The following is a 144,179-nucleotide window of genomic DNA, read 5'->3' on the forward strand; positions in this document are numbered from 1 at the left end:
AATAAAATTAGGAATAACCGTACTCATTCATTGTCGTTCTAAACAATGCGTTTCTGCTTGTTATGTCTACTTATAATGCTTTTTAGTCCCGCCCTGACTTCATTTACCTATTTTCAATTTGACTATAAACTATCTATGATTCAATGGTGATTGGATAAAGATTCATGATTCACAGTTGATTGCATCAATATTATGACGTCATTTTAATAAATGACGTCATCGTCTCAAGTTTAGGCGTATTCGACATACAAACGAAAAATTAGTAAGTATAAAATATTATTCTTTCAGAATGTAGACACGATAAAAATTTTTTTGGCTTTTGTTCGATGTGAAATAACGAAAAAGAAAAATGAGAGTAATTTTAATCGCAATGCTAGCTGGTTATTTCGTTTCGGCACGAGCATTTTGGAAATTAATATTTGGCCTGCTCAAAACAATGTGAAAATTAAAGCTGCACAACAAAATGTGGGAAAATAAATGTGTTTTCTGCAACTGGTTCTATTTTATTTATCCTATTTCAATAAGATCAAATGTATATCTGACATTTTTATTTTCATAACGTTACAGATAAATCTTTTTCTATTATTTTCTACATGACATTTCTTTATACGTAATGTCTCGAACCGATCATAAAGCATATAAAGTAGTATACTACTACTGCAGTGATATTTAGAGATATCGGGAAACAATTTTATGTTTTCAGGTAGGTATTTGCCTCTGGAAATTTGTTTATCTCTCAACTGGTAACTCTAGTTTAAAGTACTATTCAGAACTTTTAAAAGTGATTTACTATGTACAGAGGCATGCAAATATTCGAGTCGTACTTGAGACAAGTATGTTTCCACATCCATGGATCTTCTTATATCTATCGTACAACAGTCATTAATTATAAATGTTACTGCAAAAGTTATGTTTCATTTAAAAACTATATTCTATATATATAACTATATATATACCGAACTAATATGAAAATATTCATAAAAACCTTCCCGTGCCAATGAGTGACTTCTTTGCAGTACAATCTTCGTTTACTGAAACATCTGTGTATAATAGTTGTAATCGTCCCAGAAAATGGCGGACTAGACAAAAGGAGGGCTTTTTTGGGGGAAAAATGAAAACAACACTTTATAAATTATATGCTTCCTTAGCTTAATTTCAGGACTACCCTCATTACGAACGCTCAATGCCATGCACACATTGGAAAGCCAAGTATTATAAACACAGAAACAATCGGGGAGCTTTATGACCAAAAAGATTTGCAAAATTCAAAAGATTGAATGTCCAACGGTTTGAGAAACACGGTTAACTTCTCGGAATGTATGAATAGTGTACTGCAAAGGAGTTGGTCTTTAAACTCGGTGCGCTTTATTAGATGTAAAACAACATGGATATATTTGTCACTGAACGTTAAGCAAAAGCCATTCAAACAAACAATCTCTCAATGAATATTTTACTTTAATATAGACAATATATTATTTTTACAGCAATATTAAGCAATCATTTGAACTTTTCATGTCAATAACTGATACATATGGTTTAATTGTTGCTGTATGATTTAAAAATCAAATCCCACAATTTCGAGATTTGTCCACGTGACTTTATGAAAAAAATCAGGGGATAAAATAGTCATACATGGACAACTTTCATATCAGTCTCTAGCATTTTATCTCGGATATTCAACTTTTATCTGTCTTTTCCGACCAAAAATCTGGTCATTACTTTTTTAGAAGTACTGCTTGTACAAGGCGGTATTATTTTGTTTACCGGTTTTGGCCTTTATCCTGATTTTTTGTAATTTGTCGAATATTGCTTAAAATGAATCATAAAAGACGAAAGTCTGACGAATTTCATTTCATATGTTTGTGAATCGTAAAGGTTTACCCAAAATGTTTTCAGACATGTCTTTGATTAATTTTTTATTTTCAAAACCTGGTGGCAGTTGTTCAAGATAGGTGTCGACAATATAGAAAGAATTTGTTCAAATTGCATATATATCTCTTTATTAGACCGTCATAAATATTTTTCAAAAATGAAAGTACTTGAGGGAGAAACTTATTAAGGACCGAACCAAATTCGCAAAACTGCAACCACAGGAGCTTGGTTCTTTTAAAATACATATATGTTACGAAAAGGTATACCGGTTTCAAAATCTGTACAGCAACATGTGTAAAAATTAAGATATATAACATGATTGTCGTCGAATCAACTATCCACCGCCCATGGGTCCAAATTACTTGGATATAAGCATATATAGTTCACAATACAGCCACCGGCAGTAAGAAAAAATCATCAGCAAACTGATCATATAACTCCTACACAATGCTGTCAACCAAAGCTCACAAAAAAGGTTCAAATTTGAACAGTCAGTCACATAAACCCTTCTAGAGTTATGCCCTTTATAACTTGGAAAATTTCTAAAACATTTCGTTTTCATAATGTAACTCAAGTTTGCCTAATACAAATTTTATGAATCTCATACACAATGCTAAAACAAAAACAAAACAATAAGCATATGACAGCTTCAATCAGCAGCAAAATACTTAAAAATTATAAGAAAAGACTCTTACACAACTGGCAGTCTCTAATTTTTTTTAAACGTTTTATAAGCAAGCTTGAGCAGGAACATTCATGTCACAGATACGTTCTTTTATCATTTCTTACATCACAAAAGTAAAAGACATCATTGTAAAAATTCAAAATGCAATTTTCGCTCTAACCCCAAATGGAATTTACGGACCCCATATATATATATCGTATTAGTTCACTAGAACACCGTGAAGCTTTTATTATTGCAACAACACATTTCCCACAGCACGTTCCAAAAAGAATATTTTTCTGGTTAGGCTTGAGGTAAATGGCGTCAATTTTGTACTTTGTAATGAATATTACCATAAAAGATTAAATGTGAAAAAACCTGCACGTAAGAGATGACTGCATGTTGAATTATATTTACGAATGATGCCATTGTACCGATGCTAAAATTAAGTAAACGTTTTGACTACTTTGAGATATCTAAAACCCTGGTGTAATAATTTTTCAGAAATATAGAGATATCTTTCGTTAAAACCAAATACGTCGTTACATACATAATCGAATCGTACAAGTTGAGATATATAAACACCATGCATAAGATGATGACAAGGGAACACCATCATTTAGAAATGGATCATTAACAATAAGAAATGAAAAATCATTTCTTTTATCATAAACTTTGGTAATAAGCTTCCAGTTTCAATGGCTTTCCAAATACTTTTCGATCACTAACATCACTGAAGAGACATTAATTGTCGAAATCTAGATATAGTGTAAAAAGAGTTAACACCTCATGTTGTGGTTTACCATCTTTGCCGCAAGTTTATAGTTTTCTACTTGGTATTAAACTAAATTATAAAGATCCATTATGTGATCAATTTATTTGGCAATCGTCAAGGCAGTCAACAGAGTTTAAGAACATCAGTTGTTCGACCTGTAAGTCAAATGCGTTTTGCGTTGTATTTAATTTAGACTAGTACATTTAGATCCAGGAAAGGGCAGTGTTCAATGTTAGTTTCGTTGAAAGTCAGTTCAGCAGGATAAAACTTTTTAGTAAACATACTGAATTCGTCATTATTGCTAGCCAATATATCATCCCAGGGGCGGATCCAGAACCTTAATATCTGGTGTCACCATGAAACCCAATTTTTTTTGGAGGGGGGTCAGATCATTGTCTCAATATTTCTATATCTTTTTTGTTTTTTTCTTTATACTTTATTGTCCTGCCAATTGATGATCTTTATTATATTCGTTCTAAACAGGCATCAAATATTTACCACTGAATGTTAAAATTTATATTTCATCACTCTTTAACTTTTTTTGCCTCGCTGTCAGACTTATTTTTTGGCATATTATTCTTATATCTGTAAATCACCTTTCCTATCGCTATAAATGGTGACCTATTATTAGCCTCATAAATGTACATGGTAATTGAAACAAGCAAAAATAAAGAAATATAACTGTATGATTGGGCTTTTGGAGAAATTTATAAGTCCAAGATTATCATTCTGCCGTTACAAAGTAAATCTTTTTAAAACAAAATATTTTTTAATGATTATTTATTAGAAAATGTCAATTCATTTTCCTGGACCAATGGAAAGGGGGGATTTTGATTTACCTTGAAAATAAGAGAGAAGGAAATACGACATTCTGTTTAAAAAACGAACTTGTGTGGTATATAAAAAAAAAATCAAAGAGCACGATTGCTCTGAGGGATACGATTGCCATTGTTTTCGTTGATATCAGTTTTATTCTTAAAAATGAATATAAGATTATTTGGGGATGGTTTCATCAGAGAAAATGACTTTACATTTATATTCACGTAGATTGGAGGAGTTCTTTTCATCAGTGAGAATAGATCGAGATACTAGAGTATCAGAGGATGCTTTCATCAGTTAGAATGGCGCTAGATACAATTGATGATGTTTTATCAATTAGAAAGGCAGTAGATATAAGAGTATGAATGTGATGTTTTCGTTCACTAAAACGGCATAAGATACGAGATAATAAATAGATGTATCAACCGGAAGAAGTTACAAAAAAATTAGAGGAAGATTTTCATTAGTTAGAAAAAAATCAAGTTAATTTGAAGTTGTTTTTTCAACAGTAAGAATGGCTGCAGATACAAGTTGATTTAAGGATCTTTTACTTCTGTCAGAACGAGGATGACAAGATGATTTTCGTCAGTAAGATTGGCTTTAAACATGAAACATGAGCTGGTTTTTTTTTATGTCTGCTTCAGAACAAACGTTACGACAAAAGTAGAGATTTGAGTCTCCCAATTTTGAACTGTCAATTTTTATAAGTCCTACGAATTATTTTGAATTTTAAACAATTTACTGTTCCAGATAAATTGTCTTTAACGTTTGCCAGTACCAAGTCAGGAATATGACAGTTGTTATCCATTCGTTTCATGTGTTTAAGCTTTTAATTTTGACATTTGAGTAGGGACTTTCCGTTTTTAATTTTCCTCGGAGTTCAGTATTTTTGTGATATTACTTTATAAGACGTACATTTTTTATTTAGTTTTGGATAATTGAACACAGCTTGGCCTTCGATTTTAAAATTATCTCTTGTCTATGTTTAATTAGTACACATTCATTTCAATATTTGCTGTCTGGAGATTTCTTAATTCGGAAATATTTAATGTTATTGTCAGTTAACTTATTATTTACAGTGTATGCTTATGACAACAGAGGTTTCCGATACAGTGTTTTTCAGTACAAAGACAAAAATTCAAACTATAGTGTTGACCAAACTTCAGATGACAGTGTTGACCAAACTTCTGGTAACAGTGCTGACCAAAATTCTGGTTACAGTGCTGACCAAAATTCAGATGACAGTGTTGACCAGAATTCACATGACAGTGTTGACCAAACTTCACGTGACAGTGTTTTTGTTGAAATCAATGATGCACACTTGACACGAAGTAATTCCGACAGTGACAGTGAAAACGATAATGACCAAAAGAAGAAACCGGATGGAGATGGTGAAGGAGATGCTTTGTTAGGGGAGGGTATTAAATTCAGGAATAAACCTAAAAAAGAAAATCAATGTTTGGGTAAGTTGAATTCTTATATTTGCAATGCATATACATACAAAACATTTCAAAATCTTTGCTTTCTTTGTTGACTCTTTTTTACATTATTTATTTCTAAGTTTGTTTATAAGAATCCGAAAGGTTGATTTTATATGCAATTTTGAAATCACCCTTTATGTTATTATTCTTGAATGTTAATTTTCCATACTTATTGTACATTATGTTCAAAGAGGGGCGAAAGATACCATAAGGACATTCAAACTCATAGATCGACATAATAGTACACAAAACATAACATAGAAAACTAAAGACTAAGCCATACCAACCCCACCAAAAACCTGAGGTAATCTCAGGTGCTCCGGAAGGTTTAGCAAATCCTGATCCACATGTGTATGGCACCCATTGTGTTGCTCATGTTATTGCACACCCGGTTAATAGTGTAATTCGGTAGGTCACATTCGTGAAAAGGGAACGGTATTGTAGTTACGATTGTAGTAAGGAACATATCCAATATCGTCTGTGAAATGGATATTCCATAACGGACGACCAACTCGTGATGGCGTCCGTAAATTTTTCGAAGGGATGATTTAAACTTCACCATTTGTAACTTTTGGTTTAATAGCTTTCTTGTGAGCAGTAACCCTCTATCAAGGAAATCATGAAAGGAAATACAAGACCGGGCATATCGTATCAATTAGAAGATATACACTCTGTATGCAGGCGCTGCTAGAATGTTGATAAATAGATATGGAGAGTTCACAATTGGGAAGCTGAAATCATCTTTTTTGTCGTACAGTTTTGTTTTATACCGTCACTCAATGTCAATTTCTAGATGTTAGTCAAGATATGAAACAGACTTAACTGTATATGTTGTATCCTTTATCCCTAGTTCGATGGGATATCATAGATGCGCTCAACATAGTCACCAAATTTCAATATGTCACAAATTTGTTTTGAAGATTAAAAGGACAAAACAAACATTTCAATTTTGACTTCTATTTTAATAGCTCAATGTTTACACAAAACTAATTGCTATTCGGTTACGTCCAATCTTGTTTCCTCTACTTTGCAATAAAAATCAATGATTTAAGGAAACGAAATAGGCGAATAAAAAATAAAATTAATGATTTAGATAAAATAATGAAAAAAAATATGAAAAATTAAGTATGTATGAGTATATGTTAGTTCTTAGAATTACTTTAATTATTCATTTGTTTAACATTATTTTATCTTTAATTGTATTTTGTATTCACCTACCTTTTTTTAAGTATTTTTTTTATATTTGAATTAATCTGCAGGGTGTCCTGATGGAATATGTAGATTCATTGGGAAACATTGCTATAGCTTCTTCACTGGGCCATCAGATTCATATACACCTATCAAAACAGCACTAGGATTTCCGTTTGGTTTTCTGTTAGCATATGGTAAGACGCTATTAAATATAAGGAGACGTGGTTTGGTTGCCAATGTATAAAGTAGTATACTGCTGTTTAAATGTCACAAATTGATTGAGAGAAAACAAATGAGGTTTACAAACTACAACCGACGGAAACACATAAAACCATAAGAGGAAAAGTTAGGAACAACAGAAAGACTGAAGTGCCACAAAAACAAACCCTCACATACATATAAACAAAATATTTAATAACAACTGCCATATTTCTTACGACATTCAAACGCATGAGTAGAAAATATATAAAAAAAAACAAAACCGAAAATTACCAAAAGACAAATAATGTTATATTCAAAACACATCATATAAAATATATATTGAAGGCAAAAACAAAATGTTATACGAACATTTTAAGTGACTGGATAAAACACAAGGAAGTTGTCAAGTTTAACGCAGCGACACCTGGTAAGTATAAGCAAACATAGCGTCTCTGATCTCATTTCGAAACATACTGTAACAGTTGCATATATTTAAAAATGTTTACACGTGTATTTTTGTTTTGAATTTTTAGGTCTTTATTTTGCTTTGATTGTGCCAATGCAGCTTGAAGAACAGACACGACATTTTCTGGGAGGATTCTTGATCTTAGGTGTGTCATGTGGGTATGCACTGTCAGTTGAGCTCCGATGTATCATTTGCCTGCTGATTCCTATATTTTTTGGAAAGGAGGGAAGATCCTATATTTCAGCCATAGCCATAACTTATCTCATTTCTGGTATGTTATTTATGATTTTTGATTGTAAGTATGGACGGAAGCGACAATCGTGTATCGCTCACTCGTTATAAATTCAATCCATGCCTTTCAGATTAAATGTAGTATTTCTAGTAAAATTTAGAAATTTGCTTTGCCATTAAAGTGCGAGGTTTGGCATGCCACAAAACCAGGTTCAACCCACCACTTTTATTCCCCTTTAAAAGTGTCCTGTACCAAGTCAGGAAGATGGCCATTGTTATATTATTGTTCGTTTATGTGTGTGTTGCATTTTAACGTTGAGTCGTTTGTGTTTTCTCTTTTTTTGAGATATTGAGATAAGACGTGGCACGGTACTTGTCTATCCCAAATTCATGTATTTGGTTTTCATGTTATATTTGTTATTCTCGTGTTGTTTTGTCTGATGCTTGGTCCGTTTCTGTGTGTGTTACGTTTCGGTGTTATGTCGTTGTTCTCCTCTTATATTTAATGCGTTTCTCTCGGTTTTAGTTTGATACCCCGATTTTGTTTTTTGTCCATGGATTTATGAGTTTGAACAGCGGTATACTACTGTTGCCTTTATTTGATGTTTTGTTTCTCGATTATAATTTGCGCTTTCCACGCGGAAATGTTTGTGAGACATGATACTGTATCTAACTTTCAAAAGGGTCTACTGACGATTATTGAATTTCCGTAACTTTTTGTCTGAATTACAGATTAATGTGAACCTATCGGTTCAACGTTTTGATTTGTTAATGATAAACCTAAAAGATAGGACAAAGTAATCAATTCCGAGAAACAGTAGTATATCAAAACTCCTCAATGTATTTTTGATGCACAAACCAGGATAAAAATCTGTAGGAATCCATTGAAATCCAAATGGAGCGAGACCATATAAATGTTTGAAAATGTTCTTTCTGAAAGCAGCTGTTATCAGCTTTTTCGGTTTATGAATGTTGGCGTATGTTTTTGTTGCACTCAGTGTTTCTGTTGTTCCGTTGTTTGCCTCTTATGATGATGTGTTTAACTCGGTTTTAGTTTGTAACTCGGATATGTTTTAGGTGAGTTCAGCCGGTTGAAGCGCGAAGTATGTATCGTTGTTTTTTTTCTCTTTCAAAAATGTGATGTTCTATGATTTTACTTTTTCAATATAATACCCTCTATTTGAATCACGGATATGTGTGTAAAACTCATTACTGTCTTGCTGTCTTAGTGTTTAATAAATAAATTGCTATCGATTGTTTACAACCATAAAACTTTATACCAAACTCGAAGAGAAAACCAAAAAACATCGTATTTGAGTAATCATGCTATATCTGACGTTTCTGTGGTATAACCATCATGACTCAAACATGGACAAATCTTTTTTTTCCTTCATTAGGTCCAGTACAAAATATCATGGACAACGGAAAAGAAATAACACGAACATTAAGCTGCGCGGCTGAGTTGTCAGCAAACCACACCAGAGCAAAGTGGGAACTCAAGATGAAACCATTAGAAGATGCAATGAAGCAATGGCAGGTGAGACGGTTTTTAAAGTAAAATTTTATTTTATTTGTATTTTCATAGATAATTAATACGACTACGTTAGACAACAGACAAATATCACTTTGCCGGATTATTAGAATAGGCATCCTATTTTTTTTTAAATATACCAATACAAGTCGACAGGTAAGAAATGGTATTTCATTATAAATCCATATAAGAGCCCAAATCCTTATCATATTTTTCAAAACAACAATGAGACTAAACGAAAAGAAAACTTATTTGATAAAGGAAGTCTTTTTACCTCGGGATACCATAAGTTACGATATTATGATAAAATTGGCAATCGGCTAGTAATATGCAAAAATTATAATAGATATAGATAGATAATATCTACAAAATTGCCGAAAAATCTATTGTGTCCGTTGACTGTGTCTTCTCTGATTGGAAGATGATGTTTCCCGTTTCTGTGTTTTCCGCAAAACCATATTAGATGAAAAGAAACTGTAATTGCGAAATTTTTCATCAAACTTTTAAGTATAATCTGTAATTATTGCGGTTTGCCGAAATCGTCAATTTTTGATTGATTTTGAATAGTGACGTCACTTTTTGTGCTGTATTTGTGTTCTGCCGTTAATTAATTTTATATGTTTGTTGTTATTCTGTAGTTCTCATGTTGAAATGAACTATAAAATTATATATTTATGTATTTCTCTGCACTGAGAATTTTAGCATTTGTGTGTACTGTCACGTAATGTTGTCATTTCGTCGGTATTTTTAACATTGCCATATAAGCGGTAGGTTTGACTAGCAATAAAACCAGGTTAAACCCACCACTTTTTTCTTAAAATTTCTTACACCAAGTCAGGAATATAGCAGTTGATATTACATAGTTCGTTTCCATGAACGTGGATTTTTTGTGTGTAGCAGTTCAGTGTTTCCCCCCTCTTATAGTTGGTGTGCGTCACATCAGTTTTGATTGGTTGAATCGGACTTATTTCACTTAAATCTGTTAGTTTAAAACTTTTGAACAACGATATACCACTATGGACTTTATCTATATGTAGTTATGCGGTTGACATCTGTATCACATCCGGCTTATCTTCCTAAATTAAGAAACTTATGACCAGTGTTGTAGCAGAAGACACGTACACTGTAAATGCACACTGATTGTGCATGGATATCTGACATTTTCACTTGCATGTATTTACCTCAATTCATGGTGCTGTAGATGACTATATAAGCTAAAGATGGAAGAAAATGAAGAAAAATACAAGTTCGATTATTAATTTCGTTGTTTTAACAAATTCTGCATACAGCTGAACAATATTTGATTGTAACAACAAGTCCACCCTTTCCAAAAAAATCAACAAAAAAGTTGATTCATTTATATTTCAACTGAACAGCTATATACTGCTTTTATAAATACTTTACCTCTCATTTGAATAACAGTCGCATCAAATTCCATTATATTTACAACGATGCGTGAAAAAAACAGACACAATAGGTAAAACATCGTTGTCAATGTAATCGAATTTTATCTGACTTTTATACAAGTGAGAGGTTTAGTTAGCTATGAAACTAGGAGTAATCCACTACTTTCTACATAGAAAAATGCATGTGCCAAGTGGGGATTATGATAGTTTTTATCCATTTGTTTGATGTAATTGAACTTTTGATTTTGCAATTTGATTAGGGACTTTCCGTTTTTAATTTTCATTTATATTTTTTTCTTTTTGTGATTTAACTTTTTATTCAAGATCTTTTGTCAATTTTATAGGCAGAAGGTATGTACATGAACAAAGTAGTAAATCGAGTGGACAGTGCATTTGCACCAATGAAAAAGGAGGTATAACTAACTTTCGTTGATTATTTTTACATTTCATTAAAGAGATGAGAATTTCTAATCTACCAAATAATTGTGTTTTAGTATTAAAGAAAATATTCGAAACGATTATATTTCTTTACTATTTATTTTCAGACCAATTTTAAAAAGATTAAAATGTTACTTTATCCACAATTGAAGTCCAACCCTATATATTAAACATGCAATTAACCTAACCATAAACTAAATAAAGATGCACAGTTAATTACAATAATTCAATACCCATCAATTTCTTAACTTGAAAAGTAATCAAAGTAATCATTAAGATAAATCAAATTCATTAAAGTCATTAGAAACGAGTGACTGGGTTAAAAAATGTTCTTCCGATTTTTGAACCAATGCATACAAACATCATAAACTTAGTCTTCTGTGCACGAATTTATCATTTATTTCGAGTAAATTTCATATAATCGTCAATTTTTTTTTCAATCGGTCAGTGTTGTTGTGAAAATATGGCAGGTAATTGAAGTTCGTGTTTTGAAGCCGAAGTTTAACGATTGTCACCTGGTTGTCACCGTTCGACAAAAAATCAACAAAAAAGCATGGAAATTGAGCAAGTGTTTAACATGTAAATTCAGATAATAGTTAAATTTAAGGACATCCATGCGTATTGTGATCACCGGATTTTTATGAGATGGGTAACACTGAGGTCACTTTGCATACGGAAAATATGTCGGGGGAATTGATTCCTGGAAGGAAGGAAGCAATTAAATAAAGTAAACTTCTTCTAAATATGAATAAATTAAAGATTTTTTTTTTCAGAAAAAAGCATATGTACATAAGTTATATAATGAAAACTATCCATAGAATTATAAAAAAAAACATTAGCATTTTTTTGTTGATTTGAGGTTTTTTATGACTTAAGTACAGATACCCATAAAATTGAAGGGCGACATAATACTTCATAAACTTAATCTAGGAAATTCTTGATTTTTTATGAACTTTATTCAGATCAGATAACAGTTTCGGCATACTTAAATAATTTCAGATATGATACAAGGGGGACAATCAAAAGCCGTATTAAAAAAAAAAGATGTTACACAGAAAATTAATGCTTGAGCAACACAAAAGCTCAAAAAAAGGTGCACTCCGGAAAAGTAAATTGAACTTTACACAATAATGCAATTCGTAGTGCTGCTCTATGAAAAATTCCATCGTATTTCATGCTTTCAAAAACGAGAAATATTTGTAATGTCTCTGGTGTTGACCAATAAACAACACATTAATTTAAAACATGCATCTCTATTTTAATTTTTCGTTGTAGAATTATGTTCTTTTTATTACTCACACTAAACGTGTCCCTATTTTGCAATGTAGGTTAGAGATCAAGAGGATGCAGCTGTAATGGAAGCTAAAACGGCAAAGGTTGACAAACTCACTGGAAATAAACGTGGAAATAGACTGGCAAAAATTCATCAAAAAAATAAATCATCAAATAGAGATTCACGAGAGAAACAAACAGAACTTCAATTTAGGACCAAGATGGATTTGCAATGTGAAAGTAAGCTAGGAAATGTTATAGTGATAACCAATCTTATTTGTTTCATCATTCATTTTGTAATTATTTTTAATATTTGTGTTGAAATTACATATCTAATTCATTTATTTAAATTTAAGATTGTTTTTCTTTGATAGATGTTTGGAATGAAGGTGTCTTAAGATGTAGAGATAAATTCAAAGATCTAGAAAAACGATGTCTTAAAACCATACCATTTATAGGATACCTATTATGTTTGCCAATGAAAATGACATTTTTCTGTGAGATTATACGATGTAAGTACGGTTATTATGTGTGCATGAAAGATCGTTATTATAATGAAATGTTTAAATGCGTAAAAAATATTTTGTTGATCTGAAGTTGATCTGAACTTTATTATAGGCCGGTTGACTACACGATATTTTAAAATTAAGGTAATAGTAGAGTACCTATGTTTAAATCTCGTACATCGAATACGAACAAAATGAAGAGACGAATCAAGGGAACATACAAAAACTAATGGTTCAAGTTGGAAGGGAGAAACAGTCATGGCTAGTATGTGATGCTCACATGATTATAGAATACGAGAAGACTTTTTTATTTTCTTGCCGAAAACTATTAGTGCTACTGCAATAACGAGATCTGCCTTTTTTAGATTTAAGCTAAGAATACTTACTATTATAGGAAAAAATGGCTTTGAAATACTGCCTTTTATTTTAAATTTGAATTCCAAATTTATTTCTGGAACCATCAGCAACTTCACAAAATGATTGATAATCTTAACCCCATTTATGCAACGTTATTCGTTTTTGTATAATATATCACTACCAATATCATTCTGATTGAGAATACCATTTATGAAATCGATTTCACTTTCGTAATAACTTCGACCATACTTTAGACTTTTAAAACATAATGTTTAATGTTTACATCTTTAATGATTAATCAATTGATTGGCTGTTGTTGTTAATGCCACTTTCAACACATTATCGTAGCTGCAAGGTTTTATTAAATGGCGCAGGTAGCAAAGCAATACCGACGTTTCTCCTACAAAATGTCAATTCTAGCCAATAGCCATGTACATGTATGAACAAGCTTTAAAATAATTAGATTTCAGATGTTGAAATTTAACAATGAAAAGATGTTTTATACATGAATATTAGTGGCTAACGTTGCCATGCCTTTTCTAGCTGTTGTTTGCTTATACCAATCCTAATAAACATTGAGAAACTAACACAACTGTTAAATTCTTATAAAAACATCTAACCTAATATGTGAACTTTATCTTGTATTATATGCACTAGCATAAATATGTTTACAGTGATCCCAGGCGCTGCCGGTTTGAGCTGTGATGCTATGGATGTTGTTGAACCGGGATTTGGAGAGACATATGTCGCTTCTGAGGATATGATGAATGTGATGGATGAAAACTTTGAAGTCAATTTACAATACAAGGTTTGTATATTAAATGAGGACATTCTCTGAAACGGATTCACATAAAATATCTGCTTGAATTTTTGAAACTTTAACGTCCATAAACTTTTTTTAATAAATTTATGATATTATAAAAATAAAATGAAAATAAAGTCTCAAAAATACTGAACTCCGAGGCAAAACAAATGATAAAACACATCAAACGAATGGACAACAACTGTAATATTCCTGACTTGGTGCTTGCATTTTCAAATGTAGAAAATGGTGGATTGAACCTGGCTTAAAAGCGCTAATTGAACCTGGCTTACAAGCTCAAAACCTCTTACTAATATGATAGTCGCATCAAATTCCATAAGTCAATCAAATTCAAAAATACAATACCATTACTCGTTTTGGTGATATGGAGTAGTGAGGTGACAGCTACACATACGAATGTATAACGTTATTCTCCTATGATTGTGTCCTGTTATCTTAATATTGCATGAAATGATATATCTCGTATCACACAACACGGAATTTTCAACTCAACACAAAAAAAAACCATTTAAAAAAGAATTTTTCAAATTTATGTAAGTACTCTCTGATATTTCATTACAGCTTGTCCAATCAAAAGAAGGTCTTGAGTACACATCTGTTGAGGAGATACGTAAAGGAACGATGAATGAATTTAAGCAACGAGAACAGTTAATCAACATGTTTAAGAAGCTGTTAAAATGTCTTCTTGGATTTACTTTTCTACGAGTGATATATAGGTATATTTTAAACTATTTCTTTTATCTTTAAGGTACTTTTTGAATATTTTGTTTATTTTAGTCTCGAAAACCATTAAAGAGATATTGTTTGTCAAAATGAGCATTTGGTGTTGTAATATTTGAACCATTTATATCATTTTCTATTATTTCAACTAATAACTTAAACCGTACTTTTATTACTGCACCCGATGCGCATTTCAACAATAAATGTACTTTTGATAATGCTAGTGGCCAAAATATTTGTAAATCCAAAAAATGATTCAAACGTTCAAGCTTGCTGTTCTATGTGAGCCAAAGCTCCGTGTTGAAGACCGTACTTTGACCTAAAATGGTTTACATTTACAAATTGTGACTTGGATGAAGAGTTGTTTCATTGGCACTCATACCACATCTTTTTATGTTTTATTAAAATTTGCCATTACAAAATGATAGAAAGTATTATAAATTAAGGAATGTATCTCCCGCATGCAAAGCTCTTGATTCCTTAAAAATGGATTTGGCTATGCTTTTTTGGACCTTTTGGATTATAGCTCTTCATCTTTTTTATAAACTTTGGATTTCAAATATTTTGGCCACGAGCATCACTGAGGAGACATGTATTGTCGAAATGCGCAGCAGGTGCAAGAAAATTGATACCGTTAATTTTGTTACAACCACTGGGTCGATGCCTCTGCTGGTGGACTATAAGTCCCCGAGTGTAAAACAAGCCCAGAGCCAGTACTTAGAGCTTATAAAACTAGAAAATACCAAAATCAAAGAAAACTAAGAAAACTAAGACAAGGAATCAGAACTATATATAAGGGCAACAGTAGTATACCGCTGTTCGAAAGTCATCAATCGATTGAGAGAAAACAAATCCAGGTATCCTTTGTATAATATGATTTCGAATTTTATAACAGCAAATCTACATGAAACCATTAAATTTCGATAAGTTAAACAATACCCCACGATCGTGTTAGATAAATAATTACATTCATGTTTTTTTTCCAGCTCGTACAAGTATAACAAAAAATACTTGTCGGACTTCAGCTTTGACAATATTTATGTCTCAGACTACTTTAAACATATTGACAAAAGACGGAATGCACAGGTAATATATACCATCTATATCATATTAAATTGTTGACTAACTTATATATACGTAGGAATAATTTTAACAATAGTATTTTTTCATTAAATTTGTTTTCCCTTCCTTTAAACAGCTAATTAACTAAAAAAGATCAATGAACTCAAATTCAATTTCAAAAAGGGGAAGTTCATAAAAACTTACAAAATCGTACGCTATCAATCAACGGATGAAGTGAAAAACAAAACGATTGCCCTATTTATGACTGGGTACAGACATTTTCATGTAAATGAAAACCTGCAGTAGTTGAAAACCGATTTTATATCTAGCTAGCTAAACCTTCCATTCTTATGGCAGCTGTTTATAGTGTTGTTAGATTGATAATATTAGGTGAGGAATCCAATCAAACACAATAGGTTATTGTGACAATAATTGAGATCAAGCCGCCAAAAACTGTGTAACATACATCACAGACTCACAAAACACACTCGACTAAAAGATATATACAAATATACAAAAAATTCTTAACTAAATTAGCAACAAAAACATTGTGGATACATAGTGAATTTGACAATGACGTCAATAACAAAATTACTGTTGTCGTTGACAGTAGATACCGTACATAGTATTCACTTTCTCGATAAAATTTACATAATTAAAAATTAATTACAAATACAAAGTCAAACAAAATAGAAACAAACATTGTAAATCCCAATGTGTCCTAATCGTGTTCTGTTTTCAAAATGGGTAGATTCTGTAGTAGACAGTTCAGGGCAAAGGTCTGGGAAAGTGAGACTGCCACTTGGAAATTTGAATATATTGGAATGGAATAGATAACTTTGTCTTGCAACAGACTACCTCCAAATACCTCAAAGAGTTGTTGCAATTGATCATACCGTACATCGGATTGAACGTTCACATTCTAACCGGATGTGGCTGCGTACTTGTACAAATATCACAGCCGAATAGACCACTTTCGAGTTCATCCGTCACCGGAAAAAACTCGTCAATTATACGCGCCTTTATCACCGTCATTTGTGCGTTTAGGGGCGTCGTCACTTCCTTCCAACTATAATCTATATTGTACGAAATTATTCGGCAAATTGAATTCTCAAAATTGACAATCAACACTGCTGTCATTGGGGAATTGTCAGTAAGTACCTACAGAGCAACACTTATTTCTAGTTTATCCTGCACAAAGACGATCACTAAGACGCTTGATGAACGTAAATACTGCAGGGATACAGGCGACCCCCTCTATCTGGTAAATGACGTCATAAAGGCGTGCATAATTGACGAGTTTTTGCCGGTGACGGATGAACTCGAAAGTGGTCTATTGATGCCCCACTTTTGCAAAAGTTTTAAAATCAGGTTGGAAGATGACCTTAGTAACCATATTTAATCTTTTCCTCATCCCCTACTGGTTGGTTTTATGTTAACCTTAATATAGAAATGTGTTTCTTCTTTTCAATCTAAAATTATAGATTATAATTTTTTTATTCATTATAATAGTGTTTCCATTCATTGTCTGTTAAATGCTTGTGTGGTCAGTAATATATATATATTTTACAACATTAAATTTGCAGGAAAAACGAGGATTACTACCACTGAAAAAGTCAGAAAAGAAATGTTTGGTGTTCCCCTGGAGTCCAAAGCTCATGTCAGCAGAAAAGAAGAAATTGGTAATAATTTTAGTAGTCTAGTTAAACTGTATTGGTTTTAGTATATTATAACCATTTTTTTTACACCAAAACTTGTCAAGTTATATAATTCATCATTTCATGCCCTTCAAGGTAGCGATTTATTTTTATATACATACATACATTACTTTTCGATTATATTTTCTTATTATTGCAATGAATTTTTATTGTTTTCAAATAATATGTACAGGGCAGGCTGATAACATAAAAAGGTTTGTAAGAAACGAAACAAATATATTACTGTGTCTCAATTAAATAGTGCAACTAGTATGGGCAATATTATTGTATGCAGATCAATGAATAAGATAGAACAGAATTGACATCTTTTAAATTAATATGATAAGAAAACAATTACAGATGCCATATAAGCTTCAAAGAGTTAATCGGTATTTCTCGAAAATAACATATATTGTTCTATGCAAACATGATATTAAACAATTTAGTGTTGGTACAGTTATATAACTGATATCACGAATATAAACAGGGAACCAGATAGTGTAAATATAACAAAAAAAGTCAGAAGTCAAAAATTGGTAGAAAAGTGTAATATAAATGTTGCGTATAAAAGTCGTTTACCAAATTTTGAGTTAAAAGTTGTAATGATTATGTGAAACACGAAATTATGAATATAAATTTACAGTGTAGGCATATCTAGCAAAGGAGGGCTTGAAATATAAAAAAACGGCGCAAATTTCGATTTTGCAAATATCTTCTAAAAACTACTACTTTACAATCGGTTGAGACTTGATTAAACAGGTCCTTTTCTATCATATCTAATAGGAACTCTTTGCTCATTGGCGCAAAATAACCCCATCGGAAAAAATTACGTTTTTGACCGCACTCTTCACATATAACATATAACTTTTTTCATATTTAGTTCATTATTTGATATTAGTACTTTTTATGCTTAATTCGTTTTCATATTATTTTATTTTATCATTTAAAGTCTAAAGGAACTTTCATGATTTTGATGCGGTGTTTAATTACTGGTGTTGTCATATACTCTGACTACCTCCTGTTCACAGTTATGGATATAATAAGACGTCATAGTAGAGTGGATTATGCACAGTTTGGTAAGATTATATAATCAACGTCCAGTAGATCACAGTCTGAAACACTGTTGTCTGCAAACTGTCCTTAATACTATATTTAATCTCATAATTATAGTTGTCTAAATATATTTATATACCTTGGACATACTGAAACTAGTGTTGTTGGTATATGTAATTTCTGATAGTATCTACCTACATAGCCAGTCAATTATTTATATTTGTACATATTGAGCGATACAGAGTCTCAGGAGTGAATGATATCTGCTACATGTTTGGCAGATATCACTGACTCAGTGAAGTTGATTGTTTGAGATAATTTGAAACCTATTAATCGTTTTCCAATCTTGCAGATTATCGGGTTCAACAAATAATTATTAAAGGTACTTGGATTATAATTCATAACGCCAGGTGCGCATTCTGTCTACATAAGACTCATCAGCAACGCTCAGATCAAAATAATTATAGAGTAAAAAAAAGAATAAACTTGAAGAGCAACGAGGACACAAAGTTCAAAAATGTTTTGCAAAATACGACTAAGGTAATATAGTTCAATAAAACCTGACCCAGTTAATGCAATTTACCTAATCGTAGTTGGTACTGGCATGAAAATACGGATTTTTTGTGTTATTAAAATTTGCTGTTACAAAATATTAGAAATTATTATAAATAAAGGAATGTATGTCCCTCATGCAAAGCTCTGATTCCTTTCAAGGATTTGGCTATACATTTTGGACCTTTTGGATTATAGCTCTTCATCTTTTATATAAGCTTTGGGTTTCAAATATTTTGGCCACGAGCATCAATGAAGAGACATGTATTGTCGAAATGTGCATCTGATGCAAGAAAATTGGTACCGTTAATTTTTATTGATAGAATATATCTAAGAAAAAGACAAAAAATGATATTTGAATTCGAAACAACGCATAGAACCAATTTAAAACACGATTGTCCAATATATTAATTCTTCAAATAAACTTTTTATAGCGAGCTTTAAAATTTTTTCAAGAAGGAATTCAGATTAGGCTTTAACTCATTGGTATTGGTGCAATACTTTCTTGCATAACATGATTTGTGTTTGTATTGTACTGTTTGAGTGGCAAATATGATAACATTAGGTATTAATTGAAATTTGCTCAGTACTATTTTTTTAGAATACAAATTGTAAACAAAAATAATCATTTCAAAACACAACATTGATAAGCTTTCTCTTTCCTTTCTTTAATAAATAGAATCCAGGTAACCACTAGAGGTTTAAAGGGTTTGTCTGACATTTGGCATCATATTGATATAATCTTGTTCTGATAATCATGTAATCAGCACAAAGTATGTATAATGGGGAGACTATTTTGCCGAAGTAGAATAATTGCTGCATTTGGAAGGAATTATATGGATAATTTTGTTGGTTTTATTTTTATCGCCTTTAAAGACAGATATATGTTTGAGACCATTTTGGTTTTGGGATTACATATGAGTTACATGTATCTATTTGCACATATTTTGACACTTATCATCATAAGTAAAGTTACTAGTTTTTTTTTCAAATCTGACATCGACAAAGGACAAATTTAAGCAAATGCAAATATAAAAAAAACTGCTATGGCTACCAAAATAATAAGATTGTGTCATAGAATTTCAAACCTACGGTTAAACAATGGTTTCTTCACTGCAGGAAAACATCATATAATGGTTCAAGTTTTCGGCAAGGGCTTCATGTCCAATATTGTCAGGATGTTCATTAAAAGTTTTGATGCGAAGCACGAAATAAATGAAGTCAGTACCAATTATGGTAAGTATATCTCTAAGTATTGTAAAAACGTATCTAAATATTCACCAGCTGTGTTCTATAATGTGGCGTGATATTTTTGATACTAGGATCGGTTTGGTTAGTGATACGGGTAAGACAGAAGACGCATCTGATATTTCTCCGTGTGTTGTCAATGCAATTTCCTCGAAGTTGTTTTTCGTTTTGCATATTCAAAATTGGTTTACGAGTTTAATACCCTGTTACTGATTGTGACATTTTGACCAAAAGTAGATTTTCATGGCGAGTGATGAATGCATATCACGAGAAGCTAACCTTGTTGGCGTATCCGATCTAACTCTTTTTAGCTTTTCCCATCACTTTGCGTCTGGCGTCCGGCGTCGTTAACTTTAACAAAAATATTCTCCTCTTAAACTAATGGGCCAAATTAAACCAAACTTGGCCACAATCATCATTGGGGTATCTAGTTTGAAAAGTGTGTCCGATGACCCGGCCTGCCAACAAGATGGCCGCCATGGCTAAAAATAGAACACAGGAAGTACAATGCAGTTTTTGGCTTATAACTGAAAAACCAAAGCATTTAGAGCTAATCTGACATGTTTATCAGGTCAAGATTTATCTGCCCTGAAATTTTCAGAAGAATCGGAAAACCCGTTGTTGGGTTGCTGCCCCAGAATTCGTAATTTTAAGGAAATTTTGCTGTTTTTGGTTATTATCTTGAATATTATTATAGATAGAGATAAACTGTTAAAAGCAATTATGGTCAACAAGGTAAGATTTACAAATAAGTAAACGACCGAAATGGTCAGTTGACCCCTTTAGGAGTTATCCCCCTTTATGTAAATTTTTAACCATTTTTCATAAATCTTAGTAATCTTTTACTAAAATCTTCTACTCTGAAACTACTGGGCTAAATTAATCCAAACTTGGCCACAATCATCTGTGGGGTATGTAGTTTGAAAAATGTGTTGATTTCTTACTTGTGTTGCTTTCTTTAAATCAAAATATTGAACTATTTTTTCTTTTCTTGTTTATTGTCTTGAAAACTGTTATGGAACGACACATACTCCGCAAAAATAATAAGAAAGAGACAAAAATTAAAAAAAAATGTAATGCAAAAATGTTAAGGGAGCGATGCAGGCTCCATCGTAGCTTTTGTAATTGAATGAGATATATATGATTAATCAATTTCTTGTAATATTTGGTTAATAACCATATATCTTTGGAAAGAATATTGTGTGGATAACTGCTCTTCATTATAGCAGTTGGTAGAAAGTCTATATAGCGAGGAATGAATTGTTCAAAACTAAACTTATTAGACTTAATACATTGAAACAATCTTAATGTTAAACAATTTTGTTTTTCAGAATGCCTTCCAAGACCAGTAAGCATGGATAATAAGTATATATTTTACATTTATGGATGTTTTGGTGCAGTGTGGTTATTGATGATAGTAGAATCATATGGACTTAGGATTAGACGTCTTGTTGCTGCATTTTTCTATAGAAAGGTTATTGTATACAATAAGGAAGGAGAGGGGTTATGTAATTGTCCTTGACAATTAGCATTGAAGATTGTATAGATTAATCATTTTCCGGTAATAAACGAAGTTTGAATTTCAAAGCCTTTGAAATACAATTTCAAAATAAGAAAGCTCAGAGAGTTGATAAATGCCGTATGTCTACTCGACAGATTTATTGTAATAAATAGTGTGTTTATTTTTATTGATGTGTTTTCGGTGGCGACTGTTAATAAAACCTTGTACAAGTATTATCTGAATTAGATTTTGTTCGGTCAAGCTTTAATTATGGAGTTTAGAAAGATATTCTTGTAATATAAATATTTGAGTGCACATGTTAGATTAACTTTTCTTTATTCTTCAGAGAGAGAAGGCTAGGATTTTGTATCTTTTTAATGATTTGTACAAAAAGAGACAAGGCTATGCACGACATATGAGACATCAAGTGAGGAGAAATGCTAGAAAGAATACTTTGTCAGTAAGTTATCAGACTTCAATAATTAACAGTAAACTTCAAATAGAGGTACTCACTTACTCGTCATAATTGTAAGTATAGCAAAAACACAAATTTCATTTTAAATATAGATTGGGAGTATTTATTATTGAAATGAAGAGATGCAAGCATTAGTTCTATTTAGAAGCTGTCTTAAACATAAAAATTTGCAATTGTTCAAAGCAGTGTTTGAAAGTTGTACATGTACCACATTCAAACTATTTTCTTTCAAAAATTTGAAACAGATGGAACGTGTATTTTGCAGATGTAAGGAATATTGTTCATGTCAAATGGAAATGTGATGCTTTTCAAATAGTTAAGATTTAGATACATCAAATTATTACTAAATACTAGTAAACTATAAAACTTGCGTTTTCTAAATAAAATATCCATTGACAATCATAATTTTTATGTTTATTCAGGAACATCTCTAGATTTTTAACACGCACCATTATTTTCATAACTTTTTTTTATATAAATGTATATATAAATATATATTGTATATATTTTGTAGAAGAAAACGAGTTTATTAGGAAGTTTTCGTAAGGAATTCCCAGCACTTTGCGGTTGGTTGAAAAGATTTCAGTCTGCCAAGGAAACCTGTTTAATCTGTGGCGAACCCGAATCTTTACGATTTGTAAGGTGTAAAACAAAAGGATGTTCATTTGGGTATTGTTTTGAATGTTGGGAAGATGTAAATGTAAGTAAATCTACAAAATCGAGCACAAATTTTGCACGCAGAGTTCTGAGTTATGTTTTATGACCGTAGGTTTTTTACAAGGAACACGGGAAACCAATAGCTTGAAAAGCCTTAGATATATTAACACTCTTGGTTATATAAAAAAAAAGTCACAAAAAGACAAGCAGAAATGCAAAAAGTGATCAAAAATAGAAATCAAAAGAACATGAAGTTATGTGCCTACTCTAGAAGTATCACTGTACAGTTAATAATAAAAGTTCCCTATGTCAATTAAACGGTGCAATCAACGTATTGTGATTGGTTTTTTTTCTCTTATTAATTTCTCTTCATTTTATGATATATGAAAAAGAACCCAAAAAAACATACATCGTACAACTTTTTATGACAAAAACATGTACAAAATTGTAACAGTAATTATTTACATGATCGAAATATATCTGGTTCCAACATATACTGTTTTAGTTTCGATGTTACGCTTGCATGCACGAAGATTCTGATGACAGTGATCTAACTGAAGACGAATCTGAAAGTTCTGGGGAGGAGGAAATTTGAAAGTTCTGGGGAGGAGAAAATCTGAGATACAGGTTAGACTAATATCTAGGAGTCATGTCTCGATAGAAGGTATCCTGGGAAGGTAATTCGAGACATATATGAAGTGTGTAAAACATCTATAGTGGTGTCTTCCTAGAAACATCAGCTTTATATTTTCAGCCACTGAGTTCAAATGTGCTAAATTGGACGGTTTATTTTCAAGATAGATCAATGTTTTGAATTTATTGCAAACAATGTGTGTACACCAAGTACTGACAAAAGATTAATGAGCGAGAGTCCAGTTCTATTTCATATTTTAACTGCATAAAAATTGTGAATAATTTTACTCCCCCAAAACACATCTACCTCAAGTACAAATACGATATTCATTGCCTACAGACAGTGATTTTACCGGTACGGTCTCTTAGTTCATTATTTATCTACGCCTTCTATACTTATCACTTTAAAACAGCAAACCAAATCCAAGTTCATTTAAATACAATAAAAATTTCAGAAATTTAAAGACAAACACTTTTACTGATAATGGCCCATCGTTTCTTTGCTTATATTCAGATTAATTCAGCAACTAACTTAGGTAAATACATTTTATTGTTTTATGATATTTATATTATACGGTTAGTGGATATTTTGTAAATAGGTGTGTTAAGAATAAAACTTAGGAGAACAAATTTGTGTTTATTTCGATTTGCATATATTTTGTGAAGACGTTAATAGTCAAACTGGAAGGAACTAAAAAGGTATATTTCATTGACCCTGGGGTAAGTCTTATATTTTTTTTTAAATACGAACGAACTTTTAGATGATTTTAATTTAGGATGACGATGGATGGCTGTTAAACGTTCAGTTGGGTTTCATATTTACTCAACATGCTTCAATTCGATTTAAACAAAATTACATTACTGAAATCTAATTTGTTTCAATTAAAACAAATAAATTGGTAGATATTTTAGCTGTTTTAAATTACGATTATCATTTTCAAATATTCACTTTCCTTTCTAGAAAGTATTGCAAAACTAAATGAATCTCTGAAGCAAGTTTTTGGAATATTCAAATTTCAAATAAACTTGCTATGAATATGTTATAACTAAAAACTGATTTGTTTGGAAAATGTACAAGTCCTAAACAACTGCGAACAAATTAATCACAAAAATTAAAGGTATAAAACTTACGAGATTTGGTATGATAACATAAGAGACAGATATCCACCAGATATCAAATGAAGTGGATGTACTCAACTTTAGGTCCCCGTAAGTATACCCTTCCATCAATGAGCACAATTCAAACTGTCAGCTGTAAAGCTCGATATGACATGACAAAATGTAAAACAATTCAAATTAGAAACCAACGGCATTACTTACTATTATATAAAACTATAAACCGAATATGAACAGGACAAACAGCATCCAACTTATATTACTGAATTACGAGTTCTGCTTTGGAAATAATGTAGTATGCATGGTCAATCATCTTTGCTAGCGCTCGCCCGTTCATTAATATGAAACAGTGATAAAAAAGCTCAACCTATGAGTATAATGTTGTTAGAATAGTTATCAAAGGTACTAGAATTATAATTTAGTACGCCAGACGCGCGTTTCGTCTACATAAGACTCATCAATGACGATCATATCAAAATATTTATAAAGCAAACAAGTACAAAGTTGAAGAGCATTTAGGATCCAAAAAATTCAAAAAAATTGTGTCAAATACAGCTAAGGTAATCTATGCCTAGGATAAGAAAATCCTTAGTTTTTTTCGAAAAATTCAAAGTTTTGAAAACAGGAAATTTATAAAAATTACCACATTATTGATATTCATGTCAACACCGAAGTATTGACTACTGGGCTGGTGGTATCCTCGGGCACAAAACGTCCACCAGCAATGGCATGGACCCAGTGTTGTAAAAAGTTATCAAACGAAGTCTGTTGGTAAGGTTTTGACTAGTCAGAGCTTCTAGAAGTACACACGCATATTTGATTAACAAAACCGATGCACAATTTCAGAAATTGAGGTAAATTTCAAAAGTGATACATTGTTAAAAGTTAATTTGAGGCTTTGAAAAATTACATTTAAAAGATGCGTCAAATTCCGTATAAATTTTTAATACTGAATCAACAGTTGTTATACCGATCGATATTTTACATTATGTAAACATTAAAAAAAAACATCATAAAATGACGTTGTTAACAATATAATATGGTAATTTTTTGAAATTTGCTGTTTACAAAATTGTGAGTTATTCGAAATATTAAGGATTTTCTTATCCCAAGCATATATTACCTTAGCCGTATGATACGGTGTTTTTTTGTCCGCAATTTACTTTCTGTCCGCTTTTGCTTTATTTCTGATAATTTAGCTTTTTGTCCGATATTTTTGCTTTTTGTCCGTTTTTTTTTTTTTCGATAATGTTGCTTTTTGTCCGACACGTTTGCTTTTTGTCCAACACTTCTGCCTATTGTCCGGGTTTGATCCGATAACAATTTGGCTAAACATTTTAGAATTTTGGGTCATTAATATTCTTCATTTTGTTCTTTGTTTATAGCTTTCTAACTATTTTGATCTGAGCGTCAATGATGAGTCTTATTTAGACAAAACGCGCGTCTGACGTATCAAATTATAAGCCTGGTACCTTTGATAACTGTTTACATCACTGGCTCGATGTCACTGCTGGTGGACGATTCGTCACCGAGGGTTTCACAAGCCCAATAGTCAGCACTTCGGTGTTGATATGAATATAAGTTATATGGTCATTTTTAGAAATTTACTGTTTACAAAAGTGTGAATTATTCGAAATACTAAGGATTTTCTTATCCCAGGCATAGATTACCGTAGCCGTATTTGGCAAAACTTTTTGGAATATTGGGTCATCAATGCTCTTCAACTTTGTACTCGTTTACCTTTCTAACTAGTTTGACCTAAGCGTCACTGAAGAGTCTTATTTAGACGGAACGCGCGAATGCCGTCTCAAATTATAAGCCTGTTACATTTCTGTACCATTGATAACTATTTAGATCTACTTTATCTAGAATTTGTGGATACAAAATTTGTGTCATATATTTGACATGTTAATGTTACATAAGTTGTACCTCAACAATGCCTTATGAACTTTACATTGGTTTGTTTTAACTGAAAACTAGTTGTCTGTTTTTGTAGTAATAAACGAAACTTCTTGTTATTCTTAAATTATTTAAAGCCCATACACCTAAATAATTTATTTGATAAAAAATGCATAACGTAAAAGTATAATTATATTTTTTTTAGATGAAAATGTCCGATGATGATAGATTTAAAGATGAAGAGGAGAAGCCAGTAAATATAAAGACAACACTCAATATGACACTACTAAGTTTTGGAAGTGCTCTGTTTGTCAACTATATTGCTGAGATTGTACAGTTATCATACCATTTAAACGTACCAAATAAGCACATTGCCGTTATTGGATCGATAGTACTATCATCATCAGCAATAGCAATGATACTGTTGTATTCAATGGCGTATATGTTTACTAAAAGAGGACACGAACAGAAAACTATGGTTTTGTTTGTTGTAGCTTTTTCGTGTTTGAGTTTTGCTATTAGTGCTCTAGGTATTGTCATTGCTGCTACAGACTGATATCATTGTGGTAGTTTTTTCATGCTTGTGTATAGCAGTAAGTTATGAATATTTTTATTGTTGCTACAGACTGATATTTGTATTAACTGTAATAACTCTGGTTATAATGTGTGTGTTGATAAACAATTGTATGGTTATATTTTGTAGTATTATAGCAGTAAAGTAGTGTTTTTCTTTTCTTTTCCTAGTTTATAGCAAGGATGAAATTGCCCTCTCCGCAGCAGAAAAAAAAACTTTATTGGAAAATGAAAACGAAAAGAGACAACGACAAACTAACTTCTGAACTATTAGACTATATGCAATGTTCCTGTATGTCATTGTTTTTTTTAATTATTATTTCCCACTGTATCATATCAATGACTAGAGATTTGAGTTACAAATCTGTGTAACAGCAACAAAATAACAAGCATAACCAAATTATTCTTGATGTCAGAATACAGGCCGTACGAGACCTTTAGTTGTTAATATCTGTGTCATTTTGGTCTCTTGTGGACAGTTGTCTCATTGGCAATCATCCCACATCTTCTTTTTTATTTTCAACAATAACCAGGTGTCTGTGCAACTGGTTTTTACTGGCCTCGAGTCTTGGATAGTTGTGCAGGAATTGAACAGCTTAGGGATTGAACAGCTTGTAAGAATCAAAGGTCTGCTAACAACACAACATTTTTCAAATGACAAAAAATAATAAGATACGCCTAAAACAACCCCGGTTCGAGAATTGGAACAGCCAGGTTCTTTTGTTTTGTTTTTTTTATTTGTGGTGTAAGTGGAGGGAATATCGCCGATACATTTTTTGATAATTAAGAATGTACTGAGGTGAATTAAAAAAAATCAAGAAACTGAAATTGATACTATATGTTGAAGAGCACCAGTTATGGAACAAAAAAAGCTAAACATATTGATAGGTCATGGAGCTCCTTTTCGAGTTATTTGAGTTTTAAAATTTGCCGGGAAAAAAGGCTGACTCGGACTTTTATCTTACATTTGCATTGGTATAATCAAAAGAACAAAAAATTAAGAATCTGCTTAATTTTTGGAAAATAGACCTTTATGAGCTATTGAAGTCTTCTATGAAAAGAAAAATGGGTTTTATAGGGCAAAATATTTAACCCTGTATTAATGGAAAAAAACAAGGAGTCCGAACATCTGAAAACAATTTCCGAAACCTCCTTAAGCAATACAAATAATAATGTCCGTAACGAATTGTATTTTTTTTGACTGTTACAGTATATCGTTAATATCAGTTCACAACCTTGTTATAGCTGGTGTCTACCTGTAAAGAAATTTAATGTATATAAATAGTTGTAGGATTCAAAATAATGTACATGATGTATATCGATGTGAATTCGCTTTTTTGTATAGTATGATCATGAAGTATAGGTCATGAGTATATTCGAATGACTGATTGCTTGGAAATATCAAATGTTCTGCTGAAAGATTATTTGGAAAAGGGTGAGTTACTTTACCTATTAAGTAAATATAACTAGTTTTATTGTCGATTTTTATGTTGAAATGTTGAAAAACAATTTTTCGAAGTATTTCTACAAAAATCTCATACCTGTTTTCATATATAAGGGCATGTATTTTGGATTGATATCATCTTGTGCATTACAATACACACTAGCAGGATCACAATAGATTTGTTGACAACAATCAAAGCATGTAGTCCAGTGTGGAGTTGTTGTCGCCCTACAATCCGGATTGTTGATGGTGCTCATACCAGCATTGGTGATGCATACAGATTCATTTGTACCGCCCCTTTCTGTGAACCAACCATGCGCAGTGTATACCTTCTTTACATAGCAGTGGGTATGAATGCTGTCAACATCATCAGACGATGATTTACACAGTGATACTGAAATAAAGTAACACCCTGCAATGTAGATGCTGGCGATTTTTGTTGGATGTTAATTGTGAAACTACGGAGGACAAAGTCCTTACTTTTTCATGATACTTTTCGGTGTTCAGATTTACTAATAGGCGGTAAATCGTGTGCTTCGCAACATGGCTGCCACCATTAACATGGTAATCGCAAGTCAAAATATTTACATAAAAAGTTTAAGACTTTGCATTAATTACATGTAGTAACGTTTTCTTAATGTTAGTTAGGACTTCTTTCTCAATTCTCGACAAACATAAATGATTTTGATTTGATTATTAAAGTTGCATTATAAATGATAATCAATGAACTTAAATATTGAATATTTTGGGTTTCGATCATCAAACTGAAATCTGATTGCTGCATTGTTTGCCGGATGTAAATATAAAAATAAGAATCTATGGTATGATTGCAAATAAGACAACTCTTTACCAGAGACCAAATGACATACTGGCATGACACGGGTTATGTTCTTCTCATATATTTTATGATAGTATGATACTAAACCACTAACGGGAGGGATTGTGCCTGATACTCATATGATAAATACGTAATCTTTCAATCAGTTAAATTGAGGTCTGGAAATGGCATGTCAGTTAACTGCTAGTAGTCTGTTGTTATTTATGTATTATTGTCATTTTATTTATTTTCTTTTGTTACATCTTCTGACATCGGACTCGGGAATTCTCTTGAACTGAATTTTAATGTGCGTATTGTTATGCGTTTACTTTTCTACACTGGCTAGAGGTATAGGGGAGGGTTGAGATCTCATAAACATATTTAACCCCGACGCAATTTTGCGCCTGTCCAAAGTCAGTAGCCTCTGGCCTTTATTATGTATAATTTTTAATTTTAGTTTCTAGTGTACAACTTGGTGTTTAGTATGATGTCCATTATCACTGTTTTATATTTTTAATGGGCCAGCTGAAGGACGCCTCCGGGTGCGGGAGTTTCTCGCTACATTGAAGACCCATTGGTGGCCTTCGGCTGTTGTCTACTCTATGGTCGGGTTGTTGTCGCTTTGACAGATTCCCCATTTCCTTTCTCAATTTTATTAGTATAAGTTGACATCTTACTTCCTGTCATACTTAAAAATATTTCATTTCGAAAATAGACTTAACATTTAGAAATAGGCATGAAAAGAGTTTTATGATATAGAAAATAAGGAGACGTGGCATTGCCAATGAAACAATTATCCACGGAAAACTATATCTCAAGAGATAAAGCAGCTACAGGTGCAGTTGTATGGTCTTTAATAACGAGCCACTTAAACCGTTAAAAAAACCGGCTCGATGTATGTACAAATCAATGAACGGAAACATACGACAACCAATGAATTACAGGCTCTTGTCCCAAGTCAGGAGCCTCTGTCCTTTGTTAGTCTTGTATTATTTCAACTTTTAGTTTCTTGTGTACAATTTGGAGTTTAGTATGGCGTTCATTATCACTGAAAGAGTATATATTTGTTTAGGGGCCAGCTGAAGGACGTCTCCGCGGTGCGGGAATTTCTCGTTGCATTGAAGACCTATTGGTGACCTTCTGCTGTTGTCTGCTCTATGGTTGGGTTGTTGTCTCTTTGGCACATTCCCCATTTTCATTCTTAATTTTTTTTTACATGGGATAGGCACATACAGAATGTGGCGGGGTTAAACTCGTTTTCTGGCGCCAAACCAAACTTTAGAAACAGTAGTGTCAATAAAATGTGTCTTTTCTACAATGCATACATTAATTGAAACGTGGTTAAAAAGCGATTTAGGAGTAAGCGTCACGAACAAAAAGATGACAAAGCTGTTTTAAAATAAATTAACACTGTATGTCTAGGAAAATGACCAGATGCTGAAGTTGGATAGTGCAGAAAATGTGTAGCAACATAAACTGTATATAAAATATTCACAATTTTTATTATTGTATTCGGTGAATTCTTCTGATTTTTTTTCCAAAACATATTTCGAGCTATACTTACTAGCTGTTGGACTGTGACAAGTTTTTGTGCTTTCTACAACTGAGGAAACGCATAAGTTGTAAATTATAACAGTAGTATCAATACATTAATTCAACAAAGTTTATAATAATGAGGAAATAAGTCACTTCTTTTAAAAAATTGATAGCAAATACAAATAAAAACAGTTTTACTCGGAACTTTTCAAATGCGTGCTCACAATTTAGTATCAATTCAACCAAAAATTGTTTAATATTTCTCATGCTACATGTTTATTACATAAAACTTATAATCACTAACAAATATTCGTATTGCAATTTTAAACCTTTACTATATATATAAACCTTGATAAATTTCGTGTAGAGATGTTTACTGGGAAATATAATGTAATCTTTCTGATTATCATCTGTTGCCTCGTGAAAAACTCACCCTAAACAAATGTGCTACTTACATCACTCTTTTATACTTGTTATATTCAATGACTTGTAATTTGGTAATATGCAACAAGCGACAACTGTGTTACAAAACAAGCGACAACTCTGTTCAAAACTGTTATTAATTGGAACAAACACTTACCTGAAATGTTGATAGTAAACACTATTCCTGTAAAAGGTAAGAGACACATTGAAAATGCTGTACTTTTACAGAAACCTTACTTTAAGGAACTGCGGTACTACCAGAATTATAAGTATATATGTTACAGTGAATTTGTATAATCAGGGATTATGTAGAATCCCTGATTTTCAGGGAATATGTAGAATCACTAAAACCATTAGTAATTATATATAATCCCTGAAAATGACCAGTGATTTTACATAATCACTGAACATTTTAATAATTATTCTACAAATTCCCTAATATAATTTCAGGGATTATGAATAATTTAAAGATCCTTTTGTTTGATGAAAAAATGAAATATATAAACAAATTCTCATTTTTTACTTTTATATTCCTTGCAAGATGAAATAATTTTGCTTTTAAACACAGCGTAAGAAAAAATCATTTATATTCACACTCTAAAATAAACAAATCATAAATCGCTTTTCGAAGATTTATGATTTGTTTATTTTAGAGTGTGAATATAAAAGATTTTTTCTTACGCTGTGTTTAAAAGCAAAATTATTTCATCCCATACAGATCAACAAGTTCACGCTAAGTCTTTTAAAGAAGGCATCTAAATCTAGATTCAAAACTTCTCTCCACAACATCCAACAATCTTTTGTAATTTATGATATTGAATACTATTCTTTTCTTGATTTGTTTGTTTTATATTTAAGTCATTATTTTAATGTGATTTCTGTACTTATTTTTTCTTAAATCGTATGTTCTTTTGTTCGGCTATTGGTAAATCAGCTGACACTAACCATGGTATTGGAGAGAGCAAGTTATAATTCTCGATTGAGTATGACTAATTGGACGCAAGTGTATTACAATATCACAAATGAATTTAGTGCTTAGCGAAAAATAAACTTTCCACAATGTAAAAATAATAACCTTTAACCTTCAAATTAACTCGAGTAAACGTAAACTAGAGGCTCTAAAGAGCCTGTGTCGCTCACCTTTGTATTTGTGAATATTAAACAAAGGAAGCAGATGATTTCATGACAAAATTGTGTTTTGTTGATGGTGATGTGTTTTTAAATCTTACTTTACTAAACAGTCTTGCTGCTTACAATTATCTCTATCTGTAATGAACTTGGCCCAGAAGTATCAGTGGAAATGTTAATTAAAAATTGACTATACAGGACAATAACTCCTTAGGGGGTCAATCGACCATTTCGGTCATGTTGACTTATTTATAGATCCTACTTTGCTGAACATTATTGCTGTTTACAGTTTATCTTTATCTATAATAATATTCAAGATAATAACCAAAAACAGCAAAATTTCCTTAAAATTTCCGATTCACGGGCAGAAACCCAACAACAGGTTGTCAGATTCATCTGACAATTACAGGGCAGATAGATATTGATCTGATAAGCATTTTCACCCCAAGTCAGATTGCTCTAAATGCTTTGGTTTTTGAGTTATAAGCCAAAAACTGCATTTTACCCCTATGTTCTATTTTTAGCCTTTGTGGCCATCTTGGTTGGTTGACCTGGTCACGCCACACATTTTTTAAACTAGATACCCCAAAGATGATTGTTGCCAAGTTTGGATTAATTTGGCCCAGTAGTTTCAGAGGAGAAGATTTTTGTAAAGATAACTAAGATTTACGAAAAAATGGTTAAAAATTGACTATAAAGGGCAATAACTCCTAAACGGGTCAACTGAACATTTCGGTCATGTTGACTTATTTGTAGATCTTACTTTGTTGAACATTATTGCTGTTTACAGTTTATCTCTATCTATAATACTATTCAAGATAAAAACCAAAAACAGCAAAATTTCCTTAAAATTACCAATTCAGGAGCAGCAACCCAACAACCGATTGACTGATTCATCTAAAAATTTTAGGGCAGATAGATCTTGACCTGATAAACATTTTTATCCAATGTCAGATTTCCTCAAAATGTTTTGGTTTTTGAGTTATAAGCCAAAAACTGCATTTTACCCCTATGTTCTATTTTTAGCCGTGGCGGCCATCTTGGTTGGTTGACCAGGTCACGCCACCCATTTTTTAAACTAGATACCCCAAAGATGATTGTGGCCAAGTTTGGATTAATTTGGCTCAGTAGTTTCAGAGGAGAAGATTTTTGTAAAAGATTACTTTAATTTACGAAAAATGGTTAAAAATTTACTATAAAGGCCAATTACTCTTAAACAGGTCAACTGACCATTTTGGTCATTTGACTTATTTGTAGATCTTACTTTGCTGAACATTATTGCTGTTTACAGTTTATCTCTATCTATAATACTATTCAAGATAATAACCAAAAACAGCAAAATTTCATCAAAATTACCAATTCAGGGGCAGCAACCCAACAACCGATTGACTGATTCATCTGAAAATTTCAGGGCAGATAGATCTTGACCTGATAAACATATTTACCCCCATGTCAGATTTGCTCTAAATGCTTTGGTTTTTGAGTTATAAGCCAAGAACTGCATTTTACCCCTATGTTCTATTTTTAGCTGTGGCGGCCATCTTGATTGGTTGACCGGGTCATGCCACACATTTTTTAAACTAGATACCCCAATGATGAGTGTGGCCAAGTTTGGTTTGATTTGGCCCAGTAGTTTCAGAGGAGAAGATTTTTGTAAAAGTTAACAACGACGACGGACGACGGACTACGGACGACGCCGGACGCCGGACGCAAAGTGGTGGGAAAAACTCACTTGGCCCTTCGGGCCAGGTGAGCTAAAAAAGAATGTGATAATCCGTTTGTAAAATGATTTCAACAGGTTCAGTAAAATTTCCAAACCAAATATTTTAGATTTTTTAAATGTAATTATTTTTTTTTGTATGGTGTGTCATTTGATTGCCATATATACTATGATATATCATTGACTTATATCTCACATTTTGTTTCATTCAAAGGGTTGTACATGAGTTTTGTGAATGAAGACTAAAACATTACCAGCCGAGGTAGTTTCTTTATCTATTTAATTGTTGAAACCATGTATAGCTGTAAAGTACAAACCTATAAACCATAGCGTACATAGTTTCAACAGTATCTCCATAGTATTCTTGTTTGTTTAAGTCCTATATAAATTCGACACATATATAGCCAGTATGATTAATTGTATGACGAAAAAAAAGCAAGATAAGGGAACAGATAAAATCATAACAAGCAAAGTAAACATTTAACATAAGTCATTTCCGACTTGAAACTAGATTTGGACTTTCAAAAATGAGAAGATACCAAATTGTTATACAAAACCATAAGATGAAGAAAAAAACTAGAAACATGATGAAACGGAAAAAACAAAAATCACGAATTATAAAGATTGGGCGACACGGATCCTACCGTAATCCAGGGTTAATGCTCTCGAAGGGTCAGTAGGTAAAATCGATCACCTTGTTTTAAGTATGCAATCCTTTAGATGTTTTTTTTTGGTTTTTGTTTTGTGTTGATGTGTTTTCATTCTATTGACGTATATCCAAGATCTCTCTTCATTATAAACACAGGAGTGATCGCATGATTTATCAATTTCCATGAAAGATACAGTTTACTAGTTTTTTTCTCTCTTAAACTGTAGACACACCTTATTTGATCTTTGAACCGAACAAGTAGTTTTGCTTTGTATTAGAAAATTATATTTTTTTGAATACTGTTTGTTAAGATATGTTAAATGGGTAGTCACTTTACATGAAAGTTTTTATGCTTCATTTTGTATATATAACAGGTGAATTGTTTCCTTTTTTTAATGCAATTTTGGTGAATAGTTGAAAGTGATTCTTTACAAAACTCGGGTATAGTAAAGGGGGCCCCTGGACACGGAAACACGTGAAATAAAAATCACAAAAACGTTGCACGGAATATAAAAATCGGAAAAAAAACGAAGTACGAGAAATAGAATCGTAAATATTAATGGAAAAAGTAAAATAATATATTAATTAGCCGTTCTTAAAGATCATCTTGTCATTATCAAATGGACATGATGACCCTGCAATCACTATTAAGCGTCCGCTAGTTACAACTGATTTGAAAGAAAAATATTATTCATAATAATTAATTTGATAGCAATTTTAAATATTCTGGGAACACATAATTTGAAACAATCTCCAAATTGACTTTGAATTAAGTCCCAGTTTACTTTTAAATCAAATGCGGGACAAGCACGAGAAATTAAGAGTACCGACACGAAACACGGAAAATAACTAAAGGAGAACACGAGGCACGCACGTCGAAACAAACACGAGAAAACGAGAAATAAAACCTCAAAACACGAAAACACGTGAAATAAATAGGCCGAAAACGTTGCACGAAAATAACCCTTTACCACCCTCTAATAAGAGAGGTACTAATACATGTATGTAGCTTCTTTTTTTCTGTACAGAACCAATCAATCACATCTTCAAAACTCTCACTTATTCTCAAAACCGTGAAGCGCATTTAAATGATATCTCATTTACCAAAAAAATGTATAATTGCCAACGTGACAAGTCAACCAGAACCATGACGTAGATGTAAACTATAAAGAGGGATCAACACTGAACAAACTCCATTATCATCATCATACTGCATAAGTTATGAAAGTGTCTAACATGACGAAATGCAAACGCAAAAACTAACGGCCTCAATTATGTGCAAAACAATAAACGACAATAAATATGACAGACATTAACCAGTGACAACCATTGAAAAACGGGCCACCGACTTGGGCAAGAATTTGAGGCGATAAAAGCTAGCTCAAATGCAACTAAAACTAATGAATAAACAAGGTTTTCCCGTATTAAATACAGTCTCTGAAAACGTCACTGCACATCATCTTATAGGCAGGTAAGTAATAACCTTTAACTTCTAAAATCAGTATCAAATACAATTGAGAATGAAAATGGGGAATATGTCGGAGACAACAACCCGACCAAAGAGCAGACAACAGGCGAAGGACACCAATGGGTGTTCAACGTAGCCAGAAAATCCAGCACCCGGAGGTTGTCCTCAGCTGGCCCCTTAATAAAAATGTTTATAATTCGGTAGAAAAGCCTTCTGTGACAAAAAACTGTTATTTGTAAATTTCATTATTTATAACCTCCAAAGATTTAATGCTTTAATTTAGTTCAATTCAAAACAATACAGATTTAACACAACATGACAAATCTATTTTAATGTATATAGTTTTGTGTGTTCTTTATCCTTTTAGGACATGAATGCGTGATTCTTGTTTCTATAACACTATATAATAAATCACGTATTTGTACGTTCTGTCATACCTTAATGAATTTATAATTCAAAGTATAAAATATAGATGCAAACTTATTTGATACGATGTTTCGATTGCAAAATAGAACAATGTATGCATTGTGTTATCAGATTCAAAACACAGAAGTCTTCGGTCGCCTTCGATAGCTTGAATTTGGCATATGATTCGATTCATGAAGCTTTCTATACAGGTACGAATGAAACTTGTGTAAATGTAAGCTTGCAGCCGTTGGAGCAGGTGTGTGCGATAACCTATCAGTTGTTTCGTCGATTTGGTCTCTTGTTGCTAACTTCCATGTTCCTGGATAATGTTTTCGAAGTGTCGGGTACTCATGTTTCATGTAAGGCTGATTTCTAAATTCCTCCACATGAAATTTATTTCGTTCTTCGTACAATTTCCGGTCACGTGCCCATATTACGGAATGACGAGCACTTGAAACAGTCGGTCTACGAACTGATGTATCCAGACCAATAAATGTCATTTCACTAACAGGTTTACCAAAAACGTGTTTCCGTATGTCTTCTTCGTTTACTTCCGGCTGAAAAATATATAATAGAGATTAGATTTCAAAATATATTTGATAGAATGAATTATAATATATAATATAAGTGAAAGCTCCGGCCCCCTTAAACATTTTTGAAACTTAAAAGAAGGCAACCGGTCAAAACCAAAAGTATAGAGGGTATTTATCGGTATATACATAGAGTACAGGAAATATATTTCTCTAATTTTTGTGCTATTATAACCGGAAGAAAAGTGACAATGGGAACTTTTACTATAAATTGCTTAGTGCTTTTTCGGAACTCTCGTTTTGAATTGAATATGTATATGAACTCTCGTCTTGAATAGTTATATGAACTCTCGTTTTGAATATTTATATGAGTTTTCGTTTTAAATTGATTTATTCTTAAATATAATGTTTCTTCTTTCAAATATCCAAAGAGATTATAGATTTACTATTTTACAACTTAATCCGATGGCTGTCAAGAGTGTGAGAGATAATACATGTTTCTAACACTTGAACTACAAAAGCAATTATCGCTATTTTATAAAGTTAAGCCGGAGGACAATGATCAGCTTATTATTACATAAGATTGGACTATTATATTTATATTTTATGAGAACCTTTTATAATGTTTTAAAATCCTTATCTTTGACTTAATTTATGTTTTGTAAACTGTTGCTTGGGCAGTCTTCCCCTAGCTTTCGAACTGTAAACTTGTGTTAATAAATTTGTATATATTTTATACGGTCTTGCGTTTAAAGCAGCCAAAGTGTCGATTATAGACCTACAGACTTTAATGTAACCCGTGCCGAACTTCACGGACTCATGCCGCAAGTTCACGGGGTTATAATTGGGAAGGACTCCTCGATTACCGTAACCTTAAGCAGCCAAGCGAGTGTTTTATTTATGAACTAGTCCCAGTATAAGAAAATTTAAAAATGGAATTACCGAAAATGGAACATTTTAAAGCATTCGAAACCGAAAATGCAGACTGTGTTTTCTAGTTGGAACAACGGCAATGGCGGACCGGTTTACATATCGTGGACTTAGACCAGAGTATGTTGCTCCATGTGCTTTGCTAGCAGACATTACCATTCAGATAGGATCGGAGCCAGAACCAGTCAAAATCAACAGTGCTATCAAGAAAATCCTAAACCACAAACCCAACCCACAAGTGATGGTAAGTGTGGTACATGCTGTCATAGTTACGAACATTTTGAGAATGCACAGTTTTACATTATCCCTATTATTTTAATATATTTAATCCATAACCGCCCCTAAATATAATATATCAGAATAGACAATTCATTTTTTATCATAGTAGTGCTAAGTTCCACAAGTCCCTTATACATAAACCAAAGACAGGTTGTAAATTCTAGAAAAAGTTTCCCAATCCAAATATTTTTAATCTGTTTGCAATTACAAACTGTTCAAGGGCCGATTGTTCAATAAATGTAAAAATAGGTTCTGTTTTCGATTTTCATTTTTACATTTAGAATTTATTAAGAACCGATTTTATTATTCTATGATGAATTACCACTTTTTTCTGAGATATTTGCCAATGGTAGTAAGAACACCTCCATAAATCAAGCTAAAGTCTGTGTATCTTTGTTGTATCATAGAACCTAGTGTTTTACACAAGTGAAGGTTGTAACTTTGAACAAGGATCACTGACTATAGTATACTGAAATAACCACAATTATTGTTTTAGTTGTCGTTATTGTATCATTTAATACAACATGCTATAAGTAGGCAAATTTACACGGTTGAGCTTGTTCATAAATGGATTATCGGTGGTGTAACAAAATCATTTTATAATACAATTTTGGTGCGAAACAAGAATGCAAGATGGACTCGTCATCTATCTTGTGGTCTTGTTTCCGTTGGGTGTACAGGAGTGACGATCTGTATACTACATGTCAGAAAATGCATTATTATGTTTGATCAAAGCCTGCTTACAAGGTAGAAATATCCACTGATAATCTGATAATCGGTTAAAATTCTTGATTGTGTTTTCGAAAACCTTCCAGTATAGTGTAGTTTTGTTGGAATCATAAACGGGCCAATGCTAATTATTGCCAACTCCTTTTTATTTTCCTCCAATTCTTTGAATATTTAGTCCTACTTTTATGATTATAGTAAAAGCAGCCGCAATTTGTTTTATAGATCTATACATATAATGGAGTCATGCTCTTTTGAGTTGTTAAGTTGAAATAGACATTTTAGTATATTTATGTCAGGAGTCCCCCTATACTCAGAGTGTTTTAGTATATTTAGATCAGGAGTCCCGCTCCTCAGAGCGTTAGTTTACTTATGTCAGTACTTCCCCTCCTCGGAGTATAGTATACTTATGTCAGAAGTCCCCCTCCTCAGAGTATAATATACTTATGTCAGAAGTCCCCCTATTCAGAGTACAGTAAACTTATGTCAGTAGTCCCCCTCCTCAGAGTTAGTATACTTATATCAGGAGTCCCGCTCCTCAGAGCGTTAGTATATTTATGTCAGTAGTCCCCCTACTCATACTTATGTCAGTAGTCCCCCTCCTCAGAGTTAGTATACTTATATCAGGAGTCCCGCTCCTCAGAGCGTTATTATATTTATGTCAGTAGTCCCCCTACTCAGAGCGTTTTAGTATACTTATGTCAGTAGTCCCACTCCTCAGAATATTAAGTATATTTGTTGTAGTCCCTCTCCCAGTCAGAGTATTTATATATTTTTAAAGTCCCATCCTCATACCCCCTGTGTATATTAATGAAAAGGTCCAATATATGTGCATTTTCTATGTTCGTGATGTTTTCAGTATGTACACACTTTCAGCAACCAGAAAGAGGAATTACCCATAGATGAATTACCCATAGACGAATTACCCATAGACGAATCACCCATAGACGAATTACCCAAAGACGAATTACCCAAAAGACGATTTATCACAAGACGAATTACCAATAGATGAAATAACATTACAAACCCAAAAACGAAATGTAGCAATTTGTGCTCGGGACGAGCACTTCGGGGAAGTAGTGGAGAATATAACCGGAAGAAAAGTGACAATGGGAACTTTTACTATAAATTGCTTAGTGCTTTTTCGGAACTCTCGTTTTGAATTGAATATGTATATGAACTCTCGTCTTGAATAGTTATATGAACTCTCGTTTTGAATATTTATATGAGTTTTCGTTTTAAATTGATTTATTCTTAAATATAATGTTTCTTCTTTCAAATATCCAAAGAGATTATAGATTTACTATTTTACAACTTAATCCGATGGCTGTCAAGAGTGTGAGAGATAATACATGTTTCTAACACTTGAACTACAAAAGCAATTATCGCTATTTTATAAAGTTAAGCCGGAGGACAATGATCAGCTTATTATTACATAAGATTGGACTATTATATTTATATTTTATGAGAACCTTTTATAATGTTTTAAAATCCTTATCTTTGACTTAATTTATGTTTTGTAAACTGTTGCTTGGGCAGTCTTCCCCTAGCTTTCGAACTGTAAACTTGTGTTAATAAATTTGTATATATTTTATACGGTCTTGCGTTTAAAGCAGCCAAAGTGTCGATTATAGACCTACAGACTTTAATGTAACCCGTGCCGAACTTCACGGACTCATGCCGCAAGTTCACGGGGTTATACTATTTTCACATTTCCTGACCGGTGTGAGAAACATACTTCTCCTCACTAGTGAAAAATCTGTTCTCGGCAAATGATTGGCCGAAATTTGATTATGACGTCAAAATGTTTTGTTTTCTTCTGAATTTTCCTATTGTGACGTCATGAAAAAAGGCAACATTGTCTGAAGGCGTTGCATAAAAAAAACACAAGTTTCTAAAAATCTGTGAAAGAGAATGATGAAAATGATCAGAGAAACAGATTCCTACACTATAACTCGTGTATTACGATATTTCTCCACTCTCGACAGTTAAATTCTAATTATTTAAAAAGCTCGGCAAGCCTTTAATTAATAAAATTTAACTGTATCGAGTGGAGAAATATCGTAATACACTGACTTATTGTAGTGTAGGCTTCTATATATCCTTCATGGTTGTTGGAGTCAAACTGTTACTAAAAACTGAATGCATGGTATAAAAATCAAGCATCATTTCTACTAGTAATTAAATATATGTTTTATTTTTTTGAATTGTGCATGTATATTTAGATGTTTCATTGAACTAAATAAAGATGAAAAATTAATGCAAAATATTTAAAAATTAAAAGGCAATGTATTAGCTTTAACATTAATCTTTGATTTTAAACCATTTAAATTATTTGTAAAAAATAATCAACAAACCACCTATTCGAATTTGCAGTAAATGGATCTTACCGAAAGATGATTAGGGTTTTGACAACTTTAGGTGTCATGAAATATTGAATGTTGTTCTGTCAGAATTAATTACAAAACGGTATAATCAAAATGCGTGGTATTAGAACGAGAAATTATTTTCGTGATGTATATTTTACTTTTTAATGAAAACATACCAAATCAGAATCTTTTATTTCTGCTTCAAGTATTGGATTCGGGAACTGGTATTTGATTGACTGTCTTCTTAGCTGATCGTATGAATCTCTTCTATCATGCTGAATACTATATGACCTTGAACCTCGTCGGCGGTCAAGGACAATATCACCTCCAAAAGATACAGTTGCTGGTCTTTGCATTGCAGTTGTCGCCATTACAAAAATATTGCTTTACTTGTATACGTAAATCTACAAATTGAAAATATTGAGTTGACTTTGTCATGATAAAAATTTATGTTAAAAATAAAAAAGGATTTTTGTTATCAAATCATGACACAAAATCAGTATATGCACATAAAAAAATAAAGAGTTTGTATAAGTGTTCTTAAACAAGGAGCAAAACAACTCTCACCTCACTGACAGTTAAAGCCGGCCAATAAAGCACCGATTTGAGCGGAATTTTTGCCATATAAATTGGGTATACACCAACTATAATCGGGCCAAGTCACAAGAGCATACTGGAAATTAGTACATGTATAAAACAAAATAATTCCTATGTATATGTGTAAGTATCAAACTATGTAGAATTTAGTATCGTTTTATTAAAAAGCATATGGTGGGTTTTGATCATAGCCTAACTTGAAGCGATTTATTGGCAAAACATATTTAAAAAAACAGATGGGAATCGATCATCGGAATAAATTTTACAATTTCTTTTTCATATTTCAACGAATTTTACCCGTTTTCTATTTGATAAATGATATTATTAAACAATTACAGCTTAGTTTGATTTTTTTCTTTTTATAGTTAAGATGTGCTTTATATTATGTCCTTACAAGAGTAATCTAAAATTTAAACGAGTTTGTATTTTAAACTTTTGAATTAATTTCTCTTGTAATCGATTTCCAAAATACGAAGATTTCTCAAGTGGCGAGACTTTAATACAATATTGAATCTTGAAAACAAAAACTTACCGACTTGAGAGACTTAGACGATTTGAATATAATAGTTCACACTTCTTCCCTTAATTAGTAACTATATTGTGATGGTCCTAGTCTTCATATAAATAATCAAGTGGAACAATTAAAGATTTTATCTTTAAAATGTTGAAATAAAGCACCAAGTTGTTAAAGATTTCCTGAATAAGATACAAATTATCTTAGGACTTAATCATATTAAATGTTTACTGTAAATATGCATACTCATTTGAGAAAGATCGTCACTGATGAAACATTTAATAAAAATAAATCATTCACAATTAAGTGCCAAAAGCAACGTGATTAAGAATAACGTGTTAGTCCTTGTTGACAATGTACTTTGATTTTAGAAAAATTATGTCACTTGGTTAGTTAAATCTATTAATACATCTCTGTCTGTCTGTCTGTCTTTCATTTTTGGATGAAGCTCTTTTACCTTTCATTATCCTTCATACAAGATTGTGGGTAGTATATAAAACTTACACATACAAATGAAACGAGATACGTTAGGCGGCCCAATGACTTAGCAGTAAAAAGGACATAGGAAAAAAGTTACGGATTTGGTAGGATAAAAAAATAGCAGGTTGACAAACTCTTCAAATGACTATGGTATAGATTATATATCATATGACAACAGCTTAAACCCAATCAAATACAGATCTTCATTTATCCTATTGCGTACTCTCGTTTCAATTTTAATCATTCATACATGTTTTCTGATGTTGTTTTTATTAAAGTTTTGTATGTTTTATATAATGAAGAGGTAAGACTTAAATAATATATTGTCTTGTCTACATGTTATATGACGTCACGAGAAGAACGAAACGATTTGGGGACCAGACGAATTTTGTAATTGGAAATTCCCCATATCTGAGGTCAAAATACTAGTATCTAGACAATGAAAAATGCTACTGAGTTTTATATACCAACTTAAATGGTTCAAGTCATCAAGGTAGTTGCCGACTTCGGAAGAGAGCATTTTACACTTAATTACCTCGATGACTTGCACCATTGGATTTGGCACATGTTACAGTGTTGACCGTCTTTAGTCCTATTTATACAGGGAGTGTAAACAGTATGTAGATATCTGATTTAGATGTATCAGAGTGTGCAATCTAAAAGGACACCGTGCCAACAGACAGGTGATATTTCCGATAAATATAGAGGGCGTGTAAACATAAAATATACCTTTTATATGTTAGGTTAAGACAACCAACAATATTCTTATTTTGAAAAAATAATATCAATGTATTGCTTGTAATTGCTTATCCATTTTAAGCCATTAGTCAACAGTTCAAGTTAAGAGCTTGTCCTATACATATTTTCATGGCGTGTCCGTTTATGTACAATACTATTTGTTATTCAAAGGTTCATAAAAAAGGGAAAGTTTTTAAATCCCGAAGAATAATTTAATAAATCACATAACATGCATGTTCATGAATTTCTCTGTCTTTCCCATGCAAGGAATCTTTTCAGTGATAACCACGTTTGGCATTTTTTTTTTATCTTAGTTTTCTTTACTTTTTTGAGAATTTTGGTGACAAATCCAGAAGTAACGTATTCGTATTTGCTTTATACATGGGAATTTAAGCGTGACATAGTTTAAAAGGGCCAGGAATTTCTAAAGATATGTTTCAATTTGACTATTTGTTTGAGTTCCCTTGGTCGCCATTTTAGGGATACCGCCATATTTAGGGATACATTGTCGATTTTCTTATTTGATTTACAAAATTGAAACATCCAGTACAACCAATTATAATAAAAGATTCATACAAGAGCATAGTGATGAATCAGACAAAGCCATTAAAATTGTTCAGATAACAACTTTTTAGAAAGTCCAGTGATCAGTATAAAAGGTTGATTTTGACTAATCTATGAAGGAATTTGTGATCTAAAACTTCGAAAAAGGCAACACAACTGAAGTTACTCTGAATTATGTCAATCGAATCCCATCTAATGTTGACGCTGGTTTGTTAAACCTACTGAATACCTTAGCTATTTTGTTTTGTTGGTTATAGTTGGGTTGCTGTCTAATTGACATATATATCACATTTCCATTTATTTCTCTAAACACTTTATGAAAATAACGATAATTAGTATGGTTGCCATGGGACAATTATCAACCAAAATTCAAAATGAAGGGGATGTTAACAATTCTATCTAACCGTACATCCTTCAGCAATGAGAAAAAGATATACCGTACTGTCGGCTATAAAAGGCTCTGACATGACAAATATGAAACAATTCATTTGAGAAAACTGATGGCCCAATTCAAAACAAAACATTATTGACGAAAACAGATATGACAAAAAGGAACCAACGACAACCACTTAACGACAGGCTCCTGACTTGGGACAGACACGTTAATAATGTTTGCAGGTACCAACCCTCTCATCAAACTGGGACAGCGATGTTACAGTACAACATAAATACAAACTATAAAAATCAGATAAAAAGTCCTTTTCTCATCAGATCGAGAAAAAAAAAGTAAAAAAACATCAACAAAGACAAAGACCGAACGCAGAAAGGTATTCGTCCATCCCTTACAGCAAAAACGACGTACTTATTTATCATGATTAAATTATTTTCATTGTCTTCAGAAATCATGTATGCTTTAAAAGACAAGTATAAAGGCACAAAGTTGTCTCAGTGCACTAGTTATCATTTATCTATGGTTAACTTATTTAACCCCGCCGCAATTTTGCGCCTGTCCCAAGTCAGGAGCCTCTGGCCAGCTGAAGGACGCCTCCAGGTGCGGGAGTTTCTCGCTACATTGAAGACCCATTGCATGGTGGCCTTCTGCTGTTGTCTGCTCTATGGTTTGGTTGTTGTCGCTTTGACACATTCCCCATTTCCTTTCCCAATTTTATTAGGCATCGTTCAAGAACAATAATTTTTTTGAAAATTAAAATGTTTCCAGTGAAAAAAGGGAATTGTACCATATATATTTCTATGTTAAGGAAAAAGACGTACGACGACATCAGCCTTAAGATAATTTGAATTTTCAACTATAGATTGCGTTACATAACTTGTGGGAATATAAAAATTGAACGATTTGTACATATATCTAATATTAGAACATACATCAATAGTTAAATTCACTCCCAGAAATTATAGTTCATTTCAATTAATGAAGAACAAAGTTAGAAGAAAGATGGAACCCAAGCATACAAAGGAATCAAAAATTATTAAAGAATTCAACTGAAAAAAAATATTACTCAAATACATCTATACTCACTCACTGCTTATCTGTTTTCAAAAGTAAATGTATATTTTCTTCAAATTATACCTTTAAAATTTAGCATTGAGAGCGTGAATGGTTTGTAATACTCTTATTGACATTTGACGTGTTAATGAATACAGGTCTTAATTGTTAATTGGATAACATCATCAGTATAGAAAACAATAACGAGTAACACTTCTATTGCAGATAATCATTGTACACGGGGGGTCTTAACATGAAATTTGGGTACAGACGTGTGGCTGGGATGTCAAAAACACCCGCTATAAATATATTGAGGTCTTTTTTGAAATCACGATCCATGTGTTTACAATTTTATGGCAAAGTATAATAACCCATTCGTATATTCTCGGTTATCACATTCATATGTATACAATCCTATACATCTTATTTAAATGGATAAAACAGCATACATTTTGATTTCCCGTTCTACAGTTTTTCATGGAATGTTGATAAGTTATAAAATAAATTTTATTATGGGGTATACATCAAGTTTTGAACATAAAACTACTGTAATGGAAGTGTGCGATGTATTTGCTAGATATCTTCAGTCGTAAGAAACCTTGAAATAAGCTTGTTAAATTATAAGCATATTAAACAAGAAGGTTCACAAGTATTATCATAATTATGCGAACATTGTTCTAGTTTACTGTTCAACACCTAATATACCAATGACTTTCATTCTTCTTCAACTGAAAAGTTAGAATGTATAATCAAAAAACGATTTTTTTTTACCCATTGAACTACATTTCAATTGAAAACCATTGGTATCATAGTTGACATAAAAAAAGACCTTTTTCAGCAGTAGATTTGTGTTTACATTTATATCCCGTGTGTCATTGTACAACTTCCTACACAAATGTTTTCATTGACATACACATGACTGTTTGTCTCTAATATTTAATTAACTGTGCATTTGTACTCAGATATCGCAGATCAAATTTATTCGTTCTTTGTGTAATCATACGTTTTTTGATTGAGTTAAGTCTGCTAATTGATATTTTATCGTATGTTTTTATATGTTGTGATGTTATGCTATTGTTTCAGAAAAAGGGAGAAGGTTTGGGCCCATTAAAACGTTTAATCCCGCTGCAAATGTTTGCACCTGTCCTAAGTCAGGAATCTGATGTACAGTAGTTGTCGTTTGTTTATGTAATATATACGTGTTTCTCGTTTCTCGTTTTGTTTATATAGATTAGACCGTTGGTTTTCCCGTTTGAATGGTTTTACACTAGTAATTTTGGGGCCCTTTATAGCTTGTTGTTCGGTGTGAGCCAAGGCTCCGTGTTGAAGGCCGTACTTTAACCTATAATGGTTTAATTTTTAAATTGTTATTTGGATGGAGAGTTGTCTCATTGGCACTCACACCACATCTTCCTATATCTACATAACAAAATACTAAAATTAGGAACAATATTAAAAAAAAATAATACATGAATTTGAAAATAATACATGCATAATTTTATTTATATAAAACAGTGACAATGATCAGGCATAGATTACCTTAGCTGTATTTGGCAAAACTTTTAGGAATTTTGGTCCTCAACGCTCTTCAACTTCGTACATTATTTGGCCTTTATAACTGTTTTGGATTCGAGCGTCACTGATGAGTCTTTTGTAGACGAAACGCGCGTCTGGCGTATATACTAAATTTAGTCCTGATATCTATGATGAGTTTATTGTGACATAAAGCCTAAAGTGTTACAAATCCTGAAAAATTAATTATATTCACATCAGCACTATGATCATTTGCCAAAATTGGATTTTTTTTATTTTGTAGATACATGATCAGGGTTCAAGAAAAATCAAATGGCATTCAAATATTTTTCCCACTTTAGAAAATATACACTTTTAAAAATTTGAAAATTTCACCTTTTTGGCTATTTCTTAAATATATAGATATATAGACCAGAATTCGCAAATATAGGATTTTTTTTTTTACCTCAGGTATTAACATATTTTGACAGTTTAAATACAGTATTACAACATTATCTTATCAATTAAACAGTTACATGATGATAAAAACTGATATTTGTCAGCTGAAATTGCCTAATTTTCTGCTTTATTTTGACCAAAAACGGCTATTTATAGATGGCGCTTCAAACAGAGACAACCATTAAATATTTTAAAAAAAAAATTTGCACAAAGAGTTATTGTCATGAAGGTATCATGTATGCAAAATTTCAGGTCAATATGATAATTTTGCATTTGGAGCCTATTGCATGGTTTTCTGGCAGACTGGCTCTTAACAAGAACAGATACTTAAGTTTAAAAGTTGTAAAATGTAAGAAACTTATATAAGCATAATTATGAGGATAATTTTTTTATGGATTGTACACATTTTATTAAGTCTTCTCAGAAAAGTTGAAATGATCAATTTCCGGTTGTAAAGAAAGTCCCGGGCGTTATGAAGTGTAAACCGCAACTATATATATATATTGTTAACTTCAGTGCATCATGTACAACGTATTGATAAGGTAAGTTTTTATTATTATGAATGTTTTATATTTGATGTATCATCGTCGTCAATTTTACGTATTCGATACCCGATACTGGAACTCTTTATATCTAAAATGATAACTCTTAATTCCAGGGGCACCACTTAAGTTATTTGTAGTTAAAGCGCTTTATGAGGTTTCATGATAGTGATGAGGATAATAATATTATAGCATTACCATGTCGGGAAAACGACAGAATGAGACGTCAATTTAGTCGTTAATGTACGAAAGCCTGGTCAGAAACAAACTCCTGTGATAGAAAGATTAGAGGCTGTTGAATGATCATATGGCCTAATACAAGTCCACAAGTCGGAGACAAACACTGACAAAAACATGACAAAAAAAACTAACAACAGCTTCAAAAACATAACATAGAAGCTTATGTCTGAGCAACACGAAACATCACAAATCATGTCAATAAAATCGGGTTCTACTTTAATATCCATCTCTACTGATTCAGGGTCTATTGAAGTATTCAAATACACACATGCATGCAGGCGCTGGTCAACAGTAACTGGTTTACTTCGAAGTTGAATCAATTTCAGTGGTCAATGGTTATAGACAAATACATAGCATACTCGTTCATTAAATGAAAAGATATTTTTGCCGGCAAATAATCAACATCTGATCTGACTAGAACTTGGAATTGATGTCCTGAATGATTATATAAAAAGAAGATGTGGTATGATTGCCAATGAGACAACTGTCCACAAGAGACCAAAATGACACAGACATTAACAACTATGCATGCCTTTGTTGTTCTTTTTCTGTCTTGTCCATCCATAGCCATTGCTTCTTGTAATGTCTAGTCGGTGTTTATTTATTTGATATTAAGATATTTTTCTATTTGTATGTTTTTGATTTTGATGATGGTTTTTTTCTACAGCGTAATGTTTTATTCTTCGCTAGTTTTGGGTTCAACTCAGGGAGAACTAGCTATACCCACAGTGGTTCAAATTGCGCTTTCTTATAGTTCGTATTGTTGAGTGTTGTCTCATTACCATTTACCCGCACGTGTGTAAATTAAATTGTAAAATATGAATCATTTAAAGGGTTAAATTTCCGTTATGTATTGTTATATAAAAAAATCCAAACTTAATATTGTTTTCATTTGTACTGATGTACTTTGAATAATTTTCTTTGCAGTATTATTTTCATAGGAAACAATCATTTGCTACACATAATGTTAAGTTATGATTATAGGTTCGTCACTAAGTTGTATGGCCTTGCTATTGTGATCAATGTAGCAGTAGGTTTCCCAAGATTTCAAAATGTGATTCCTAATGGCGATAAGTTACCACATCCATGTAAACCTAATTATATATGGCATGGCGTTGGACATAGAGCAGACGGAGGCGAAGGGCCACTGAACGATTTCGGAAAAGACTTCCTTCGACATGGAAAGGTTGGTGTAGATTATTGATTATTAAATAATCTTTTTTCCGCTGTTATCATATTAGATATTTTTTATGGGGTCATATTAATAAAACGGACCATCCTTTAAAACAGAGGTGAAAGATGTGACATGTACGGAAGCTTTAAGAGGTTATCTGTAATAATCAACATGTTTTATAAGACAGGCGAAAGATATAACAAGGAGCTCCGGAAACTTTTTAAAATATGTTATTTATCCTACTTAACTTTCTTTAGGGTTGTACAAAAAGTAGTTTTTAGTAGTATTTTTTAACCAAGCCGGTTAGTACGGGGCGCCGAATGGGACTCTTGTGATTTTGTACTCAAAATTCAATTTTGTACGGACAAAAGTGACTTTTGTTCAACAAAAATGAGTTCAGTTTAACAAAATTTGTATCATACTACAAATTTGAAATTTTGTAATACAAAATTATCTATCAGCGGACAAAAGTCACTTTTGTCATGACAAAATTCATTTTTGTTACACAGACTTGACTTTTGTTACCTAATTTGAAAATTGAGCCACAAAAGTCAATTTTGTATTTAAATTAGTTTAGTTCGGTTTCTGTGAACTAATTTGCATACAAAATCGACTTTTGTTACACAAAATTGACTTTTGTTACACAAAAATTACTTTTGTTACACAAAATTGACTTTTGTTACACAAAATTGACTTTTGTTACACAAAATTGACTTTTGTTACACAAAATTGACTTTTGTGAGACAAAATTGACAAAATTGAAGTTTGTCATCACAAAAATGAATTTTGTCATCACAAAAATGAATTTTGTCGTCACAAAATTGACTTTTGTCTCAACAAAATTGACAAAATTGACTTTTGTCTCAACAAAATTGACAAAATTGACTTTTGTCTCAACAAAATTGACAAAATTGACTTTTGTCTCAACAAAATTGACAAAATTGACTTTTGTCTCAACAAAATTAACAAAATTGACTTTTGTCTCAACAAAATTGACAAAATTGACTTTTGTCTCAACAAAATTAACAAAATTGACTTTTGTCTCAACAAAAATGACAAAATTGAATTTTGTCTCAACAAAAATGACAAAATTGAATTTTGTCTCACAAAAGTCAATTTTGTCTCACAAAAGTCAATTTTGTCTCACAAAAGTCAATTTTGTCTCACAAAAGTCAATTTTGTCTCACAAAAGTTAATTTTGTTTCACAAAAGTCAATTTTGTCTCACAAAATTGAATCTTACCGTACACAATTGACTTTTGTGATTTAATTTCAGTATCAGGTAACAAAAGTCAATTTTGTATGCAAATATGTTTATATTTCATACCTTTAAGACAAAATTGACTTTTGTCATGACAAATATGAATTTTGTCTACAAAAATGAATTTTGTCATGACAAAAATGAATTTTGTCTACACAAATGAATTTTGTCATCACAAAATTGAAGTTCTCACAAAACAAGTCTGTAGCACATAGTTTTGTAAGACAAAAATGATTTTGTTATGACAGAATTGAATTTTGTACAAAACCACAAGAGTCCCATTCGGCGCCCCGTAGTTAGTGTCATTAGTCAAAATGTTGAGAAAATGGTTGAGGGGTATGAAGAGATCATTCTACTAGAAATATGTACATCCCATATTCATTGCTTTCATTTCAAAATTCTTAGATGTGTGTTTTTTCAAATCAGTTATCACAAAAAAGTTGAAATAATATTGTTTTTGTTCATAATAAAAAAGGAAAATCCCAAATTGACAAAATTGACAACAGGGTCAATTTGACTCTAAAAATCAACACATTTTAGAAAATATTCAAGTTAAATTTATTCAGATTGGTCCACGTCATCTTTAGTGTAAGTATAAACAATAGATTAATTTTCTTTTCATAATACAAGCCCAAAAATCGGTAAAAATAATTAGAAATGGGAAAATCAAAAAAAAAAAGGGAGTAAACTTTCAAATTGCTGGAGCAATAAAAAAAAATGGTTATCACATTAATTACTTCTCACAGTCATACAAACCCCAAAACCAAAATTTTCAAAAGAAAATTATGTCGCTAACTTATATTCCAATATAGCTGATACCATGTACAAATCTTTTTCTTTGATGTGCAATTTTACAACACAATAACCAACAAATCTATATTGGGGACATGTAAATTTTGATATCCTCATCGATTCCCAGATATCATATGCATATATTTTACATTCTATTTACAAATGTTATTAATCATGTCTATCTTAAATTCATAACAGTAAACACAAAGAGATCTTGTCAAAAGTACTTACAAATCTTATATAATAATCTATAGCTTACCATTCAATGTGTGTTTATAACTTTTGAAGGTCACATGGAGATATTGTATCGTTATCTTCACATTCTTTGGTACTTGGTGGGTTTTCCTTTCATTGACAATCATTCCACTTCTTATTATTTATTAAATGAATCTGATTCCAGATATGGAATAAATCTTTATGCAAGCTTGATTCTGACAAAGATGGAAGGAGTAATGGAGAAGAACTTGGTGACCCTAATTGTATTTGGACACGAGATACTATTCCACAGAGACAGAATAATATTACACATCCCGGTTGGTCCTCTCAAAACAGCATTATATAAATACATTTGAAAAATTGTGGATATGATCTTTCGGCAACCGCATGTCTAACTCATTTACAATTTATATTCTGCAACAACGATTTCGATATAAGAATTACGACATGTTCGTTAAACAAATGGTATTAAAGCACAAATCCTGCCTTTTCAAAATGTATTGTTCCAAGTTTATATAATTTTAACTACTAGTATATAGAGAAAAAGGTAAATTAAATGATAAAATTGAAAATATTAATTAAAAAACAAATGCATTGTATTTAAAACAGGTGTATGTGATCCTTGGGAAAGTGAGGAATGCAAGAAACAAAATACATGGGTTGACTGTGATATAGACGAACTAAAATGTGCAGCCATTCATGAGACAGGTCAGTATTATCGTCAGTATTATCATAGCATAGTTGTCTTGATTCAACAAGTTGCTATCGTTCATGGTAACGGTGTTATTTTAGGATATAAAGAACTAAATGGTGGCCCCGTTGCCGGCAATGCTATTTTTAGCAATTATCTCCTAATAAGGCGTTTTCATTAAACTAATTATGGGAAATCTGTTGTTGTCTAATTGAAGCTCTATATCTATTTGTGATTTTATCGCACTCAAATATATATGGTCCCATGGCTTTTCTTGGTGAATTTTGGGGTTTTTCACGATACCTGACGATTTCGCAGAAAATTTTCCCTAATTTTGAGCAACATAAAAAAATTATTTTCGGCATTTCATACTATACATTTTAGGACAAATTTGTGCTTGCATGAAACTTCATTCATAATGCTTTCCAGAAGAAAAATTTATAAAAGATATAACAACCAATCACAGAGAGCCATCTATTTTTATCTCTATGTCATGTTCCCTTCATAAAATGGCTGCGCCCATGTAATTTTATTTGGTACATTGTAACCTATACGGTAATAAACAATTTTTGAAATTTGATTTTTTTTGCCGCATTAGTTACTTGAACATGGCTTGACTTCATTCTACTATGCAAAATATTTCATTGTTAACTGTATAATACACAGGAATTAATTTCTGGAGCCTACCCCTGTTTAAAAATTGGTAAAAAATTACACTGATTTTTATAGACATTACGGTACTGTTTGTTGCAGGTGTAATATTTTGCCTCTTTGTTAGTATTGCCTTTTCGAAGTAATCATGTGCTTCTGATATTGATCAACAGAAAATTTTATTTGAGTGACACTGTACTGAAAAACAAATAAAAAATTCGGACCAGTTCAATATGAAATAAATTCACTATTTTGAAACGGACTATAGCTTTATAAATCGGATATATGTGCACATTTTAGCTTCTTTTCGTAAAAAACATCTTCTGGTGGTCTATATTAGCTATACAAGTAGTATGGTAAATGTTTTGAATGATGCGAAATCGTTAAGCGTATGCAAATACCCTTGGAGCCGTTTTTACCAAAAAAGGGGGAGGGTTAAATCCGAAGATTTCTGTGTCATGTGATGTGACAAGATCAAACAAGTATCGCCAAAAGTAAGGCCTATGTATGGCTATCAAGCCTGTAAGACAAATTTTGGATAAAAACAGAAAAGACACACCAAGGCGATGAAATCCTGTACCTACCCGTATTTTGAAAGCAAATAAGAAACAGACTATAGCATGAAAACGGAATTATTCACACAAATCACAACACTAGTAAAGCGTTTTTGATGTCTAAATCTTTCTGTAAATACAATTTTTGACATATTTTGAGACCATTATACGGTAATAAACAATTTTTGAAATTTGATTTTTTTTGCCGCATTAGTTACTTGAACATGGCTTGACTTCATTCTACTGTGCAAAATATTTCATTGTTAACTGTATAATACACAGGAATTAATTTCTGGAGCCTACCCCTGTTTAAAAATTGGTAAAAAATTACACTGATTTTTATAGACATTACGGTACTGTTTGTTGCAGGTGTAATATTTTGCCTCTTTGTTAGTATTGCCTTTTCGAAGTAATCATGTGCTTCTGATATTGATCAACAGAAAATTTTATTTGAGTGACACTGTACTGAAAAACAAATAAAAAATTCGGACCAGTTCAATATGAAATAAATTCACTATTTTGAAACGGACTATAGCTTTATAAATCGGATATATGTGCACATTTTAGCTTCTTTTCGTAAAAAACATCTTCTGGTGGTCTATATTAGCTATACAAGTAGTATGGTAAATGTTTTGAATGATGCGAAATCGTTAAGCGTATGCAAATACCCTTGGAGCCGTTTTTACCAAAAAAGGGGGAGGGTTAAATCCGAAGATTTCTGTGTCATGTGATGTGACAAGATCAAACAAGTATCGCCAAAAGTAAGGCCTATGTATGGCTATCAAGCCTGTAAGACAAATTTTGGATAAAAACAGAAAAGACACACCAAGGCGATGAAATCCTGTACCTACCCGTATTTTGAAAGCAAATAAGAAACAGACTATAGCATGAAAACGGAATTATTCACACAAATCACAACACTAGTAAAGCGTTTTTGATGTCTAAATCTTTCTGTAAATACAATTTTTGACATATTTTGAGACCATTATACGGTAATAAACAATTTTTGAAATTTGATTTTTTTTGCCGCATTAGTTACTTGAACATGGCTTGACTTCATTCTACTATGCAAAATATTTCATTGTTAACTGTATAATACACAGGAATTAATTTCTGGAGCCTACCCCTGTTTAAAAATTGGTAAAAAATTACACTGATTTTTATAGACATTACGGTACTGTTTGTTGCAGGTGTAATATTTTGCCTCTTTGTTAGTATTGCCTTTTCGAAGTAATCATGTGCTTCTGATATTGATCAACAGAAAATTTTATTTGAGTGACACTGTACTGAAAAACAAATAAAAAATTCGGACCAGTTCAATATGAAATAAATTCACTATTTTGAAACGGACTATAGCTTTATAAATCGGATATATGTGCACATTTTAGCTTCTTTTCGTAAAAAACATCTTCTGGTGGTCTATATTAGCTATACAAGTAGTATGGTAAATGTTTTGAATGATGCGAAATCGTTAAGCGTATGCAAATACCCTTGGAGCCGTTTTTACCAAAAAAGGGGGAGGGTTAAATCCGAAGATTTCTGTGTCATGTGATGTGACAAGATCAAACAAGTATCGCCAAAAGTAAGGCCTATGTATGGCTATCAAGCCTGTAAGACAAATTTTGGATAAAAACAGAAAAGACACACCAAGGCGATGAAATCCTGTACCTACCCGTATTTTGAAAGCAAATAAGAAACAGACTATAGCATGAAAACGGAATTATTCACACAAATCACAACACTAGTAAAGCGTTTTTGATGTCTAAATCTTTCTGTAAATACAATTTTTGACATATTTTGAGACCATTATAGGATATAAAGAACTAAATGGTGGCCCCGTTGCCGGCAATGCTATTTTTAGCAATTATCTCCTAATAAGGCGTTTTCATTAAACTAATTATGGGAAATCTGTTGTTGTCTAATTGAAGCTCTATATCTATTTGTGATTTTATCGCACTCAAATATATATGGTCCCATGGCTTTTCTTGGTGAATTTTGGGGTTTTTCACGATACCTGACGATTTCGCAGAAAATTTTCCCTAATTTTGAGCAACATAAAAAAATTATTTTCGGCATTTCATACTATACATTTTAGGACAAATTTGTGCTTGCATGAAACTTCATTCATAATGCTTTCCAGAAGAAAAATTTATAAAAGATATAACAACCAATCACAGAGAGCCATCTATTTTTATCTCTATGTCATGTTCCCTTCATAAAATGGCTGCGCCCATGTAATTTTATTTGGTACATTGTAACCTATACGGTAATAAACAATTTTTGAAATTTGATTTTTTTTGCCGCATTAGTTACTTGAACATGGCTTGACTTCATTCTACTATGCAAAATATTTCATTGTTAACTGTATAATACACAGGAATTAATTTCTGGAGCCTACCCCTGTTTAAAAATTGGTAAAAAATTACACTGATTTTTATAGACATTACGGTACTGTTTGTTGCAGGTGTAATATTTTGCCTCTTTGTTAGTATTGCCTTTTCGAAGTAATCATGTGCTTCTGATATTGATCAACAGAAAATTTTATTTGAGTGACACTGTACTGAAAAACAAATAAAAAATTCGGACCAGTTCAATATGAAATAAATTCACTATTTTGAAACGGACTATAGCTTTATAAATCGGATATATGTGCACATTTTAGCTTCTTTTCGTAAAAAACATCTTCTGGTGGTCTATATTAGCTATACAAGTAGTATGGTAAATGTTTTGAATGATGCGAAATCGTTAAGCGTATGCAAATACCCTTGGAGCCGTTTTTACCAAAAAAGGGGGAGGGTTAAATCCGAAGATTTCTGTGTCATGTGATGTGACAAGATCAAACAAGTATCGCCAAAAGTAAGGCCTATGTATGGCTATCAAGCCTGTAAGACAAATTTTGGATAAAAACAGAAAAGACACACCAAGGCGATGAAATCCTGTACCTACCCGTATTTTGAAAGCAAATAAGAAACAGACTATAGCATGAAAACGGAATTATTCACACAAATCACAACACTAGTAAAGCGTTTTTGATGTCTAAATCTTTCTGTAAATACAATTTTTGACATATTTTGAGACCATTATACGGTAATAAACAATTTTTGAAATTTGATTTTTTTTGCCGCATTAGTTACTTGAACATGGCTTGACTTCATTCTACTATGCAAAATATTTCATTGTTAACTGTATAATACACAGGAATTAATTTCTGGAGCCTACCCCTGTTTAAAAATTGGTAAAAAATTACACTGATTTTTATAGACATTACGGTACTGTTTGTTGCAGGTGTAATATTTTGCCTCTTTGTTAGTATTGCCTTTTCGAAGTAATCATGTGCTTCTGATATTGATCAACAGAAAATTTTATTTGAGTGACACTGTACTGAAAAACAAATAAAAAATTCGGACCAGTTCAATATGAAATAAATTCACTATTTTGAAACGGACTATAGCTTTATAAATCGGATATATGTGCACATTTTAGCTTCTTTTCGTAAAAAACATCTTCTGGTGGTCTATATTAGCTATACAAGTAGTATGGTAAATGTTTTGAATGATGCGAAATCGTTAAGCGTATGCAAATACCCTTGGAGCCGTTTTTACCAAAAAAGGGGGAGGGTTAAATCCGAAGATTTCTGTGTCATGTGATGTGACAAGATCAAACAAGTATCGCCAAAAGTAAGGCCTATGTATGGCTATCAAGCCTGTAAGACAAATTTTGGATAAAAACAGAAAAGACACACCAAGGCGATGAAATCCTGTACCTACCCGTATTTTGAAAGCAAATAAGAAACAGACTATAGCATGAAAACGGAATTATTCACACAAATCACAACACTAGTAAAGCGTTTTTGATGTCTAAATCTTTCTGTAAATACAATTTTTGACATATTTTGAGACCATTATAGGATATAAAGAACTAAATGGTGGCCCCGTTGCCGGCAATGCTATTTTTAGCAATTATCTCCTAATAAGGCGTTTTCATTAAACTAATTATGGGAAATCTGTTGTTGTCTAATTGAAGCTCTATATCTATTTGTGATTTTATCGCACTCAAATATATATGGTCCCATGGCTTTTCTTGGTGAATTTTGGGGTTTTTCACGATACCTGACGATTTCGCAGAAAATTTTCCCTAATTTTGAGCAACATAAAAAAATTATTTTCGGCATTTCATACTATACATTTTAGGACAAATTTGTGCTTGCATGAAACTTCATTCATAATGCTTTCCAGAAGAAAAATTTATAAAAGATATAACAACCAATCACAGAGAGCCATCTATTTTTATCTCTATGTCATGTTCCCTTCATAAAATGGCTGCGCCCATGTAATTTTATTTGGTACATTGTAACCTATACGGTAATAAACAATTTTTGAAATTTGATTTTTTTTGCCGCATTAGTTACTTGAACATGGCTTGACTTCATTCTACTATGCAAAATATTTCATTGTTAACTGTATAATACACAGGAATTAATTTCTGGAGCCTACCCCTGTTTAAAAATTGGTAAAAAATTACACTGATTTTTATAGACATTACGGTACTGTTTGTTGCAGGTGTAATATTTTGCCTCTTTGTTAGTATTGCCTTTTCGAAGTAATCATGTGCTTCTGATATTGATCAACAGAAAATTTTATTTGAGTGACACTGTACTGAAAAACAAATAAAAAATTCGGACCAGTTCAATATGAAATAAATTCACTATTTTGAAACGGACTATAGCTTTATAAATCGGATATATGTGCACATTTTAGCTTCTTTTCGTAAAAAACATCTTCTGGTGGTCTATATTAGCTATACAAGTAGTATGGTAAATGTTTTGAATGATGCGAAATCGTTAAGCGTATGCAAATACCCTTGGAGCCGTTTTTACCAAAAAAGGGGGAGGGTTAAATCCGAAGATTTCTGTGTCATGTGATGTGACAAGATCAAACAAGTATCGCCAAAAGTAAGGCCTATGTATGGCTATCAAGCCTGTAAGACAAATTTTGGATAAAAACAGAAAAGACACACCAAGGCGATGAAATCCTGTACCTACCCGTATTTTGAAAGCAAATAAGAAACAGACTATAGCATGAAAACGGAATTATTCACACAAATCACAACACTAGTAAAGCGTTTTTGATGTCTAAATCTTTCTGTAAATACAATTTTTGACATATTTTGAGACCATTATACGGTAATAAACAATTTTTGAAATTTGATTTTTTTTGCCGCATTAGTTACTTGAACATGGCTTGACTTCATTCTACTATGCAAAATATTTCATTGTTAACTGTATAATACACAGGAATTAATTTCTGGAGCCTACCCCTGTTTAAAAATTGGTAAAAAATTACACTGATTTTTATAGACATTACGGTACTGTTTGTTGCAGGTGTAATATTTTGCCTCTTTGTTAGTATTGCCTTTTCGAAGTAATCATGTGCTTCTGATATTGATCAACAGAAAATTTTATTTGAGTGACACTGTACTGAAAAACAAATAAAAAATTCGGACCAGTTCAATATGAAATAAATTCACTATTTTGAAACGGACTATAGCTTTATAAATCGGATATATGTGCACATTTTAGCTTCTTTTCGTAAAAAACATCTTCTGGTGGTCTATATTAGCTATACAAGTAGTATGGTAAATGTTTTGAATGATGCGAAATCGTTAAGCGTATGCAAATACCCTTGGAGCCGTTTTTACCAAAAAAGGGGGAGGGTTAAATCCGAAGATTTCTGTGTCATGTGATGTGACAAGATCAAACAAGTATCGCCAAAAGTAAGGCCTATGTATGGCTATCAAGCCTGTAAGACAAATTTTGGATAAAAACAGAAAAGACACACCAAGGCGATGAAATCCTGTACCTACCCGTATTTTGAAAGCAAATAAGAAACAGACTATAGCATGAAAACGGAATTATTCACACAAATCACAACACTAGTAAAGCGTTTTTGATGTCTAAATCTTTCTGTAAATACAATTTTTGACATATTTTGAGACCATTATAGGATATAAAGAACTAAATGGTGGCCCCGTTGCCGGCAATGCTATTTTTAGCAATTATCTCCTAATAAGGCGTTTTCATTAAACTAATTATGGGAAATCTGTTGTTGTCTAATTGAAGCTCTATATCTATTTGTGATTTTATCGCACTCAAATATATATGGTCCCATGGCTTTTCTTGGTGAATTTTGGGGTTTTTCACGATACCTGACGATTTCGCAGAAAATTTTCCCTAATTTTGAGCAACATAAAAAAATTATTTTCGGCATTTCATACTATACATTTTAGGACAAATTTGTGCTTGCATGAAACTTCATTCATAATGCTTTCCAGAAGAAAAATTTATAAAAGATATAACAACCAATCACAGAGAGCCATCTATTTTTATCTCTATGTCATGTTCCCTTCATAAAATGGCTGCGCCCATGTAATTTTATTTGGTACATTGTAACCTATACGGTAATAAACAATTTTTGAAATTTGATTTTTTTTGCCGCATTAGTTACTTGAACATGGCTTGACTTCATTCTACTATGCAAAATATTTCATTGTTAACTGTATAATACACAGGAATTAATTTCTGGAGCCTACCCCTGTTTAAAAATTGGTAAAAAATTACACTGATTTTTATAGACATTACGGTACTGTTTGTTGCAGGTGTAATATTTTGCCTCTTTGTTAGTATTGCCTTTTCGAAGTAATCATGTGCTTCTGATATTGATCAACAGAAAATTTTATTTGAGTGACACTGTACTGAAAAACAAATAAAAAATTCGGACCAGTTCAATATGAAATAAATTCACTATTTTGAAACGGACTATAGCTTTATAAATCGGATATATGTGCACATTTTAGCTTCTTTTCGTAAAAAACATCTTCTGGTGGTCTATATTAGCTATACAAGTAGTATGGTAAATGTTTTGAATGATGCGAAATCGTTAAGCGTATGCAAATACCCTTGGAGCCGTTTTTACCAAAAAAGGGGGAGGGTTAAATCCGAAGATTTCTGTGTCATGTGATGTGACAAGATCAAACAAGTATCGCCAAAAGTAAGGCCTATGTATGGCTATCAAGCCTGTAAGACAAATTTTGGATAAAAACAGAAAAGACACACCAAGGCGATGAAATCCTGTACCTACCCGTATTTTGAAAGCAAATAAGAAACAGACTATAGCATGAAAACGGAATTATTCACACAAATCACAACACTAGTAAAGCGTTTTTGATGTCTAAATCTTTCTGTAAATACAATTTTTGACATATTTTGAGACCATTATACGGTAATAAACAATTTTTGAAATTTGATTTTTTTTGCCGCATTAGTTACTTGAACATGGCTTGACTTCATTCTACTATGCAAAATATTTCATTGTTAACTGTATAATACACAGGAATTAATTTCTGGAGCCTACCCCTGTTTAAAAATTGGTAAAAAATTACACTGATTTTTATAGACATTACGGTACTGTTTGTTGCAGGTGTAATATTTTGCCTCTTTGTTAGTATTGCCTTTTCGAAGTAATCATGTGCTTCTGATATTGATCAACAGAAAATTTTATTTGAGTGACACTGTACTGAAAAACAAATAAAAAATTCGGACCAGTTCAATATGAAATAAATTCACTATTTTGAAACGGACTATAGCTTTATAAATCGGATATATGTGCACATTTTAGCTTCTTTTCGTAAAAAACATCTTCTGGTGGTCTATATTAGCTATACAAGTAGTATGGTAAATGTTTTGAATGATGCGAAATCGTTAAGCGTATGCAAATACCCTTGGAGCCGTTTTTACCAAAAAAGGGGGAGGGTTAAATCCGAAGATTTCTGTGTCATGTGATGTGACAAGATCAAACAAGTATCGCCAAAAGTAAGGCCTATGTATGGCTATCAAGCCTGTAAGACAAATTTTGGATAAAAACAGAAAAGACACACCAAGGCGATGAAATCCTGTACCTACCCGTATTTTGAAAGCAAATAAGAAACAGACTATAGCATGAAAACGGAATTATTCACACAAATCACAACACTAGTAAAGCGTTTTTGATGTCTAAATCTTTCTGTAAATACAATTTTTGACATATTTTGAGACCATTATAGGATATAAAGAACTAAATGGTGGCCCAGTTGCCGGCAATGCTATTTTTAGCAATTATCTCCTAATAAGGCGTTTTCATTAAACTAATTATGGGAAATCTGTTGTTGTCTAATTGAAGCTCTATATCTATTTGTGATTTTATCGCACTCAAATATATATGGTCCCATGGCTTTTCTTGGTGAATTTTGGGATTTTTCACGATACCTGACGATTTCGCAGAAAATTTTCCCTAATTTTGAGCAACATAAAAAAATTATTTTCGGCATTTCATACTATACATTTTAGGACAAATTTGTGCTTGCATGAAACTTCATTCATAATGCTTTCCAGAAGAAAAATTTATAAAAGATATAACAACCAATCACAGAGAGCCATCTATTTTTATCTCTATGTCATGTTCCCTTCATAAAATGGCTGCGCCCATGTAATTTTATTTGGTACATTGTAACCTATACGGTAATAAACAATTTTTGAAATTTGATTTTTTTTGCCGCATTAGTTACTTGAACATGGCTTGACTTCATTCTACTATGCAAAATATTTCATTGTTAACTGTATAATACACAGGAATTAATTTCTGGAGCCTACCCCTGTTTAAAAATTGGTAAAAAATTACACTGATTTTTATAGACATTACGGTACTGTTTGTTGCAGGTGTAATATTTTGCCTCTTTGTTAGTATTGCCTTTTCGAAGTAATCATGTGCTTCTGATATTGATCAACAGAAAATTTTATTTGAGTGACACTGTACTGAAAAACAAATAAAAAATTCGGACCAGTTCAATATGAAATAAATTCACTATTTTGAAACGGACTATAGCTTTATAAATCGGATATATGTGCACATTTTAGCTTCTTTTCGTAAAAAACATCTTCTGGTGGTCTATATTAGCTATACAAGTAGTATGGTAAATGTTTTGAATGATGCGAAATCGTTAAGCGTATGCAAATACCCTTGGAGCCGTTTTTACCAAAAAAGGGGGAGGGTTAAATCCGAAGATTTCTGTGTCATGTGATGTGACAAGATCAAACAAGTATCGCCAAAAGTAAGGCCTATGTATGGCTATCAAGCCTGTAAGACAAATTTTGGATAAAAACAGAAAAGACACACCAAGGCGATGAAATCCTGTACCTACCCGTATTTTGAAAGCAAATAAGAAACAGACTATAGCATGAAAACGGAATTATTCACACAAATCACAACACTAGTAAAGCGTTTTTGATGTCTAAATCTTTCTGTAAATACAATTTTTGACATATTTTGAGACCATTATAGGATATAAAGAACTAAATGGTGGCCCCGTTGCCGGCAATGCTATTTTTAGCAATTATCTCCTAATAAGGCGTTTTCATTAAACTAATTATGGGAAATCTGTTGTTGTCTAATTGAAGCTCTATATCTATTTGTGATTTTATCGCACTCAAATATATATGGTCCCATGGCTTTTCTTGGTGAATTTTGAGGTTTTTCACGATACCTGACGATTTCGCAGAAAATTTTCCCTAATTTTGAGCAACATAAAAAAATTATTTTCGGCATTTCATACTATACATTTTAGGACAAATTTGTGCTTGCATGAAACTTCATTCATAATGCTTTCCAGAAGAAAAATTTATAAAAGATATAACAACCAATCACAGAGAGCCATCTATTTTTATCTCTATGTCATGTTCCCTTCATAAAATGGCTGCGCCCATGTAATTTTATTTGGTACATTGTAACCTATACGGTAATAAACAATTTTTGAAATTTGATTTTTTTTGCCGCATTAGTTACTTGAACATGGCTTGACTTCATTCTACTATGCAAAATATTTCATTGTTAACTGTATAATACACAGGAATTAATTTCTGGAGCCTACCCCTGTTTAAAAATTGGTAAAAAATTACACTGATTTTTATAGACATTACGGTACTGTTTGTTGCAGGTGTAATATTTTGCCTCTTTGTTAGTATTGCCTTTTCGAAGTAATCATGTGCTTCTGATATTGATCAACAGAAAATTTTATTTGAGTGACACTGTACTGAAAAACAAATAAAAAATTCGGACCAGTTCAATATGAAATAAATTCACTATTTTGAAACGGACTATACTTTATAAATCGGATATATGTGCACATTTTAGCTTCTTTTCGTAAAAAACATCTTCTGGTGGTCTATATTAGCTATACAAGTAGTATGGTAAATGTTTTGAATGATGCGAAATCGTTAAGCGTATGCAAATACCCTTGGAGCCGTTTTTACCAAAAAAGGGGGAGGGTTAAATCCGAAGATTTCTGTGTCATGTGATGTGACAAGATCAAACAAGTATCGCCAAAAGTAAGGCCTATGTATGGCTATCAAGCCTGTAAGACAAATTTTGGATAAAAACAGAAAAGACACACCAAGGCGATGAAATCCTGTACCTACCCGTATTTTGAAAGCAAATAAGAAACAGACTATAGCATGAAAACGGAATTATTCACACAAATCACAACACTAGTAAAGCGTTTTTGATGTCTAAATCTTTCTGTAAATACAATTTTTGACATATTTTGAGACCATTATACGGTAATAAACAATTTTTGAAATTTGATTTTTTTTGCCGCATTAGTTACTTGAACATGGCTTGACTTCATTCTACTATGCAAAATATTTCATTGTTAACTGTATAATACACAGGAATTAATTTCTGGAGCCTACCCCTGTTTAAAAATTGGTAAAAAATTACACTGATTTTTATAGACATTACGGTACTGTTTGTTGCAGGTGTAATATTTTGCCTCTTTGTTAGTATTGCCTTTTCGAAGTAATCATGTGCTTCTGATATTGATCAACAGAAAATTTTATTTGAGTGACACTGTACTGAAAAACAAATAAAAAATTCGGACCAGTTCAATATGAAATAAATTCACTATTTTGAAACGGACTATACTTTATAAATCGGATATATGTGCACATTTTAGCTTCTTTTCGTAAAAAACATCTTCTGGTGGTCTATATTAGCTATACAAGTAGTATGGTAAATGTTTTGAATGATGCGAAATCGTTAAGCGTATGCAAATACCCTTGGAGCCGTTTTTACCAAAAAAGGGGGAGGGTTAAATCCGAAGATTTCTGTGTCATGTGATGTGACAAGATCAAACAAGTATCGCCAAAAGTAAGGCCTATGTATGGCTATCAAGCCTGTAAGACAAATTTTGGATAAAAACAGAAAAGACACACCAAGGCGATGAAATCCTGTACCTACCCGTATTTTGAAAGCAAATAAGAAACAGACTATAGCATGAAAACGGAATTATTCACACAAATCACAACACTAGTAAAGCGTTTTTGATGTCTAAATCTTTCTGTAAATACAATTTTTGACATATTTTGAGACCATTATACGGTAATAAACAATTTTTGAAATTTGATTTTTTTTGCCGCATTAGTTACTTGAACATGGCTTGACTTCATTCTACTATGCAAAATATTTCATTGTTAACTGTATAATACACAGGAATTAATTTCTGGAGCCTACCCCTGTTTAAAAATTGGTAAAAAATTACACTGATTTTTATAGACATTACGGTACTGTTTGTTGCAGGTGTAATATTTTGCCTCTATGTTAGTATTGCCTTTTCGAAGTAATCATGTGCTTCTGATATTGATCAACAGAAAATTTTATTTGAGTGACACTGTACTGAAAAACAAATAAAAAATTCGGACCAGTTCAATATGAAATAAATTCACTATTTTGAAACGGACTATAGCTTTATAAATCGGATATATGTGCACATTTTAGCTTCTTTTCGTAAAAAACATCTTCTGGTGGTCTATATTAGCTATACAAGTAGTATGGTAAATGTTTTGAATGATGCGAAATCGTTAAGCGTATGCAAATACCCTTGGAGCCGTTTTTACCAAAAAAGGGGGAGGGTTAAATCCGAAGATTTCTGTGTCATGTGATGTGACAAGATCAAACAAGTATCGCCAAAAGTAAGGCCTATGTATGGCTATCAAGCCTGTAAGACAAATTTTGGATAAAAACAGAAAAGACACACCAAGGCGATGAAATCCTGTACCTACCCGTATTTTGAAAGCAAATAAGAAACAGACTATAGCATGAAAACGGAATTATTCACACAAATCACAACACTAGTAAAGCGTTTTTGATGTCTAAATCTTTCTGTAAATACAATTTTTGACATATTTTGAGACCATTATACGGTAATAAACAATTTTTGAAATTTGATTTTTTTTGCCGCATTAGTTACTTGAACATGGCTTGACTTCATTCTACTATGCAAAATATTTCATTGTTAACTGTATAATACACAGGAATTAATTTCTGGAGCCTACCCCTGTTTAAAAATTGGTAAAAAATTACACTGATTTTTATAGACATTACGGTACTGTTTGTTGCAGGTGTAATATTTTGCCTCTTTGTTAGTATTGCCTTTTCGAAGTAATCATGTGCTTCTGATATTGATCAACAGAAAATTTTATTTGAGTGACACTGTACTGAAAAACAAATAAAAAATTCGGACCAGTTCAATATGAAATAAATTCACTATTTTGAAACGGACTATAGCTTTATAAATCGGATATATGTGCACATTTTAGCTTCTTTTCGTAAAAAACATCTTCTGGTGGTCTATATTAGCTATACAAGTAGTATGGTAAATGTTTTGAATGATGCGAAATCGTTAAGCGTATGCAAATACCCTTGGAGCCGTTTTTACCAAAAAAGGGGGAGGGTTAAATCCGAAGATTTCTGTGTCATGTGATGTGACAAGATCAAACAAGTATCGCCAAAAGTAAGGCCTATGTATGGCTATCAAGCCTGTAAGACAAATTTTGGATAAAAACAGAAAAGACACACCAAGGCGATGAAATCCTGTACCTACCCGTATTTTGAAAGCAAATAAGAAACAGACTATAGCATGAAAACGGAATTATTCACACTAATCACAACACTAGTAAAGCGTTTTTGATGTCTAAATCTTTCTGTAAATACAATTTTTGACATATTTTGAGACCATTATACGGTAATAAACAATTTTTGAAATTTGATTTTTTTTGCCGCATTAGTTACTTGAACATGGCTTGACTTCATTCTACTATGCAAAATATTTCATTGTTAACTGTATAATACACAGGAATTAATTTCTGGAGCCTACCCCTGTTTAAAAATTGGTAAAAAATTACACTGATTTTTATAGACATTACGGTACTGTTTGTTGCAGGTGTAATATTTTGCCTCTTTGTTAGTATTGCCTTTTCGAAGTAATCATGTGCTTCTGATATTGATCAACAGAAAATTTTATTTGAGTGACACTGTACTGAAAAACAAATAAAAAATTCGGACCAGTTCAATATGAAATAAATTCACTATTTTGAAACGGACTATAGCTTTATAAATCGGATATATGTGCACATTTTAGCTTCTTTTCGTAAAAAACATCTTCTGGTGGTCTATATTAGCTATACAAGTAGTACGGTAAATGTTTTGAATGATGCGAAATCGTTAAGCGTATGCAAATACCCTTGGAGCCGTTTTTACCAAAAAAGGGGGAGGGTTAAATCCGAAGATTTCTGTGTCATGTGATGTGACAAGATCAAACAAGTATCGCCAAAAGTAAGGCCTATGTATGGCTATCAAGCCTGTAAGACAAATTTTGGATAAAAACAGAAAAGACACACCAAGGCGATGAAATCCTGTACCTACCCGTATTTTGAAAGCAAATAAGAAACAGACTATAGCATGAAAACGGAATTATTCACACAAATCACAACACTAGTAAAGCGTTTTTGATGTCTAAATCTTTCTGTAAATACAATTTTTGACATATTTTGAGACCATTATACGGTAATAAACAATTTTTGAAATTTGATTTTTTTTGCCGCATTAGTTACTTGAACATGGCTTGACTTCATTCTACTATGCAAAATATTTCATTGTTAACTGTATAATACACAGGAATTAATTTCTGGAGCCTACCCCTGTTTAAAAATTGGTAAAAAATTACACTGATTTTTATAGACATTACGGTACTGTTTGTTGCAGGTGTAATATTTTGCCTCTTTGTTAGTATTGCCTTTTCGAAGTAATCATGTGCTTCTGATATTGATCAACAGAAAATTTTATTTGAGTGACACTGTACTGAAAAACAAATAAAAAATTCGGACCAGTTCAATATGAAATAAATTCACTATTTTGAAACGGACTATAGCTTTATAAATCGGATATATGTGCACATTTTAGCTTCTTTTCGTAAAAAACATCTTCTGGTGGTCTATATTAGCTATACAAGTAGTATGGTAAATGTTTTGAATGATGCGAAATCGTTAAGCGTATGCAAATACCCTTGGAGCCGTTTTTACCAAAAAAGGGGGAGGGTTAAATCCGAAGATTTCTGTGTCATGTGATGTGACAAGATCAAACAAGTATCGCCAAAAGTAAGGCCTATGTATGGCTATCAAGCCTGTAAGACAAATTTTGGATAAAAACAGAAAAGACACACCAAGGCGATGAAATCCTGTACCTACCCGTATTTTGAAAGCAAATAAGAAACAGACTATAGCATGAAAACGGAATTATTCACACTAATCACAACACTAGTAAAGCGTTTTTGATGTCTAAATCTTTCTGTAAATACAATTTTTGACATATTTTGAGACCATTATAGGATATAAAGAACTAAATGGTGGCCCCGTTGCCGGCAATGCTATTTTTAGCAATTATCTCCTAATAAGGCGTTTTCATTAAACTAATTATGGGAAATCTGTTGTTGTCTAATTGAAGCTCTATATCTATTTGTGATTTTATCGCACTCAAATATATATGGTCCCATGGCTTTTCTTGGTGAATTTTGGGGTTTTTCACGATACCTGACGATTTCGCAGAAAATTTTCCCTAATTTTGAGCAACATAAAAAAATTATTTTCGGCATTTCATACTATACATTTTAGGACAAATTTGTGCTTGCATGAAACTTCATTCATAATGCTTTCCAGAAGAAAAATTTATAAAAGATATAACAACCAATCACAGAGAGCCATCTATTTTTATCTCTATGTCATGTTCCCTTCATAAAATGGCTGCGCCCATGTAATTTTATTTGGTACATTGTAACCTATACGGTAATAAACAATTTTTGAAATTTGATTTTTTTTGCCGCATTAGTTACTTGAACATGGCTTGACTTCATTCTACTATGCAAAATATTTCATTGTTAACTGTATAATACACAGGAATTAATTTCTGGAGCCTACCCCTGTTTAAAAATTGGTAAAAAATTACACTGATTTTTATAGACATTACGGTACTGTTTGTTGCAGGTGTAATATTTTGCCTCTTTGTTAGTATTGCCTTTTCGAAGTAATCATGTGCTTCTGATATTGATCAACAGAAAATTTTATTTGAGTGACACTGTACTGAAAAACAAATAAAAAATTCGGACCAGTTCAATATGAAATAAATTCACTATTTTGAAACGGACTATAGCTTTATAAATCGGATATATGTGCACATTTTAGCTTCTTTTCGTAAAAAACATCTTCTGGTGGTCTATATTAGCTATACAAGTAGTATGGTAAATGTTTTGAATGATGCGAAATCGTTAAGCGTATGCAAATACCCTTGGAGCCGTTTTTACCAAAAAAGGGGGAGGGTTAAATCCGAAGATTTCTGTGTCATGTGATGTGACAAGATCAAACAAGTATCGCCAAAAGTAAGGCCTATGTATGGCTATCAAGCCTGTAAGACAAATTTTGGATAAAAACAGAAAAGACACACCAAGGCGATGAAATCCTGTACCTACCCGTATTTTGAAAGCAAATAAGAAACAGACTATAGCATGAAAACGGAATTATTCACACAAATCACAACACTAGTAAAGCGTTTTTGATGTCTAAATCTTTCTGTAAATACAATTTTTGACATATTTTGAGACCATTATAGGATATAAAGAACTAAATGGTGGCCCCGTTGCCGGCAATGCTATTTTTAGCAATTATCTCCTAATAAGGCGTTTTCATTAAACTAATTATGGGAAATCTGTTGTTGTCTAATTGAAGCTCTATATCTATTTGTGATTTTATCGCACTCAAATATATATGGTCCCATGGCTTTTCTTGGTGAATTTTGGGGTTTTTCACGATACCTGACGATTTCGCAGAAAATTTTCCCTAATTTTGAGCAACATAAAAAAATTATTTTCGGCATTTCATACTATACATTTTAGGACAAATTTGTGCTTGCATGAAACTTCATTCATAATGCTTTCCAGAAGAAAAAATTATAAAAGATATAACAACCAATCACAGAGAGCCATCTATTTTTATCTCTATGTCATGTTCCCTTCATAAAATGGCTGCGCCCATGTAATTTTATTTGGTACATTGTAACCTTTAAGTCGTGTTATGATTCTCAATTATATGAATGTCAAAGATATGAGTGTGCTAATCTGTGTTTGTTTATAAATTTTCCTATGTTCTTGTGTTTTTTTATGTCTCTGATACCGGTATCATTATTTTGAGTTTTTACTATTCATCTGATTTTGTGTTTTTCCTTATGTGCGCTCCTTGTACCTTTTTTTTCCGCTGATCGATAATAAAATTGCTCTGAAATTAGTTTCACAATTCCAGCCTATTAAAATAAGAGGTTCTTGTAACAATATGTATATGATTTATTTACTCAACATTATGTTGTTTAAAAGTTGACGTAACCCTGCTACTCACTGTGTTATAAAATGAAACACAGCCCCATATCAAATATACAGGGTCTCAAAGTATTTTCTTTTTACCAATGATTTTATAAAATATATAGGAGGTGAGATTAATATATTATAAAGATATTGTCAGAACTATGTCAGTTAACAATTTAAACAGATAAATAAATACCTTTGTAAACAAAAAGCAGTTCTACACAAGAACTATAACGATCAAAATTAAAAATTAAAAAACTTTTTTTCCTGATTATTTCAGTTTAATATTTCAAGCAAGACCCGGCATTTGTGTGTCAATTCTTTTAAACATGCTCTCCAACCTCTAATGCACGAAGAGTTCTATATTTTGCTTACTGCAGAAGATATTATATGAGTTATAAACACTGACTCAAATGTGGACTGCACGACTATCAAACATCAAGCAAATGGCACGAATGATTCACCGAAAACGTAAATGCAAGGTTAAGGTGGTATGGGAGTCTAAAATAAAAATGATAGAATTTGTTCATACTTTGTCAAAATGTAGTATCTATTGATACATGTTCAAAAATATTATAAAAATGATAGGTCACCGTGCATTTTCTCAAGCTACAGGTAGTGACAAAATGACAAATTTTGTATGGATTATACAGGAAAAAACAACATTTTGTGAATAGAAACTAAACAAAATGATAAAATTGTAAAATAAATTAGGAAAAGATTGCTTTCGTACAATGCTTTGAGAATATCAAAAGAAAAGATAGGGTCACCGTGCGTTTTTTCCGGCTAAAAGACAAAATAGGAAAATTTCATGAAGAGTCCTTCAGAAAATGCACTGTTTTAGAGTTACCTCCCCTTAAATTGCAAATTTGAAAATATTAAAAAAACAACCAAAAAAAATCTACACTTGTAAAAATATTAATATTTATAAGTTATATTCTTATAAATTGGTTCTTTTAAATGAAAATTCACATTAAAAATCTGCATTCCTGCATCAAATTTTTCTAACTTGATAGAAAATATGGACCTTAGATTCTCTGTTTTTTACAATCCAAGATGGCGAAAGACACCCATACCACCTTAAAGTTTATATTTAGTCATTTTTATTTTTTCAGGTGTAATGAATATCACGATTCGAATGCCGGAGACCCCGGTACCGAACAGAGAGACAAACTATATGTGCACTATGTTTGATTTACCAAGCAATGGAGACTTTCATATGATTGCCAGTGTGCCTTATATTGACAACATTTATGTAATGCATCATATGTTGTTGTTTGGGTGTGAAGATACAGGTAACAAAACTGTTGTAGTTGTTTCGGTGTAAAGATACAGGTATAAAAAAATTAGTTATAAAAAAAACTCCAAGGAAAATTCAACACGAAAAGTTCCTTATCAAATGTTAAAATCAAAAGTTCAAACACTTTCAAAGGAATGGAAAACAACTGTTATATTCCTGAATTTGTACAGACATTTTCTTAATTAGAAACCGATGGGTTAAATAGTAATATAATTCATATGTTGTTGTTTGGGTTTGAAGTTACAGGTAAAATAATTTTATTTTTGCTTTATATATAAGAAATATGTACATTTTGATATTAATGCAAGCTGATGTGGTATGACTGTTAATAAGACAACTACCTGCCAAACTTCAAATAATGTGGATTTTTCTTAGAAATAAGTGTCTCCAAGAATCAAAGCAGAAAAGCTAGTAAAGTGAAAAAGGAAACCAGTAACAAAAAGTATCACGCGTAGTTTTAAAATTAAATGTAAGCTTACTCTTTAAACCAAAACAGTAGTAAAAATATGTTGTCGATATCTGATATGGTTTTTAAAAAGAAGTGAAAATAAGCCAATATCAAAATTTAGAATATGACCGTAACCACATTTTTTTTTACCAAAGACCTCAAAATCAAATGAACTTTGGTCTCTATCACTTATAGTTTACCAGTAAAATTACATTTTACTTATTTTAAATACGGAAGGGGGAATTACTCTCATAGGGAGTATCAAGATCATAAGGATATAACGAAATCTGGTGAAATAATTTTGTCGTAATCTTTAATTCATCATATATACCAGGATAATATTTTGTATCTACGCCAGACACTCGTTTCGTCATTAATGACGCTCGAATCAAAAAAAGTTTAAAAGGCCAAATAAAGTACGAAGTTGGAGAGCATTGAGGACCAAAATTCCTAAAATTTTGACCAAATACAGCTGAGGTAGTCTTTTCCTGACGTAAAAAATCTTAGTATTTAAAAAATTCAAAAATTTTGTGAACAGTTGATGATTCATGTAAGCACAGAAGTGCTGACTACTGGGCTGGTGATACCTCAGGGAATTAAAACTCCACCAGCAGTGGCATCGACCCAGTGGTTGTAAATAAACTCATTATAGATACCAGAAATTAATTTTGTATTTACGCCAGATGGCGTTTTGTCTACAAAAAACTCATCAGTGACGCTCGAATCCAAAAATGTTAAAAAGGCCAAAATATAGTACGAAGTTGAAGAGCATTTAGGAGGAGATGCGCACACAAGAAAAACAGTTTTTGGGGAGATCACTCTTACAATAAAAAGTGTTTAGTTACACAGGGTCAGTTTTAAAATTGCAATTGTTCGATATAATATGCAAAAAGTCTTAGCGACGTCTTGCAAAACCACACAGCACTGTAAAAAAAAGTTGCGGAAGAAGAAAAAAAATTATCATCAGAAGAAAAGCAATAGGTATAAGGTTTAATACATTCCACCTGTCGACTAAATGGATGGTATCCCAGAATGAACACTATTGCAAACAGGACCAGTGAAGAATAATAACTGTCTAAATACCGCATTTTGATTTTAAAAATCACATGTCTTAGTTACTGTCGTTTTCAAATCTACTTTTAGAAAACACAGATAAGATGTACTTTCTAAAGCCATAAGTTTAAAAAATCTTTTAACCAGTTTTTTCATATTGACCATAAAAAGACGAAATCTATTTTATTGATAAACAAACAAGATACATCTGTATTCATATACCTCTATAGTTATACTGAAAGATATTAACATAAATTATGAAGCTTCTGTATATATGTATAGATTACGTCAAACAGACCAAACCTAATAAACCTGAGCCCTGTCTGATGGGAGTAAAACACTGCAATGACATTATAAGTGTATGGACTGTGGGATATGCTGGACAGTGTGCATCAAAAGAGTTTGGATTTAGAATTGGCGTGAAGGGATATAAACGTGTTGTACTTCAGGTAAGTAAGTGCGCTGTCGAAATATGGTTCACCAAAAGCGTTTGAATATAGAATTGGTGTCAAGGAACATTTACGTGTTTAACCTCAGGTATAAGCACTGTTAGATCTGCTAAATAGTGTGAGGTAAAATAGTTTGGACATAGCACAGCATCGAATCAACTAATAAATGTGCAACAAAAGAGTTTGCTGTGAATGGATACGATCGTGTGCTTCTCGTGGTAGGGGATGCATAATTGATTTCGTGTTCAAGGAAACTGCTGCATACCGAAATAAATGAAAGGAGAATGTGTTTGCTCGAATGAACAAAAATTACACTGCTTCAGTTTAATGAATATGCATCAAAGGTTTAATAAAATGAATTGCATTATTTGCAAATCAACAACACATTTCAACCAAAACAAACATTTATAGGTCAATTTAAAAGGCTTCATCAAAAGACAGGCCCTTTCTAAAGCGTGTCTTTAAAGCCGTGAATAGATTGAACAGACACTATGAATAAATGACATCAACATCCATTTAACATGTGAACAAAATCATCACTATATAGCATAATAAACCTTGAGAAAGGGACATTACAGTCTTGTTCACAGAACATAAAGCGATGGTAAATGTTTCTCACTCCGTCTTATAAAATTATCCTTCATTGTGATTGGTTGATAATTAGTGCATTTCACTCTATTTCCTTTTTAGCCTGTGATCAGGTGATTTGTCAAATATTGTAATAGTAATAGATAATCAAATGCGTGTATGCATGATTTGTAGAGTTTTTAAATCTGAAGAAAAATTTAGATCGGTAAAAGTTTAATATAAAAACACTTGTTTTAGGCTCACTGGAATAACCCCGAGTTGAAAGATAGTTATGTCGATAGCTCTGGTCTAACGCTTTATTATACAAATAAACTAAGACCAAATGATGCAGCAGTGATGCGGATTGGCAGTAGCTATTTTGAACTGCCACCAGGAAGATCGAAAGTGGAAGTTGTTGGAACATGCTCGTCGCAATGTAGCAAAGCGCAGTTAAAAGGTCCCATTTATATCACTGCAGCTGGAAATCATATGCATTATTTGGGTGAGTTTTTGTGTTGGAGATTTTTTGATAATTTCAGACCTTTATTATTTCTATTTACATGTCTATGTTTTCCTTCCAAAGTTTAATGGTTCTCTCCAGGCAATCCGGCTTTTACCACCCAATAAAAACTGACATCATCGAAGAGCACAATAGTGTCAAATTAAGGCAACAGTAGTATACCGCTGTTCAAAATTCATAAATCCATGGGCAAAAAACAAAATGGCATTAAATACCAATTAAATACCAATTAATCAATCCATCAATCATTCTATTTACAAGTAAAGATGAAACGTCCACTTGTGTAAATATGGTGCATTCTCGAAAACTATATGTTATCAGTGGTCAACTTATTCTTTAGTATAGTTAACTGAAATAAGTTAAACCTTATTGCCGATGGATTAGTGTTTCATACTTTAACAGATTTTAATACTTTTTACAAGAGGCTGCGTTTTGATGTTGCTGTTTAGTGTACAAATCTTCAAATAGTTAATATTTGTAATTGTCTTTCAAAAGGAAATTTAATCCATTTCATTGTCTTAATAAAAACATGAGCAGAAAGGTTGGAGGAACTTGAATTATGTTCTTTCGTTTTTAGACATGTTGTTGTAGTCTTTTATGTTACTTAATTCTCGTTTAGTGGTTGTCGTTTGTTATTGTGGTTCATAAGGGATTCTTGTTTCTCTTTTTTTTTGTATAGATTAGACCGTTGGTTTTTCCGTTTGAATGGTTTTACACTTGTAATTTTTAGAACCCTTTATAGACACTCAAATCAATCCATGTGTTCGTAGAAAGTACATGTTTTTGTGTCCTGTTAAATTGTACCTTTTAAAATTTTCGGATTCTCATAAATTCTATGTATAACTTTTGGAATAGTTTGAATCTCGGTCTATTTCTGTAATTTATTCTTACATACTTTTGATTTTTTTTAACCCTGTATGCGTACATTGCCTATGTAAATTTTAAAATTGTTTGTATGCATATTGAACGACAAATTTATGTGACGTGTATAATTTTTCTGACGTCAGACACTCAAATCAATCCATGTGTTCGTAGATAGTAGATGTTTTTGTGTCCTGTTAAATTGTTCCTTTTAAAATTGTTATACGATGATGACTGATGTACCCATATTTTGACTATTGTGACTGTTTATTTAACGCATCATGTAAATGTAGCGGAATTTGATGAGACTGTTATTAAACTGAGAGGGTTAGCGCTATAGAACCAGGTTTAATCCACCATTTTCTACATTTGAAAATGCCTGTACCAAGTCAGGAATATGACAGTTCTTGTCCATTCGTTTTTGATGCGTTTTGTTATTTGATTTTGCTATGTGATTATGGACTTTCCCAATTGATTTCCCTCTGAGTTCAGTATTTTTGTGATTTTACTTTTTATTTTCTATAGCTTGATGTTCGGTGTGAGCAAAGGCTCCATGTTGAAAATCGTATTTTGACCTATAATTGTATACTTTTACAAATTGTGACTTGGATGGAGATTTCTTCATAAGCACTCATAAATTATATCTAATGTATTGGTTATATTGATAAAAGAGGAATAACTCTACTAAGATTCAACTAACCATTTCATTCATGCTGACATATTTGTTTTCTCCTGCCGATAACTTTTCTTTTCAAAGTGTGTTACAGTTTTCAAGATAATAGGGGAAAATGCCAGAAAATATCATTAGAGGGCAACAACTCTTATTATTAGTCGACCGAAGATTTGTACAATACCACTTATTTGTAAATCTGGTCTTTTCAGGTTTTGAAGGTTCTATCACAAAAAGTAAAATCACAAAAATATTAACTTAGAGGAAAATAAATTCTGAAAGTCCATAATCACATGACAAAATCAAATAACAAAACGCATCAAAAACGAATGGACAAGAACTGTCATATTCCTGACTTGGTACAGGCATTTTCAAATGTAGAAAATGGTGGATTAAACCTGGTTTATTACAAAATGGTACAAATTTGTAATTCAAGGGCAATAACTTTATAAGAAGTCGTCTAAAATTTTGACTTTAACGCCTGAAACTCAAAATTCCGAACATTTTAGCATGTCAGATGTTCTCCATTTCTAGCGGGTTTTTTTTTAACTTTTAAACTAATAGGAAACACTTAAGCGTTTGTAATTTTGGTTGGAAGGCGTGGACCATCAGTCATATTCCCTACATACCCCAATGAGGATTGTGGCCAAGTTTGATTAAATGTGGCTCAGTAGTTTCAGAGGAGATTATCTTTTGTAAAAGTTAACGGACAATAGACAATGACTTCAATAAATGAGAAAAGCTCGCTTGGCCCTTTGAATAAGCTATTCTAGAAAAGTTCAGTATTGGGCTCGTAATCCTTCAGTTAGATATGAAATAAAATGGCAAGATATTATTGAATTAATTGTCAACGATTTCAATACGGAAAAGAGATACGTAAGTCACTAAAGCGATAGTAACTCACAAGGCCATAGCAAAAAATGACCAGAAGACTCTTACAAGTCACACTATAAAAACTACCGGACTTGGATCCCATCAAATACCATTGATAATCGCAGGTGCTCTGAAAGAATAAGCAGACCGTGTCACATGTGACATCTGCTACGTTGCTCATGTTAAACTAAATTCGGTATTTTTCAGTTTTATTTGATGAAAAAAAAAGAGGACGGGTTTGTGGTTACAATGTTTAAAACATATCAATTGGCATCTGTGAAACAAAATTTAACCCCCTACTCAAAAGTTACTTTAAAGACTTTGATAATTTAAACAATTAGTATCGCAGTATCACAGAAAAGGGCATAGATTATCACCGCACGTGCATTTTAACGTTACAGACGAGGGTACATGACCGCCAATAAATGGCAATTTAGGGATATAACTTTATCCGAATTTTGTCTATTTACAGGTGAAAAACAGAAGATAGAGTTGATACGTAATGGCACAAAAATTCAAGATATTACAAACGAAGACAATTATAATTATGATAAACCAGTCACGCACAGGTACACATTTATGTCTCTTACTAAAATTAACTTGCTAAAAGCTAAATTTGATTTTCAAACTATAAATGAACATTGGAATTGAGGTGAAATAAAATAGACCTGTTAAATAGAGTACCGTGTTAAAGGCCCATTTGTGTTACGCTGAAAACAAAGCATTAAACTCAATATAATCAGGGAAAAGATCGATTAATTGATGGGTTATTTTGGAACACTCATTTCGAAACAATAAAAAATTATCAATATCTCCGCTTCATTGATAGACCACATTATTAGTAGTATTACTTTTAATAGCTCTCCACAGGCATTCATTTGCTTCAAGTTGATGGTCCCATTTTGTATTTCGGGTTGGGTTTACAAGTTTGACTAGTTTTAAGATGAGGCCTCTATTCACAAATTTATGTTTCGATAAAGAATTTTGTATTAATTTTACTAAAATTGATAGTGGAATTTTTGGTTATTGGTTTCATTGTTTAGAATGTCTAGGAGGCGGAAGCTGACTGAGCAATAACATTTTCTGAGATGGAAGTTAACATAGTCTCAGCTCCTCCGTTTCATTGCTTTACCCTATGATAAGCGGTCAATGATGGTTTTGGTTTGAAAAGTGAAATAACTAAAAAAAAAAACATTCAGTACTCTAAAAATAACAATCGTTTATTTTTGAAGATCAAGACAAAATTACCAATAGTGTTACAAATCAATGCTGTACGATTTTATTTCTTTTGTAGTTTTAAAATCCCAATTGAAGTACAACCTGGAGATGAATTGAAAACTACATGTGTGTTTAAAACTACATCCAAACTAAATTATACTTACTATGGACAAGGTACAAATGACGAAATGTGCTATGGATTTTTGATAATTTATCCTGCAAAGAATGTGAAACGAAAATTTTGCACATCTTGGAAAAGCATTCCAGTATGTGAACTAAAAGCTCCAATAGTCAGAGGTTGCCAAACAGCAAAATTAACAAACTTATCAAATCCCGAGTTTACTGAAATGAGAAATGCTGTGAAAGATAATTGTTTTACAAACGATACCTGTTTAGAGAAATGTAAAGACAAACTAACAATCATTAACATTCATCCATGCATGAACGGAGATGTAGGACTATATATTAAGAACAGATTAAATAGATTAAATGACCCTAGTGTGACAGATTTTTATCATGGGATTGAATCATGCTCCAAAGAGTTTAGAACTCATGTATCAAAACCGCCTACATCGAAATCGAGCAGACTTCTTCAATTGCACATTGTATTTGTGTTTGGTTTTATTGTCATGTTCATCAGATAAATCAATGTTAACTTGGTTATCATGTTTTTCACATAAATGTATGTAAACAAAGATATCATGTTTGTCACATCAATCAATGTAAACATGTTACATCACATACATCATGTTATATCACATAAATCAGGTTATATCACATAAATCATGTTATATCACATAAATTATGTTATATCACATAAATCAATGTAAACACAGTAATCATGTTTATCACATAAATCCATGTAAACACAGTTATCATGTTTATCTCACAAATGAATTTTACACGTTTATTGATGATTTGAAGCTTTTACAATACAACACTTGATTATACTTCATTCATTTCCTGATAAACAATTTAATGAAATATTGTAAACAAACTATTCAATGAAAATTGATTTATAAAGGCTTTGGTAATGTGTTGATTGTGACATAATAGCACAACATGTTCACGTTAAACAACAGAATCTTACTTAGTATAAAAGAAAATTCTATTTTAGCTTTAGATTAAAAAAAAAGAAGATGTGGTATGATTGTCAAGGAGAAAGATCTTCTTAAGAGACAAAATGACACAGGAAATAACATAATAGGTCACCGTAAGGCCTTCAACAATGAGTAAAGCCCATACCTCACATTCAACTATAAAAGGCCCCGAAATGACATGTAAATCAATTCAAACGAGAAAACTTTGATGTACAAAAATTAATTAAGGAAAAACAGATATGTTACATGAATCATGAAAATGTTGAAACTGTTCGGTTTTAGACACCAAGAGCTAGACGTCATTAATAACCCCAAATTACTAAAAAAAAATTGGGGGAAAAAACGTAGATCAAAACAAATGACATTGGTATACCAAGGGAGCACCTCGCATCTTTCTAAATAGTGAATGCAGCTGAATAATTAAAAAATGAATTTGAATAAATTTTTCTTAGGTAATCAGCATAGAGAAGTTTTTACCCGAACACATACTAAATTATCTTGGAATTTATAAAGGCATATTTCTTAATCACCGGGAGGCACTATTCTGTCTACACACGGCACTAGACAAACTATCTACCATGTTGTAGTTATTGCTCATTTGTTTTATTTCATATACATGTGTTAAAATCATATAAGCAATCTGATTGTTTTGGGAGTACCCTTATTAATATCTGACCTTATCTTATATATCTTAGTTATCTCATATACATTTGTTTCCATCTTTATTTGATTTGAAATTATAAAACGGTATATGTTCAGATATAAAATCCAAAACACTGGAAATAACTAACCCATTGACATTTTACCTCTATCAAAAAAGTGACTTATTATTGCGTCATGGCTGTCTTTATTCATGTAGGAGGATATCTCTACCACACCACCCCGTCAATGTACAAGTTTATTACACAAACATTATATCAATTATCTATTATTTAATGCATGTATATTATAACATTGATGATAAGTAAATATTAATTATCGGTATTAGTTTACAATGTTAGTCATTCTTCGAAAAATTCTTGGAACACCAAAGAATAGTACTAAAATAATAAAAAGTAAAATAACAAACATACCTAAATCCAAGGAAATTCAAATCGGAAAGTCTCTGATAAATTGGCAAAAATAAAAGCTCAAATACATCAAAAGACAACTGTCATCTTCCTTTGAAGGTACAGACATTTCCGTATGTGGAAAATGGTGAATTAATGTTTTGGATGAAAATCTTTGACGAAAAATACACATGAATTTGTTCTTTAGACTTTATTTTTCTTTCTCTTGCTAATTAATTTACCAAATGTCTCTTTCAAGTGAATTCGAAAGTGTAGGCTTCAGTGCATTTGATAGTATACTATGACTGTGATGATTTGTATGTATAAGTCTTCGTATTATCATTTAACTGTGTCATAATTAGTCACATTAGGCAAAACGTGTTTTATAGATTCACATGAAAGGAAACAAGTTAAAAATTGGAACAGTATCTTCCCTAAAGTAGGACACAACAAGTAATTGCCTACTCATGTATAATCAGCCGCTTCCTTTTCTTTTGACATTATTATAAATATGATTATTAGGATACTTCGTTTATGGGTTGAACATATAACTTTTAATTAAGTTGGACAAATAATATAAAACTGATATATTTCCGGTTGTTGATTTATGAAGTGTAAACTGCCAACTATTTGGTTATACTCAATGCATTATGGACAACGTATTATATTGGTAAGTGTTTATTATAATAATTATCACAATGGTTATGAATGGTTTTATCTTTGAAATATTAACGTCGCCAACTTGATGCACAACACAGCACAGCTTGATAAACATCAGCAACATTTTTACTCTTCCGGGCACCAAGTTATTTGTAGTTTGGATTGTCGGTGAAAATGGCAAAACGACGACGATATAGTAGTTGATAACTGGTCACGAATGAAATTGTTCAACGGTAAAATAAGGGACAGAAAATTGTTGTAGATTTCATATTCTCTGGAAATAAAATTCTAACTACCTCTTCTTATCATAATTAATTAAGTTACTTTAGTGAATTTGTGAATTATGTAGCCTTTACGGGGCGCCGAATGGGACTCTTGTGGTTTTGTACTCAAAATTCAATTTTGTACGGACAAAAGTGACTTTTGTTCAACAAAAATGAGTTCAGTTTAACAAAATTTGTATCATACTACAAATTAGAAATTTTGTCATACAAAATTATCTATCAGCGGACAAAAGTCACTTTTGTCATGACAAAATTCATTTTTGTTACACAGACTTGATTTTTGTTACCTAATTTGAAAATTGAGCGACAAAAGTCAATTTTGTATTTAAATTATTTAAGTTTGGTTTCTGTGAACTAATTTGCATACAAAATCGACTTTTGTTACACAAAATTGACTTTTGTTACACAAAAATTACTTTTGTTACACAAAATTGACTTTTGTTACACAAAATTGACTTTTGTTACACAAAATTGACTTTTGTTACACAAAATTGACTTTTGTTACACAAAATTGACTTTTGTTACACAAAATTGACTTTTGTGAGACAAAATTGACAAAATTGACTTTTGTCTCAACAAAATTGACAAAATTTAATTTTGTCTCAACAAAATTAACAAAATTGAATTTTGTCTCAACAAAATTGACAAAATTGAATTTTGTCTCAACAAAATTGACAAAATTGAATTTTGTCTCAACAAAATTGACAAAATTGAATTTTGTCTCAACAAAATTAACAAAATTGAATTTTGTCTCAACAAAATTAACAAAATTGAATTTTGTCTCAACAAAATTGAATTTTGTCTCAACAAAATTGATTTTTGTCTCGAGAAAGTCAATTTTGTCTCACGAAAGTCAATTTTGTCTCATAAAAGTCAATTTTGTTGTTACAAAATTGAATTTTGTCATCACAAAAATGAATTTTGTCGTCACAAAATTGACTTTTGTCTCAACAAAATTGACAAAATTGACTTTTGTCTCAACAAAATTGACAAAATTGACTTTTGTCTCAACAAAATTAACAAAATTGACTTTTGTCTCAACAAAATTTACAAAATTGACTTTTGTCTCAACAAAATTAACAAAATTTACTTTTGTCTCAACAAAAATGACAAAATTGAATTTTGTCTCAACAAAAATGACAAAATTGAATTTTGTCTCAACAAAAATGACAAAATTGAATTTTGTCTCACAAAAGTCAATTTTGTCTCACAAAAGTCAATTTTGTCTCACAAAAGTCAATTTTGTCTCACAAAAGTCAATTTTGTCTCATAAAAGTCAATTTAGTATCACAAAAGTCAATTTAGTCTCACAAAAGTTAATTTTGTTTCACAAAAGTCAATTTTGTCTCACAAAATTGAATCTTACCGTACACAATTGACTTTTGTGATTTAATTTCCATATCAGGTAACAAAAGTCAATTTTGTATGCAAATATGTTTATATTTGCATACCTTTAAGACAAAATTGACTTTTGTCATGACAAATATGAATTTTGTCTACAAAAATGATTTTGTCATGACAAAAATGAATTTTGTCATGACAAAAATGAATTTTGTCTACACAAATGAATTTTGTCATCACAAAATTGAAGTTCTCACAAAACAAGTCTGTAGCACATAGTTTTGTAAGACAAAAATGATTTTGTTATGACAGAATTGAATTTTGTACAAAACCACAAGAGTCCCATTCGGCGCCCCGTAGCCTTGTCGATATGTATAGTATTTAAACATACTATTATTATGGTTTCGAATCTTAGTTGCCTAACAGAAATTGAAGAAATTATAGTCAGCTGAATTAAATTAACATTATCTATAAACTCTTTTATAATACACATTAATGTATTTATTTTAGGAATTTGTTGTATCCGTAATGTGTTCGTCAAATTTTCCTTGTATTTTGTTGTTGGTTTTTATTGTTTTTATTTTAAGAACTATTTCTAGCTTGGTTTTTGATGGTTTTTTTTGGTGGGGTTAATCTTATGTGTCAATAATGTTTTGTTCTTTGGTCGTTTTGGTTTGACTCAGGAAAGCTTTTCACTCACATTGCTTTAAATTTTGCTCAATTAAATGTTCGTATTGTTGAGTGCTTCATTACCATCACATGTGTAACTTAGATTGTATAGTATTAACTGCTGCCTTTCTGTGATTATTGTTACATTTGCTTTCAGTATATTTTGAATGATTAAAACTTAAAATCGATTTGTTTCATCTGCACTGATAATTTATGAAATTACCCAAACAAAGTGTTTTGAAATTTTACGTCCTCAATGCTCCTCAACTTCGAGCTCAAATGTAACTTATCATTTTTTTATTTGGTTTCGAGCGTTAATGATGTAAAACGCGTGTAACTTACACAATTTTTCTCCTGGTATATAATTTGTTTATAACTTTACCAATAAACTCATCATAGATACCAGGACTAAATTTAGTATATACCCCAGACGCGCGTTTCGTCTACAAAAGACTCATCAGTGACGCTCGACTCCAAAAAACTTAAAAAGGCCAAATAAAGTACGAAGTTGAAGAGCATTGAGGACCAAACTTCCTAAATGTTTTCCCAAATACAGCTAAGGTAATCTATGCCTGAGATAGAACAGCCTTAGTATTTCAAAAAATTCAAAAATTTGTTAACAGTAAATTTTTATATATAATCATATCAATGACAATTCATGTCAGCACAATTCACTTTAATTTTGCTGAAAATAAGTTTGGTTTTGATTATAGGTTCTTCATTAAAATATGTGTTCTTAGTACCGTGAGTCATTTAGCAGTAAGCTTCCCAAGGTTTCAAGATGTGATTCCTAATGGAGATAAGTTACCACATCCATGTAAACCTAATTATATATGGCATGGCGTTGGACATAGAGCAGACAGAGGCGAAGGGCCATTGAACGATTTCGGAAAAGATTTCCTTCGACTTGGAAAGGTTGGTGTAGAATATCAACTATTTATGAACTTTTTTGCGATGTTATCATAAAGATAAAATTGAGAATGGAAATGGGGAATGTGCCAAAGAGACAACAACCCGACCATAGAGCAGACAACAGCAGAAGGTAACCAACAGACTTCAATGCAACGAGAAATTCCCGCACTCGGAGGTGTCCTTCAGCTTGCCCCTAAACAAATATATACTAGTTCAGTGAAAAGTAAAATCACAAAAATACTGAACTCAGAGGAAAATCAATTTGAAAAGTCCATAATCACATGGCAAAAACAAACAAAAAAAACGCATCAAAAACGAATGGACATGAACGCCCTACTAAACTCCAAATTGTTCACAAGAAACTTACAGTTAAAATAATGCAGGACTAACAAAGGCCAGAGGTTCCTTCCTAGGGACAGGCGCAAAAATGCAGGGGTGTTAAACATGTTTGTGAGATTTCAACTCTACCCATATACCTCTAGCCAATGTAGAAAAGTAAACGCACAACAATACGCATATTAAAATTCAGTTCAAGAGAAGTCCGAGTCTGATGTCAGAAGATGTCACCAAAGAAAATAAACAAAATGACAATAATACATAAATAACATCCAGCTCCAGACTTCAATTAAACTGATTGAAAAAATATGTCTTCATCATATGAATATCAGGCACAATCTTCCCCGTGAGGGGTTTAGTATCATACCATCATAACATATATGAGAAGAACATAACCCGTGTCATGCAAGCAACTGGTTTATTAATAAGAAATGTGTTTAGTTTCCATGCAAAGACCCTTTAGGTGAATCAATATTAACGCCAAAATATGCAATCTTTAAAGACCTGACAACAGTTTCGTAAATATATCCCTTCTTAATAAGTCTTTTTCAAGGTCTTGTTAGCTTCTGAGGTGAATACTGACATTTTTTGTGCTTTGTAAAGAATATTTCCATAAAATATTGAATGTGAAATACCTGAACGTATAAGAAGTCTGCATTTTGAGCTATATTTACGAATGATGTCCTTATATCGATGATAAAATTTAGTAATTTTTTTGGCTAGTTTCTGATATCGAAAACAATGATGTAATAATTTTTCAGAAATACATAAATTTCTCTCGTTAAAATCTAAAACATTGTTACTTTCACGTGCGAATTGTACAAGTTGGGATATATAAACACCGTAAGATGGTGACAAGGGAACGTCACCATATAAACATGGATAATTAACGATAGGAAATGAGAAATCATCTCTTTTATCAAAAATTTTAGTATAAAGCTTTCCGTTAATGATATATAAATCAAGATCGAGGAAAGGGCAGTAGTCATTGTTAGTTTTAGCTTTATTTAAAGTAAGTCCAACAGGATACATTTCTTTAGTATACATACTGAAGTCGTCATTGTTGAGAGCTAAAATATCATCCAAATATCTAAAAGTATTATTAAATTTGTGTATCAGATGTTGTTTCGATGGGTCTTTTCTGATTTTGTCATAAATTGTAACTCATAGCAATACAAAAACAGGTCCACAATAAGTGGTGCACATTTAGTCCCCATTGGAATTCCGATAACCTGACGATATACGGAATCTCCTAAGCAAACAAAAATATTATCTAGTAAAAATTCAAAGACGGATATAGTATCAAAGCATGTCCAATTGACATAGTTTTTTTGTTTATTGCTACTAAAAAATCCCCTAAAAGAGTTTGAACATATATATTCACATTCTGACTTTTCAAACTCATCAGACGAAAACAAACCGACAATGCCTTGGCATGAAAAAAGTGACGAAAATACAGTACACAAAACATAGAAAAAATAAAAACTGAGCGTCAGAATCCCACCCAAACACCAGTTGGATGGGGGTAGTGGGATCTCGGGAAGCTCCAGAACCTTTAATGGGTTGCTTATTTTACTGAACCTCCTTAACGTTACCCAAGCTTTCAACATTTTTGCATGAATCAATTTCAGAAATATTTCCCAGATATTTAGAAACTAGATTCCTTTTCTAAAAAAAAGAGTACACACAGCCCATAAAGGAGTAGGTCCGGTAAGGGCCGGATTTGGTCTCAAATTTCAAGTTTATCTGACGAAAGATTTTGAACACTTTAAAACACTTAAATGTCTATTTCAATTGATTCAATTATTTTTTGTGAAAGATTTTAACTGATTCACTCATTAAAACGCTCCGATTCAAGCTTAAATATGAAAAATCTATCAAAAACTGTCACTTTTCATATTTGTTTGTCAAAAATGAAAGTGGCTGCATCCACGTTCATTCTCGACCTTTATATATGTTATGTTTTATCATTAAACACAACTTACATTTCAATATCAAGAATGAACACGAATGCGGCCACTTTCATTTAAGACGGAAACCGTCAAAAATTTAACTAAAATGCTGAAATTGTGAAGATTTCAGAAATTTAGCATGAGTTAATGATGCAAGTACCCGATATATTTGCATTGTAATGCCAAAATATACCCATAAAAATGTAGCAGAGGCATTATACCTTCCAAAAAATAACAAAACGTTTACATTTAAACAATTTTATACAACTGCTATATTTTGGAACCAAAAGGGGGTCTTACTGAACCTATTCCTTTCATTAAAAGCCTCATAAAACATCGTGCCAACTCTATACCATATCTTGATTATTTTTTTATTGTTTCAATATATCAAAAAGTATTCTCCTGATATGCATATAAAATTTGCCACAGGATTTTTGACATCAATCCGTCAGTTCATATACAATATAAAACATTGGATTCAACGATAACAATATATAACTTTTACAAAATAAGGCGAGCATTTGTTAATGCATTTTTTTTTTTATTTTGATATAAAAATAGCTGCTATCAAGTAAACAATTGCGATGATGTAAAACTCTTTATTTTTTGTGTACAATATACTTACTCTTCCGGAGCACTTGATTTCACTCTCGGTTTTTAGTGGAGTTTGTGTCGTTTCTTATTTATTATTTATAACTGTTGATGTAAATGTCTTTTGGTTTTATGAGTCTTTATTTACTCCTTGGTTTTGATTGTAATTGTCATACTACACACTTTAATGCAGCAGTTTTCGGGTAAAATCTATATTTGCGAAGCATGAATTATAATACACATCGATTCTCGGATATCATGTGCATGTTTGTATGACATTCCATTTGCAAATGTTATTAACTACATGATCTCAAATTTATAACAGTCATAAAGTAGAGATCTTGTCAAACATGTTTTATTTCAATATATGCTCTCAGAAACCTTCATAACAAGTCGTTTTTGATAGTTATCCATACTGTTTATGTATTCTAATATTTCAAGGACTCCCAGTGACATGTTGGTGTTAACACCCACGCCCTTTGATTTCTAATGGATAGTTGTCTCACTGGAAATCATACAACTTAATATTTTTTCCGACGTAGTCGGTATAATTTCGGTTTGTGCACTTTGAACTTAAGGACGCTTCACTATGGCAACAGACTACGCATGCTCGAAAATCCATTCTGTGATTGGACAAACTGCTGTCTTGATGGGTGATTTGGTTGTGTTTGAAAAAACGTCTCGAAAATTATATCATGATGGAAAGCAAGTGAAAAACTATAAATATTTGAACTAGATCTTACAAAGATTTATATTTAAAATTTCCATTAAAATAATTGTTTCTCCAATAGCTCTTTGCATCCATTACAGTTGTTTATTCGGGACAATTATATAATTTTTAATGTAAACTTTGTTGTACGAACGTACATGAATTTTAGATCGCACCTACGCATGTGAGATTTCCGCGGGGTTTAGGTGAATGTAAACAGAAAGATACCAGTTATACTACCAATAGTTTCTAGCTTTGTTAACCATGATTTAAGTTTAATGTAAACAGTAGTAAATGTATATTTGTTTCTTTTTATTTGCACTAGATTTTTTTACAAATAAAAATTTTAGGTGTCATCACAATATTCTTATATATTAATGCCTTAATATAACCAGACTTAGTAAAGAATTTGTTGTAGTTACATTCAGATGGAGATTTTATTAAAGAGGTCCTGCATCATTAAGTCATTGTGCTTCTTAAGGTTATCGAAATGATAGTTTTAAACATATACTAAAATATAAATACGTCGGATATCTTTTTTAAAGATAGTTCTTGTTTTATATAAATCTGATTCATAACATTTGCAGAAATGGAATAAATCTTTATGCCAGCTTGATTCTGACAAGGACGGAATAAGTAACGGAGAAGAACTGGGTGACCCTGATTGTGTTTGGACACGAGAGACTATTCCACAAAGTCAAAATAAAATAACACACCCAGGTTGGTTCTCCAAGTAGTATATGTAGTATTTTAAAAGGGTCTAAAAACATACAGCATTTTATAAATGATTTTTCATTTTGATGTCTAAACCCTCGTCACATACTTAATGGCGCATTCAATATTAGAATATACATTGATTAATTTGTGGTAATTTACCGAAAATCATACTCTTTTTAATTTGTTTTTTAATTTAATATGATTCATTAAAGAACGAGACAATTTAGATAATGAAATTAAAATATTAACAAACACCAAGTGTATTCTATTTAAAACAGGTGTTTGTGATCCTTGGGAAAGTGAGAAATGCAAGAAACAAAATACATGGGTTGACTGTGATATTGACGAACTTAAATGTGCTGCCATGCATGATGAAAGTTAGTATAATCTTAGCATAGATGTCTTCATCCTGTAAAAAACCAACTCCTTTCATTTTTTTTATACTTCGGCTATTGAATTCACTAGACGATGGTAACAACATTTCATTAAAACAGAACTCAACAAAAACCAAAGTAAAACCCCATTTATCAAAAATATAAGTCGAGATGTTCTCTCAAGCAATATGTAAATAAATGTTGTCCTCCTGTGAATAAGTCCAACGATAGTTTATGTGAAACGTATTTACAACTTCTGAATACTTAAAGACACTTGTCTTTAATTGTTGTCTTACATCGTAAGTTGACCTTTAGGTGACTTTTATCAAGTGTAATCCTCATACTTACATGTACATATATAGTCAGAACTATATAGGTTACCGAATTCATCATAAATAATTTTATAAAACCTCAGTTATGATAACAATAAAATAAAAAGCACGCAACTACTGAAAGCTCAAAATTCAAATTTAATTTTTCTTACAAATTCAATTACAGCAAGGAAATAATTATCAAAGGTACCAGGATTACAATTTAGTACTCCAGACGCGCGTTTCGTCTACATAAGACTCGTCAGTGACGCTCAAAATCAAAAAAAATATAAATCCAAACAAGTACAAAATTGAAGAGCATTGAGGATCCAAAATTCAAAAAAGTTGTGCCAGATACGGCTAAGGTAATCTATGCCTGGGATAAGAAAATCCTTAGTTTTTCGAAACATTTAAAATTTTGCAATCAGGAAAGTTATAAAAATGACCACATTTTGATATTCATGTCAACACCGAAGTGTTGATTACTGGGCTGGTGATACCCTCGGTGACGAAACGTCCACCAGCAGTGGCATCGACCCAGTAGTGTAAATAGGTATCAAGATTACAATTTAGAACGCCAGACGCGCGTTTCGTCTACATAAGACTCATCAGTGACACTCAAATCAAAATATTTATAAAGCCAAACGAGTACAAAATTGAAGAGCATTGAGGATCCGAAATTCCAAAAAGTTGTGTTAAATACGGCTGGGGTAATTTATGCCTGGGATAAAAAAATCCTTAGTTTTTCGAAAAAAAAAGAAGAGACTTTTGTGTGTCTCTATACGTTTTCCTGAGTACATGTTTATCAACCTTTAAAGCTTGAATAGATCAATATTTTGAAGCATTCTTAGAATTGTGGAATTTACGACTATGAGACAGCAACCCTATGGCATAATTGTTGGTTCTTTTAAATACACAGAAAGCTTTAATGCTAGTTTAACTGCTACCAAATTTTCTAATTTTTTTTAATTTTTTTTTAGATGTAATGAATATTACAATTCGAATGTCCGAGACGAAGGTACCCAACACAGAGACAAACTACATGTGTACTATTTTTGATTTACCAACCGATGGAGACTTCCACATGATTGCCAGTGTACCTTACATTGTAAACAATTATGTCATGCATCATATGTTGTTGTTTGGGTGTGCAGATACAGGTAAAATAACTCTTCTGGTGTTGTTTGGGTGTGTATATTCAGGTAAAATAACTCCTTTTGGTGTGGTTAGTAGTGAAAATACTGGTAAAACCAACCAAGTTGTGATGTTTTGGTGTGTAAAATAACTCAAATATTTTTATGGTATAAAAACAAGGAGATTTGGTATGACTAAAATGAGACAATTTTCCACAAGTCAAAAAGATGTATATATTTCTCAGCAATACGATTGTAATTGAATCATAGCGAAAAGCGATCTAAAGTAGGATTCCAAATAATCATTCCGTACTTCTCATTCAGCCGGAAAAGTTGTGACTATATCCCTTCAAAATAGAATTTTACAATGCATCCAAAATTATCTCCTATCACTAGAATTAATTACTGTTGCATTTTTGTACATTCCAATCGGTGCCCTCAAGAATGAACCCTTCACATGAACCCTGCTGCAGACAGGACAGCGAAGATATTCATGTTCATATACCGCATTCTTGTTTGTGTTTTAAAAATACTATGCGTTGTCACATCTATTTCGTATTGAAGACAGTTTAAATGATTTTTTTTTTCATTCATAAAATCAAAATTACTTTTAATCAGTTTTATGCTATCGATTTTTATCATCTTATACTTAAGAAGACGAAACTGTTTTAACTGCCAATTAAAAAGATGCATTCAGTTACCTCTTTATATGGTTCGACAATTTTATGCAAAAACTTTGAAATATATTCATATAGATTACGTCAGAAAGATTGAACCAAATAATCCTAAGTTATGTCAGATGGGTGCAAAAGGCTGCAGTGACATCATAGATACATGGACTGTGGGAAATGCTGGCCAATGTGCTCCAAAAGAGTTTGGATATAGAATTGGTATGAAGGGATATAAACGTGTGTTACTTCAGGTAAGTATATGTTTTGATGGATCTGCTGCATAGTGTGCACTTAAAGAGTTTGAATAACATAAAAATAGTTTGAAAAGATATAAACGTGCGCAACCGTTGGTAAGGAATAACTATCTTGGTATACATGAAAATATTTGCATTTATTTATGAATGAAAGAAGACTATGTTTGATCGAATCAATATGAATTCCAAATTACTGAATGTGATATAAAGGTTTTTTTCTTAAAGGGATACCATTGATGAATAGATTTTTATAACTCTAGCCTTTTGATATATATTACAACACTGATTACCCTGATCTGAAATTCAAGGCGGAATTCGTATCAATACAAGAATTTAATGAAATATACAAACAGTGGGGAGGTCAAATCTAGGTACGATTCCAACCAAAAAATATATACTAGTAATCCAGATTTCATTTGCCTGCCGATATTCTTTATTCAATGCTCGGGATTCGGATAACTCCGCCGATTTCGAATCGGGATACTCATGTGATCTGCTGCCTGTCATAACAAAGGTTTCATAAAAGATAAAAATCAATACAGAAAATTTACTTTATTCTGATTGAACAAATTGCTTTGTTTTATATAAACTCATCATAGATACCAGGACTAAATTTTGTATATACGACCGACGCGCGTTTCATCTGCGAAAGACTCATCAGTGACGCTCGATTCCCAAAAAGTTAAAAAGGCCAAGTAAAGTACGAAGTTGAAGAGCATTGATGACAAAATTCCTAAAAGTTTTGCCACAATTCAAGTTTTTTTTAACTAGAAATATATACATTCTGGTCGGCTTGTTTTTTTTCTTCCGTTTTACACTTCAAATGATAAACCGTTGCCAAATAATATTGTAGATACAATATTTATTCAGACAAAAACCAAAAAACGGTCTGAGGGAAATTATCTTTCTTAGCTCGTTATCACTCAATTATTCTATAAATTATAGAAGAAAACAAATATTTTTTGCTTGATTTGTAAAAGTTGTTAAATTTGCACACAATTAATTAAATATTATAGAGCAAGCACACTTGTTTGTATATTCATCAGCTAAGATGAGTAATGTTCCTATTTCACCACCGATATTTCATATTTTCTGAAGAAATGACTGTAATATGTTTTTCTGTCTATTCGAAATTACGTAAGCAGGTTATTTAAAAGATGTTTTTTGAACAGACAGAAAACCATTACAGTCAATTCTAAATTACATTATTAATGAGTAAGTTAAGAATAAAAGTTTGATGGCGTCATGTTTATATGAGCTGATAGATAAAAAAAAAATAGACAATCAGAAAACAATTACATCCAAAACTTAATTATCAGAGAATGTATGAAATTTGGAAGAGAAAATAATATCGGAGAAAGATGGACACACCAGCCCTTTGTTTTAGGCTCATTGGAATAACCCAGAGTTGAAAGATAGTTATGTCGACAGCTCCGGTCTTACGCTTTATTATACAAGTAAACTAAGACCAAACGATGCTGGAGTTTTGATGATTGGCAGTAGTAGTTTCACATTGCCACCAGGAAGATCGGATGTTGAAGTTGTTGGAACATGCTCTAAACTATGTAGCAAAGAAAGGTTCAAAGGTCCCATTTATGTTTCTGCCGCATTAAATCATATGCATTATTTGGGTGAGTTTTGTTGTTGAAGATTGTTTATGTTTTTATATATCATTCATATTTAGATGTGCATTACCGATTTAACATTGATCATGTAAATACAAGGTATAATGGTTAAATCAGAAATATTGTTATCGTTATTAATATTGCCAAAATTTATCAATTCATCCAACTTTTCTATATATATATTTATTTATTTAGTTAGTATACTTAACCGAGAGACGTTTAACGTGATTATAAATGTTTAAAAATCATATAAATTTATAAAAGTTTACGTAAACATGATAACAAGAATCTTTTGGTGTGTTTAATGATGATGATAATAACAAAAACTTCCACTGTGCTTTTTTTTAAATTGTCTTTTCAAGGATTTTTTTTCTCTTGCTTATTTATCCTATTACGATATTTTCCAATAGAGACATTTCTTTTTATTTAGACATTCACAAGAAATTTTTAAGTATATCAAAATTATCATCTCTTCGGAAAGTTATGGTAGATGTGTTGTTGTATACATTGAGATATTTCGGGTTCCATTAAGGAAAAAAACAAGACTATAGAGTTTCAGTATGAGACTGACCATGTCAAAGCAAATAGTGATTTGTTTTTTTAACTAAAAACAAAGTCTATAAAACACAACAAAGATAACTTAAGAATGAACAATACGACTCCAACCGAAAACCATGGTTAATCTCAGGTGCACTGGAAGATTAAACAGACCATGCTCCCCTTTAACCAACCGCCATATTGCTCCTGTAAGTACACACACATTTGGTGATAAGTATATAAACTGATCGATGTTACCAGGGCTGAAGTATACGTGTGTTAGTTTAAACATATTTATTTATAGTGGATTGGGAAACAAGTTCTGCAACTGATATTAAAAAGTAAAACCACAAAAATACTGAACTCCGAGGAAAATTCAAAAAGGACAGTCCCAATCAAATGCCAAAATCAAAAGATCAAACTCATCAAACGAATGGATAATTACAATTGTCATATTCCTTAATTGGTACAGGCATTTTCTTATGTAAAAAATGGTGGATTGAACCTGGTTTTATAGCTAGTTAAACCACTTTGCGGGTGCGAGTGCTGCCTTGTAGCGGCATTAGCCTGCTCTTTTTCGAAATCTACCAGGGTGTCTTTAACGTGCAAGAAATATGACTCTCTGAACACGGGTCAACCATTTATCGTCCCCTTCAGACGGACTATCATCGTTTCCTCGAGACCATATACGCAAATGATGTCAAGGGAGAGCCGAAAATTGTTTCATCCCAGATGGGAATCGAAGTATGCGTTTGTTAGAGACGAGTATAAAAGACTAATTAGGAATATGCTTCTATTATGAAGTAAGGCAACATAATGTTGTTGTATTCACAGGTAGAAAACAGAAGATAGAGTTGATCCGTGATGGCAGAAAAATTCAAGATATTACAAACGAAGACAATTTTAATTATGATAAACCAATCATGCATAGGTAAATATTGTCGTCTCTTATTTTTCATCTTGTTTTTTTAGCTGTCATATTTTTAATTGTTTTTAATTGTTGTCATTTTACGTTGTCGAGAAATTGTTTCTTTTTATGGTATAGAGTGTTTGCTTCCTTGCTTTCCGGAATATCAATAAGTACAAGTATTATTTCCCTTAGAAATCGAGAAAAAAATGTCACATTCAACCAGGGATTTGTAAGGAAAAAAAGGAATAAGGGTTATGATTTTTAAGCTGCAATAAAAATATTCCTAAATGCTTATTATTATTCAATTCGAAGAAAGTCATTTGGATGCAGGTTAAGTAATTCTAAAACCTTCAATTATCACTTTACCACAACAAGTGTCCCTTTATAGAAAGATTGATGGTCACCATATTATTGCTAAATGAGTCAATGAACAACGAAATTAAAGGATCAAAAGTAGAAAAGTCTTTTAAAAGGTTGAATTACAACAGACCGGTGACAAAATAACAGTAAAAAGAGCTTTATATTGTAGTTTTAGCAGCCCAATCGAAATACAACCGGGAGATGAACTAAAAACCACATGTGTGTTTAAAACAACATCTAAACTAAATTATACCTACTTCGGACAAGGTACAAATGACGAAATGTGCTTTGGGTTTTTAACATTTTATCCTGCAAAGAATGTGAAACGGAAATTTTGCATATCATGGAAAAGCATTCCAGTATGTGAACTTATAGCTCCGATCGTCAGAGGTTGCGAAACAGCAAAATTTACAAATTTATCAAATCCTGAATTTACTGAAATGAGAAATGCTGTGAAAGATCATTGTTCTACAAATGATACCTGTTTAGAGAAATGTAAAGATCATCTAACAATCATTAATATGCATCCATGCATGGACGGAGATGTAGGAAAATACATGAAGTACAGATTAAAAAGGTTTCGTGACTCCAGTGTTACAGATTTCTATAAGGGAATTGAATCGTGTTCACCTAAACATGAACCTCTTTTATACCAACCAAACACAGCGAAATCTATCAATATTTTTCAATTTTACTTTGTAGTAATTTTTGGTTGTATTGTCATGTTCATCACGTAAATCAATGTAAACGCTGTTATAATGTTAATCACATAAATCAATGTAAACACAGATATCATATTAATCACATAAATCAATGTAAACACAGTTATCATGTTAATCGCATTAATTAATGTTAATCGTGTTTATCAAATACGTTAATGTAAACAGAGTTATCATGTTTATCACATACATAAATGGTTATATATATACAGCTATTGATGTTTCGCAGCTAGTTAAATACAATCATTTGATAGACTTTAGTTCTTGTAAATAGTATTATGAAACATAATAAATAAGGGAAACAGTAGTATACCGCTATTCAAAAGTCATATATCGATTGAGAGAAAACAAATCCTGGTTTCAAATTAAAACCAAGGGAAACACGTCAACTATCATAACAAAAAACAAAAAACAGGAATTTCTTTGGTTCGCATAGAAACTTCACAATCTCGTCATGATCAGCAGACAACAACATAACTATCACAAGTTTGATTTACCTTACCTGTATTCGGTAAAACCTTGTATTTTTAAACCCAGTTTCGTAAATTGGGTAAACATACAGCGGAGCAATAAAACTGTTAAATAAAAACAGACAAACACAATTGACTTGTTTCATATTTTTCATGTCGGAGCTTTTTATAGCCGACTATACTGTATGGTGTCTTTCTCATTGTTGGATGTCGTACGTTCGCCTATACTTGCTTACATCCACTTCATTTAAATTTGGTGGATAGTTGTCTATTGACATTCATTACACATCACCTTATTATTATATAAAAAAACAAACTAGTAGATGTGTCAAAGCGACACGAATGGTCCCGTCTGCAAAAGTTGAAAAATCTGCAATTTCAATAACACATGTGGACACAAACATGATGGTATTCTCGCATATAAAAAAATCACCTCAAAATCTGGAGGCATATAGAAAAATGTCAGTATAACTGTCATTTTCAACCATTTTCAAAGTTGTAAACCCTTAATTTAAGAAGAAGTAAGCGGAGCAGAATGAAACTTAAACTTGATCTGTAACTCCTCATTGTTAGCTCAAATACCAAAAATCAGCCCAATATCTGAAAGCATTTAGAAAAAAGGTCCGTTTAACTGTGATTTACAAAAATTTATCAAAGTCCAAAGCTCGAAATTACAGCATAAATTAGCCAAGCGGAACGAAACTTAATATGGATGTGTAATTCATCATGAGTAACTCACAAACCAAATATTAGCGCAATATCTGAAAGCATTTAGAAAAAAAAAGTCTGTATAACTATGATTTTCAACAATTTATCCAAAAGCCCGTAATTTTGCCAAAAATTAGTGGAGCAAAACGAAACTTAAACTTGATCTGTAACTCATCATGAAGAACTTACGGTGTCTTCTCATTTATCCAACTTTTTAAAATAAGGCATTCTGATTTAGCCAACTTTTTATTTTTGTTAATTATTGGGTTGTTTGTTTAGTAATAATAAGGTGTTTTTCTAAAATTTAACAGTGAATTGTATGTTTTTATATTATCTGCAAAATATTATATAAAAATAGGCGATAGTAAACTTGTTACATTTTATTTTTTAATAAAACTTTGTATTCATTAAATAATGCCAATAATGAATAAATGTTTCATCAATTATACAGAAGAAACCTACAAATCAGTAATATTTTTATGTCAATGATTTTAAAAAAAAATGAATCTACTGAACATTCATTTAGTCACGGTGTGCTATTGATATTTCGGTGCCAGTATTTTATAACTCCGCAAAATAAAGTGTATTTGCTTTTTACTATCAATTCTTAGTTCCCTTATCAATTTCTAGCCCAGCTCCTACTTTTTCCCCAAAAAAATCTCATTTTTTTTCTATTAATTTCAATAATGTAAGCGTTTATCTGTATATTATGAACATTTATTACTATACATAAATTTATAATGTAGAGAGTCTTATAACAACAACACTTAAGATACTGCTGCAGAAATTTTATTGACCTCTGGTATACCTATAGCTATAGAACGTTTAATAGTATAGATGTATGGTGTTTGAATTTTGTTCTGTTCAGTTTTTATATAGTAAAACGTATTCAACTTATATTTTGTCCCAAATGGATCATTTGGTCATAAGAACAGAAAAAACAAATGAAGAGTATCTATTACACAAAAAAAAGCATTGACAAATCTTCAAAATACTTTCAAATGATTAAAGTTACATTAACTTAATGTCAGTTGCACATTTTAACATGCTACGCTAAATAATACTACAGAAAATTTAATCCGGGTAGCCTAATTTTCAGTCTTATTTTTCACCTAAAATCCAATTGAAAACCCTTTGTTCTTGATAACTTTTGATCTCATCTATCCAACTTTTTTTTTTACCTTTACAACCTAAAATTTTAAAAAGTTGGATAAATGAGAATGAACCGAACTTACATTCATAGATCAGCCCAATATCTAAAATTGAATAAGGAATATCTGAATACGTGAAAAAAATGCGTAAAATGGTGTGTTGCGGAATGACGGAGTTACGGAATTTCGGAATTTCAGAACTAGGGAAATTTCGGACAAGGGTAAAACTATATGTCCCCGACCACTTAGTGGCGGGGCCATAAAAAAAATCAGCAAAATCAATACCTATGAAAAGCAAACAAGAATCAACAAAAAAAATAGCAAAAGGAGACCTGGAAGTGTTAGCAGTTCTTGTTCCAGGTGAAGCGCATTTTTGTTGTATTTTATAGACACCCATAAAGCAGAACTTTAAAATTATGTGAAGTGTATAAGCGAAACTTAATTTATTTATCTATAGTTTCCTTGAAATGTTATAATAACCACGTCACAATTGAAAAGACATACTCGTGCGTTAACCCCTTCTAAATAAAACAGTAGTTCTCCTAGTTACTTTTCTGTAATTTCTTTTTCCGGCGGGTTTGTTTTCCTTTTATCTTCTTCTTTTATTTTATTTACTGTTCCCGATTTTTCATCAGTTATTCCGTTGTCTTTTCCTATGTAAAGAACGAAAAACACTTATATCCATGTTAATATAAAATGAGCGAATAATATCAAACACTTTCAAAAGGTAAAAAATATAAAAGATATAATTTAAAAAATTAAAAATTGCTCAATGCCAGATTCGTTGTATAGTTTCACCGTCAACCCGCCTCAGTGAATACAATTTGCTATACGGTTTATTAACTTTATGCTACAAATAAACTTTGCCCATTATTGTCCATCTGGTTATATTAATGTCTTTGTCAAGTTCTTGACCACAAATTTTGAATATGATTATGAAACTGAGTGACAAGAGATTCCTAAACAGCAGGTGAGGGTTTAGCCTGTTGATGCACATAGAGTAATAGAATTGAGAATGGTAATGGGGAATATGTCAAAGAGACAACCGGACCACAAAGCAGACAAAAGTATCCGAACTAGTCATTTTACAACGTTCAGAGGCCATATTCGATTTTCTTATTTGTATGTTGAAAATGATATGCAACAGTATGGAGGAAATATGTGCGGATTTTATTTTTTTATTTTAAAATTATATATATTCGCAAAACAGAAAAGAGATTCTCGACAAGTTTTGCATTACATGCTATACAATTTTAAACATTTCTATTTCGAGACAAAGACTGCATTCTATGTGTTGGCATTTAACAAGGTCATGATTTTGGAATGTTCATGGTTTCTCTTCACTTAATCCGATGTGTGTATACTGATTGATACTTTAGTCAGGGATAATTGTTCATTTGTTTATTTTTATTTGTTTTGAGCTAGCTTTCGGGAAACTGCGCGAATACGAATACGAATACTTTTTCTCATAAAACTACAATTACATAGTCATAGAGAACATACATAAATATAACTATAAGGTTCAATTTTTACAAGCATGTGTGAACAATACAATGAAATTAACTTGGAGGACTGACTTTCACATTTAAAACTTTGATAAATTTACATAGTTTTTCTAATATCACAATATTACATGAATTAAACAGTTGATAAAACTTATAGATATTAGGGTAAGACCAGCAGTATGTAAGTAAAAATTGCTTTCTTTCAAACATAAAAGATCCACAATTCATAATATAATGGTACTCGTCGCGTGATGTGTGCTTTGGTATTTTGTGTATATGTTTGTTTGTTTTTTTGCGTGCTTCGTGTTGATCTCTTAAGAAAAGCTTTTTTAATCGCTTTTTAGTGTCATTATGTTGTGCTGTTATTCTACTGTGCCTGTTAGAAGCGTAAGGGCTCGCAGACATTTTACCCACAAGACTCTATATTAAGTGAAGTCAAGAACCTGTATTTCATTGGTTGTCCGTTATTGTCTGTCATGTTAGGTTTTCCTTAATTGTTTAGTTTGTTTTGTTTGTTTGGATTATTTCACATTTATAACTGCCTAAACGGTATGGGTTTTTGTCATTAGTGACATTCACATGTGGTTTTCTTGACTCAGTTGGATGTTTGTTCCATTATAATTAATCATATCACATCCCCCCTTTTTTTTTAATCATATACAAATGTGAACAGAATAATGATTTTTTTTTAATTAGTTGAAACTAATATTATTGATGATTTGTGTTAGTATTAACTGATATTTTACTTGTAGTATGCAATATTGGAACGTACCTTGATTCTTGGTCATCATTTCCATTTCATGCACAAAAACTGCATCTATACAAATTCAAAATTTAGGAATAAAAAAAGAAGACCATGAAAAAAGAGTTCCTTAAAATTTTGTAAAGTTTGAAACTAGATTTTGCTCAGGTCGTCTGTTACGGTTACAATAATTCTTTGTTTGTTTATAAAACGTATGTTATCCTGCAATATACATTACATTGAAAATCATTTCTTTGTAATAGACATGTTTTTAATCACGAAGAACAATCTAAATAATCCTGTATGAAGCTGCGTTGTAATATTCCGATTTTCAATACAACAACAGCTAGCCAACTGTATGAGGTACCACTATGGTCACCAACACACATGTTTTTGTGTATAGCTACTGTATATATAAAAAGTAAAAACACAAAAATACTGAACTCCGAGGAAAATTCAAAAAGGAAAGTCCAAAATCAAAAGGCAAAATCAAAAGTCCAAACACATCAAACGAATGGATAACAACTGTCATATTCCTGACTTGGTACAGACATTTTCTAATGTAGAAAATGGTGGATTGAACCTGATTTTATAGCTACCTAAACCTCTCACTTGTATGACAGTCGCATCAAATTCCATTACATTGTCAACAATGCATGTTGACAACGGAAGGTAGTTGGTATTCCACTACCTTCCGTCTTTATCAAATATAAGTGTATTTGGTTTTCTATCATTTGATTGAGGTTGTCAGTTGTCCGAGGAGGATCGATAGTTTTCACTTGGAATTCTGCCTTCTTCCCATAATAATAGTGATTGTCATTATATACAAATGTATAAATGAAAATCGCCAAAAATTATCCGTTTAAAAATAATTGTGTTAAAGATCATGTATGTGCTGACATCAATAATCATTGATATGGTCATATTTATAAATTAACTGTTTACAAAACTTATTAATGTTTTAATGGCTTTTCCACCTCAGGATAAATTACCCTAGCTGTATTTGGCAAAAACTTTTAGGAATTTTGGTCCTCAGTACTCTTCAACTTCGTACTTTACTTCGCCTTTTTAACTTTTTTGAATTTTTTAAGCGTCACTTATGAGTCTTTTTGTAGATAAAACGCACGTCTGGCGTAAATACAAATTTGTAATCCTGGTATCTATGACGAGTTTATTGATGAGTTTATTTAGTTTGCTACGGTTTAAGAAAAATGGTACCGTTAATTTTATTAGTTAACATGTATGAAAAACGATTTTACCTGTATGAAAAGCGATTTTACCTGTATGAAAAGCAGTGAGGTGTTCGTATGTCAAATCTTTTGGATCATAAACATCCTCTTCTAAATTTGTATTCTACAAAAAGTAAAATCATAAATTAAATACAAATTCACAGGAAAATTGAAAATGGAAAGTCCGTAATCAAATGGCAAAATCTAAAGCTCGAAAACATCAACAAATTGAAAACAACTGTCATATTTCTGACTTGGTAAAAAGTTGATATGGAGCAGAAACTTTTCCATTAGTATTAAAATACTGTATACTATATTATTTAGCTAAATTGTTAAAACATGGAGTTATGAGATTTCTGTATAGGTTCATATAAGAACTTTTAGTCTTACAGCTACCAACGCAAGATAGTTTGAACTAAGATCCACGGCTGCACTCCATTTTAACTACTATTAGTTGAGTGACCAAGCCAACAATTTTAAACTTTAATGAATCACCCTACCTGCAGGCTAAATTATGACTTTTTGGAAACAGAAATGTCTATTCTTTAATTATATTACCTTTTTAGGGTCCCACTTCTTTGATTTCAAGCCCTCTGAGAAGTAAGAAAATTTACAGATTAAATTATCATGATATAGATTTTCTAATTAATTGTCTGATCAAACAAAAAAACGGCCAATATCTTGACAGACATTTAACTATATAAACAAGAAAAATATCTTTTGATTTCAATTTTTGTTGTGTTATGTCGTTAATAGTATAATATTTAGACACATCTGGTTGTGGATTAAAGGATAATGATTAAAAGAGAACATACAACATTAGAGTTACTCTCCTATTCAGTAGCAGGGTACACGTTACTCGATATTTTCTTTTCTGTGTAGCGTGTTTTTTTTTAACTCATGGTCCACTAGTCTTACTTTTTTTCAACAGTTCGTTTTTTATTTCAATATCATTTGGTCGATGCGGTGTCTGTCTTTTTTCTCTGGGTAATTGCGCTATTTATCTTTTTTTCCCTTTTTCCTATAGTATGTAGTAGTCTATGAGACAAATCCCTACACACACTTGGTTACACCATTTGCTGTTCTTCTTTATATGAATATCAAAGAGGGACGAAAGACACCAAAGGGACAGTCAAACTCGTAAATCTAAAACAAACTGACAACGCCATGGCTAAAAATGAAAAAGACAAACAGAAAAACAATAGTACACATGACACAACATAGAAAACTAAAGAATAAACAACACGAACCCCACCAAAAACTAGGGGTGATCTCAGCTGCTCCGGAAGGGTAAGCAGATCCTGCTCCACATGCGGCACCCGTCGTGTTGCTTATGTGATTACAAATCCGGTAAATAGTCTAATTCGGTAGGTCAAATTCATGAAAGGGAAGGGGATTGTAGTTACGACGTAAGGAACATATCCGATATCATTTGTGAAACGGTTATTCCATAACGGTCAACCAACTCGTGATGGCGTCCGTAAAATTTACGAAGGGATGATTTCAACTTCACCATTTGGAACTCTTGGTTTAATAGCTTCCTTGTGAGCAGTAACCCTCTATCAAGAAAATCATGATAGGAAATGCAAGCACGGGCATATCGTATCAATTGGGAGATATATACCCCGTATGCAGGTGCTGCTGGAATGTTGCTACTTAGAAATGGAAAGTTCACAATTGGAAAGCTGAAATCATCTCTTTTGTCGTAAAGTTTTGTCTTCAACCGACCCTCATTGTCAATTTCTAGATGTAAGTCAAGATATGAAGCCGACTTAACTGTATCTGTAGTATCCTTTATCTCCAATTCGATGGGATAGATGCGATCCACATAGTCACCAAATTTTGAATTGTTTAGTGAAAGAACGTCATCTATATAGCGGAAAGTAGAGTTAAAGGATATTGCTTACTTCTTATCTTTCTTTCTAAGAAGTTCCTGCATGAAGTCAGCCTCATAATAATAAAGAAACAAGTCAGCAAGTAGAGGGGCACAGTTTGTTCCCATTGGGATGCCGACAGTCTGTTGAAAAACACGTCCTCCGAACGTAACAAATATGTTGTCAATCAAGAAATCAAGCATCTTGATAATATCGGTTTCAGAGAATTTTTTGTTTGAATCAGAATGGTTCTTTACAAAGTATGATTTATCCCTCCCTAAGACAAGATACTTGTATCTACGTTGGCCATTCTTTTTTATGAAGCAAAGTAATACCAACTCTTTTAATTTGTCTTTTAGTTTGGAATGTGGAATACTTGTGTAAAGAGTAGAAAAGTCAAATGTTTTAATACTGTTACAAGATGAAAGAGAGTTAGATTGTATGTACTCTAAAAGATCTTTGGAATTTTTAAGTATCCACATCTGATTCACGCCACCTCTAGAATAGGCAGTTTCACAATAACTTTGAAGCCCGTCTTTGATTGCTGATAAAATGGAGGTTAATAATTTAGAAAGGGGTTTCGTGGAGCACTTGGAAGACCCAGCAATATACCGTTGTTTGTAAGGACACTTATGTAGTTTAGGTATCCAATACAGTGATGGAAGATCCAGTTCTTCATCTTTGGTTGAAATACCAAAGGAACAAAGAACAGACCTATGATTATCCAGGATTTCCTCTTTGGTAAGTGTCGTGAGGGTATATGTTGGGTTTCCAAGTTAATTGTCTATACCTAATTCGTTTATCAAGCAATTAATGTAATGACTTTTACAGATAAAAACGATGTTATTTGGGGCTTTGTCTGCGGGGACAACAACATATTCATCATGGAGGTCAGATAGGTGTTTAGCAACATTTGGATCTTTGAAGATTGACGTAGCATGGGCATTGATGGACCCATTCAGTTTCTTAATTCTGATTTGTATTAACGACCTCACTGCCTTAATCCATTCGGATAGAGTGTCTACGTCTTCCTTCTCGCGCTTAGCCCATTGCCTGGCATAATCCTCGACTGAATCCATCAAAATTTTAAAGTTGTGTTTCCAATTGATGGATTTAGGCTCACGATATTTCGGACCTTTAGATAACACGTTTCGTAGAGAAGTGTTATTAACAATGTTAAGGTCACCGGTAATAACGTGGCCAGCAGGATTATATGTGAATTGGGAACTAGCACAAGTGCAATCAGGAGGTTTAGACTTGAAGTCGTCAATATCGAGATCCTGCAAAACGCGTTTGTAATTGAAAATAAGTCTTGTTCGAGATCGGTTTCATTAGTAAACTGTGATATGTTTTTCATTCTGTCACCATATCACCTGTTTTCTACACAATTATAAAATTGTACATAATCTCTATTGCACACTTCATAAAACAGAACCGTCTTTTAGTGAGAAGATTCTTAATACGTATACATAAGCTTCTTTTCATAAAGTGGCTATACATGTACAACTAAACTCACATTTGGCGCGTTTTAAAAACTGTTCTTAAAATAATTTTGGAAACCTTTAAGTTTGAATTTGGAAGACTTTGTTTTACTGAATGTATAAGCAGCAGTACTTTTAAGGGTTAAATTGAAAATATTTACCTGTCTTTTGTTTACTCTGAGGTATCTTGTGAAGAGTTGTCTAATTGGCAATCATACACCTTCCTTTTAATAATCTCATCATAGATACCAGGATTGAAATTTTATAATTACGCCAGACGCGCGTTTAATCTCAAAAAGACCTTATAAAAGCTTAGAATCGAAAATAGTCAGAGAAACGTTGAATATCAGGACATCAATCCCATTTTAATTAATTCTTAATATATGATTCATCAGATAATATTAATTATGGGATAACGCTTACCTTGAAATTTAGGGAAATCTGTATGAGAATATGCAATAATTAATCCAAGAAAGGAAAATGTACACATTAAAAAATACTGATTTTTCATCATTCTGTTCAACTGATGAAACGGAAGAATTTACAACCGCTAGATTCTACAATTGGAACTTAATAGCAAATTAGTAGAAAATCAAACCAATAGTAATAATACATTGGTTGATCTGTTTTTGATAATAACTACAACACATGTTATTTTACTATCACAATTGTTTTATGATTTAGTTTCAGCTAATCTGTTGAAATGCTTTCCTATGCTTCTTTTATTTCTAGATTAGTTTTGGAGTAATTGTATTTGGTGTTTCCTTCGGGTTTAACGATCAATATGAAAAAAATACAAGTTTACTCAGAATAAATTACTATAACTAGAAATATTTTAAAGCATTACATTTGAGCTATTTTTTTTAATGCAGTATTAAAAGTATAGTTATACGAAAGAAGACGTGGTATGTTTGTAACATTGTATAATGACAATAAGTGTTCGCATGTTAGAGGTGACAAACTATACATACTTCATTCGGAGAAAATGTTTGTAAGATCTAAGACCTCATAGGCCCTCATAGTTATTATATATACTGTATAATGTACTGAAAACGTAGCTAAAAAATGTATCAAAATAGTTGCAAACATAGAATCACAGCAGAATAAAGTTGTTCAGCCAACCACGGTTTAGACCGGCAAAAATACAGCATTTCAACAAACTAATCGGTTTTGAATATAGGTGTATTTGGTAAATGTGACTGTTTGATGAATATGTTAAATAATGCTATCCAAACTATGTTGTAACAATATTACCCAAAACTGTTTTTCGATAAAGATCAATTATTTGTACTATTACATTATCTTTTTCGCAACGGTTTGTGACGCAAATGATACATTGTTTTCCACAAAAGCATAGCACCAATTTAACAAAGAACTGTCTTCCTATTAACCTGTGTTACCTTCGAATTAAATGCCCATTAATTTATTAAAAGCTGCCAGCAAACGTAAAAGAAAGAATCCCCAAAATGACCGTCAATGTTATGCGACCGCAGTGATAATGACATTTTAATGGAAATAGAATTCAAAAGTAGATCAGAAGGCTGTCAGTTTAACAATATCTGATGCAAAATCAAATTCAAAAACTATAAGATGCTTCTGCATGAGCTAAATGGTAACCATAATTATAACTTTAAAAACATATCGTCCAGGGTGTCCTAATAAGGAACCTTAGAAAAGCATAATGTTTCTTAGCTCATACGGACTTCTCCATTATTCCTATATATTTCTGTGGCCACATCATAGGATCCTTTAAGATAGATATTTTCCTAACTACATTCGATATCTTCATAAGACAATGCTTGCACCAAGTCAGGAATATGACAGTTGTTATCCATTCGTTTGATGTGTTTGAGGTTTTGGTTTTGACATTTGATTAGGGACTTTCTTTTTTTTTAAAATCACGAAGCTCAGTATTTCAGTGATTTAACACTAGAACGATGGACACAGTTCAGGCAGTGTGGTCATGATATCCTAATAACATGCGTTCATATCCCGGCGAATAAAGAAAGAACAAAAACTTGCTTCCACAGATTTTCAAAGAAATACAAATATAATCTGGTGTTACCTTTTTATCTTTAACGTTCCATACTAACTGAATAAAAAATTGGTGACTTTGTTTACGCGTCCACAAAATGTGTATCCCGTTCAACAATGGGCGCCTTTGATATAGATTTTGAGCATAAAAGTAACACAACGCAATTAAAGTATCGAGTTTTAGTCGTATATTACAATACAATTATTCCTACGCATAAACTTATTTAGCATATTGTAAATTTCAGGCTAAATATGATTCTAAACAAACATTCAATGGTCTATTACTGGGACAATTTTAGTGAACATGAGACATTCGTGAGAATCAACAAGATCATTTAAACTATAGCAAAAACATGTTTAATATTGTTAAAACGTGATCGACAATACTTGAATTGATACGATCAAAATGAATAGATTTAAAAAAACAATTTCAAACAGTTATTCAATAACGCAGTAGTCTCTTTTTATGGCGCTTTTCAATTTTCAACCAGTACAGCATTTAATTGTCCGCAAAGGTCATGTTTAATGCATGGATTATGAAAATGTCAAGATTTTAAAGTTTCGCACATCTATATATAAAAAACATGTAATTACGTTCTTTTTTGAGTGAATTATTTATTTTTTAAGATGTTGATTTTTGCTCTATATATTTGTATATTAGTCGCTAAATAGAGGTTTCTCAACATCTTACGAACGAACGAAAATCGCCCTAACTTGACGTAACTTGCCGTAACCAGAAAAATATTGGATTATCGGCTGTGCATTGAAATGTCTTTTATATGTAAAATATGCATGCTTGATTTTTTTAAAACATTTTGAATCAAATACATATTATATTTATTTGATATTATATAATATATAATATTACTGTTCAATCAACACAGTTGAAAGTCTTACTGATATATAAAAAGCGAAGAATTAAAGGGAAACTTTGCAAAAAAATCAAAAATTGATATTATGTCCATTCTGTATAAAAATGCTCAAATTTATAAATATTAAAGTTTTATTCCGCTAGATAAGAGATCACCATCGATTTTAAATTTTGAGTATCAGTTTCGGCCTTCCGCCATTTTGTTATCTTGTCCAAATAAAAATCACGATATGTCTATAAACCACAAAGAAACAAAACTACAGTAACCGATGTAGTCTTAATTACGTGTCGATATCTTGTCGATCGTACGGTTGTTTTATCTGACTAACTTACTTGATACGGACAATATTCTTATTTTTTTAATAACCATATAGTCTGTTATTTTTTAACTGTTAATATTGGAATCGGTTAAAAAGTCAAAGTTCAAATCATAAATAAGTGTTCCGTGAAAATTGTTTTCGAAAATCTAATTCGTTCATAATTCTTTAAAGTAATATACTTTATTCAAATAAATTAGGATCTTCGCTCCACTGATCACCCGCATGGCTTAAGGTATTACTCCCAAAGGTATTGTGAGGGGTGTAAGGTGACACGTCCAGGTATTCAAGCGATTTCCTGTCGGGCTTGCAAGTTCATGCATCGTTTCACTTCTGTAGGTATTGATCAGTGTACACGGCCGATAACTTATAACTGAACTATCAGGTGCATGTATAATATACATCTCTGTCTTGCGTGTCCGAAAGTGATATAATATACTAGTCATTACTTAACTCTTTTATAAATAAAATTTCTGGTGTAAAGAATATCATTTATAAAAAAAAAATGATACAAAAAAAAATTAAAAAAAATTGAAGATATATACAAATATACGTATTTTTTCCAAGGGTAAATTTGGGAAAATCAGAGACATATAATTGTATTATATGTCTCTGAAAATGTAATATTTACTCGTTGTCAATAGTAAAGGACATAGTTGGATCGGTAAACGGACAGAAAGTCACAGGACATAAAGTTACAAAGGATTAGGCCCGGTAAGGACCGATTTTGGCCTCAAATTTCAGGTTCATGTAACGAAAGATGTTGACCACTTTTTAAACACTTAAGTGTCTATTTTATTTGATTCAATTAATGTATGTGAAAGATTTTAACTAATTTAGTCATTAAAAACGCTCCGATTCAAGCTCAAATATGAAAACTCTAACAAATATGCTGAAAAATGTAACTTTTCAGAGGGTTTTTGTCAAAAATGAAAGTGGCCGCATCCGTGTTCATCCTCAATCTTTATATAAGTTATGTATTATCATCAAATACAACTTACATTTAAATATTTTGGATGAACACGAATGCGGCCACTTTCGTTTTACACGAAAACCGTCTAAAATTTAACCAAAATGCTAGAATTGTGAAGATTTCAGTAATTTAGCCTGACTTACTGGTGCTAGTGCTCGATATATGTACAACGTATTGTCAAAACAGACCATATTTATGTAGCAGAAGCATTCTACTGTCCAATTAATAACTAAAATTATACATTTTAACAATTTTGTAAAACTGCTATATTTTGGGGCCAAAAATGGGTCTTATCGGACCTACTCCTTTGATAGGACGAAAAGTCACAGGACAAAAAGTCACAATTATTTTTTTGACAATTGTTTGAATATATAAGAGAAAGATCTTGAAATATTTTCTTTTTATTACATCTATTTATTTTTCAGTGTAGGACATTGTTCATAAGCTTTGTTAAATGAAAAGTTATCAAATTTTAATCATGCAAAGGGGACATTTCTTGGCACCATGAAGCCATTTAAGTACAAAGTCACTTTGACATTTTGTTTTCAGAACAATTATTTGTTCATCATTGATATTTATTGAATAAATTTTAATTACAAAGTTGCTTTATATATAAGAGTTCAAGAAAAAAACAAAAACTTTGTTTTTAAAACTATTTTTTCTTGTTTAAAGAAAAATACTCTAAAAACTGAATTGTGACTTTTTGTCCTGTGACTTTTTGTCCTGTGACTTTTTGTCCGTGACTTTTTGTCTGTGACTTTTTGTTCTGTGACTTTCTGTCCTACATTCGTTGGATCATTCCAGAAATGTTGATTAAAAAAATGTGCGCATTTGTCGACGTATCATTTATACGCCCGGATAGAAAGTTACGGAACTACAGTGCAATTTAAAATATATACATGTATACATTGAACATAAGAAAGAAACATACATTTTGTGCAAATTGGGGTAAAAGTTTTGTAAATAGACTAGTCCACGTATACTTACTATACAAATCCTTGCGTATACTAACAGTATGTAATCATCCAATTCGATAGACTATTGTATACCAAAAGAAGAAGAAGAGGACCAATTTGATTTAAATACAGGTCGATCTATAACTTGCTTTGGTTCATCGAAGTTATGAACAGAGTAAAATCACAGATTTATATATCAATTAGATTGTTCTCGAATAAAGAAAGAAATTCGTCATCACCACAATTGTTCCGACATATGCAACTGGACGTACACTAATAATCCCCGAGGGATGTGAATATTTTCTAGGAAAGCTATTGAGTATTAAAGTTTCAAATCATTTTCGGGATTTATTTTCTTTCTTGATATTCAATGACAGCAAATTTAAAGAATAAACTGCTTTTCAGATATTTGTCCGCTTTAGGGGTATTCTTGCCAGTTGAACAGACTTATAATTACATTCAAAAATAGGGAAAGATGACATTAAATTCGTTGTCTTTTGTTTTTAAACATCTTTGGTCAAATAGTTATTAAGTATTATACGTTGTGAGACGAAGACTATTTTAATAAGGACGTCCCCGATTATGATTAAATTTGGTTGACGTTTTTCACACTTGATAAAGAATATCTATTCGTAATTTTTCGATTCCATTTCAAGAAGACCTTAGATTTGCTGTCAATTTTTAAAAACTTCTCAAGTAGAAAAATATTTTTTCTTTATTCGTTCATATTATATTCCTCTTCGGTAGAGTTATCTTCAGTGAGTTCCAGTTATTAATTTATTCGTGGCTTTTAAAAAGTCTAAATCTAAGTGTTCTCATTCATTTATTTGCCTAATAAAAATAAACAAAAATACTTTGGTAAAGCTATTTATAATTTCTAAGTTCTCCTTTTTATTAGACATCAATCAAGGACAAAAGGTGTAAATCATTTCAATCGGACATATGATTTAAGTTTCCCGTCTTTAACCGAAAATTGTGTATTTCTTAGTAAATTAACTTATTTGAATTAAAATAAATAATAGCACCAAACATAATTAAATAATTCCACGGCGATCAATTTTTATTTGTTACCAACTTGAATATATATTTTAAATATGTATATTGAATGCTCCCTTGTCTTATAATTCACTGATCCGAATAAACAGTCACACCTGGCAAGATGTACCCGAGAGGCGTGGTTAAATACCGAAGTGCAAATAACAATTTACCTTTCAACAAGCCATCTACGAGTATTGCCACAGAACCGTGAATACACACATCGTATCAACCAAGTCATAACAGAGATAGTAAAAGGTCAATAAGAGTATACCAACATATTGTCTTTACAGATTATTGTACTTTACTTTGTTCACCTTATCAGTCCGAAAATATATTAATTAAAAATAAATTTATAACTTTTTGTGTTGTCGTGAAAAGGACAGTAATCGTACAAGAAATTTTAACAAACATGATGACAACATCACTATTAAGTTTATGTGAAAAAGGTAAATATAGATCTATGGATGGAAAGGGATAAGAATCTTTTTGAATCTTAGAAAGAAGTTGATTAACGGTAAAATTTCTTTCGTGGACATGAGGTAAAATAAAGCTAGGAGTGAACGCCTTTCGATTTAAATTTGAAAAGAAAACATCCCAATAAGTTCCGGGATAACTTCTTTGCCACAACCACTAAAATCCAAATGATCTCTTCTTATAAATATATTGTTATGAATTTGTAGACTTAACAAGAAAATACAAGGGAAATATTGAAATACATATTTAAACTTATATATTGTGTTTTTTTTTATCATGGCCTTTCTTATTATATGTGTGTATGTTTCCATTATAGTATAATTATAAGTATATAGTACATAATTTATTTTTCTTGTTTCTTGTTTCGACTTGGCTTCTATGGCATACTGTGCATATTTGCTCTGTTTTTCATATTTCTCATTTTTCTTTTTAGTTAATAGGGGGTAATATATAAAAATATATATTTTGATAACTATGCGACTACCAGTTTTGTTAGGGTAGCACTCATACTTTCAACAAAAACACACAAAAATCTATTTCTAACGATAGATAGAGTGCACCTTTAAATTTCTTAAACTGATTCCTAATAAATATTAGAAATAAAAAAGCTATGTTACGACGTTTCTATCCAAGATACTCTCCGACACGAAAAAATGAAATTCATAGTAACTCAAACCAATTGGACCCATAGCAGGGACGTGTGGATATATAAAATATATTAAAGTTGTGTTATCTCAATCACTTATCAATCCTTTATCGCAATGAAATGAATGGAATATTTGCCAATGAACGTTAAACACCAAACAATCAATCGACCAATTGCAAACTAGATGTGTTGATTTTTTTAATCAAGGACATTATAAAAAAAAATCTTTTTGAATGGATAATGGAGATAAATCGAACGCATATATACGACATGTCAACAAACGGAACTCAACGTAAGAAAACGAAACAGTAAACAACAGAAAATAAATTGGAACACGGATGTTTAATGACAACAATAAAATGCAAGGTTGCAAAAAAGGATATTAAGTTGTTAACTGCTGTCTTTTAAACACACTGCAGTATCGGTAGACATTTATTATGGATTTTATTATAACAAAATGACTGCTCCATAACGATACGTTCGTAGAGTTTCGTCCGTTCGTAAGATGTTGAGAAACCTCTTTTAAGAGGTTTGTGATTTAAATTACATCAACACGTTTCAACATATATTTTTTTTTACGCATTCAAAATGTCTCTTTGAAACACATAAAAATTAAAATAACTTATTCATAAAAATGTTGTCCTATATCTGGATTGAGTATAAATAAATTTGATATACAGCAACACACGATAATCACTGAATAATAGGCTCCTGACTTTGGATAGACATGTGTAGAATGTGGTGGGGTTGAACTACGTGTAGTTTGATTATTAGATCACCCATAGCTTTTGATCGGGTTCGTATTGCTTAGTCTTTAGTTTTCTATGTTGATACTTATGTACTATTTGTCTTTTTCGTTTCTTGCCACGGCTTTCAGTTGTAATATTTTTTTCGTTCTATGCGTTTGAATGTCCCCTCTTTTAAAAACACCAGCCAATGCAATTAATGAATATCTTTACTATAAAGTATAAGGTGGTTTGAATTGGTTGGTTTAAAAAAATTGAGTAAGATATTGTGAAGTTTAAATTGGAAGTAGGCCTACTCGGACAGAAAATAGTAAATTTAATGTCATTGTTTACATGAGGTAGATCATAAGTAAATATTTTTTGAGACATAATTTTCTTGTACTTAGCAAAAATGAAGATTTAACTATGCTCTTTTCAAAAATATAATAAAAAGTATGGGTCACCGTGCTATTTTTCAAGCTATGAGTCGTTGACTTTGACTAAATTAGATTGATCATGGAAAAACACATTTGTGTGCATAAAAAAAATCTATGAGATAGAGTTTTGAAATAAATTGTGAAAAGATAGGTTTTGAAATACATTTAAAGAAAATAAGAAGAAAAAATGGTGTAACCGATCTTGTTTTCTTGCTACAAGTAAAAAAGAAAAAAAAAATCCCTATCAGTCCAGTATAAATTTTTTTTTTTTAAATATTTTGAATTATACAATAAATTACCAAGTTTTCTTTATATTATCAAACAGTCTAACCTGAAAATGCAAATCTGTCTTCAAATTTGCAGATTTAGACAAATAACTAGACCGTTTTTTTACTGTGAATGTACAATCCAAGATGGCGGTATACCATGTCTCTGCTTAAACTAACCAACAAATTTGCAGAAATGAAACCTTTGGTGAAAAAGGAGATATGTTTGTACCATGTTGAGCCAAAATTCACTTATCTATCAGTTTGCATTAAAAATTCAGGATTAATGCGCTATATTGTAGACTAATTTAAGATTTCCAGAAAACCGGGAGTTATTTTGGTAGTACCTGTGTTTTCAAGATCAGAAATTTCTTGTTAGACTTTAAACATTGGTCAAGTTGAAAATTGGCATGTAGAAAGCCTATGAAAGGTGATAAATGTACAATTCAGGATATACCTGGTTTCTTGAAGTGTAACTTAAAAAATATTTAGAAAGCTGGGAAAATTTTAAATTTGATTGAACAGATAGGGATTTTTAATTGGTGCTCGTTCCGAAATGTTGGACATATGCAGTACGTTATTACCCATCTTTTATCAACTTTCGTTTTAATATTAGCTTGATCTTAAAACCGGAAGTTTGAATTCCAATATGTCTGCGCCCATGTATCTCAACAAAACGCAGTCTTAGCGTATTTTTCTGTAACAAAGTCACATCGTAAGTTATAAAAACTACAGAAATCAAGTAATTTAAGCATTTATATTGTTAATTACATCAGTGCGTTTCCCAACGACCAATTGCAATGATAGTCGCTAATTCATGGACAGAGCGGTAACCATAAATAATTTTATTTTTTATTTAAATTTCAAAATAGTCGTGCCAGTTGTGTAAAAATAACCTGTCTCTAACAAAGGATCAATCTTGCTAGCTGAACTTATAGCAATAAAAATGGTACTGGATTACATAAAATCTTTTTCAAAAGAGCAAATTAATACTTTAACTTTATTTTCGGACAGTCAGACCGCATAAGGTATCTGAACTCTCAATTGGAAAAGTGACAGCTATCATCAAACCATTAACGAAATCAAAGGGAAAATAAAAAATTTAACATGGATTTTTAATAAACTTAAACTGGACACCAGGACATGCCAACATAAAAGGAAATGACGAGGCAGACTCCCTGGCAAAAGAAGCTGCTAATTTAAAAGAAGCAGAAACACTAGCAGTTGATGACATAGTGTTTAAAAACAAGATGTAAAAAAAGCAGCTAGAAATTCTGTTACAAAAAAATGGCAACGCAGATGGGAAAATAGTGATACTGGACGTCATTATTTCAGATTTCATCCCGAAGTTAAAAATAAAGTTAAAAAAGACTTCCCATCAAAAAAAATGTACAACATAATCAACAGTTTACGAACAGGTTATTCTAAATTAAATGCATACCAATTTATAATAAACCAGCACATCAACTCGGAAACCTGTAATCACTGCAAACAAAAAGAAAATGTACAACACTACCTTTTTGAATGTGACCTGTATTCAGATGCCAGAGACAAATTATTTCATCAAATATACTTCATAACAGGACAAATTCCAACAGATCTAGACAATTTATTAACAATCAATTTACCAAATGCAGAATTATTAATCAACTATTAGCAGAGTACATAGAGGAAACAAACCGTTTTAGTAGATAATTTGATACAAATTTCTTTAATTTTTTTATATTTTTAATTTTTCATGCCATTTCAATTACCTGATAAACCATTTTTTAAATTTATTTCACTTCATACAACATGTACAATAGCTCTATAATATTTTTAAAGCGCCACCTACAATATATAAGTACAAAGGAGAAACTACAATAGTGATAATTATTTTACAAGAGAGGATAATTTACAAGAGAGATTACTCTGTCATCACGACAAAGATTGAAGATTGAAGATCATTTCATGACATTGCATTTTTCCTTTCGATCTTATCATTTATGCAATTTTACTTCTCCAACTTTTCCTCATCCCATTTGGTAGGGTAGTAATGCCTTTACCGTCAAGTCTCATTTCTGGCTACCGTAAGCGTAAAATTATATTTGCTAAAGTTTTATCGTCATTCTTCAAAATATCCTTATCTTGATTCGTCAGTGATCTCAAATAATTATCATTACCATTATTTCGAACAAAATTAATGTGATTCGTCAAAATTAGACGATTGTATTATGGTCTATACATGTAATTATAAGAAAGTGTACATTTTATCAACCATATATATGCACCAAAAAATGATGGTAACATCCTCTGGCAAGAATTTATAACATTAGTTGTCATAAGCGTGATAAGTTACATGTACATGTACCCCTGTTAGACAATTAACAATAAGAATATTCCCTCTAATGTGACATCTATATAATAAATATGAGATAAAAGAATCAGAGACAAAAATTTCTGAACACATATAATATAGATTGTTGAATAATGTGAAAGAAATTTGATGGTGTGAAATTTTCTTCAGAATATGGACTCTGATGAGGAAGAATTCACCTTTGAGAAAAAGAGACCAATTCTTTATGGAAGCTTGGAAGAGAGAGAAAGACAAAGATTAACCAGTCAAAGAACAACTGGATCCTTGTCAAGTGATGCTATAGAGGCAGGGAAGGCTGCAGGAAATATAAATATTACACAGGGTAAATTAGCAGTAAACATTGGTCTTTATGATTTCAAAATGCAACTACATGTATCAAAATAAGTACCGCAATAATTCAGCAACAAAACATAACAAAAACAAGTACATGTACTATGAGTACAATTCTGATGTGATAATGATACATTTCTGATATTTTACATGATTACACACACTCCATAAATACTCAATCATCAATGGATATCCATTTTAATGAATGAAGATCTAGATGTTTAAATGTTTAAATCACACATGAATGATATAATTAAAATGAAAATGTTTAAATCACACACGAATGATGTATATAATGAATGTAAATTTCTTATTAAAATGTAATAGATATACCTCAAAGAGAGAAATATTAGAAAATAAAATAAATGTTATATTTCAAATACAGCGTAACATTACCGTTGATGAAAAAATATCTCTATTGGTCAATAATAACTCAGCATTATTACTAAGACTGTCTTCCTCTTTCATATCAGAGTGTCTAAATATAAGAAATAGTGAACTTATATGATACATAATTTTGTAACTTTTCATAATTTAACATGATATGTTATCATGGAACCTTTCATTCTACCATGTCAATTATTATAGTTGTATGTATAGGTCTTAACCATTTATTGTTAATGAGTTTGTGCCAATAAAAATATTTGTATTTGTATTTGTATTTGTATAAAAATAAATGAAAATGTTTAAGTCACACAAGAACATGAATGATATAAAATGAAATTTTATAAATCACACACGAATAATGTATAAAATGAAAATGTTTAAGTCACACGTGAATTGTAAAAAATGAAAATGTTTAAATCACACATGAATGTTGTATAAAATGAAAATGTTTAAATCACACACAAATGATGTATAAAATGAAAATGTTTAAGTCACACATGAATGATAAAAATGTCCCTTGTCTACACTTTACACAATTTAAAAGTGGTCTAATGATGTAGTTATTGGTATTTTCTTTGTTTACCTCAAAATGTGTTTAATGGTTTTATTGTGTATTTGGATTGCTGTCCTAATAGATTCAGATAGTTCCAACCATTTAGGTCAAAGTGTTATAAAAGCCAGAAGCCAAACAACATTTAGGCTGACCCTTCGTCTGACATGAAAAATGCAACAACAAAAAAAGTTTTACTGTTGGATCTCTTCCCAGTAAATTGGCGCTTTTGTCAGAGATTCGTTTTTTTTCTTTCAAATTGTTAGTACTGATGTAAAATACAAGGTAAAGAAGGATTGATAGAAAAAGGATAGATTCAATGTAATCAAAATGTATATTGTTTAATTAAAAGGTGGAACATTTGACCTGCCTGATAACAAAGAAAGTCAAGCTGAATTATTAGCAGAATTAGAGAAGAAAAAAAGGGTAATGTATCACAAACAAACTTAACTTTTAAATGTCAGTGAAAAGTTCTAATAAAGAAAGTCAAGTTGAATTGTTAGCAGAAATAGAGAAGAAAAAAGGGTAATGTATCACAAAGAAACTTAACTTTTAAATGTCAGTGAAAAGTTCTAATAAAGTGTGGGGTAAAGGTCATATGTGTGCCTTGATGTTCAGACAGAAAGAAAGGTTTGAACTGCATTTAATGCAATTTGGTGTGTTTAAAGCCCTTTTGTGGGATTACCTCCCTTTATATATTTATAGGAACACTCACACCCAAAATTTGAAAGCCAAGGATGTATAAGTATTTGGCTATGTGAGGAGCTTTATGATAAGAGGTTACATTAAAGTATACCCAAAGATGTCATAGGTTAACTTGACATGAGCCAGTTGGAACCTTAGTTGTTTAAAGGACAAGGTAAGATAAGGTCGGTTTTTGGCGCCCACCCCCCTATTTTCTCATTTTTTAAATTCTGTTTTTGTAAAGCTACTAATTATCTTAAATATTCCCTGAGGTATGAAATTTGTTTGGATGAACTTCAAAACCATTAATTTTAGCAACTGGGTGAGGTGAGGGGGTAAACCTTCTGTTATTATTCAAATATTGTAATGATTATTTACTTTGAAGGTGTTCCTTACAACAAATTTTTGTTTTTTTAAAGTGCCTGTGCCAACCTGACCCTGGCATTTTTTTATTCCATGTCATGAAAACTGTTTTAGCTGTCTAACATGTCTAAATCGCCATAATTTTCTCTGAGTCAGATAGGCACATGCTTTTAAATTTCAGTGGCGGATCGAGAACTTTTCCTTAGGGGGGGGCCAAAATTTGAAAAATGAGAAAATAGGGGGGCCAAAACCCAGCCTTATCTTACCTTGTCCTTTAGAGATTGATCAATGAAGCAATTGGAAAATTCATTTTTTTTTAAATTAGAAAAACAATCTGGTTCTTGTTATTTCTTCTCTTGCTCATTCTTTATGTGTATTCAAGCTATAATTTATATAATTTGTAAACTATTAATTATCTCCCTTGAATTTTACAGGCAAGACAGATACAGGTGTCTACTGATGATGTGGAAATCAAATCTAATTTACGACAGCTGGGGGAGCCTATCTGTAAGATTATTAATCTTTTGTACAACAGATAAACATTATAAGTTGGACAGTAATGCCCTTTATCACTTACAGTAGATAACAATTTTGAACAAACTATATGACTATACATATAAGACTTTTTCTTGTCCAAACATCTAATTAACACTTTCTAAATGATAGCTACAAAGTTCTTTTATTACATTTAGCAGAACAAAAGTTCTAAGAGTTAGAAAAACAGCGTATTAAGTATAGAAATTGTGATCTCAGTGTGGAATTACCAATGATTAAAATAAAATACAGTTTTCATATAGGAATGCAATGTATTTTTGAAAATCTTATTTGAATATGGTCATTGATGTTACTATCATATAGTGATATTTTTTTCTGATGATTTATAAAAAATATTAAAGTATTTGATTAATCAGGGGAGATATTTTAGATTATAATTTTTTCAAGATTTGTCTATTTTATGATACATTTATATCTAGGTAAAAAATATGGTTACTCTGTTTGTTCTGTAAGTAAAGAACTTGTTTATTGAACGTAAACATCACACTATAGATGCCAGCTTATATATGAAATAGAACACTTGCAGACCTAGTTCTGGTTATAGGGAAATTCATTTTTTTTTACATAAAAATTAAGATTTGGTTCTCAAATTTAGAATTTTAGAATTTTTGATTTTTGAAGTCAGGAAGTACTGAATTTTTAATTTTAAGAATGAAGGTTGTAGTTTTATAAGAAATAATTTTTTTGATAAAACAGAACAAAGGAAAAAAATAAGTTCTACTTTTGTTAATAAAATATTCCAAAAATTGTTATTGTCTTTTTTTCAGGTTTGTTTGGAGAAGGTCCAGCAGATAGGAGAGAAAGGATGAGAAATATTTTAGCCACGATAGGTGAAGATACATTCAAGAAAAAGAAACAAACAGAAATAGATGAAAAGAAAAAGAAAGATGATGTAATTTAACAATTAGATACAGTAGACATTCAATTTAAGTTTCAATAGATTTCTTCTGCAGTCATCCTCTCAGTTTCCAATTTTTTTTAATTTCATTTTTTTTCCATGTAAAAGAAGCATTATAAAAATCAGGAAATGTGGTATGATATCCAATGAGACACTAGTGAAATATCTGTTCTCGGCAAATGATTGGTTAAAATTGACTTAAGACATCAAGTTTTATTTGTTTCTATTGAATTTCCTATTGTGGCGTTATGTAAATGGGCTACCTATCTGATAACATCATATATGAAGGAACACAACTTTCTGCAAATCTTTGAAAACGATTGATAAAAATCATCAAAGAAACATATTCCCCCACTACAACTGGTATATTACGACATTTCTCCACTCTCAACAGTTATTAAATTTATTTGTTTAAAAGTCTCTGCAAGATTCGTGCTTCAGATTTAAGAATTAATCTGTCTCTAGTTGAGAAATATTGTAACTTACTTTTTGCAGTTGTAAAATCTACATATATATATATTTCTGCAAGAGTTTAAATGACAAAGATATTAGCAATAATAAGTGCAATAAAAAAAGGTCAAAGTTTCAACCTTACATAAAGCTTTTAAAATAAAGATAGCATATTTGAAACCAGATTCTTTCTGTTTAACTGCTATATTCCATGTTTTAAAATAGATATTTAGCTTATTTTTTCTTTACTTTATGTTGAGCTTTCAACTTTTGTCGAAAAAAGCGAGACTAAGCGATCCTACATTCCGTCGGTGGCGGCGTCCACAAATATTCACTCTGTGGTTAAAGTTTTTGAAATTTAAATAACTTTCTTAAACTATACTGGATTACATCCAAACAAGGACAGAAGCTTGTTTATGATCATAAGATAGTATCCAGAAGTAAATTTTGAAAAAATAAAATTCCACTTTTTCCATATTTTACTTATAAATGGACTTAGTTTTTCTGCGGGGAAACATTACATTCACTCTGTGGTTAAAGTTTTAATAACTTTTTTAAACTACTCTGGGTTTGTACCAAACTTGGACAGAAGCTTGTTTATGATCATAAGATAGTATCCAGAAGTAAATTTTGTAAAAAAATAAATTCATTTTTTCTGTATTTTACTTTTAAATGGACTTAGTTTTTTTCTGCGGGAAAACATTAAATTCACTCTGTGGTTAAAGTTTTTAAAATTTTAATAACTTTCTTAAACTATCCTGGGTTTGTACCAAACTTGGACAGAAGCTTATTTATGATCATAAGATAGTATCCAGAAGTAAATTTTGTAAAAAGATAACTCCATTTTTTCTGTATTTTACTTTTAAATGGACTTAGATTTTCTTCCAGTTAACATAACATAAAGTCTGCAGTTAAAGTTTTCAAAACATTTATTTGATTCATTAACTATCCTGGATTTTTACCAAACTTGGACAGAAGCTTCTTACAATCAAAAGATAGTATCAAGAGGAATAATTTTAATGTTTTTTTCCTCATTTTTGTTGAGTCTGTGATTTTCAGCTTAAGTAGGCGAGACACTGGGTTCCGCGGAACCCTTACAAATTTTTGTATTAAATTTGACTTTCGATATAACTATATCTGCTCTTTTTTACTAGTCGATAACATCAGGTATGTATGTGTCAAAATATTGTCTGCAGTGTAGAAACTTTATAATGATTTTAAATATTTGTTCAATGTTATCCACTGTGGAAATAAAATATTTTTTATTATCCTATTTTGGAATATTACAGGAAAATATTACATGGTACCATGAAGGACCAGCTAGTCTAAAAGAAGCCAGAATATGGATAGCTGAATACTCTATACCAAGGTATAACATACATATTTTATTAATTAAATTCAAGTTTAATAATTTTCACAATTTGGCATTTACATATATATATAGTTGAATAATTAATAGGACCTGTAAACAAGCTATTAGCTTATATTAATCCGTTTCCAAGGTAGAACATACATTCCAAGATTCATACGAAATTGCATACTTAGATTTATAGATCATGGATGGTTTTTCAAACAATCTCAAGTTTATCCCCATTTTGCCATTGACCTTATTAATGTTTACATTGACAATAGCACAATCACCCTTATTTATTATCTCAAGCGAGTAACATGATATGAAAAATTATCACTAAAAAAAGATCAAAGGAAAAATACACAAAATATTGATAATTTGTTTAACACAGTTTCTTGACTTAATTTTATTGTATCAGACTATTATAAAGTTGATAATTTTAAAGATATTTTTAACAGAATGATAAATATAAGTACATATTTACATTGTGATCCTGTTTCAATTTAATATGATAGTATCAGATTATTACATGGCATTTTTCATATCGCATGTATTATCAGCCCTAGGTTCAATATCAGCCCAAGAGCCTCATGGCTCATGGGCTGATATTGACCGAGGGCTGATAATACATGCGATATGAAAAATGAAATGTTATGGTCTTTTTATCATATGCTTCAACAGTAGAGAAAAATAACAGATTCATTTACTGATACTTTTACGTGGTTCCCGAAAAGAAGTTGAAGGAGTAAAATGTTCACGGACGTCGGAACCAAAATGTGCTACATTTAATATATCATATGACTCAACAGAGAGAGAGAAAAAAAAACCACATTTGTTTATGGACGAATCGACAAAAAATTAATTCAACAACATTGTTTGGAAAAGGTTAACTTTTTTAAAGTAGCTTTCTAAATTATGTTTCAGAAAAAATTAAAAAATGCATTTATTTAATATATATATATATATATTTTTAATTTAATTTAATAATATTACACAATATACTTTCCAGTATTCAAAGAATTGTTTTGTACACTACTTTGTAATGTTTTTCACTGAAAACGTAGCATTGAGGTGTATTTTCCGGAATTTGCCGAGAATCACCAGAATGCCATGTGATAACGTTACGGAAAGGCATGTGATAACAATCGAAGCATGTGATAAACTTTTCATATCAGCCCGCTAAGCACCAATTCGAAAAATATGGAAAATACCTTAATTTAATGCTATTATCATACGGTAAAAATCATATGTTATTTAGTCTAAGTATATGATAAAATCAGATATAAACACGAAAGTCTGTGATTATAGAAGATTTTTAAATTCATTCATTTTCAAACTAAAAAGTTTGATAGGTTGTATCTTTTTTAATTGATAAATAGAGCTAAAGAAAGAATAAGGAACCAAAAAGAACATGTGCAGTTATCATCAGCTCAAAGAAATGCCAAAGTTCAGGATCTTCACAAACGTGTTCGAGTAAGTAAACAACTTTATGAAATGCCAAAATTAAGGAAACAGTTTGGGTCAGTAAGATTCATTCTTAAATATTATTGGCTGCTCAAAAATATGAAGATGTTCAGATCTTTATAGGCAGGTGTGGTTTGTCAGCAGGTCAGAGTAATGCAATGTTATATAGTTCTAGATCTTTATAAACATTCATTTGTGTAAGATATCTTCTTTACATCAATATTCAGGAGATTTAGTATGATTACTTATAGCAAATGAAGATGAAATTTTATATGAGCTATAATACTTTTAGAATTATAATGATGTTTGGCTGTTTAATTTTCAGTGGCCAATTTAAAAAATATATGTTAATTATTGATATTAACCTGCTATTTTGATCATAATGTGAACTAGTCATACCCCAAAGTGTTCAAGACAAAAACTCATATAAAATATTTTTTGAATGATTATTTTGCTCAAATCAAATTAAACTTGTGCAAACATTTTGTTTTTTTATGATTGTAGGCAATATCAAATGAATGCAGTCAGATAGGAGATGTTAGACCTTTATCATTTTGTATTTTTATGATTTTAGGCAATATCAAATGAATGCAGTCAGATAGGAGATGTTAGACCTTTATCATTTTGTCAATTTAGCCCTGATAGTAAAATGTTAGCAGTATCATCATGGTAAGCCAGAATAATTATGTAAATCAATTTTTCTTTGAAAAAAGAACAATCACAAAAATACTGAACTCTGGAATATTCAAAACGGAAAAATATTATATAAAATGTAATGAAACTTTTCCTCATTATTGAAACACCTATATATGCAGTCTAATTTAACTTTGTTAATCATCTCTGGGAAAGATCTGTACCTCCAATGTGGGAGGTCGTGTGTTTGATCCAGGCCTGGTCAAATTAAAGATTTGAAAATTGGTAATTGCTACTTCTCTGTCAAACATGCTGCAGTTAAGAGAAATAACAAACAATAATTAGTGTAGATTAAGAATGAGGTGTCACTTTTGAACTTGCACTTTGATGACTGTGTTTCCTCTACACCAGTTGATTAAAACTGTTTAATTTGATGAAACAAATAGCACTTTGTTCAGAATTTTTAATGAACTAACATAGGCCAAGAGAAACTATTACTTTATAAGTCATAGTAAAAGTATAATTTAAAATAATTTAGAAAGAATATTTAGCCAAAAAGGACACTGAATGCTTTGTTTTGTTTCAGGTCTGGTTTATGTAAATTATGGTCTATTCCTGATTGTCAACTTATAAGACAACTTAGAGGTTTGTTGAACTGTTTGTACTAGATAACTGCATTAACAATTTAAAAAATCATTGTCAGTGAATTTGTTTTCCTTATTGACATTGAAAATTCTACACTTTAAAAATTTTTCTCACAAAACCTTAGTTGAAATTGATATTCAAAATGTAAAGTACTGTAAATTCACAAATTTTTTTTTTTTTTATTATTGCGAAAAATTGTGATAGAGTTGTAAACGCAATAATTTAAACTCACATTTTAAAATATTTTATATGAATTAAGCAGGATTCTTCCCAAAATCGGAAATATTAAACTCGCATTTAAGTCTAAAATGACAAAATCGCAATAATAAATGCACGCAATAATTTCTGAATTTACAGTAGTTTGTACCACAGTTGAGTACTACACCTTACACAAAATTTGATCATTTTGAGGGAATTACAATGTTTTTCTGTATAAAAATACAGAAACAAAAAACATTTTCTGTCACATAACAATAGTGTTTGTTTGATGCAAGTTTGGTAGTTGAGAATCTGAAATTGGAAAACCATGAATATTTCTTATGATAATTCGAGAGATGTGGTTTAATTGTGTAATATATATATATATATATATAAGAAAAAGTTACGTAAAGTCCGTATACTGGTAACATATAAGAAAATTATTAAAAGATAATAACGTTTTCAATGCATCACTTTTTTACTAGTACTTTCACTGCTTCCGCAGATCTTCAGGTAATGTGACTTGTATTATTTTATTTATATACAAGTCACATTACCTGAAGATCTGCGGAAGCAGTGAAAGTACTAGTAAAAAAGTGATGCATTGAAACCGTTATTATCTTTTAATAATTTTCTTATATATATATATATATATATATGATGTTTTGAAAATTACTCAATGAAAATTCAGCTTTCATTTACCGGTATATTTAATTTTTCTGAGCAAGAACTTACATTTTCATTAGTAAAATAATAGACTGTTTACAATCAACCGTTATGTAGAGTTTATCTGTTATTCACAAAAAGGACACCCTGCTCACTTAAAGTACATTGTCAACTTACAGCAGTTAATGTAAAATTAAATGGTGAAAAAAGCAATTGGTATTACTGTGAACTCATTTATTTTTGTGGTTATAAATTTTGGTTGATTTAGGAAAAAATGTATTTTCCTTGATATATGATTTCTAAAAAAGAATAAATTTGCAAATTTGTATTGTTGTTTATTTTATAAAGGCATTTTTATGCCCTAATTTTACTTGACAATTTAAAAATAATTGTAAAAAATGTAATATTAAAAATTGGTCACACATTTGTTTAATTTTTGGGGAAAGACGGCTTCAAGCCGTCAATCCCCTATGGGGTTGACCAGAGTGACACTCCCTCACATCATTCATTTTGTTTTTATACATGTTATAGTGTGGAAAACCCCCCAACAAATCTTACTTAGATTGAAGAGAAGGAGACCAAGAAATGAATAGTTTGACTTTAAACACATTTTTACACATTTCCCTTCTGTTTCTCACGAAATTATCGTATCTTGAACTCTCCTTTACACTATTTACGTTTATTTTACGATCCGGAAAAATTAGTATGACGAAATATTCTAAATATATCCAACCTACATTGCATTTTATAGTGACGTCATTCTTGGAAGAAGCAGGAACATCCTTCACCAGTTCACCTGTTCACTGGTTATTTAAATCATTCTTAGAGATCGTGCACTAATTACGAATTTGTATTTGTTAAATCTAAACATAATATTGTTTACTGTAGATGATTTAAACATCAACATGCAATACTTTAATTTGTAGGTCAACAACTTTCAAAATAAACAAAGATCGTGGGGTTACATGAGACAGGGGAAAGGAACGATTTTATTACTTTTTTCGGGTCTCACTAATTAGAGACAAGAAGCGTCAAAAAGCGACAAGAAGCGTCAAAAAGCGACAAGAAGCGTCAAGAAAAGACTATGTAGCGACAAGAAAAAAATATTCTTCTTGTCGCTAAAATTCTTCTTGTCGCTAATTAGTGAGACCACTTTTTTCTGTAAAAATTCTGAGAATCTTCCTCCAATTCAGGAGCACCTCAATTGATGAGTAATTATCCACTAAAATAAAAGTTAATGTATTTTTAAAAACACTTCAAATGTGACATTTCATTGGATTAGTAGTCTTCTATTAAAATGAATTTTTGTGTACCTACATAATCATTGTAATGGTAAAAAAAAATAAAAAATGGCATTTTGTAGTAACATTTATTATTTACAAATATTTCAAAATTAAGATTTGGAAACAAGCTTCACACAGTTTACATCACTCATATTGTTTTATATTAGTACCTGTTTCCCTGTGATGAGAGTTGTAACTCAGAACTTTAACAATGGAAATTTAAAACTGAATATATTTTTCAGTCCACACTTTCTATTTAAAAGAAAAAATCCAAGAGTATGTCACAAAAAATGGAAAATGGCCCTAGCCTGCAGTTCAGTGGTACACAATCAAGATTTCAAAAAATATTGTAGTTGTTGTGAAATGACAGAATTCAGTTGAGATTTAGATAATTAGCTATCAACTATAATCAAATGTTTAGATTTAGAAGATGCAGATCTCTTCCATTGGTCCAAATTGAATCCTAAACTAAGGAAATGAAATTACATAAACAAAAATTGATTTCAATATTGTCAACCTTTCTACATGTTCTAGCTGTTCTCTTTTTCATTCTTCATATGAAAACTATCAAAAGATACCCCCCCTTTTCCAAAAACATAATTAAATAGAAACAAGGGCCGTCTTTCCCCTCAGAGCTATTCAGCTCTTTGATTGTTTTTACTAGTTATTTTGTAAAATAAGTATTACTTCATATCTTAACTAATTCAAAGATTAATTATTTCTAATAGGACACAATGGTAATGTTGGAGCTATTGTCTTCCATCCACAAGCCACATTACAGTTAGATGACAAAAGTTGTTGTATGGCCTCATGTGGTCAAGATGGCTCTGTCAAACTTTGGAATTTGGTCAGGTAAAAAGTTTGTCTGTCAAGATGTGAATATTGGTACTTTCGGAGAACAATTTCTAATTCTTCTCACCAAATTTTTCAATGATGCTTTTTTTTTATAACAATAAAGTTGAAATAATGAACCTGCTTCTAAAATGTAGGTTTTAAAGTTCCCAAACAAGACACATTTCAATATATGAATATGCATATCTCACCTACCAGTAAAACTATATGAACATTTTGAGAGATGTGTCCATCAGTTTAATTGATCATAGAAGCAATAATAATCTTATTTATTACATCACCTGCCATTATTTATAGTAATCTGTTACCTAATGTATTTACTTTCAGTGATGAACCAGTAGCAGATATAGAAGGTCATGCCCCCTATAGGGTTTCCCGATTGGCCTATCATCCCTCAGGCAGATTCCTTGGTACATGCTGGTAAGGTTAATACAGATTTCATTATATTAATTCATTTTGAAGATATTTTGCTGTGAACAAATTGCAGCTGGGTGAACTTTTTTATCCGTTTATTCAAGAGGTAATATAAAAAAAATTGTATTCAGTCTTCTTTTGTTATTTTACACCAGTAAAGTCTTGAAACGGTTCAAGGGGAAGATTTCTCACAAGTATAATAGAAAATAAGTTAAATTGGCTAAAATATGTTATTACATTAGTTGCAATGAATTACATTGATTCCAGTTAAATAAAAACCTATAATTTCACATGTGAAATAAACGTTGTTATTTCACTCTCTGACGTCATACAACAATAGGTGTTGTCAAGACGTCAATAACGTCCTATCAAAACAAATTGTCAATGCGTAGGAAAAACATATAGTTCCTTACATTTTCTTCATTAATTTCATTAAAAAAAAGCCATTTGCCAATGTAATAAAAAGAATAACTTATCGCCGTATTTGAATATAAAGAATAAGACAACTTGTAACCGAACGCCGCTATAGAATAAACTGGTGCTGCTCACTTGTTTAATCCATGCGTCGTTCAGTCACGTGTTGTCTTATTTTTGATATTCAAATACGGCGATTAGTTATACTATAAAAAATTAACCTCAATTTAAAAAAAATGATATTCAATATGAATGGAGAAAGATTAACATGTATGTTATTTTCAGTTGACTAAGATTTTAGCTAATTGTTGCATTACAACATGTACTGTCAAGCCTGCAACTTTTGTTGCAGAAAGCTCGACATAGGGATAGTGAACCGGCGGCGGCGGCATTTGCTAACTTTTTAAAAGCTTTATATTTTAGAAGGTGGAAGACCTGGATGCTTCATACTTTGTATATAGATGCCTCATGTTACGAAGTTTCCGTCAGTCACATGTCAAATGTCCTTGACCTCATTTTCATGGTTCAGTGACCACTTGAAAAAAAAGTTCAAATTTTTTTGAAATGTTGAATTCTCTCTTATTATAAGTAATAGAATAATTATATTTGGTATGTGCGTACCTTGTAAGGTCCTCATGCCTGTCAGACAGTTTTCACTTGACCTCGACCTCATTTCATGGATCAGTGAACAAGGTTAAGTTTTGGTGGTCAAGTCCATATCTCAGATACTATAAGCAATAGGGCTAGTATATTCGATGTATGGAAGGACTGTAAGGTGTACATGTCCAACTGGCAGGTGTCATCTGACCTTGACCTCATTTTCATCGTTCAGTGGTTATAGTTAAGTTTTTGTGTTTTGGTCTGTTTTTCTCATACTTTATGCAATAGATCTACTACATTTGTTGTATGAAATAATTGTAAGGTGTACATGTCTAGCGGGCAGATGTCATCTGACCTTGACCTCATTTTCAAGGTTGAGTGGTCAAAGTTAAGTTTTTGAGTTTTTGTCTTTTTATCTAATACTATCAGTGTTCCAGCTAGGCCGTTTTCAGAGGGCGCGGCGCCCGCCCTTTCCCGAATAGCGGCCTGTGCCCTTTTTACAGTTTCCAGGGCACACTGCCTCTTTTAAAGATGGATTGCATATTAATTTATTCGTATTGATATGATACACTAATTACTAAATTTTACCTGGGGAAAAGTTTATGACTTTGTTTACGACTCCAAGATAATCAACGGTTACAACTGGTGTCATAATCTGTTGTTATAGGTAATCCGTTTATCGGATGGGTCATTAATGATCATCAACATTAATTCATGCAATTAGAATCTGTCAGTCGGCAATTATCTTTTAAAGAAATGTGCATACAACAACTTGGGCACAATTTGCGATGTTTACCGTAGTTTCATGGAGGAAACGTAATGACAGAAAGTTGAAAACCATAATAAATTCGTTGAAGACATTGTTTTACTTGTTTTCCGTGAAATAAACAGAAAATTTAGACGTATTTGTCATTGACTGCCTTCATTTTTGATATGAAAATAACAAAATCGGCCGCCATATTGTGATCATATTTACATCTTATTTACGTACTGTTTATAATCCTCCAAAGAAGGAGCACACCGGAATAAAGAAAGATAACTCAATCTGATTTTTTTCCTAGCATTGAGTAACCCATTTACATATTCTAAAATATGTCTACATACTTCTTGCTTAAGAATATATATGTTTAGGTATTTATTTTGAGTTATGGGAAAAGTTAAAGAGGGTCTTAGTAGCAGTGTTGGTAGGGTGCCTTGGTCATCTTTTTCTGTATTCTTTATTTTTGATACAATTTAAGCACAGCAGAGGTAGAAAGGTGAAACTGGTAAAATGTGGCAGACCATAGAAACAGTATGAAACAGGTCACCTTTCAAAACATACTGCATATAAAGTTCAACTGTGCCAAGCAATGATAAAAAAACTTGTGTGACAAGCTGCTTGACAAGTTTTTCAGCCTTAAAAGTAGAAAGATAGAGTTCTATATGGGCTAATGATGTTGTTCTTGTATAACCTGTGATTCAATAAACGAATAAACACAATGTTTGATTAACATCTTTTATTAAAATATGCCCTTTTCATATTATCATATCGTGCGTTAAATGCCCTTTTTCAGGATTGGCACCCTGCCCTTTTGAAATCCTAGCTGGAACACTGACTATATGCCATAGGTCAACTATATTTGGTGTATGGAAATATTTTATGATCTATTTGTCAGTCGTGCAGGTTTTATTTGACCTTGACCTCATTTTCATGGTTCATTGCTCAGTGTTAAGTTTTTGTGTTTTTGTCTATTTTTCTTAAACTATAAGTAATAGGTCAACTTTATTTGTTGAATGGAAGCATTGTTAGCTGTACATGTCTGCCTGGCATGGTTCATCTGACCTTGATCTCATTTTCAAGGTTCATTGGTCTTTGTTTAGTTATCTTGGTTAATGTTAATTTTATGTGACAGTTTTTAATAAAGCTTTATACTGAGGACTATCAACATAATATCAATGGTAAGTAAAGAAGGCGAGACATTTCAGCGTGTGCACTCTTGTTTTAAGTTTACTGAGATTTAAGCTAATTTTTATTTTCAGTTTTGATAATTCATGGAGATTATGGGATTTAGAAGCACAAGAGGAAATTCTTCATCAAGAAGGTCACAGTAAACCAGTGTATGATATAGCATTCCAGAATGATGGGGCTTTGGCAGCAACAGGGTAAATATTGAGACACCAACCCAATGACAAACAACATATACAGGGCAACTCATACCCTTATAAACATAAAAGTGTCATGTCATAAGTGATAAGTGAAGAAAAATTAAAGATAAATGAACAATGAGAAATTTTATGTGCTTATTTTTCTTAAAGAATGAATGCTGTTGACAAAATTTGGACTTTCGGTCTAGCAGATATATTATGTTTCTGTTTATTTTTGTTTATATAGGAATGAATGCCTTTGGGAGAATTTTGGATTTACAAACTGGTAGATTTATTATGTCTCTGTTTATTTGTTTTTAGAGGAATGGATGCTTTTGGCCGTATTTGGGATTTACGGACTGGGAGATGTATAATGTTTATGGAGGGACATTTGAAGTCAATACTTGGGATTGATTTCTCTCCTGATGGGTAAGTTTTATATGCAGTTATCTCCCTTTCAGTCAAATATTAAAACTTTGCTAACCGGAAATCTCAGTTTAGCTATATTTAGGGCGCAAGTTCAATTCAAGGAAAGTTACATCCCAAAACATATATAATAATTTAGCTATATCTATCCCTTTCAATGTCTTGTAAGTTGTATTGAAAGCATTGTTCAGAGTCTGAAAAATCATTAATTTTAGTTCTAGAAAATTAAGATAATATAATTCAGTGTTTTCCATAGTTCCTACAAAGTAACCTTGCAGCAGCTACTCTTTTTTCTTAGTAAAGATTTTGCCCCATATACTATATGGACATCAAATTGATTGTTACACTTTTAGGGTCGATCTATGTTGATATCTTCAAGTTAGATCTATAAAAAAAAATGAAGTTATATTTGCCTGGGAGATGGTACAGAAAGTGCCAATAAGTAAAGCTATATATAGAGTAAAAAAATGTCAAAATCAGTAATCCATCAAATTTCATGCTAGTATTTCAATATTTCATAGATTATCTTATTTTAAATGATGTGATGTTCTATTTATAGATACCATGTCGCCACAGGAAGTGAAGATAATCAAGCCAGGATCTGGGATTTACGGCAACATAAATGTGTATATACAATAGCAGCTCATACAAATCTAGTTAGCAAAGTTAGATTTCAACGTAAGTAATAAAATTGAGAATGGAAATCGGGAATGTGTCAAAGAGACAACAACCCAACCATAGAAAAAAAACAACAACCAATTTGTGTAAAGGTTTCAAAATATTGTTGATTGTCATTTGAAAAATCAAAGAGACAAGATTACTTTTTATGAATGAAAAATTCCAGTTTGGACTGTAAAAGGTTTGATGGTAATAAATATTTTTGGACATTACATAAGTTAAGCCATTGATACTAAATCTGGCATTTGAAATTTTCTCTTTAAATAAAAAAGTTTTGTGTATAGTTACAAATTGTTGTATATTTTACCTGTACAATTTTCTGTTTTAGCTGACCACTCAAACTACTTAGTTACATCATCGTATGATGGCACAGCCAAGGTAATATTAAAGATTATATTTAATGTAGTACCTTATAAATTTCACTTGATCAAGGCAACTTAATCTTCTTTGTAAATAAAGGACGATGTTATTCAGGAAAAGTGATATAGAAAAAAAAGTGTGTACATGTATTACAATTGTTAGTCCGGCGGCTTTGTGAAAAAATGTGCACATCCTGTTACAAGCATGAAATTTGGCATAGATCTTCCTTAACTTTTACTCTTTTATTTCAGATAGGGAGGCATTTGAAAAAAATGTCTCACTTCCGGTAAAATACAAAATGGCGGACGTCATACTTTAATCAGCCAAATATGGAAGGCTAGGGTGTAAAAATGTGTTATTATCATGCTACTATCATAATATTTGGTACCAACCTTTGTTTTTTACAAAGGAGTAGGGGCATTAAGGCCTAGTTTTGGCCTAAGAAAATGAAATGTTTGATAACTATTTCAAATTGGCACATTATGTTTAGAAATGTATAGGGTCAAGAAATATAAATGAAATACATCAAGATTTTTATCTGATGACGTCACAATTACGTCATAATATGTACTGTTTTTCACAAAAACGATGAAAAATACAGAATTTATGCAGTTTTCTGACTTTATTTCCGTTGTGGAAACATCCTGCGCAGCCGAGAAACAACAAAATAATTTGACAAAAGCTTTATTATAACTATTGGCATTATCTCACCAAATATAAAGTTGTTTCTTGGATGCGCACATACTTTTTCAGTCTAAAATAGACTTATAATTTGATGAAAAACAAGGAAAATCATGAAATTTAACAAATTATGCAAATTAGGTTATGATTTGTTGCCATGGTAACTTGTTCGATGTCAAATTTGTTTTGTTTTTCTTAGTACCTTATACTTTAGACAAGTTTTCAGTAATTTAAGAATATGTATAATAACTTTAAAATTTGTAGTAATTTTTGGGCCAAATAAGGGCCTTATTGCCCCTACTCCTTTTGGATAAATTTAATAGATAAGATGTCTTCAGAAACCCCACTTCCAGTTAAAATCCAACATGGCAGACATTGTACTTAAATAAGCTCATTTTTTAGGGAGGGTAATTGAAATGTGTTTTAACGTATTACTACTATCCTTACATTGTGTAGGATTCTTTCTTTGGTGCTTCTGATGGCTAGAATGTATAAGACATATGTCTTAAAAACCCTTACTTCCGGTAATAACCAAAATGGGGGACATAGAAATATCATTTTTTTATTCTAATTTCAACTTTTTTCAAAATGTAAAGAAAATGATTTTATTTTGTGCTGGTCATTATACTTTTGGCTTTAAGTTATCCCCAAAACCACTTATTCTAGCATGTTGTAAATGTTTAGATATAAAGTTGACACTTCCGGTAAAAATATGACGTAAATTTCAAAGATGAGTCCTCAATCTATTCCTTCGATGTAGTTTTGGATAGATTGATTAAAACAAAACAAAATCACTATAGTATTAAAAAATATTTAAAATCACTACTATTTGGCCAAGAATACATGTTTATTCACAGTCACCACCACATGCACACATCGCAGTGCATGGAATACCCGGTTTTCCACATTAAAAATAATCGTGGCATCCTTTCTTACATCCATAATGTACAAGCTTCTGAAAAAATGATGAGGTCTCAGAAAGAGTTTTTTTTTCCCTTCGCAATCCATTAATGACTAGACTAGGTCGCATAAGAGTCAATCCCAAGCTTGTCTCACTAAACACCTGCATTAGTATATTGCACGTTTTACATGCTTGAAAAGACTAGGCCAAGTCGTGGGAATAGCCTCACTTATAATGAGCTTTCCATTTTGTGCAAAAATTGACTTTCTTGCTTCGTTAATCATGTTAGCTCCATCTGATAAGTTTGTGCGATCTGACAATAAAACCCCGGTGATTAAGGCTGATCAATCATATTTCTTTATGTTAAAGTCACATCTTAAAATACCATCAATGTCTCCCACACAGTCTTTTTTTCCTTTTAAAGCAAAGAGAGAACCCTATCACAACCGGTAAAGGTATGGGTCAGAAATAAGTGTGTGTGATCACTCATTGCCTAGTACATTTGAAAGGCCATTGATAGATATTAATCCAAAGATTTTTGCCTACCCATCCATAAGTTGTCTGCCCCTATGTCATGGAATAGCGAAATAGTATTGACAGCATCATCAGTGACTGTTAATCATGACTCGTTTAATTTCGTGTTTCACTGCATCAGACACATGCACCATGATTTAAGTGTCAGTCTCTTTATGTGAACATGGTGCTACACTTAAAATACATCACATGGTGGATAAGATAGAATATCCTGAGCATTTGTTGCTATAAATACCATACTCATCAAAGACTTCATCCACTCTTGTTACAGTTTCAAGGTATTTTATTAAGGTAAGAATATAATACCCAATCATCATACTCTTTCGGAAACACTTTTAAACTGTAACAACAGTGGATGTAGTGTCAGATGTGAACATAGCCAATACTGGTAGTTTGAAAGCTGCTAAAGGAAGCAAGAGCAACATTTAGGGGAAAGGGAATACACAGACGAATCCAGGATTAAAAACATCCTCAAAATTGGCAATGTTTTCTGAGAGATGACAACAGTAAGAAAGAACTTTTAAGTTTTCATTCACAGCAGCTTGCTCAATACAATTTTGAGTACAAGGTAGTTGAAGCAACAAATGCTCAGGATGTTCAGTGTTATTCAACACTTGATGATGTTTCAAGTTTAGCACCATGTTTACACGAAGAGGCTGACACTAGAATCAAGATCGATGTGTCTGATGCGGTGAAACACAGACTTAAATGCGTCATGACTCAAACAGATACTGATGTCATTGCTGTTTCGCTATTCCGTGACATAGGGGCAGACAAACTTTGGTTTGCATTTGGAAGGGAAAAAGTATAAGATATATATCAATCAATGACCTTTCAAATGCACTAGGCATTAAAAGATAACACGTTTGCTGGAAAAGGAACTGCGTTGGTGACATTTATGGAGTTTGAAGATGTGACTATAGCATTTAGAATGATGATTGACCAGCCAACATCACAATTTGGATTTGATAAGTTTAATGTCATTGAAAACGATACGTGGTTTTGTTGTAAGATCGAGGAAAAAAAAAGAAACAGATTTGGTTAACAAGGCAAGAAAATATGTGTTTTTGGAATTTAACGATGTGAGAAACAATACCACAGTCTTTGTAAATGTTGGAAATCAGGTCTCCGATTGAGAATTGCGGCCTAACGAGTATGGTGACTGGGTATTATGTCCTTACCTTAATAAAACACCTTGAAACTGAAATACGAGTGGATGAAGTCTTGGATGCGTATGGTAGTTATAGCAACAAATGGCCAGGATATTCTATCTTATACACCACGTGATGTATTTCAAGTTCAGCACCAAGTTCACATTTAGAGGCAGACACTAAAATCATGGTGCATGTGTCTGATGCAGTCAAACACGAACTTAAACGAGTCATGATTCGAACAGTCGTTAATGATGATGCTGTCACTACTGTTTCGCTAGCTATTCTGTCACATAGGGGTAGACGAACTATGGATTGTGTTTGAGAGGGCAAAAGACTTTGGATTAATATCCATAAATGGCCTTTCAAATGCACTAGGCAATGAGTGATCTGAGTGATCTGACCCACTTATTGTTATCCATGCCTTTACCTGTTGTGATATGGTTCTCTCTTTGCTTGAAAGGGAAAAAAGACTATGTTGGAAACATTGATTGCATTTGAAGATGTGACTTAAACAAAAAGAATGATGATTAATCAGACTAAATCACCAGGGTTTTACTGTAAGATCGCACAAACTTAACAGATGGGTATAACATTGTTAACGAAGCAAGAAAATAACTATGTGCGCAAAAGGGAAGGTTTTTTGATGCTATCCCTCAACTTGGTCATGTCTTTTCCAGCATGTAAGTCATGCAATATACTTAGGAAGGTGTTTAGGAAGACGAGCTTGGGTTTGGCTCTTATGCTACCCACTCAAGGCGAGGACAAAGAGGATAGCTATTTATAAACTCTTTTTGAGACCTCATCATTTTGTCAGAATCCTGTACATTGTGGATGTAAGAAAGGATACCGCGGTTATTTTTAATGTTAAAAATCGGGTATCCCGTGCACTGCGATGTGTGCATGTCATGGTGACTGTGAATAAAAATGTATTCTTGGCCAAATATTAGTAACTTTAAATATGTTTTAGTATTATGGTGATTTTATTTTGTTTTAATCAATCTATCCAAAACTCTACATCGAAGGAATAGATTGAGGACTCATCTTTGAAATTTACGTCATATTTTTACCGGAAGTGTCAACTTTATATCTAAACATTTACAACATGCTAGAATAAGTGGTTTTGGGGATAACTTTAAGCCAAAAGTTTAATGACCAGCAAAAAATTAAATCATTTTCTTTACATTTTGAAAAAATTTGAATAAAAAAATGATATTTCTATGTCTGCCATTTTGGATATTTAAAGAAGTAAGGGTTTTTAAGACATATGTCTTAAACATTGTATCCATCAAAAGCACCAAAGAAAGAATCCTTCACAATGTAATGATAGTAGCAATACGTTAAAATACATTTCAATTACCCTCCCTAAAAAATAAGCTTATTTAAGTACAATGTCTGCCATGTTGGATTTTAACCGGAAGTGGGGTTTCTGAAGACATCTTATCTATTTAATTTATCCAAAAGTAGTAAAAAACACAGGTCTGTACCAAATATTATGATAGTAGCATGATAATAACACACTTTTACACGCTAGCCTTCGATATTTGGCTGATTTAAGTATGACGTCCGCCATTTTGGATTTTACCGGAAGTGAGACATTTTTTTCAAATGCCTCCCTATCTGAAATAAAAGAGCAATAGTTGAGGAAGGCCTATGCCAAATTTCATGCTTGTAACAGGATGTGCACAATTTGTCTGAAATATGCTTGCAGCCGCCGGACAAGATGTTGTCTTCTACCTGAACTTTAAAAACAGTCATGAACAGATTATATTTTTTTTAAAATAAAACATGTAATGCCATTTAGTCATGCCAGAATTGAAATATTTATAAAGTATTGAAAGAAATTAAATGTTGTCAATATTTATAAACAATTTCGTGTAACCTGTTATAATAAAACAATACTTCCTGTCAAGTCAGATGAACTATAAGGAATAATTGGAATCTTCATTTTTAAAGAACGATTGAGGTTTGTGCTTTTAAGGTACATTGAAGCCAAGATAGGTTCTGAAGCCTCGTGTTTCTTTTTTTATATCAAGAATAAAATAATAAGATGTGGTGTGATTGCCAATGAGACAATTGTCCAATTGGACCAAATGACACAGAAATTAACAACTGTAGGTCACCCTATTGCCTTTGACAATGTAAATCCCATACTGCATAGCCAGCTACCAAAAGGCCCCAATACGACAGATGTAAAACAATACACCACTTTTATTTGCATTGAATTTATAAACACCATTTGTGTGTTTAGGGCATCATCACTTCCTTTCCATGTTGAGTGAGTGGTTGAAAAAAAAGTGTGAATTATTTTGCATATGTAAATTCTTACAGTTGATAATCACTGCTGACATTAGGAAATACTGATTAAGTACCTTTGGTACAAAACTTATATATAGTTTATCCTGCATAATGACGACCAGGAAGCTTGATGAACTTCAAAAGTGCAGAGATACAGACGATCTCATCTATCTGGTAAATGATGTCAAAAAGATGTTTTATCGACAAATTTTCTGGTGGAGTATATAACTAGAAAGTGGTCTATTCAAACCAGAAAACTAACACCAGATTTATCATATAACTATGTACAAATATGATATACAGCAAAAAAATGACAACCACTGAATAACATGCTCTTGACTTAAAACAGGCACAAACAGATCTAGAAGGTGTCAAACTACTGATATATATACTTTATTTATAATGATATACCCTTGTATCTGAGAACAATTTATTACTGTTATATTTCAAGGCCAATTTTTATTCTTCAGGTTTGGGCTCATCCTACATGGGGACCTTTGAAGAATCTTGCTGGACATGAAGGGAAAGTTATGGGAATAGATGTTTCTCCTGATCTTAAATACATTGCTACTGCATCATATGACAGAACATTCAAACTATGGGCATCTGAACTGTCTGGAGGTTTATAGCATAGGTTCAAATTATTACCAAGTGGAACATGTGCAAAAGTAAAAGATATATGATCTTTGAAAAGAAAGTAAAGTGTTGTTCAGATTCTGACTGGAACTCTTGTGAAACGTGACATTTATAGATAAAAGTTGTTGAATGGATGGTGGAGAATATAAACAGTAATTGCTTTAGATAGCTACACAAATAAGTGTGAAAATAACATTGAAATCATGATTTTGACAGTCTATAAGAAGACCCATGTAATACACAGATCTGTTGCTCACATTATATCACTCATGTCTTGTAATAAAGTCTTATCATAATAATAATGTGTTTGATATATTATAGCATAATTTTTATTGTAATGGTAAGATTATTTGCACTTTGTGCATTGAATACTTTGTTTTTTCTAGTGTATACATCTATATGAAGTTTTATAATTGACCTTGATGTAAAGAAAGGTTCAGAAATTTTAATTTGCTGTGTGATCATGGAATATATTAATACTGAGGGTTTCCATTTCTGGTATATCATTTTAGTTTCTAGTATTTTCATAGCACAATAATCTGTTGCATTTTTTTCCATGGATTTTCATATGAAATTTCTACCTGTGAACAAAAGTAGATGTGGGTATCTTGTAATACAGAGCCCTTAAAAGAGATTACTGGAGTTTTTGAAGAAAAACAGCCTCAAGTGTAGAATAACTGATGATTTCCTTCTTAAAGTTGACAAGTTGTTAGCTGCTTTGTCAGCTGGCACATACACAAAATACTTATTAGGTAAGGGAACTAGAAATGGCAAGGAAACTGAAACTACCAAATCTACATTAACATGGTAATGATGAATGCTTGGCAAAGAAGCTGAAACTACTCAAGTGATCAATAATTAGCAGTAGCAAAGAAGCTGAAACAATTAAACCCTAACTAGCAGTCGTGATCAATGCTTTCACTACATTGCCATTGTTATGATGTATTCTTAGCAAGGAAGCAGAAACTAACATATCCTCAATTCTGCGGTCATTATGTAGTTCAAAAAGGGACAAAATAGGAAAGGGACAATAAAAACCATTAGCCATAAAAAAACAACCAAAAAAACACAATTATCAAAGGGGCTCTCATATTAAAGAAAGACGGGCAACAGCAAAGAAAAATCAAGAACAAACAAACAACAATTTAAAACTATTAGCTAGCCCAATCAAAAACCTGGGATTAACTCATGTTCTCTGTAAGTGTCAGCATTAGTGAACATGCACCTCCTATTTGTATGATGATATCTATAGATGATTTTTATCACTTGATAAAGCATCAATGCAATGGTGGAATGGTAAATCATCACCAAAAACATAAACCATCAAAAAATCTAAGACCTCACCAAAAACATAAACCTTCAAAAAATTTAAGACCTCACCAAATTCATAAACCATCTTAAGTTCTAAGACCCCACCAAATTCATAAACCATCTTAATTTCTAAGACACCACCATATACATAAACCATCTTAAATTATAAGACATCACCAAATACATAAACCTTTTTTTAAATCTAAGACACCACCAAATACATAAATATCTTATATTCTAAGACACCACCATATACGTGACCAATCTTAAATTCTAGGACACCACAATATACATAAACCATCTTAAATTCTAAGACATCACCAAATGCATTAACTTTTTTTAAATCTAAGACCATACCAAATTCAAAAACCATCTTAAGTTCTAAGACACCACCATATACATAAACCATCTTAAATTCTAAGACATCACCAAATACATAAACCTTTTTATAAATCTAAGACACCACCATATACATAAACCATCTTATATTTGAAGACACCACCATAAACGTAAACCATCTTAAATTCTAAGACATCACCAAATGCATAAACCTTTTTTTTTAAATCTAAAACACCACCATATACATAAATATCTTATATTCGAAGACACCACCATATACGTAAACCATCTTAAATTCTAAGACATCACCAAATGCATAAACCTTTTTTTAAATCTGAGACACCACCATATACATAAATATCTTATATTCGAAGACACCACCATATACATAAACCATCTTAAATTCTAAGACACCACCATATACATAAACCATCTTAAATTCTAAGACATCACCAAATGCATAAACCTTTTTTTAAATCTAAGATCATACCAAATAAATAAACCATCTTAAGTTCTAAGACACCACCATATACATAAACCATCTTAAATTCTAAGACATCACCAAATACATAAACCTTTTTTTAAATCTAAGACACCACCATATGCACAAACCATCTTATATTCGAAGACACCACTATATACCTAAACCATCTTAACTTCTAAGACACCACCATATACATAAACCATCTTAAATTCTAAGACATCACCAAATGCATAAACCTTTTTTAAATCTAAGACAATACCAAATTCATAAACCATCTTAAGTTCTAAGACACCATCATATACATAAACCATCTTAAATTCTAAGACATCACCAAATACATAAACCTTTTTTAAATCTAAGACACCACCATATACCTAAACCATCTTATATTCGAAGACACCACCAAATACGTAAACCATCTTAAATTCTAAGACACCACCATATGCATAAACCATCTTAAATTCTAAGACATCACCAAATACATAAACCTTTTTTAAATCTAAGACACCACCATATACACAAACCATCTTATATTCGAAGACACCACTATATACCTAAATCATCTTAACTTCTAAGACACCACCATATACATAAACCATCTTAAATTCTAAGATATCACCAAATGCATAAACCTTTTTATAATCTAAGACCATACCAAATTCATAAACCATCTTAAGTTCAAAGACACCACCATATACATAAACCATCTTAAATTCTAAGACACCACCAAATACATAAACCATCTTATATTCTAAGACACCACCAAATACATAAACCATCCTATATTCTTAGACATCACCAAATACATAAACCATCTTATATTCTAAGACACCACCAAATACATAAACCATCTTATATTCTAAGACACCACCATCTTTAATTCTAAGACATCACCAAATGCATAAACCTTTTTTAAATCTAAGACAATACCAAATTCATAAACCATCTTAAGTTCTAAGACACCACCATATACACAAACCATCTTAAATTCTAAGACATCACCAAATACATAAACCTTTTTTTAAATCTAAGACACCACCATATACATAAACCATCTTATATTCGAAGACACCACCAAATATGTAAACCATCTTAAATTCTAAGACACCACCATATACATAAACCATCATGAATTCTAGATATCACCAGATGCATAAACCTTTTTAAAATCTAAGACCATACCAAATTCATAAAACATCTTAAGTTCAAAGACACCACCATATACATAAACCATCTTAAATTCTAAGACACCACCAAATATATAAACCATCTTAAGTTTTAAGACATCACCATATACCTAAACCATCTTAAATTCGAAGACACCACCAAATGTATAAACCATCTTAAGTTTTAAGACATCACTAAATACATAAACCATCTTAAATTCTAAGACACCACCAAATACATAAACCATCTTGTATTCTAAGACATCACCAAATACATAAACCATCTTTTATTCTAAGACACCACCAAATACATAAACCATCTTAACTTTTAAGGCATCACCAAATACATACACCATCTTAAGTTTTAAGACACCACCAAATACATAAACCATCTTATATTCTAAGACACCACCAAATACATAAACCATCTTATATTCTAAGACATCACCAAATACATAAACCATCTTATATTCTAAGACACCACCAAATACAAAAACCATCTTATATTCTAAGAAATCACTAAATACATAAACCTTTTTTAAATCTAAGACACCAACAAATACATAAACCATCTTATATTCTAAGACATCACCATATACATAAACCATCTTATATTCTAAGACACCACCAAATACATAAACCATCTTATATTCTAAGACATCACCAAATACATAAACCTTTTTTAAATCTAAGACACCACCAAATACATAAACCATCTTATATTCTAAGACATCACCAAATGCAAAAACCTTTTTTAAATCTAAGACACCACCAAATACATAAACCTTTTTTATTCTAAGACACCACCAAATACATAAACCATCTTATATTCTAAGACACCACCAAATTCATAAACCATCTTTTATTCTAAGACACCACCAAATACATAAACCATCTTATATTCTAAGACATCACCATATACATAAACCTTTTTAAATCTAAGACACCACCATATACATAAACCATCTTATATTCGAAGACACCACCAAATATGTAAACCATCTTAAATTCTAAGACACCACCATATACATAAACCATCATGAATTCTAGATATCACCAGATGCATAAACCTTTTTAAAATCTAAGACCATACCAAATTCATAAACCATCTTAAGTTCAAAGACACCACCATATACATAAACCATCTTAAATTCTAAGACACCACCAAATATATAAACCATCTTAAGTTTTAAGACATCACCATATACCTAAACCATCTTAAATTCGAAGACACCACCAAATGTATAAACCATCTTAAGTTTTAAGACATCACTAAATACATAAACCATCTTAAATTCTAAGACACCACCAAATACATAAACCATCTTGTATTCTAAGACATCACCAAATACATAAACCATCTTTTATTCTAAGACACCACCAAATACATAAACCATCTTAAGTTTTAAGGCATCACCAAATACATACACCATCTTAAGTTTTAAGACACCACCAAATACATAAACCATCTTATATTCTAAGACACCACCAAATACATAAACCATCTTATATTCTAAGACATCACCAAATACATAAACCATCTTATATTCTAAGACACCACCAAATACAAAAACCATCTTATATTCTAAGAAATCACTAAATACATAAACCTTTTTTTAAATCTAAGACACCACCAAATACATAAACCTTTTTTAAATCTAAGACACCAACAAATACATAAACCATCTTATATTCTAAGACATCACCATATACATAAACCATCTTATATTCTAAGACACCACCAAATACATAAACCATCTTATATTCTAAGACATCACCAAATACATAAACCTTTTTTAAATCTAAGACACCACCAAATACATAAACCATCTTATATTCTAAGACATCACCAAATGCAAAAACCTTTTTTAAATCTAAGACACCACCAAATACATAAACCTTTTTTATTCTAAGACACCACCAAATACATAAACCATCTTATATTCTAAGACACCACCAAATTCATAAACCATCTTTTATTCTAAGACACCACCAAATACATAAACCATCTTATATTCTAAGACATCACCATATACATAAACCTTTTTAAATCTAAGACACCACCAAATACATAAACCATCTTATA

At 31.6% G+C, this 144,179-nt stretch overlaps 6 protein-coding genes and 1 long non-coding RNA gene across 8 annotated transcripts; 4 read left to right on the forward strand and 3 right to left on the reverse strand.

Moving 5' to 3' along the window:
- The first annotated feature begins 213 nt into the window (after positions 1 to 213).
- Positions 214 to 27,266, forward strand: LOC134707968 (E3 ubiquitin-protein ligase DCST1-like). Its single transcript, XM_063568157.1, has 19 exons — positions 214 to 262; positions 5,210 to 5,593; positions 6,871 to 6,996; positions 7,537 to 7,740; positions 9,098 to 9,237; positions 10,982 to 11,050; positions 12,404 to 12,587; positions 12,722 to 12,859; positions 13,885 to 14,018; positions 14,595 to 14,749; positions 15,740 to 15,839; positions 17,402 to 17,497; positions 18,462 to 18,588; positions 20,237 to 20,353; positions 21,697 to 21,839; positions 22,213 to 22,326; positions 22,856 to 23,041; positions 23,504 to 23,625; positions 26,852 to 27,266. Coding segments are annotated over exons 1-18 (2,508 nt in total). The 5' UTR covers positions 214 to 261; the 3' UTR covers positions 23,594 to 23,625; positions 26,852 to 27,266.
- Positions 27,267 to 28,204: 938 nt separating this feature from the next.
- Positions 28,205 to 34,709, reverse strand: LOC134705391 (uncharacterized). Its single transcript, XM_063564130.1, has 5 exons — positions 34,605 to 34,709; positions 31,597 to 31,623; positions 31,045 to 31,083; positions 28,761 to 29,057; positions 28,205 to 28,475 (listed from the first exon to the last, which is right to left on the reverse strand). The coding sequence occupies exons 1-5, from the start codon at positions 34,642 to 34,644 to the stop codon at positions 28,459 to 28,461; spliced, it is 420 nt and encodes a 139-aa protein (XP_063420200.1). The 5' UTR covers positions 34,645 to 34,709; the 3' UTR covers positions 28,205 to 28,458.
- A 1,955-nt stretch (positions 34,710 to 36,664) lies between these two features.
- Positions 36,665 to 42,879, reverse strand: LOC134707969 (uncharacterized). The gene is made up of 3 exons (XM_063568158.1): positions 42,776 to 42,879; positions 41,823 to 42,050; positions 36,665 to 37,369 (listed from the first exon to the last, which is right to left on the reverse strand). The coding sequence occupies exons 2-3, from the start codon at positions 42,015 to 42,017 to the stop codon at positions 36,944 to 36,946; spliced, it is 621 nt and encodes a 206-aa protein (XP_063424228.1). The 5' UTR covers positions 42,018 to 42,050; positions 42,776 to 42,879; the 3' UTR covers positions 36,665 to 36,943.
- A 5,398-nt stretch (positions 42,880 to 48,277) lies between these two features.
- Positions 48,278 to 79,495, forward strand: LOC134707970 (tyramine beta-hydroxylase-like). 2 transcript variants are annotated; one of them, XM_063568160.1, is made up of 9 exons: positions 48,278 to 48,496; positions 49,721 to 49,922; positions 52,363 to 52,495; positions 52,788 to 52,886; positions 71,957 to 72,136; positions 73,925 to 74,091; positions 74,917 to 75,160; positions 78,055 to 78,151; positions 78,877 to 79,495. In XM_063568160.1, exons 1-9 carry the CDS (start codon positions 48,477 to 48,479, stop codon positions 79,442 to 79,444), a joined length of 1,710 nt encoding a protein of 569 aa, XP_063424230.1. In that variant the 5' UTR covers positions 48,278 to 48,476; the 3' UTR covers positions 79,445 to 79,495. The 2 variants fall into 2 exon arrangements, with proteins under 2 accessions (XP_063424230.1, XP_063424229.1); XM_063568159.1 differs by having other exon boundaries at positions 48,462 to 48,496; positions 49,664 to 49,922.
- A 1,682-nt stretch (positions 79,496 to 81,177) lies between these two features.
- LOC134707971 (tyramine beta-hydroxylase-like) lies at positions 81,178 to 96,324 on the forward strand. The gene is made up of 9 exons (XM_063568162.1): positions 81,178 to 81,619; positions 84,617 to 84,818; positions 88,991 to 89,123; positions 89,399 to 89,497; positions 90,786 to 90,965; positions 91,694 to 91,860; positions 93,251 to 93,494; positions 94,860 to 94,956; positions 95,465 to 96,324. Exons 1-9 carry the CDS (start codon positions 81,600 to 81,602, stop codon positions 96,030 to 96,032), a joined length of 1,710 nt encoding a protein of 569 aa, XP_063424232.1. The 5' UTR covers positions 81,178 to 81,599; the 3' UTR covers positions 96,033 to 96,324.
- A 2,489-nt stretch (positions 96,325 to 98,813) lies between these two features.
- On the reverse strand, positions 98,814 to 101,945 carry LOC134705392 (uncharacterized). The gene is made up of 3 exons (XR_010105551.1): positions 101,871 to 101,945; positions 100,621 to 100,665; positions 98,814 to 98,996 (listed from the first exon to the last, which is right to left on the reverse strand). It is a non-coding gene; the product is annotated as an uncharacterized LOC134705392 (long non-coding RNA).
- A 12,567-nt stretch (positions 101,946 to 114,512) lies between these two features.
- LOC134707972 (U4/U6 small nuclear ribonucleoprotein Prp4-like) lies at positions 114,513 to 139,106 on the forward strand. The gene is made up of 16 exons (XM_063568163.1): positions 114,513 to 114,626; positions 116,418 to 116,589; positions 117,887 to 117,960; positions 119,016 to 119,088; positions 119,904 to 120,028; positions 121,774 to 121,853; positions 123,215 to 123,308; positions 123,874 to 123,968; positions 124,519 to 124,577; positions 127,453 to 127,576; positions 127,904 to 127,996; positions 131,024 to 131,146; positions 131,450 to 131,557; positions 132,114 to 132,232; positions 132,561 to 132,610; positions 138,628 to 139,106. The coding sequence occupies exons 2-16, from the start codon at positions 116,421 to 116,423 to the stop codon at positions 138,784 to 138,786; spliced, it is 1,545 nt and encodes a 514-aa protein (XP_063424233.1). The 5' UTR covers positions 114,513 to 114,626; positions 116,418 to 116,420; the 3' UTR covers positions 138,787 to 139,106.
- The last annotated feature ends 5,073 nt before the right edge of the window (positions 139,107 to 144,179 follow it).

This window comes from Mytilus trossulus, chromosome 2 (assembly GCF_036588685.1).
Source record: "Mytilus trossulus isolate FHL-02 chromosome 2, PNRI_Mtr1.1.1.hap1, whole genome shotgun sequence".
NCBI lineage: Eukaryota > Metazoa > Mollusca > Bivalvia > Mytilida > Mytilidae > Mytilus > Mytilus trossulus.

Excerpts from the sequence above, each read along its gene's own strand:
- LOC134707971 (XM_063568162.1), top strand. The coding sequence starts at position 81,600 with ATGGACAACGTATTATATTG. Across the intron at positions 84,819-88,990 it reads ATTTCCTTCGACTTGGAAAG|AAATGGAATAAATCTTTATG; the intron begins GTTGGTGTAGAA and ends TAACATTTGCAG. Across the intron at positions 91,861-93,250 it reads ATAAACGTGTGTTACTTCAG|GCTCATTGGAATAACCCAGA; the intron begins GTAAGTATATGT and ends CCTTTGTTTTAG.
- LOC134707972 (XM_063568163.1), top strand. The coding sequence starts at position 116,421 with ATGGACTCTGATGAGGAAGAATTCACCTTTGAGAAAAAGAGACCAATT. Across the intron at positions 127,997-131,023 it reads AGATTCCTTGGTACATGCTG|TTTTGATAATTCATGGAGAT; the intron begins GTAAGGTTAATA and ends TTTTATTTTCAG. Across the intron at positions 131,558-132,113 it reads ATTGATTTCTCTCCTGATGG|ATACCATGTCGCCACAGGAA; the intron begins GTAAGTTTTATA and ends TTCTATTTATAG.
- LOC134707969 (XM_063568158.1), bottom strand. The coding sequence starts at position 42,017 with ATGGCGACAACTGCAATGCAAAGACCAGCAACTGTATCTTTTGGAGGT. Across the intron at positions 37,370-41,822 it reads AAATAAAAGATTCTGATTTG|CCGGAAGTAAACGAAGAAGA; the intron begins GTATGTTTTCAT and ends TATATTTTTCAG.
- LOC134707968 (XM_063568157.1), top strand. Across the intron at positions 11,051-12,403 it reads TTGCACCAATGAAAAAGGAG|GTTAGAGATCAAGAGGATGC; the intron begins GTATAACTAACT and ends TTTGCAATGTAG. Across the intron at positions 21,840-22,212 it reads CTGCATTTTTCTATAGAAAG|AGAGAGAAGGCTAGGATTTT; the intron begins GTTATTGTATAC and ends TTTATTCTTCAG.
- LOC134707970 (XM_063568159.1), top strand. The coding sequence starts at position 48,477 with ATGTACAACGTATTGATAAG. Across the intron at positions 52,887-71,956 it reads TGCAGCCATTCATGAGACAG|GTGTAATGAATATCACGATT; the intron begins GTCAGTATTATC and ends TTATTTTTTCAG. Across the intron at positions 75,161-78,054 it reads AAATCATATGCATTATTTGG|GTGAAAAACAGAAGATAGAG; the intron begins GTGAGTTTTTGT and ends GTCTATTTACAG.
- LOC134705391 (XM_063564130.1), bottom strand. The coding sequence starts at position 34,644 with ATGGAGATACTGTTGAAACTATGTACGCTATGGTTTATAG. Across the intron at positions 31,084-31,596 it reads GTTTACTATCAACATTTCAG|TTGTAGAAAGCACAAAAACT; the intron begins GTAAGTGTTTGT and ends GCGTTTCCTCAG. Across the intron at positions 29,058-31,044 it reads TTGTCACAGTCCAACAGCTA|TATCACTGTGTAAATCATCG; the intron begins GTAAGTATAGCT and ends ACTTTATTTCAG.